General features: G+C 38.7%; 1 protein-coding gene across 1 annotated transcript; it reads left to right on the forward strand.

The window, feature by feature from the left end:
• Positions 1-11,133: 11,133 nt before the first annotated feature.
• On the forward strand, positions 11,134-95,502 carry adamts6 (ADAM metallopeptidase with thrombospondin type 1 motif, 6). Its single transcript, XM_081354503.1, has 24 exons — positions 11,134-11,240; positions 13,996-14,360; positions 19,046-19,214; positions 19,436-19,653; positions 19,786-19,869; positions 20,924-21,069; positions 30,480-30,523; positions 34,896-35,001; positions 36,895-37,041; positions 42,635-42,776; positions 50,504-50,611; positions 56,338-56,483; positions 59,922-59,985; positions 64,721-64,823; positions 67,142-67,275; positions 71,741-71,864; positions 74,581-74,661; positions 77,283-77,446; positions 78,695-78,833; positions 81,214-81,343; positions 84,122-84,326; positions 84,417-84,593; positions 91,802-91,958; positions 95,155-95,502. The coding sequence occupies exons 1-24, from the start codon at positions 11,153-11,155 to the stop codon at positions 95,262-95,264; spliced, it is 3,351 nt and encodes a 1,116-aa protein (XP_081210629.1). The 5' UTR covers positions 11,134-11,152; the 3' UTR covers positions 95,265-95,502.
• The last annotated feature ends 24,033 nt before the right edge of the window (positions 95,503-119,535 follow it).

Raw genomic sequence — 119,535 nt, forward strand, 5'->3', positions numbered from 1 at the left:
AATAGTAAAATAATTTAACAGCATAACTATAATAGATTGATAATCGCAAGTGGTATATTATTATAATAACAATGATAAATAATGTAAATTTATACATTTTAACATATTATTACATAGGCTATATAAAATAAAATGACGCAACCCTGTCTCTTTTTGTTAAATTTCGGTTTTTAAAAGGTATAAGAAGCTACAAGTCAAGAAATAAAGTAAACGATTCAGTCAAACATACAGCAGGCTACACCGTTAAAGTTAAATAAGCCTAAATATATAAAGTTATGAAACTTCACTTTGCCCTCAGCCACAACAATCTGCCAAGGAACAAATTATAGATTTATGAAACCAAAGATCGCCTGTTAGATAAACACAAGACGAATTATTCTCACTAGACTGACAGCGGCGAACGTCTAGAAGCTCTAGCCGAGGCAAAGCTGTTCTCGGCGGGGTACATGAGCGCTGAGCGCCCGGTGATCCCTGGATCTCACAACTCCGAAACCGTCAGAAAACATTTTTAAAATGGCGCTCTCTTTATAAATAAACCACAGATTTGAGCTTTACACAACTACATTGTCGACTGAAAAACTCTTAAAACTACATTTCGTGACACAGTAACAGTAGTATTTTTAAATTTCGCGGCCTTTCTCCTCTGAAAATATGTGAAAGAAGGGTAGGCTGTCCAAATTCACAAACACCGACTTCCGGGCTTTGCGGTCGTCGGAGGACCCCTCCTCCTTCAACCGGGTAGGAAGGATCCTAAGGAGGATGTAGACCCTGAATTTGGACACAGCCTCAGCCAGCGCAGCTTCTCAAGAGCGGCTGCACTGGGCTGCACGAGGGCTGATGACGACACAGCTGTTCCACGATTGGCCGGATTCACCGCATGACAACGATCACGTGTGTTTCGTGTTTATTTCGAACACCTTTAGTTCCTCTAAAAGCTCTCAAATCAGTTTATTATAACAGTGAACACTCTTTTCATGTCGTTGTCATGCTATATTGTGTCATGTTTATCAAATTAAAACTGCTTAAAAAACGTAGACTCCACTTCATTGATAGTTGCTTATGTTGAACTTTATTCTTGTTCAAACAGACGCTGTATGAAGCAGTACATAAAGTATTGAATGAAAATGTCTCTGAAACATCTGTGCATTATTAGGCAAATATTGCATTTATTTCACTGCAGCTGTGGTAAAGTATGCAAACACCACGTGAGCGGTCACTACGGGAACCAGAAAGTGTCCGACTTCACGTCTCCGTTTGCAGCTCCTCCCCGCCTGCACGCGGCTACTCTCGCAGATCGGGTGCATCCAGCCGCAGCCGATGTCGAACACACCTTATGACACCGGTGTACCGCCCACCCCTACGTCACGGACACTACGTCCATATTTTTTTACAGTCTATGATATATACATATCAGGGCTCGACATTAAGTCTTTTCATGTGCTTGTCCTTTGGACAAGTAAATCTGTCATTCACTTGTCCGAGTAAAAAAGTTGCCTGTCTGGAATTTTTGTGTGTGTATAGTGTGTGTGTGCTGTAAATATAATTGATTCTGAAGAAATATTCTCATCTGTGTTCAATCAGCTCTGATATATTTAAATCTGCATATTGTCATATCTGAACCTTTAAAGAGTATTTCCCCCCTAATCTTAAAATGTATGCTTCATCTTTCGTTTAAATTTTTTTAATTTGATCAATAAATTAAATTAGAATAGCCTAATAAGATAATATAGGGCTGTTGTTACCCTAGGTAGAGCTGATCAAATTAAATCCAGGGTTCCTGCAGGTTTCAGTAAGTCAAATTTAAGACCTTTTTAAGACATTTTAAGACCATGAAGATTGAAATTTAAGACCTACACAGTGCTTTATACAAGTTAGATAGATAGTTACCTCGGGACCATTAAAAGTATCTATCTATCTATCTATCTATCTATCTAGGATTATCTGATGTGTGTGTGTGAGAGAGGGAGAGGTAGATATTTTTTTAATAGAAAATTGTACTTTTGCATATTATACTGTAAAAACCATAGACTGTAAAAAATATGGACAAAGCGTCTGTGACGTCACCCATAGACTTTCTGAAGAACGGGTTTGAAGCCGTTTATGGGGGGTATGGGCGGCGCCATCTTGGAAAATCTTGGGAAATCCTAACCCCACCCACCTTCTGACGCAGCGCGCGTCACTCAGCTCGCTCTGCTACTCCGTTTATCTCTGTGTATATTTTAGGCAACGAAATATGTTATAAAACACCATACTACTCTTTTCGTTTTCATTTAAAAAAATCTTAAACAATACACAAATGTGGTTCAGGCAACGCGTATTGATTATATTCACTGCACATAACGTTTGCCTATTTATAAAAAAACTAAATATAAAACACAAACCTGCCTCTTTTCGTTTTAAATATAATATAAAAATATTAAACATTTTAATATGGTCCAGGCAATATGTGCATTTGTACTAAACAACAGATTTTGCAGTAAACACCTTTACAGATCATCTTCGTTGTATTAAAATTTAAAATGACAAAACTCAACCCAGTCTCTTTTTGTTACATTTCACTTTTATCAATATTAGCCATTATAAAAGTATAAGTAAAAGGTACAAGAAGCTATACAAATAAAGCAAACAATTCAGTCAAACATACAAAGTCAGCGCTCTAGTCTAACCATACAACGGTAAAGTTAAATAGCTTAAAAGTTATGAAACTTCCACACAGTTGCCCAAAACGATTGTCCAGGGACCAAATTAAAGATTCACAAGACCAAAAATTGCCCATTAGATATAGACAAGACGAATTATATCTCATGTTTAACCACTACAGAGACGCCAGAGTCCGCGGCAAACGCCAGAGTCCGCGGCAAACGCCAGAACGACTAGCCGAGGAAAAGCTGTTCCAGGCGGGGTACATGCGCCGAGCGCCCGGTCATCGCTGGATCAACTGGATCAAATTTGCATAAATCTTTAAATAAACCACAGATTTGAGCTTTAAACAACTACATTCTCGCCTGAAAAACTCTTAAAGGGCACCTATTATGCCCCTTTTTAGAAGATGTAATATTGGTCTTGGGTGTCCCCAGAATGCATTTGGTGAAGTTTCAGCACAAAATACCCCACAGTTAATTTATTATAACCATTTGAAAATGTCATTTTTGGGGCCTGTTTTAAAAAGAGCTGTTTTGGCGTCTACCACTTTAAATGTAAAAGAGCTGCATATCCCCGCCCTGCTGCTGGACCCAGATGATGAAGACAGAGACTCCGGCACAGAATAAACACGAATGAGAATGGACTAAACGTCTCGGAATGGTTATTTCATACATTTATGTACTTACAAAGTTTTAATCGCGTCCCCTTTGCCATTATGGATGTGCAACACACACACACACACACACACACACACACACACACACACACACACGAACTGTGATAACGTTCGCGCAATTTTTTGAAACTAGTACACACACACACACACACACACACTACTGTGATAACGTTTGCTAGAAACAAAGTACAAACAATGTATTTATTTATTTCTTAAGGGGAGGGAGATAGACGTTTATATAGCCTACTGTCTATGGAGATAGAGCAGACCTTGATTTATTTACATTTGTAAATGCTGCAAAAAAATGCCTACGTGACATAAAACTGTCTGACGTTGTTTGTTGAGACATCCTATGACGACGACAATAAATAGCTTTAGACGCATTTGTTGTTGAACTGGCTGACATCGATTGAAATGACTATTTGCTCAAAAAATAATAAAATACACTTACTTCTTCTGGAGGTGACGTTGGATCGCGAACTGTAGGCAACGATCCACACTTGAGGATTAACTTTGACCCTCGTTCACTATAAACAGTCAGTCAGAAAATGAATCTCGTATTTAGGAAGTTTAAGTGGTGCCTTTTCTTCATAAATAAAATCCATCCGCTGCGTTTTCGGTGGCTTTGATGTCAGTGAAGACTAGTATGTCCATTCTTACATCCCACAACAGAACACCTACACTTCTTAGGAGACATTACCGGCTGTCGTTGAAACAATGGAGGATGCAGATCACCGAGGGCGGGGTCTATGCCAAAACCAGATGTCAATCAAATCACGTCGGTGGGGCTTAGCTCATTTCTACGTCACAGTGAGGGAAATCTAGAACAGGGTGTTCTGAGACAGTGCTTATGATTTATTGAGATAGTAAAAAAACTACTGGGTGGATTTTTATCATTCTAGGGTGGTTTTGCTCACACACTGCCAACACACATTTATGTTCAAACACCATGTAAAAGTGAATTTTGCATAATAGGTGCCCTTTAAAACTACATTTCATGATACAGAAACAGTAGTATTATATTTCAACTGTGTTAAAAAATGGCGCTTCTTATGTTGTCATTCTCCTTGGCGCAGCCTAAGCTGTCAATCAAGCTGTCAATCAAAGTTAACCACGCCCTTATTTGTCATTCATTTTATATCTAAATACGATCTAAACTAACGAGTCAGAAAAAAATTCACCCCTCTTACAGTTGTCAGGCACTCGGAAGCTATCGAAAAATACAATAAAAGTCCATGGGACCAACCTGCAAAAACATGAATTTATGCTGTGAAAACGGACATTTTAACATGGGGTCTATGGACATTTGCTCCCTTTTGGGACCTCCATCTAGCGGATTTTCAATGTATTGCAGTTTTTCGCACTTCCGGGTTAGGGCTGTATTCTCCCAGTCGATTAGTCGATTAGTCGATTATTTGGTCGATACGTTCTGGCTTGACCAAATTTATGATTGGTCGATTTTTTGCTGCGTTCATTTCATTAGTTTTGTCGCGTTCATTTACTGGTAATCAGTTTTGCCGCGTTCATTTCATCAGTTTTGCCGCGTTCATTTCATCAGGTGGAAAGCACTAATTGCTAATGGGGGTGTTTTCAGAGCACCCCTGTTTCACAGGTAACAGTCTGTCTTCAGAACACCCCCCTTGTTTTCACTTCTTTTGGATTAGCCCAACTCACCGGAGAAGACGGACAGATTGAAGAAAGTAGGCTACTAGAAGGTTTGCTGAATATTACTTGATCTGGTTTGTTTAATAAATATTTTTTTTATTAAAGTGGACGTGCATTTTGTGTTTAAGAGTAAAAGCTTTAAGTTAATAGTCTATTCGTGTCTCAGCCGCGAAGCTGAGCTCCTATGTTCAGCCCATAGACTAAAAAATAGGTTCAGCCTCACTCTGTGCGAGCTGCACAGAGCGGCTGAAATTATTGTGTCTGTCAGTTATTATAATACATATGACAGAAACAATTGTCTAAATTATGTTGCATATTCCTCAAAAGTTCTTGTCATGATATCACTAGTTGACAACATAGTACTATTTTCGGAAATCATAGGCTATGATATTGCGCAGGTGCACGTGATGTAGCGCTGTCAGAGCCGACAGACTCGTGTGTCAGACTCATTTCAGTGCAAATTAATTACGTCAAAAACGATACTGCAAATACTGCAAATAGCCTACTAGTTTTTTATGTTTATTTATAATTCATTTAGGCGGACAACAAGGCTACCAAGTACTGCGCACAGTGCGCAGCTAATTAATTTAACATTTTTTTTTCTAATGTCATTTTTAGTCGATTTTTAGTCGAAAACTTCAGGACTTCAGTCGACCAAGATTTTCTTTGGTTGAGTACAGCCCTAGCCTTTAGTGTGGACTTTACGTTCCAATTTAAGAAAGAACTTACGAACGGCTGGTGCAACCCTACCCAGGTCCCGAATCAGCGCCATGTTGGACTTTGGCGGCTTCACTTTTCACCAATGGAAGACAGTGAAGGGACGTCGTCCATCTTTTTTTACAGTCTATGATACATAGTAATATGAGTGCACCGTCTTTGTATATTTAGGTTTTAGAACAGTCCTTAGTTCACCCAAAAATGAAAATTCTGTCAGTAATTACTCACCCTCATATTGTTCCAACCGCGTAAGACCTTCGTTCATCTTCGGAACACAAATTAAGATATTTTTGATTAAATCTGAGAGCTGGATCACTTCTCCATAGGCTGCTAGGTGACCGAAATGTGCTGGCCCAGAAAAGTTATTAAAGAGATCGTTAATATAGTCCAAGTGACTACAGTGGCTTAATCTTAAGTATATCAAGCGACGAGAATACTTTTTGTGCGCAAAAACAAACAAAAATAACGACTTTATTCCACTATTCATTTCCTTCTCTCTGGGCCTCGTAGTGTTTTTGCGCTGCGCATCTGTGTTGCACGTCAACACGCATCACACACATGACCAGCTTTGCCAATTGTGAGCCTCTGTGGTGACGTGTAACACAGACGCGCTACGCAAAAACACTACGTGAACCAACTAGAGGCCCAGAGAGAAGGAAATGAATAGTGGAATAAAGTCGTTATTTATGTTTGTTTTTGCGCACAAATAGTATTATCGTCGCTTGATATACTTAAGATTAAGCCACTGTAGTCACTTGGACTATATTAACGATCTCTTTAATAACTTTTCTGGGCCAGCAAGTTTCGGTCACCTAGCAGCCTATGGAGGAGTGAGACATAGCTCTGATTTCATCAAAAATATCTTAATTTATGTTCCGAAGATGAACGAAGGTCTTACGCGGTTGGAACAACATGAGGGTGAGTAATTACTGACAGAATTGTAATTTTTTAGTGAACTAACCCTTTAACGTTTTGAAGTACTAAATCATTTAAAAGTAATTCAATTGTAACGTTAATTAACTGGTCTGTTACCTGGCTTGTCCACCGTAACGTTAACTGTGCTGGGTCTCTTTCGGCGGGGGAACTGCTAACTTCGGCCGCTGCCCTTCGTTTCACAACCTGCCCATAAACAAACAGTGCACATTTCTGACAACATATTTAAACATCCAAGGTAATTATATTCAGTGTCTTTAGGAAAATAAATTATTTGTTTTACGCAAGGGATTAACTTAGGCGTTTCCATCACGCGAAAAGGCCGATGCAACAGTCGTTTAGGTGACTGACGTTCCTATGTTGCTTCGCATAAAATAAAACGATTAACGACACACTACCGATATTATAGATTTAATAAAACATACACACACCAGTCTTTTACCGTAAAAATGGATCAATTCGGCGGAAATGAGAACTGCTCTCTGAGGAGGATGAAAAAGCCCGCAAAAGCCCACGATTATTGAATTTCAGTCAAATACCCAAAGCTAATTTTTGCTGTGTATAATACATACAATATTATTACATATTTATCCTTGCAGTACTTTAAGGTCAAGACAAGGTGATGTAGCTTGTGGAAAAAAATAGTAAAGAACAGCAGTCACAGCAGCAATCGTTCTCCCCAATGATGTTTGCCCATCTCGGGAACATTGGGTATTTCAAAATTATCCCCGAACTTCCCAGGGTTAATACGACTTGAGAGGGCGTTCATGGTCTTTTTTTTTTTTAACTAGGAAATTCGTATTATTTATTATTGTGCTATTTACAAAGCCACTAAATGTTTGGTTTTGTTTTTTAGAGTAGAGCTCGAACCGCTGAGTGTCAATTCTTAAATTCTATCCACAATTGGTGATGTGAAATTCAATGCTTTATTATATGCATAGTAGACTACTAATTTCATAAGATTAATAAACTATCATCGAATAAGTGCCGTAAAAAAATATAGGCCTATGGGGTGGAAAGAGCACATAATGCAGAATCATTACTAATGAACCTTTCCCTTATTTATGATATAACAAACATGACAAATAAGTAAGAAAGAAACTTCAGTTTAGTTTAAAAATAAATAAGCCTATTAAAAACATTCTAAAAAGGATATGTTGAAGGAAATTCAGATAGTTTTTCAGGTAAATGCAAGATTAATCTGTGAACTCCAAATAGTAACAACCATAAATGTATGCTATTTTTTTCTGAGACTATAAATTCGTATTATTTGATATAATAGTTGTGTATTATTAGCCATAGACTGTATTATCAGTAAAGCATTGCACCGTCACATGGTCACCACGCGACGTCGCTGCAAACTAAGCAACAATTCCAGCGTTCAGCGTTCAAATATCCAACGGTGCTGCTAGTAAATACACATGAAACACCAGTCCTTTTCTTCCGAACACTAGACTTTATTTATTATATTATATTTTTATATATTATAGATATAGATAATGATAATAATATTAATGTATTTATTTTTTATTTAATGTCTCCGTGTGCCACTGTTGTATTAAAGGCTATGTCTGGAAAAAGAAGACACCTGCACTTCAGTTAATCATGATTTTGCTTTCATTGTCATTCATTGCGAATTAAATATCACGATAGCCTATAGCTACATAAAAACAACCTCGACGATCAAAAATGAACCAGGCTTGACTTTACAAACCTAACCCACATCTAACTATTAGAATATGCTATAGTGTCAGTAACATTTGTGTGTGAATTTGAAATGTGGTTGATTGTAATTTATTGTGAAAATAATGTCGTAATGCAAAATAAATAAATACATATGACTCCGATTCGGAATTTGACTTAAATTTGTTATATTCCTCCGACGTGTTCTTGATAGGTTTGAATATTAAGCATATAGATGTTTGTTCATCATTAACTGATTAGAAAAGTTCTCGTGCACTATATTCACCTGACTATCGAATGAGCGCGCGCGCACCGGGCAGGCACATCTGCAGTGACGTCATGTCGAACCTCCCAGTCTCCGTCCTCGCGCTGCCAGTGTGTGAGTTTGAGTTTGAGTTTGAGTGCTGGCTCAGATCCGCACACAGTATTAAAGACTGCAAGTCTCCTGCATGCGCACCGGTCCAATGTGCATTACTGTTATTATTCATCTCTGGTGAATCAAAGATCACGAGACCAAACAATAAGCCATCACACACGCTGGAAACTTGAACAGTTAAACATTTGCTGAGTTACACAAACTTATTCAACAACTTTTTCATATTTTGGAGATGAGTGCATGGAGTTTTTTTCATTGCATTGCTGATGCAGTGAGTTCATGAAGAGCTTTTTTTTGGTGCTGTACAAGGACACAACTACATTTGTTGGCATGAGAGGTAGAGAATGGCTTGAAGCGAAACGAGAGATTTGCTGAAGAATGCACTGAAGTGGATTCAAGTGAAGATTTCTACTGTCTGCATGTGTTCAACAACAAACAAAAAAAAAGATGAAGACGGTAACTATCATTTCTTACGGTCTTTCAGACAGGAAGGATAGTCTGGGCATTCCCAGTGGAGTTTGCATAGAAAATGTCAATATAACGGAGTCTGTTTTTAATAGTAACCCTTTGTAACTGCTTTATCTCAAGCGACGACATTAATGACTACTTTATCAAGCAATAAAAAAGAAACCAAATAGAGTCCCTTGGTGCACATTTGTAGTCCTCTGACTGGGCTTGTGTGTTTTTATTTCAGCGGTCAGTGTAATAGTGTTGGGCAGTTGCCAGCTGTCTGGGTCAGACACGTTTTAGACTCGAGCTGCTGTCTGAAGGAAGCCGCTTTATTAAACTCATGAATGTTCGTCTGCACAGTAACTGCCGCTTCTGCTGCGATAGTAAGAAATACACGCAAAAGGAGGTGATATACAGGATATATCTGTTGAAACTGGACGACTCTTCTGCTGGATGTTCGAGAGAAAAGCCGGCATTTGATGTTCATCCGGTGAGTTACTTCTTGAGCTGCTTTACTGTTATCACATTGAGCTATAAAACATCGAGTCTAGCAAATACTGTACTACAGTCATGCTTGTGCTTATTATGATAGATTGATAGATACATAGACAGACAGATACATAGACAGACAGGCAGACAGACAGATAGATAGATAGATAGATAGATAGATAGATAGATAGATAGATAGATAGATAGATAGATAGATAGATAGATAGATAGATAGATAGATAGATAGATAGATAGATAGATAGATAGATAGACTCATGTCGTTCCAAAACTGAATGACTTTCTTGTTTTGGAAATGTCTCATTCTTTGTTCTGTTGGTAAACTGTTTGGTTAACATTCTTCAAAATATCTTCTAAAAAATGCATACAGGTTTGGAACAACATGAGCCTTAGTAAATGTTGACAGAATATACATTTTTTTGGGTGAACTATCCCTTTAAGTCACACTTTTAAAAAGTGTAATTTTGTGTCAGAAATAACAATTTAAGAAATAAAATAAATAATAAATTAGAAAAACGCTGTTCAAAATGAAAATATTTTGGCACTTTCTGGATGTCAGTAGTTAGCGGATCATGTTCCGCACCTGTGGTTTCTCTGATAGGACGCCTGTGTGAACTTGAGAACTGGCTTCATACATCCACTAAATCAGCTTGAGACCAGACGATAGTACTGCAACACTGCAACACTGCAAAAAAAAAAAAAAAAAAAACCCCGCTCAGACACCTTAAATTAGTTCTGTTAAAAGCTCTAACAGCATTCGAGTGTAGATGACACTTTATTTCATACTTTGTACATTAAATAAATACTTGTGCGTCCCATTTACACATCAACAAATGTTGCAAAGTTCAAACCGGCTGGTGAAACTTCAGTCTGATCATCCAGTCATGTTATTTGTAACAGGTTTTCATGCCTTAAATCGGAAACAGGCAGGGTAGCTAATAGTCAAGTGCAGGTGTGAAAATGATAACCTGAAGTTACGGCATCCCACTCAACACCTATGAGCTCACCATTATGTGTGTGTGTGTGTGTGTGTGTGATCAAACCTGTTCAAGTCCAGATGTTACAGCTGCGGAATTGCAATCTGCTCTTGATGTTTGATGAGACACAGTTGAAACTTTTCTTCATTTTGTAAGATTAGAAACTGGCAATTTTCCACTGACAAGGTTTTTTCCACTCTCATTCATCTCCAGGCAAACAAATGGATCGTTCGGGACAAGCTCCTAATATAGATCTGCTGCTCTGGAATAACATGAAGAGAGTTCTTATGGACTCTTGCCCTGCTCATGGCTGACAAAAGTGCAGGCACAAGTCCTTCCTAGAGACTTCACCTTTAGGAAGACTTTTAAACCTGGGATTAAGTGTGAACTGAGATTCGAATGTGTCGAGGATGCTTGTCACGGATATGTTATGGTGCGAAGCTGGATTGATTATATCGCTTTAATCCACTTGTAGCCTGCCCTGACCCCCCTACCCCCACACCCATGTCAGATCTTCCCTAAATTATGGAACTTTTTTGGAAGACGCTGACTTGGATATTTAGCCTGGTCTTGGTCGCTGCTGAAGCTCAGATCCTTTCATACAACTCTCAAGGTAAGTTTAACAGAAAGTGATGACTGTAGCTGTAACAGCTGATATCATACCAGCTCTGAAAATTCACCAGACAAGCCATAACTCATTTCTGCTTACAATGATGTCATTAGGATACTTTAAGCTCTACCCAGAGGAAACTTTTATTGCTCACTTATGTTTCATGGAAAGTATCAAGCTTGTCTCAGGTGATTCTCCTAAACTTCCTGAAGAGAAATGAGACCATCATTGACATACAGCAAACGTGTGGGTAGAATAACTCAGATGATTTGATCTTTGAAGAAGTTCATGAGCAATATTTGAGTTCATTTTGAGACATTTTTGAGATCTCCCCAAAAACTCTGCAGGAGAAAAATCAGAGAAGCCGAGATGCCTAGTAGAAACACATAAGACATTAAAAAGATCTAATTTATTTCTTTATTATATGAACAGATTAGTAAAATATCTCTTTAATATGTCATTTGTTTCTCTTAGACATCAGTGAGACAAAATAGAAAGCAAATGGAGTAATCCATTTGGGGTAAACCCCTCAGTAATCTCACTATTCTTCTCGAGTATCAAAAGATATCTCAACAATGTCTCAAACTGTGCTCAGATTTGCCAGACCAGAGGGAAATTGTATTGCTCTTGCATAGCATCAGGAGATGTAACTAGCACCTTAACACCTTTATCTCAGGTGTTGCTCCTGAAAAACATTTACTCCCGGTTTCACAGACAAGTCTTAAGCCTAGTTTGAGACTAAAATGCATGTTTGAGCTGTTTTAACTGAAAGCAACTTGCACTGATATATCTTAAAATATGTCAATGCCATGGTTTTGTCTTAAGATGCACACCAGTAATGTTTTTAATGTTTATAAAAGCTACTTAAATGTCCTCTTTTTTTTAATGTCCTAATTAAACTAAGGCTTAATCCTGGCTTAATCTAAACCCCATCTATGAAACCAGGTTTTAGAGAAATGTCATGAAAAACGAGTTGAGACATCTGACTTTCAGCTAATCAAATCTTACCCTAGTTTGAGACAATGTTGTTCTACTCTGAAATGACAAGAGGCGACATGTGAAACGAGACACATGTGAGATTACTGGGAGAGAAATCTAAATACAAAAGTCTCCATTTGGTCTCTTTGAATATCACTGCTGTGAAGGAGAAACAACTGAGACATTAAAGAGATGTCTGCAATCAAATTTCAGAGATTCAGACATTTCTCATCAAATTCTTCAAAGACCAAATGACTTTAGCTATAATATCCACATTCATTTATGTCTATTTTTATTTCTCTAAAGCAGTGGTTCTCAACTGGTTTGGCCTTGGGATCCACATTTTCCCATGGCCATTATGGCACGACCCAATTTTTTAGCACATACCTGGATACAAATCCTTCCCAGCTTACAAACGATGTACCACTTACGTAATTAATTGGTACTTTTTGGTCATTTTGGTAGTTGACAATGTATGCTGTTAATTTTGACCGCAAAAACTCATTCTGTGTGAATTGGCCCTGACAAGTTACAAAAATAACATTAGAATACAGACACTGACATATTTCAGATAGTAAAACAGGACAATGCAAGAAGCCGGTCAGTGGAACGGAAAAGAACCTGCAAGGTCTAGAGACTTTTTTTTAAAGGCCCCCTGAAATCAAAATGTTAGTTTTTTAGCTTTTAATATGAATATGTTAGCCTTAAGGTTATGCATAAGCTGGTGTGTTCTAAAACAATGACAGAATTTGCATTTAGGAGATATAAGCATTCAAAACCTACAGTCTCTCACTTCCGCTAAAATGGATCACAGATTTTTATGACATCATTGTGGACTTCAGCTTCTCGTCACATCTTCTGTCCAATCAAATGCTCTCGAGAATCTAAAGCTCCGCCCCCTATATTATAAATACCACCTGGCCAAAGCAACCGTTGACACGTCACGGAGCAATATGGGTTGGAGATGTGTGTTCGTTTGCTCAAATGTTCAAGTTTTATTCCGTTTTCCAACTGTATGTTGGTTAAGAATGAAATGGCTAGAATTTATTCACACCTGAATCCAACGTATCATCAGCGCTCGGATTCGCTTCCATGGTGCTGTCAAGTACGACTTGCAGTCTGGGAGGTAAACTAAATGCTACTGGCTATTTTAAAAGGGGGAGGAGCCATTCAATATGTCCCGCCTTAGCTTCCTGTTTCAGTGGAAATTGCGTCAACGCATCATGCAAAGCTGCGCGTTCCAATGCACTTCAGTGGACCTCTAAGGTTGAACTTTTTTCTTAACTTGAGCACCTTGTTTTGAGTACACCGTGTCATGCACGAGACACTGCAAAAGACACGAGCACAACGGGCAAACGCCCCCGCCTAGTGCGGAACAATGGAACAGTAGCACAGTCAAATGGAAAACCGTGTTCCGTCTGACAGAAAATCGAAGCCTTTGCAGAAGAGTCAACAGCATTCACGCACACCTTTCAAAATAAAAGTACGGTTTGTTGTTGGTTCTTTGACTACACACTTGACGACCCACCCAAAACGGTCTTGCGACCCACTTAGCAGTTGAGAAACACTGCTCTAGAGGATTTGTAGGAGAAACATCAGAAACTACACTTAGAAACTCACAGAAGCTGTGGTAGATCAACCTCTGAGCAATTAAACCTTCCTCTGAACACACGCGCCACTTACAGTGCTGAAATTGCTTGTTGATTTTTGGTTTCCCATGATTACCCTACTTTGTTTTGCTCACTGTTATCTGCTTCACTTTATTACCCAAAACCAAAAGCGGAATTCCTGTCCACGCTGGAGCACTATCAGCTGACAGTCCCAGTGCGGGTGGATGAGAGGGGCCAGTTCATGAGTTACACTGTGAAGCATTACAGGCCCGGTCGGCGGAGACGTGGACTGGACCAGGCTGAGCTGGACCACACTGAGACCAGGCTTTTTTACAAACTCTCCGCCTACGGCAAGCACTTTCACCTGAATCTGACTCTCAACCCCAATCTGGTTTCTAAACATTTCACAGTAGAGTACTGGGGCAAAGACGGACTAGACTGGCAGCATTCAGTGGTCGATAACTGCCACTATGTTGGATATCTACTGGATCAATATAGCACTACAAAAGTGGCATTGAGCAACTGCAAAGGCTTGGTGAGTACAGCAGATTTTGAAAATCTTCATGCTTTTGGCTGTATGAGAAGGTAAGTATGCTGTTTTTCTCCAAAATACCTCAGGAAAAGGCACACTGTTTTCTGCATAAAAGAACAGATTGGAAATTGTACATTCACACAGGGATATGAAAGCATGCTGGCCAATGACATGTGGAATATGCATTGCATTTTATTGCCCACATATCTAAAGATCTTCAGCTGAAGTGTTTACTTCCTCAAAGGGCCCCATATTTGCTGACTTAGCCTTTTTTTGATGTGACTGATATGCTGTCCTTACTGTGAATGGTTATTTTTAAACCCACGAGAATATGTGCTATTACTTTTAGTGATCGAACTTATGAGCTTCATCTGACAAAAATGCTTTATTTTGCACTCAGAACACCTAGAAAAAGTAACCGCATTACACCGACTCAGAATACCTTAATAACTGCGTAGCAAAAATATAGTTATAGCCGAAGTGTGTAATTTCTGCAAAAGTAAAGGTTGTTGTCAACCAGGTTTCCTGAACACTCTGCTGTTTGTTGGACAAATCGATAATCCCGCCCAACCCTCACGGCATTGGTTCAGTTGCTATACAGGGAAGCTGATTCCCTTTCTTGGGGATCAACCTACAAATGGCTTCTTTGTTGTCTATTAAGCCTATTAAGCTCAGATAGGAGACAGGATTTTAACATTGAAAAATGTAGTTCATTGTCCCTGTCAATGTCTTGCTCAGCAGTTTAACTCCAGAGCTTCAGGCCAGCGTCCAAAGTGAGTCAGCGTGTCTATATCACATTAATAAAGCTTAGGCAGCTTCAAGAAACTCATGCCTCATGTTTGACTAACACAAGAGAGAGAGAGAGCTTAAAGCACGATGTCTGTGTTGCTGCCAGATTTCTTATCTATGTCCCTGTCTCTGTGTACACGGCTGCTTCTGCTCACTGTTAAAGTGACTGCTGAGTGACAGCAAAATATTAGCTTAGCTGTCTCTCTGCATTGGGCTTGAATCCCTTTTGCACCTGCAAGCCCGTTGCCAGCTGATTCCTATCTCACGCTGAGCATTTCACCTGGAGGGGACTTTGACGTCGCCTGACTAAACCACACTCTACACGGTTGCTGTGAAACGTGGCTTCCTGTGATGCGATGTGATTATTAAAATGTTAGATCATGGCTCTGACTAATATAAACTAGTGTGACATTTCAAATTGCCCCAACAACTAACTTCTGTAGGAAACTAAAATACTTTTAATGCTACACAGCTTAACAGCTTAGCATGTTATAATAATAAAGATAATAAAAAGACAGGCAATAAAAAAATAAAAAGAGGCAAAAAAATAAATAAATTGGGATTCTGAATGGTCACTTCAAAAAGAAAATGATTAATTCATTGTGTCATTTATTGAGTCTACATGAGTCTACAGTGAAATTAGCTGACTCTCATATTGAACCCCATTGACCTCCATTGTATGGACAAATAAAAAACATTCAGACATTTTTAAAAAGATCATCTTTTTCCAAAGAAAGTCATATAGGTTTGGAATAACATGAATAAAATGTGAACTTTAGCTTTAACACGGCTACCTTAACGCAGTTACCTTTATCTGCTTTTCCAAAATGGTAGCTTGACTGTAGTTTAAATACTTTAAATTATGAGTAGCTTGTATCTTGGCAGGCTTCAGTTTTAAAGTAGCTTCCCCAACATTGGAACTTAGATATTTGTGCATGTTGTGTCTTAAACTTGACAAGAGACTGAGGGGAAAATTCCCAAGCGAGCCGGCCCTGTGCAATTACCTTAAACTGGTGTGTTCATGTGGGAGGACAGGCCTCGATATTGGATTCCACCCTGGTATCAGCAGCACCCTCGCATAAATCTATGAGAATTTAGAGTGGCTCTGCTGGTCCTGAGGCATTTCCTGCAGTCACTGTGTCTGCGTGCAAACACAAAACCTTCTCCCTAAACCACTCTGCAGACCTATAGTTTCAGGAGATCAGTACTTAGCCAAGCCTGTAGAGAGTTTTACCTGAACCCCTGAGTTGGATATCACAAGAGATAAAAAAAAAAAAAAAAGATTTAAACAAGTTTCAATACACCTCAGGATCTCTCGGCAGCATTTGTTGACCTAGGGTTGAGTACCACAGCAAATAATTTTCTGTTCCTTAGTTTGCTAAAAACATCTCAATGGCAGTGGTTTGGCTGCCACACGACCCCCGGGAAGCATCTGACATGTTTGCTGCTCATGGGCATTCGGTTTTGGTCCAATTTTGTGGGCAAATCACTTATAGCTTTTGACTACTAAAGAACAAGCAGAGGCTTTCAGGAGTAACTAATCTGACGTAGAAATTGAAAAATAAAAGTCGGTTTTACGCTTTAAAGGTAGGGTAGGCTATTTTTTAAAGACTTTTCATTATACTGGTTGAAACTCTTCACATCCTAAATATAAAAGAAATTACATACGTATTCTGTGGAAGTCTCAGGACCAAAAAATGTTGGTCCAATGTATTTCCATTCACACGTCATCAGCGCGTTCAATAAGGCTGTGCAGAGTTGTAGACAAACGTCAGTCACAGAGTGCCGCAAACGAACAGCAGTCGCATTTATAGTTCTTCCTGAACCAAAACGATGAGCTTATGCTGGGTTCACGCCATGTCATAACCGTAATTACAAGATGGCAACCCTTGACGTTCTACCCGGAGCTGTTCATGTCCTCAGACTCAGATTTATGCGTTTCTATATCAACACTACCAATGCCGAAATAAATCTGCAGCAGTCAGATGGTACACATCAGAGATCTAAGATGTTTACATTCATTATTGTAATGTTATGTGCTTTGAGACATGAGGTAATTTAACACTGTCTCTCGTCTCGTGAGGCTTTGCAGACGCTGCTATGTTCGTTCATGTGTTTTGAAGGAGGCGTGGCTTTGGAGACGCTCTGAAGGGAGGGTGTGATCTCATACATCTCATGCATCTTAAAGCTAGCTGGCTATTGCTAGCCTTTCCTACATTGCCTAATCTTCCTTTAAGAGACCAAAAAATGGGTACTGGTTAAACGTCTGCTAAATTGACTTGCAAAAGCAAAGCACATTTTGTCAGAAAGGAATTATTGACCAAAATCGGGCCTCTTAGATTATGATCTTTCCTGTGACGGACTGTTTTGGCTCATTTACACTTAGTTTGCGAGGAATCAAAAATATAAAAAAGCTATTTTTCTCACAATCAGCGTTGGTGTAGTTACTGCGTTTAGGCTCTATAGAATTTGCAAACAGAATGATGTAGTTACAGCATCTACCAGCATTGGCTATCTGCTGACGCAAACAGGCTAACAAGTAAAAACAAGCAAAAAGTGTTCACAGTAATGCACACATATGAAAGCCTATGAGAAAAGACATTGCCGAGAGATGTGCTGTTAAATCTTCCTTTCTTTTTCCTTTTTTATTGGTGGTCTGTTGGCTGAGTTCCCTGTGTTTGTAAAGGTTAAAACTTCTGCACTAGTCTTATGCTAACACTTTTGTTTTGTCTGTAGACAAACTTTCAAAATCGTGTATATTTTAACATTTATTCTGGTCTATTGTCTTGCCCCATAGACTTCCGTTGTAAGTCACTTGTAAACATGATGTTCATTCACATCTGCTGTCAATAGAGTTTAGTGATTGTTTTAAGACATACCAGCCATCCATCTTTCCATTTCACGTTTTTGGCCACATAAAAGAGTCCTATATGACCACAACTAGTTAATTAATCTAATATCATGCATCACAACTGATCTCATGTAAGTTTGATCTTTCCCAATGGCTGGGATCAAAACCCATTCTGAAAGTAAAAGCAAACTTAATGTTCCACTTCATTAAATCATCCACAAAAGTTTTAGCTTGTAGTCCTTGAGAAATTCCAATCATCTGTGCTTTATCAGGTTCGTAATATTAGCTTTTCCCCCATAATTCCCCTTTAGTTAGAATGGAGAACGAGACAGTTGCAATGATGCTAAGATGTTAAATTATTATTGTTGCAGCCAAAAGTACTGGCTCACTTGACTTAATAAATCGAGATCTCTGCATTGCCTCAGTCATTTTATTGAAACCAAAAATGGAAAAACAATCCTTTGAATGCCTCAGCAGTTTTCGCCGTGCATCACACAGCATACGGCTTATATCAACTGTGCTTTTGTTTTGCGTGTGCAGAGTTTGCTATTTCTTTGTAAAGATTTAATTGGTCTCATTGTGGAGTTTTACAGACTTGGAGAACATGCCAGAGCTTTTTTTCTTCTTCTTTTTCTATAAACACATTTCTGAGGCACTTTTTGAATTTATGTTAAATTGGGGGTGATCAAGGGCGCAGATCTGTGTGCTTTGGTTCGAGTCCAGGTAATTACGGTGTTGTTCTTTATGTAATTGGTGGTTTTGAGTGATTTATCTCGTTGATTTGTATTGTGGCATGTTTTTGCATTTGCTTGCAATGCTGAATGATATGAAATCACTTGAAATAATACGAGTTATAATTATCTACGTTCTGGTATAATCTAAAGAGACTATTTGTATAGATGATAAGCATGTGATGCAGCCATTAAAATGCTTTTTTTTTTACAACCTTGTCTGTGACATTGCAGATGGAATATTTCAAATCTTGTCAATGAACAGATTTTCCTGTGTGCTTTTGGTGTAACCTATCATTTTCTCTTTTCTTATCAAGCATGGTGTCATAACCACAGAGGACGAGCAATATTTAATAGAGCCATTAAAAAATATATCCAGAAATTTCAGTGATGTCAACCACGAAGGACAACCACATGTTATTTATAAAAAGACTTCCATTCCCTCTCCACAAGAGCCAAGCGAGGAGTTCAGCTGTGGTGTTTCAGGTTGGTAAACCTCCATTTGGCCACATTGTGACATAAACAGCTATTGATAGCAGTTTAGGAAATGATGGTCAGTGGTTCAGGTTTTGGCTGGAAATCTCTGCAAACAGCCTCGTTGAGTGAAGATCTACTCTAAAGTTCAGCTGAACCTCATTTTTACTAACAACTGAACTGCTAATGAATAATTTTTTTATGAAAATGAGAGTCATATTTGTTTTCTCCAGACCTCACAATAAGCAGGACACCCTGCTACGATACCAACCCTGAAGAGAACCCACCGTACACAGTCCCGGGCAGTGACAGCTCGACGGGTGGCCATCGCCAGCGCCGGTCCGTCAGTTCTGAGCGCTTTGTGGAGACCCTAGTGGTGGCGGACAAAATGATGGTTGGCTACCATGGTCGCAAAGACATCGAGCACTACATCCTGTCCGTAATGAATATTGTAAGTTTGGTCCTGCTTTTCTCATGCGTGTTTGTCTTAAATGCGTGTTCAAACGCCTTTTTAAGGGAACATCGGAAGAACTCGAACAGCATTTGGCTGACTTTGTGTCTTTTCTTCTTTTCTGGAGGTCAGGTTGCCAAACTTTACCGTGATGCCAGTCTTGGAAACGTTGTGAACATTATTGTAACCCGACTGATTGTTCTGACAGAAGATCAGGTCAGTGTTTTTAATGTGATGGAGAAGTTTTAATGCTAATGTGATTCAGAAGTCTTAAAGGGATAGTTCACCCAAAATGTCAAATCTGTCAGTGTTTACTCAACCTCATTTTGTTCCAAACCTGTATGACTTACTTTCTTTTTTGGAATACAAAATATGATATTTTGAAGAACATTCATCTGCCTGAAAATCAATGGGGTCTAATGTTGTTTTGGACCCCATTGACTTTCATTGTATGGACAAAAAACGACAATACAATTTTCATTTTTGTGTATTTTATTTTCAGAAAAACGAAAGTCATACAGGTTTGGAATAACATGAGGATGACCAAATTTAAATTTTTGGGGTGAAACATCCCTTTAACTTTTTTTGCATTGTTCTGCAAAAACAAACCATTTAAACAGTTTCCAGCTGCATTTTGGTTTTGCAAAAGGTCATTGTTTTTCAGCAGCACTTCCCAAGACTAGGTTAGGTGACATTTTCTCCCTAGTCTCACGCACATGCATTACTATTCCTTGTTCTTGTCTTTTGTCTGCATTAGCATTAAATGAGTGTGAGCTCAGAGTATTTTTAGAAGCTTAGAAACACACCTCACAGTAGTCTTCTGTTTTATTGGCCTGAACAAGACAGATGGAATCATGAATCGTCAGACCACTTTTAAACATAAAAGTTATTCGAACAGATATGCCTAGACATTGTCCCACAGGGAAACTTTGTAAAAGATTTTGCATTAATATCTTTAATGAAAGAGCCAGGGCGTTTGACTATGTTTTTTTGTTTTGTTTTTTTTGTTCTCGGAAGAGTCAAATAACTCTTCTCAGACTGGGAAACCAACCAAAAGATCCAACTACCACAAAGATGATGTCATTAGAGCTACAATTCACATTGTACCAGCCAAATAATATATATATATATATAATATATTATATAAAATAACAACTCAGCAAACTGAAGCATCCTTTGTTATATTGTGACTTCATTTCAAAATGCAGTGGGTCAGATTGTGTCGTCTTAAACAAAGTGTGATATGTTACATTGGTGTTCTATGTTGCAGCTCAACTTGGAGATAAACCACCATGCAGACAAATCTCTAGACAGCTTCTGTAAATGGCAGAAATCCATTCTTTCTCATCAGGGGGATGGAAACAGTATCCCAGAGAATGGGATTGCCCATCACGACAATGCTGTTCTCATTACAAGGTCGGTTACTATTCGGGGTAGTTAATGATTGGGGTTGGGAATATGGTTAGGCCTATGTTTGTTTGAAAGGAATGTTCTTCCAGGGCCCAGATGGAAGACACCAACACTTCATCTGTTTAAAATCATGTTTGATGACAAACGTTCATTTAGCCAATATTTGATAGATTAGGTTTGTATATCCTAAAGAATTTTACTACGTTATTTGTCTAATGAAAGTGCAAATACTTCACTTTCATACTTCACATGGTAAAATCATTACATTTGATATTCAGCCTGATTTTAGTATTTTGCTGAAGCAGAACAAGTTGATGAAGACCTATTATGCTTTTTTACATTTTCAATGTCCGTCGAATGTGTGTAATGTTGCTGTTTGAGCATGAAAAAGCTCTGCAGAGTTATAAAGCACAAAGTCTCTCCAAAGCCAGTTATTCTCTATATCAGTGTCACTGTTTCTGAACTCCCTGAAACGCCTCATTGTAGTCTTGAGTTTTCTTCCAGAACACGTCACAATATTAACTCATTTAAATTATTCCCACCCACAGCATATGAAAAATTAAAGGGAGGAGGCCTGGTTGAGTTAGTAGTGTGTTGAAACTTGTGATTATGGTAAGGGGTGTGGATTTTCCCGAACATACTTGTAGCAGATGACCAATCACAACACACTGATCCAGCCGGCCAATCAGAGCACATTGTGCTTTTCAGAGGAGGGGCTTCATAGAAACAGGAACTAAACTGAGCCTTACTGACAGACTGGGAAGGGAGGTGCTGCAACAATGGAGAATATGTGAAAAATAAAGGTTTTTTGAACAGTCAAGCATGAAAATCTATTCTAGTAGAGCCCAAAAACAAAGACTTTGTAAAAGGGCATAATTGTAGGTCCCATTTAAGAACTAAATTGTCATTACAGTTGTTTCCACAAACCCCAGCCAACAAAACATGTTAACGTCTCATTGAAAATTGTTTTTACTGACTTTGTTGACTGGAGGTTGTCTTTTTTACTTCCTCTATGGATTTTCCTTTGAGTCAGCCTATGTTGTTAAATTCATTATGTTTATCCAGAAGCCAAAAACGCCTTACAGTAGTTTGTTTCAGTGATTAGTTTGTGGGCGATGAATCTGTTAAATGGCAGACAGCTCTGCGATTTTAACATTTTTTACTAACTTTCTCAATTTAGCTCAAATTAGAGAAGAAAGGCTTGTTTTATGGCTAGCTGACATGTTGGCATTCAAGTTTGACAGTTTGTACTGGAAACATATATTGGGTGGGTCATTTACAACTGAGACTAAACTGGTTATTAATGTCATTGTTAATTGCTGTTCACTGGTGCATGACTATGTGGTTTGGACAGGTGTGAGCCTTGACGCTGTCAGCTGATACTGTAGACGTCACTCCTTGAGCAGAGGTTATTGGATATTTCTATTTATACATATAATTTGTTTAACTTCGTAGTGTTTTGCTAAACACGTAGAGGCCAAACACCTTTTTGAATTGACTGAAACAGGCGGTGTGTCTGACGCTAGTCTACAGAAAGTTTCGTTTTAGGTTTATTCTTCTGAACAGACAGAAATCTGCCAAAGTAAGCCGGGCGGTAAACAACTAGCCGTTGTCCTGATAATTTCTGGCAGACTGGTTTTGAGTCTGGCAAACAAATGCTACTGGTTCGCCGCTATAAATGGATTTCGTTCTGAATTAAGTGCAGCTTTAAACTTTAGTCAGAGGTTTTCTTTTAGAAAAAAAAGGCTTGTGTTGTCTTATACTACATGTGGTGGAGGAATTGACATTTCATACTTCAGTTAAATATAAATGACTCCAAAGTTCATATTGTATTCTTTGGATCTACAGCTATTGTTTTATGAGGTCTGTTCTGATTATTTGAGGCTTTACTCAAGAAAATGAACAATAGTTGAAGTGAAACAGTGAATAGCTATTAAATCCAAAGCCGAGAATGTTTATTAGCCCATATAGACATGCAGATTTTTTGTTGTCTCCAACTCCAGTCTATTTAGTTTTTTCTAGTCTGAACAGAAAAAACACTTGTTTACAAACTCGATCCAGACCACATTGATATGTGGTTTGCAATCTGTCTGTCTGAATGTTCAAATTGGAGTTCTTTAAAGAAATACATTTATTTATTTAAAATAAAGTATGTTTTCATCACTCTACATTCTTGCTGTTGTGGATTATGTGAGATTAACTTGTAGTTACATAGTGAATGAGTGACTGAGTCAGTGATTTTTGGACCCAGCTGCATACCGTTATATGCATAAATATGCATATGAGCGAAGTGTCATGATAGACAGTGTCAGCTACTGTTCTATTAGAATAACATTTGACATGCACCGGTCATCAACTACACTGTATGAATGAACAGATCAGATTTCATTAGCTGTAAAAGGACAGTGTAGTCAGTCCTAGAATGGATTTGAAAAACAAATCTGATTTATGAGCCTTATTTACGCAAAGGCTAATGTGCTGATTCACTTGTGTGGTCAGTTTATTATTGAGAACCCCTGCAGCGATGTGATTTTATGACTATAGCAGAGCTTCATTTGGAGACATTTATATGGGGTGAATTCATATATGACTAATAATAGCCTGGAGGAGAGCTTAACAATCAGAGTGATGTTCCCTCGAAAGCCTGTTAAAGTAAACACAGGATACCATACAACGTAATGACTCTACTCATTAGCTCTCTAGCCAGTTTGGATTATTTGTTTATGTTTGGTTAAAGTCAGCATCACAACTTGTGTTCTTGGAACACTAGCTTACTATAGTTCTAACTAGTCATGCAACAATAGTTTATGAATTTTACTAAAAAGATTATAGTTGCAACTTACTGTTCAATGTTCACTACAATTTCAAAATGTTACATGTTCTGTTTGTGTTTGGACTTCCTGTGTTCATTTGTTCTTTTCCCGCCACTCCTTAGTTGCCATGGTTTGCCATGACTTAATCAGTCATTGTCTCATTAGCCTTGTCAGCTGTGTCTGGTTTCTTTGATTAGGTCCCTGTGTATTTAAGCCCTGTGTTTTGTATTTTGTATTGGCCTGGTTGTTCTGTACCGTGTGAGAGATTTCCTAGTATCTCGAGTATTTCTGTAAGTTTGAGTTTATGATTAATAAAGACTGCTGCATATAGATCCTGTTTCCTCATTGCTGTAACCAGACCCGTAACAGAAAAGTTGCAATAGTTTATAAAGTTTATTAAAATTGTGGTAGTTTATGCTGCTGTAGTTTATGATTGTGATTGTTACAATAGTTTATGAAATGTACTATATTTAACTAAAATATCACTGTATGTAAACAACCACAATATCATATTTCAAGTAAACTTTGTAAACTGCTGCAACTATCGCAATTTTTTGTAACTCTGTAAGTTGTTAAAGTCCCGCTGTAGTCAATTTTATCCCTTAAACTCATCAAAATTAAAAGGTTTCCTTAGAAAAAAAAAAGTCTTCATGCCTTAAAATAGCTTGAATGTAACTCTACACCCTTGCCTCATTTAGTAGACATCAGTAGACATTTAGTAGACGATCACATGTTGACCAGGGTTGCGTTTCCCAAAAGCATCGTTGGCCAACTATGTTCGCAAGTTCCATCGTTATCATCATAGTTCAACGAGTCGGTGTTTCCCGAAACTATCGTTCCAATGAACATTCGCAAACAGCATCGCAAAGTTGTGTGGTTGGAACGACAGCTCTCGACCTGTGTTTAGAAGCATAGTTTCTAGTTTGCATGGCATGTGGACTTAATAAATCCTTAGCCAAATAAGCAAGCTGACATTCAGTACAACCTGTGTCTTTAATTTAAAATACACAAAAATGTCATTTACGTCTTTTAGTTTGTCAAGAGATTTAAAGCACTGTTTTTGAAGACTGCGTATGTGCGAACGTGCTCTGCTATGTAAGAACGATCCTATGATTGAACCTGGAAATAAAGCAAAATAACTGAGAAAAATGAGAAATAGTCCTCAAATGCCATGTCTGTAATTTATATCAAAACATCTAGCATTAATTCGAACTCATTACACAAACAGTTTCATTAAAATAAGTTATTCACCACGTGCGTGACATCATTAACCAACGTGGTTGAACGACCAATTTGCGACAATATGGTTTCGGGAAACAGTCGTGACTAGCTAGTTGATTTCTTCAACAATGCATCGCACTATGGTAGTTAAGCGGCGAGTTACGTCGTTGTTCGGGAAACGCACCCCTGATTGGTTACAAAGTAGTTTGTGACGTCAGAAACACCAGCGATTTCAAACCGTGTTTTTGAGACTGTCTTTGGTTCACTGCAGTTTTAAGGAGAAAATACTCAGCAATGGTGTTGACTGATGAATTTGTACATAGTTTGGCTTAAAGCATATTAAAAACATTACATAGACATATAAACAACTTTAAAAGCTTGATTTTCACCACAGGGGGGCTTTAAAATTATCTTAATTTTAGTATTACCGTAACTATCACACTTTTAAAAAGTTTGCTAATAAATGCAAGGATCCTATTTATAGTAAATCTCTAAACTATTGTAGCTATTACAATTTTAATAAATGTCGCAAACTGTCACAATTTCAAACGTTGTAAACTTTATGACTTTTGCAACAATTTTAGTTGCAACTTTCACAATTGCAGCAACATACAACATTCCTCGTATAGCGCACTTTGTCATATTCACTATGTAGTTTGGTCATTTATGAAGTTTGTAGCTTGTATGAAGTTTACAAGAGAATTATAGTTTTATAGTTAATTACTAAACATGTTCATTTCCATAGTTTACAAAGTTTCCTAAAGTTCCAGTAGTTTGTAATTTGCCACATTTGCTGCAGTACCGCTTGCGGGTGCATGAGGAAGAAATATTAGCCGGATAAAGACCACATCATCCTGACGGACGGTCCATTCTGACCTCTCCGGCGATGTTTTTCCAGTCCTAGACTTTTGGCCGGAGCATGACGGCGAGATGCAATATTGCTTGTTTGGAACACGATCCACTGCAAGAGCTGAGGGAAATTAAAGTAACTAAATCAAAATAAATCGATGTCCAAATGAGGCCAGCTTCATGAGACAGTACCTAATGCTGGTGAGTTTGCTCTGCTCGGGGAGTCGTGGGGTGAGGAGGGAGCCACTAAAATTGAATTTGCATTGTCCTCGGATTTCTAATACATTAAAAGCCTGTCTTCAAGGCAGAGACCTTGTTCATCATTCCTTGTGGATGCTGTGTATGACATTGCTTTTTTTTTATTATTGAATTATCAGTACAATACATCAATTAGACATCAAGCGAAACAGTGGGTCAGTCACACACACACACACACACACACACACACACACACACACACACACACACACACACACACACACACACATTTAGTCTTCCATCTAATTTACTCTGATGTTTAGTATGCTGTTTTGTTTGAACTTACAGATAAGAGTTTAATAATTTAATAATGTATTGGTTATACATACAGCTTTAGCAATTTGATGTCATGCTAATGTTATGTAGTTTATTATCAGGCATGTACCACCATTACAACACTGTTATAGCGGGTTGAGTACAGGACTGAATATTCTGGGTTCAGTCGACCGTATTTGTGGCATAATGTTAGATTACCATAGAAATTTTGACTCATTTTTCATTTTCTTAAAAAAAAAAAAGAGAATTAAGTTTACAGTCATGCACTTACAATGGAAGTGAAGAGGGCCATTTTATGGAGGGTTTAAATGCAGAAATGTGAAGCTTATGATTGTATGAAGTCACTTACATTAATTATTCTGTTAAAACTTGTGCATTTAAGCTTGCCAATTTAAACGGTCATTTTATAGGTTGAGATGTTAGATTGTAAGTTGTAAGATTGAATATAACTTTACACAGAAGAGGTTAATAAGTTAATAAGATATTTAATAAGAGATGCACATTATTTTATTGTGGCTCTACTATTGAAACACTAACAAATTGGCTCCATTCACTTCCATTGTAGTTTCCTCAAGAGGGACAAGTTGAAATTACACAGCATTATGACATAAATGATATTTCAAATCACAGAGCTTGTTGAGGAACTTACAATGATAAATGAAAAAGAAAAAAAACTATAAATTTACACTGAAGAAAGGTTCTTAGCAATATCTAGCTAGCGGACAGACTTATCATAGAGACTTATGGGTGGGCTCTTTTGACTTGGCTAAGTAAGTTACCACCTAGCAACTGCACAGCACGGCAACTGCCACTCACAACACCTTCGTAATTGCATAGCAACGCCCTGGCAACCACTCACAACACCTTAGTTTTGTGCAAGAATGTTTTGCATGGGCAAGTACCACTCACATTTTCTTAAAGGTCCCATGACATGAAATTTTCACTTTCTGAGGTTTTTTAACATTAATATGAGTTCCCCTAGCCTGTATATGGTCCCCAAGTTTCTAAAAATTTCAATCGGTGTAAATCGAGCTTTTGCTATCTTTCTCTGCCTTTGAGAAAATGGACGCTCAATCGCGCTGATCTTGAATCTCCTCCTTGTGACGTTATAAGGAGGAATGTTACCTCCCCTGTCTCTGCTTTGCCCGCCCAGAGAATATTTTCCGCCCATGAGAAAATGCGATAGGAAGTAGGAACGCGCGCGCGCGATTTTAGTTTGTCCACGAGAGATATCATGGCTTTTGAGCGAGCGAAGCATAACAATTGCTCAATAATTGGATGTACAAATGAACACCGAAGGGTTAATACAGAGCTGGGCTTGCTGAACGTCTGAAACTAAAGTCTGGATCACTCTCTTTGGCTCAGCTACACACCTCGGACAAGTAAGTTAGTCAACTAATGATATATAAGTGTGTTGCTTTACTGTTTATGTTTGCCTAGACTGTTACACGTAGAATGTGGCTGTCACATTAGCTATGCAGCTATGCAGTTTATGTGTGTGAATACACACACTGTAACGCGAGTGTTGTACACTTCTTTGTTATTTGGATAACCGTTTTCCTGTTGGTTATACGGCGCGCGCGATATCCGCATTGCAAGATCGCAGAGCTTGATGATGTAATTGTAATAAGATAAATTACAGATGTTACAGATCTCTCATGAAAAGGCAACAGTAGGTTAGCGTTAGCTACATGATAATAACTGTAAACCATCCGAATAAAGTACCGTATCCAGACATAATATTTTAAACTAACCATTCGGAAATGTCCTGCTGGAACCGCTGAGTTGTTGCTTCTCCATCCGGATCAGATTCTGGGTCAAACTGAAATGCTTGAACGACTGCGTGTCTTCGTGCCATTGCTATATCCAACGTTAACATGCACGGACCGGTACCGTTGCGCAAGATGGTCAAGGCCACACCCACCCTCCACCTTGCCGCCTTTCTCCTCCTCATTAACATTTAAAGCTACAGACACCGAAACGGCCTGTCTGAAGGAAGCTCATTCTGGGACTGGCTTGTAGTGGCTATAATTCTGCACTGAGACTGAATTTTTGAAAAGAGATTTCAGATACAGTACTAGGGACCACTAAGGCCTATATTAAAGCCTACAAAAAATAGCATGTCATGGGACCTTTAAGAAATTGTAATCAAGTTTACATGATCAGGATCTCACAGTAAGTTACTTTTTTTTTTCTTCACAATTTATAATTTGTTTAAGAAGCGTATTACTTGCTTATAAACTGTGCAAAGGAGCACAAAGAAACCCTTGTTTTGATTATTTATTTTTTTGGCTGCAATATTCCAGTATGATTTTCCAGATTCAAAGATCTTTTGGCTCCTCTGACCCTTTTCAGCTGCCACAGTAAACAGAGCACATGGATATCTTCAGATCGACACCAAAATAGAAGGCCGATAGGAACTTTCCAACTACCAGTCTGACTGAATACGTGCATAACGTCTGCGCCCCCAACCCAAGCCCCTGACGCAAAACACAAAGCTTCTAAGATAGTTTAATATGATTCAGATCAGGCACTGCGTCTTTCCTCTGCGCTGAGGACAATGTCAAACAAAGCCTGGCCGCCTGCCTTTGGCAAGACTCAGCAGCCCAAACTGCTTGTGATATTTTTCAGGAGGTGTTAAATGCCCCATTTGGGGAATAAGAAAATATTTGGCATTCTTTCATATAGGCCTGCCGTCGAAATCGTCAGCCGACTGATGACAAGTCCCATTGGGGAAAAGAAAGGGTTTGGGTTACAAAATAAACAACAACAACAACACACACAAAAATGAAAACTAAGGCAAGAATCACAAACAGATGTTAAGTTATAATGGATGCTGTCCGTAAAATGTGGGAAATAGATTTTGAATATTTGGCATTAAGGTGCGGTCACATTAGCGAAATTTCAACAAAATTTTGCAGGCAAAAAATGTCCATTGTCTGTTGTCATTAGTGTAGTGATATATAAAGCACAGCAAACACAGAAGACACTTTCAGATCGAGCTGCTTTCTGTTGACCAGTGTGGCATTGTGTGACCAACTTGAAATTTGAAGGACATTTTTTCAGCCACCTGAGGAAAACAAACATGGCAGCGTGCATCGGATGACCGTGTTTCATTGATGTTAACATTGTTGTTCTTATATGCCCTATAAACTTTTATCGTGGTACTTCTGTGATAATTTGTGTGTCTGTGATATAAAATAAAGAAATACTACAGGAATTAAAGTAATCAAATGTAAAATAAAACTGGATAGTCTTCATTGTAAAAATTAAATACAGATTAATGCTTACAAAAGTTACAGTTGCTTAGTTACAAAACTAAGTTAAAATTAGTTTAAAAAGCAGCGAGTGATTTTCTTTGTCTTTTGTTCTCTGATTAACATGACAGACTGCAACAGGTTTATTAGGCTGCTGTCACTTTAAGAGTTTATGCACGGATCCAATGTACTGTTAAACGACATGCGTTATCTTTCTCAACTAATTAGGTTCCAAAACTGACTGTGTTTAACTGAAAACTGAGTGAGTGACAGGAGGTGGGTGTGTGAGGGGAATGCTCAGCTGACGTTATTGCCTGTGCCGATGGCAACAAAACGGACCGGCTCGGAATCGGTAAGACGTGAGACTGTCCGACCGGTTATCGGTCTGGGCCGATCATGTGGAATATTTACCGTTTCCGGTCCCTGGCCGTTCGATCAGTGCATCTCTAGTTACGGACATGAACCATAATCGCATAATGGGCAAATGCGTTGTGCTAATACTTGCGAAAAAATGTGTGGACTTCCTGGCATAGAAGTGTCCCAGGCCATATCTACGGGAACAGAATATCATACAAGTCAAATCATATCACCCAGAACACCTTAGCAACCCCATTCGAACTTTCTGGCCAGCAAGTTTTGCACGGGCAAACACCATTCATGTTTTCTTCAAAAGTTACCGCATGGAGAACCAATGAATTTCTGTCATCTAAAGACCTCACTTTTGATTTCTTTTCTCTCTTAGGTATGACATCTGCACCTATAAGAACAAACCCTGCGGTACTCTCGGTAAGTACCCGAAATGAATCCTAAAACCAAATATTCTTCGATTTAAACATACACCAATAAACGCCAAATGCTACATGCTTTGTTTTAATGGTGTAACAAATAATTCTGCGTGAGTTTTGAGAAAGACTTCACTGCCCTCTCTTTATTGAGCTGCTTGGCTCACGTTGAGCTCAAACATGGCTCAATGCCTGCCTGCCTCTACAGACACCGCTGTCTCTTGTTTCATTTCCTAACATTCCCACTTCTGTCTGCTACGGGACGGAGGTGTTTACCCCTCCCCTGTGCAAGCCAAAAAAGAAAAGGAGTGAAGAAAATTAGACTATACAATATATAACAGAGAACAACATGATAAAAGAAGAATTAACATGTTTAAAGAAGTCGGGATAACTGAGGAAAAAGCAAACACCCTAAATGGTCTGTCAAAGCCTTGTCTTATCTGAACCAGCCTCCTCCAGGGCTGAACCGTATATCTTAGAAGTAATATTGTGACTCCAGGGGTGGTTTGACAGATTGACCGCATTCGTCACATTCCCCGGGTCCCTTTAATTGCCCTGGCATCTGCTCTGCTTCCTTGCTGCCCCCCCTCCTCTTTCTCCACCTCCATCTCCACTTCAACACCCCCCACTCACCCAGAGGCATCACCATGATCTCGGGTCAACGTGTTGCCCTCTGGGGGTCATCGCAGAGTGGGGATAATACCAACGCGACCCTCGGCTTAGGAAAATAATCCCCACCAGTGAGCTTTCGAGTCAGCCTGGGCCCACTAACCCTCTATATCCTGTATCGCTTTCCTTTTTTACCCTTCTTGCCTCCAGTCGGTGTCTTATTAGCCTTTGATTTGCATGTCCGCTCTTGTTTGGGCCTCTGGATAAGGAAGATAAAGAGGCCAGAAGTGCTTTGTTGGAACGATGGCTCCCAAACAGTCACAAGCCTCCCTTGGTATCCCATATTAGGATTCAATATCTTTAATAATATTTTGCCCACCGGTAGGTCAGGTTTAGACCTTTTCAATACTCTTTTGTTATATTGTCAACTTTAAAGGAGTAGTTCATGCCATTCAATGCCTCATGCCATTCCAAATCTCTATTACTTTCTTTTGTTCACCTTTTCTCTGTGTCTTTCTTTCTTTCTTTCTTTCTTTCTTTAATACATATTTAATATAGCATGATTTTAATTTTTGATATTTATCGAGAAGCATAAAGTGAAACAAAACCTGCTTATTGATATTTAAACAGCCCACTTGGTGTAAACAATAATGTCATGTGTTGCAACCAACTTGCAGGAAACACTATTATAAATAAAAAATACGGTAACACTTTATTTACCTTGTCTTTGTTACATGTTACATGTACTTACCATACTAATAACAGTAAATTATGCATAATTACATGCAACTAACCCTCAACCAAATCCTAATCCTACCCTGACCCTATATGAAGTACATGTATTTAATTAACATTACTCTGTACTTAAATGTATTATAACACTGTAACACTGACACCTTAAAATAAAGTGTAACCAAAAATAACCCTGAAGACTGTTAAATTATTACATAATTTGACCTTTTTTATGAACACTGTACAAAATTTGCTGTCTTAAATAAAGTACAATCAACTTGGATGTTTAAGCCATTTCATCTTAAATTACATTAAACTGACTTAAAAAATTAGTTGAATCTGAAATTGTTGAATATTTTGAAATTGCAAACCTTTTTTGATGAGTTAAAGCAATGTAAAAACATATGTCATAACGTATTGATCATATAATTTTTACAGTGAATTATTATTTAAGGCACGGTTAGTTCAGGTTGTAAATTGCCATGTGGTTCAACTCCACAATACCTAATGATGTTTATGAATTCATTATACTTGTAAAACATACTTTTTTGAATATCATGATTAAAATGTGTACACTTACATGTATTGCAAGGTGTAAAGAATATGTTATTACTGTTTACTCATTAAACTGAAGAAAATGTTTTTTTTTTACTTAAAACCATATGAAACTAACAGGATTACAAAGAATGCATGTCGAAGAACATGGCATACATGTTTTAAACTTTTCCGTATACAATGAAAACATTGTGTCAAGCCATAACACAAAAAGGAAAAAAAAGCAGCACAAAAGTATCATAAGATGAGTCTATACAACTTGTGGTAAACATCCATAGTCATATATGAGGGACAGACCGGAATTTAAGTTATTCACAGATAATTTTCCAACATGGCTCTCAAATTTGAAATGACCCTGTGCTTTTTCAAACTTCAAGACCTGTCAAGACGTGTTAAGACCCCAAACACCATTGGTTCTCACTTGTCTCGCAATGGATGTGACACAAAAATGAAAATTGACATTTACTTCTTGTTCTTTTAGTTCTTGCGCAGAACCTATTTAATATTATTAGCCCCCAAAAGTAGGCACTTTTACCTTTAAAGGATCAAGGTCTCCTTGCTGATTTCAGTTTGCAAAGATAAACTACTCACCACATGTTTGATCCAATCAGAGGCGGGAGCTGGCTACATGGATCTTGGATGGTCCTCCATACATCTACAGTACCTTTAGGGTTTTGTGTTTTTTTTTTTCACCAATCACCAACAGATGTAATCTGGTGAGAATTGTTCTTCTCTCCCAGGCTGGGCAGAGGGGGAAAAAAGAACTAAGAGACACCTGGATTTAGCAAAAGCCCATTTCCCCACTTCATAGCTTCAAGGGAACCCCCTCCCCTTAACAGAAGCAGCTGGCTTTGAGACTTGAAGACTCAATCTTTGCTCCATCTTCTTCTATGTCAGGAAGAAACATCTGATGTGTTTTGTAAGACATGATGTTAAATTTAGACTTCTTTAGGACAATTAAAATAATAATTAGTTCATTCTTATTATTTAAAAAATATGGAATATAGTGCACAAGTCGTATGGCCTACTGTTATGATTTTGTGGTTGGATTCTTTTTGAAGCTTGAAAGCCCCAATAATTGCACTTGCGTGGAAAAGAGCGACCAATATTTCTCAGAATTTCTACATTATTCAATTGTGAGTGAACTAAAAGTATTTTTATTTTAAGTATTTGTAGTATTTTCATCATAATTAAGCTGCCAGATTTTTGTGGTGAAGCCAATCCCAGAACAAACACAGTGGAAAAAAATTAAAGGAGAAAAAATAACTCATAAATATACTTTCAGCAAATTCATTCTTTAATATTAAATATCTAAAATTTATACAGATTAAAAATTGCTTAATCTAATTAAAATTGACTATGTTACCCAAAATTAGTTTTTGTGTGTGCATGTGTGTGTGCGTGTGTTTGTGCGTGTGTGTGTGCATGTGTGTGTGTTTCTATGTTTACTAGAGTAATATGTTGTTTAGGTTATCAACATCTTAACCAAAACCTCTATTTAAATGAATTGTGAGTCGAGTCTCCAGTGTACTTCACATAATGTTGTTTGAATGACTTACAGGTTGCTGTCTATGGAGAGAGTGTTTTAAATCAGTCAATTATGATGTTACATTTCAGTTATCATGTATGTAGTCAGTGGACAGAAAGGCTTGAAAGTTTTATGAGATTAAGTGCCCTATGCCAGTGCTGCCACACTGAGGTGGCTTGCTACAAAAGTTACAACATAAAAACAGAGTAGATTTAATGTTTCCTTCATTCCATACACATTAAATAACAGGCCTGTTTATTTATGGCAAGGAAAATGACAGTGCAGCATAACGCTTAAAGTACAAACCTCTCAGAAAGCCAAGTCCCTGTAGGCTGGGGACCAAAACACTGTCAGTAGTAAATTTCAGCTTATGTCAGTTTTGTGCTAATATCCAAAAATTGTCAACTAAATCTCATTTGGAACAAAACAAACTTAACAGGATTAAGAAAACAATGATTTCTTTCTCTCTTGAAACCTTGAATAATAAAAACATCTATATTTTTTGGGGGGCGCAAAGTGAAATGTTTTCTTGAATTCTGAGCTCTGGCTTGCATTACTAGGTGGTCCCTTGTTACCAGATGTAGAATTTATAAATCTAACCCCCTTGTCTAGACATTTTCCAGCTACAACATCAGTTGTTTTTTTATTTAATCGTCTAGCCGTCAGTGTTGACCCACCCCCTAGTGATTTAAAAAAACTTTCGCATAAACTTTTCACCAGCTTCAGGTTCAGTGGTTTCGTGGTTAATGTGAAGAATCTCATTTTATGGTGGTGACTCAGTGTAGCACTTCTACACCTTGACCTGACCTCATCTCTCTCTCTCTGTGTGTGTGTGTGTGTGTGTGTGTGTGTGTGTGTGTGTGTGTGTGTGTGTGTGTGTGTGTGTGTGTGTGTGTGTGTGTGTGTGTGTGTGTGTGTGTGTGTGTGTGTGTGTGTGTGTGTGTGTGGCCAGGTTTGGCGTCCGTAGCCGGAATGTGTGAGCCAGAGAGGAGCTGTAGTATTAATGAAGATATAGGCCTTGGCTCTGCCTTCACTATTGCACATGAGATCGGACACAAGTAAGTATATTTTCTCTTTCTATTTGTCTCTGTGTTCTGGCTGACCATTTGTGACAGTAATATCAGCCAGACATACATTGTAATGTTAATTGTTGTTAATTAGTAGTGTTTGCTAAGGCAAACATCTGTTTCTATTGTTCACGAAGTAATTGAACCTTAAATCATCTTGTTTACAGTGAGTTTATACATGTGTGGTCTTTTTTTTGTTGTTGTTGCCGTTTTCATCCATAGAATCAAAAACCTAGGAGAGGAAATAATTGGGAGTTATATACAAGAATGTTGCAAGCCAGATTGAAACTCATTTTTCCTGCATAAGCACCACGACTCAGTGTTTTAATTCAAATAATGACATTTTCTAAAAGAAAACCTTAAAAGTATTTTGATGTAATCTTCTGTTTTTATTCTTGGTAAAGAAAAGTATTAATTTAACAAAACTTTTATTTGCCAAATGAAGGTCATGTGGTGCAAACATGCAGATACATGGAGACCCTCATGACTGTGTCAAAGCCAACAAATCTCTTAAAATGTCAGATAATTTTACTTTCTATGACAAGGCACAGTTTATTCAGGCTGTAAAGGGTCATGTGGTGTGAAAAACATTTCTTGATATTTATAAATGAATAAATGTAATGATATTTGTAAAAATATATATATACTTTTTATACTTTAAAAAATATATGTAAACACTTTTTTTAAAAAATAATGATTAAAATGAGTTCAGGGTGTAAAGTGTTTTTTTAAAGATTGTTTTTCTTTTCTTTGTCTTATTTTGACACTTATTTCATAGCAGTATCCGGTTGAACTGGATTGCAGGTTGCAAGTGAATAAGCTGAGATACAACTGTAATTGTTTAGTGAATTCAACCCTGAATGTTTAAAGAGATGATCAAGACTCTATTAGAGTCCTTGTGGTTGAAAAATGACTCAGTATTTTAAAAATGACGCTTTCAGTTCTCATAGGATATTTGTGTTTGGATTGGTTCTATTGTGGTCATTATTATGTATATTCCTCAAGTCAAAATGCAAAGCGTGTACTGCCTGCACACACATATTTATGCAAATGACAGTCTGAACAAATGAACCCTATCCTGAAAGCTTAGAAAAATAACCATGATCTATTGGTCTACGTAGCTTTTCGGCTAAGTTCAGCGAGATTGCAATTTCCTCTATTATGTCTTGCGTCTGCTTCTGTTGTGGATCAGTTGTAAAAATAGCCGCTACTTCTTGTGGGGAAGGTTTCTCCTGTGCTGATTTATATTGAGAGTAGAGTGAAATGTCATAAATGTGCGCCTTAAAAAAACACAGAGGAATTGTGTTAGAGGGGTTGTTATATGCATTAGAGACTGATTTTGGATTTTGGATAGACCCCGGCCGGCAACGAAAGCTTCGAGGTCTTGCTGTAAGGTGATCTAACTTTTTCATACAATATCCAGACAGATATGTAAGGGAACAAAATTTGCATGGCTCAAATGATGTATTTGTGGAGTTGCCGGCAAGGAATGTGGCTGAATGCTTCAGCAGTCTTGTACACCGATGGCCCGTGAGCAGATGAAAGCAGCTTGGAGGAAGGGAAAAAGCAGGCCAGGTTCATTAAGAGATGACTGTCCAATTGAGGTCTGCTCAAACGTGTAATTATTGATTGACAGCCTGGGATCAGGGTGGTGATTACAACTTTCGCCCTCCTCCAGAGCTCCAGACAGCCCCTGGCCTTTGACCCATCTGTCCTCTTCTCACAGCTGTTACCGAGTCAGAAAAAGCCTCTCTTTACAGCTTAGCTGAAGGAGATGTCCTCCGCTCCTGATCTTTCAGAGCTGCCCAAGCTTGTTGCTTGTTTGTGGGGTGGGCCTTGTGATTGACATGATCCATCAAAGCTCATGATACGCTTGTCTCGCAGTTTCGGCATGAACCACGATGGGATCGGGAACTCCTGCGGGACCAAAGGTCACGAGACAGCCAAGCTGATGGCGGCCCATATCACAGCCAACACCAACCCCTTCTCCTGGTCAACCTGCAGCAAGGACTATATCACCAGCTTTTTGGAGTAAGTGAAAAGAGGATTTGAAGTATGCTTCTTTTGTCGGTAATGCTCAAGATTGTATAATCTAAATTTTAGCGGTCTTCAAGGGTCCAATTTGATCGGAAATCCTGAGAACTGAGCGGGTTTGAAAACTTTGACAATAGGGAAGAAAAGACTATTGCAACTTCCGTTTCATGCCAACTTTAAATAAATGTGCTTTTACCGAATTGACCCGAGAATACCCAAATTCCTTTGAAATATTCCAACTTTCCATTATTTTTTTCATGCATTCAACAATGTTTTATTATTTCAAATTAATACATATTAAAAAGTTCTATGACAATGTTATTATCCCTCTTCTTTGTTGCCTCTCAGTTTGTGCTTCTATATGTAAATTACCAAAACCTCCTGGATACGGGTGTATGCAGCAGCATTTCATTCAAACTGCAAATCTTCAATACCTGATGCATTTAAAAGAATGCATGCTGGGATTTGCTTAATATTAACATCAAAGGGGACCTATTATGCCCCTTTTTACAAGATGCAATATAAGTCTCAGGTGTCCCCAGAATCTGTCTGTGAAGTTTCAGCTCAAAATACCCCACAGACTAATTATTACGTCTCCTGTAAATTCCAATTTTTGAGTGGAAGGAAAAATATTCTTGTTTTCGTGCATGTATCTTTAAATGCAAATGAACTGCTGCTCCACGCCCCACTTTCCAGAAGAGGACGGAGCCTTTATAGCTCGTGCCTCGGACACTCTGCCAAAAACAAAACATCTGTTTAGTTTCAATTATCATCTCTATCGCTGTTGTGGTCACGTGACATTGTATCATCTTCATGAAAGTTTATTATCTGCATGCATTTTAAAACCTATCAGTCTAACCTTTTGATATATGGTTTTCTGAGCGCACACATGCGAAGCTCACGCACAGAAAACTGGATGTCAGACGGCACGTCCTATGAGTATTAAACTAATTTGTCTTTCACGTCTTATTGCACTTAAACTGTCAAATACACACAAGGTTATGTCAAAAACACACAAAGTTCACATGAACACAGTTGGTGATGTAACAGATATATATGGCGGACTGTGTACAGATCACTCAGGGGAGGAGCTAAGGTAATAGGGCAGATTCCGTCAGTTAATAACCTTGGTTATCTTTTTATAATCGTTGGAAGCCAAAATAAAAATCGAAAATCAATTATGACTAATCACACATCCCTAGTTTAGAGTATGCAGATAGATTATTACTCTTTATTTTCCCACTAATGCATTATGCCACTTTACAATTGGGAAAATTGTGAATTTGTTTTTTATAACCACATAAATGTGCTCGATTTGAAAGAGCTAGACGAGAGTGTGGTTGATCTGTAGTATGCAGTCATAGGCAGGGCTCTGAATTGTTAGCCTAACGTAAGACGAAAGGAAATAATAGTGGTTGCCATGGCTGTCAAAAAGTTTTCCTGGTGAATGACCTCATGGAAGAAGATTAACATCACAGCCATCACTGGCATCAGAAGCTTTATCATTGTGTGCCAACTTCCCACACAAACACAAAGAAACGCTGCTCTGTTGGTTTGGGATGAACTCCCTGTTGTATAATCACACCGTGTCATCTGTGACCATTTCGGATTGAGGTTGAATACTTACCTTCCTTTTTTGGATTTGCTTAGCACCGAGCAATTCTATCAATAATGGGCCTTCTCTAAGATCTCAGGTTGATGTAATCTTTGGCAGTAAAACAGCTTTGCTATGATAATGCTAGTCTATTTCCGCAACATCCCCATCTAGCAGATTGGGTCTTTTCTCGCCAGAAACCGGTGTGCTTGGCTGTAGATTCCGACTTGTTTCAGTGTACTTGTTTGTACATGTACAGTAGGAACTTTCAATAAAGAAAGAGGCTTTTGAAAAATGCCTACTCTTTGCAGTAGTCATTATTACTGTTAGACTGATCTATCAAACATATATGCTCATTTTGAGATCGACATTGGCCAATAAACATGCTTTTTGGCCAATTGAAAATGAATCATGTCAGTTCCAAAGTATACAATAAACATAAACTTGCATTTCTCAAATATTTTAAATAATTGTAATGAAAAATGTTGAGTAAAAAATGTGTCAAATAAGCATTTAATTAGATTTCTGTACTTTCTCAACCATCGGCCACCATGTTCTTGGACAAGTAAATATCCCTTAACTTAAATTAGAGGCCCCGTTTACACCTGGTATTAATGTGTTTTGGTCGATCGGATCACAAGTAGACGAGGGAGACACATTCTCGTTTACACCTGGTGTTTTAATCTGTCTCTTTTGTCCACTTTCAACCAATTCTGTCCTGGTTTCTTCTAGGGGAAGGTCTATGGGCAGGTAAATGTATGGGCTTTTTCAGATCTTTTGATCTAATGGACGAAATAAGCTCGCACAATTTACTAATGAACAGGAAGAGATGACAGGAAAACATACAGAGAGCAGCAGAGTGAGTGTGTGTTAGAAATCAGAAATGGTGAGAGAACATTGTGCTTGGTGTGTTTTTCATCTTCAAACCAAACTTGGGTCTCCAGTAAACAAAGTTTAAATCCTGTCTGGCTAGCGCACTTCCCGTAATGTTTACTCATTAGGTCAGCAGGCGGAAAGTGGGCGCCTTTTGTGGCTGTTTGAACACATTTGACCACATGAGCTTCTACACTATGAAAGCAATCCACTCAAATACGTTCTCAACTACCTCTGGAAGTGGCCGAAAGTGGACAAGCTCAAAACGTTTTAGACCTGTTTACATCTGTATTTAGTGTCGTCCACTTGCGATCCGATCGACCAAAACGCATCTTAAAACCAGGTGTAAACAGGGCCTTAGACACAACATGGCCAGTTATTTTGTCTATTTTTGCTTTGCCAAAGAAAATAATTCCAAATTAAGATAAGGCGGGATCAACCATTGCGTGTCATCAAACAAGAAAAACATACACAAACACAGTCAAACTGAACGATACAAACGGTAAACTGTTTTATGCTAGATATCAGTGCTCTTGGAATGCTGCTTGCCCAATTAGATTAGAGGACCAGAACTAACTATTTACAATATTTCAGCACAAAAACAAATTGGAAATGACAAAAAAATGGCAATCGTTTTACCTAGTGTTTGATCGATATCGAAAAATGTTAAGCTAGTGATAAGATAGATATTATCACTAGCTTAACATTTTTCGATATCGATCAAACACTAGGTAAAACGATTGCCATTTTTTTGTCATTTCCTATTCAACTATTTGTTTTTGTGCTGAAATATTGTAAATAGTTAGTCATTAAGTTTTCTTTCATTGCTGGCATATCTGCTCACTGTAATGAGTTTACCCAAGGAAGTTTTGTTGACATGTCAAATAAACATGTCCATTTTTAAAGTGACCATTTTTGTCTTTCTCTAAAAAAAAATAAACTGTCTTTGTTTGTGTATTCCAATACAAGAGGACATATTCAGACTTGTCTTTCTCCCCAGCGAGGGGATTATTCTTCCAAAACACATGGGAAAAAATAGAAAACTAAGGGAATGAAACCAAATACAACATTGGTTACCCCCAGGCTAGAGCTCATGTGTTTCTTTCCTTTCCAATGTATTTGGTTTAGTTTTTAATTAGATTAGACTTCCAGTATTGTGGTGGGAAGCCAGATATCCCTGTTTCACCTAATGCTTCCTCTAAAAATGCACTTCAGAAACCAGATCCATGGATGTTTTTTTAGACATCTAGATATATTTTTGACTGCCTTTTGTCAATGTAATGTATGATTTTATTGACATTATTTAACTATTTTATGATATTAAGCTTACACTAAAGTAGGGGAAATCAGGGCTTCCATTAACCAATGTTATGCGACTAAATCATAATTTATTTTCTTGCGCGATAAGTCATTCCAAAAATCATGGCAATGGATGTTAGTAGGATTACGTATATCTCAGCTACCGCACTAGCCATAAAGATTTAGGCGTGTTATCCAAGCATTAATGCCAAGGAAAGCCCCTTATACTTAAGAGCGGCACATATGAGGTGTTTCTCCCTCCTATCTGCTTCAATGTCTTGATAAATTGTGGCATTTCTTTGTTGTTTAGAATCCAGTTTTACCATATTACTTTTATCTTTTATGAGTTTAACGAAGAACTCTGTCTCATCTTCTGTCCAAACACACAGCACCATCTACGCCAGGTGACCTGTAAATGCGCAAAAACCACCTCATGCGAGCGTAGTTTTTGCGAAATTGACGTGGTTTCATTGGGCGTATTTTCAATTTGGTAATGGAGACGTGGCAAATGAAACCTGCCATTACATTAAAAAATAGTTCACGAAAAAGTAAAAGTGTATAAGGTAACACAAATATCAAACTATTTTACCATCAAATGTAAAAAATGACCAATACAGCATGTAAAACATGTAAATATATTTATGGTATAAATGATTAAAAAATATTTATGTTGTTGCAATTTTAGTTTAGAGAAAGCTAAATTCATAAATTATTCTGATTTAAGAACTAGGGGATTTTAATGAGCTTAAGCCCCAGTGCACACTAGCTCCGGCCCTCTATACATGAAAACAAATAGTTATAATTTAAGTTTTAAAGCCACTCCTTTCCATTTTTCCATCTTCAGACCAATAAAAGTGCGAGTTAGACACGTATTCCATGTAGAAAGTGTCTGAAAATGTAATGGCATACCGTCAGAGAGCGAGTGTGTCTTGGCTGATGCAATGTAAACTCGCTCTCCTTAGAGGCAATGTTGCTTTTAGCAGCGCACGGTGGGGTGGTTGGTTAACATGCTTTAGGTTGCGCGTTCAGTTGCAGCAATCATGCGAATGCCAGACAGGACCTAGAATAGAGCCGCCTGCTCTCCAGCATATGAAATGTTAGCGTTTATGTTGTTAGCGAGCCCACTGTTCCCTCAGAGAGAAGGAGAGCGTATTCCGCGGCATGCTGCTGGCAAAGCGAGCGGGATAATAATTGGCTGTTTTATTCCGGCGGACAGCAGCAGCGTGGGGCGGACACGTCTCTCAGCCGCTTGCACACGCCAGGGAGGGGGGAAAAGCGTCCGTAACAGGGACGCCGAGAATAAAACAAGATCCACTTCTGAACCCAGAATAAACACAGTCCAGCAAAACATGCACTGTCTGGCCTCTTCTTGGGCTTTATTTTTTTACTTTGTTCGCTGCAGACGGAGCAGTGGCCCTCTTTTTTTGAGTGTTTCTTGGGAGCGTTCATATTTCTAGCTGACTAAACAGACTAAACACAACTCTTGACTTGGACGCGTGACCTCCGGTACCTTCTGCATTTTCTTTGCTCCTTCAGTCTCTTTCGTCATTTTATTGGCTCTTCAAAGGATTCCATAGGCGCACCGCAGTACCATATAAGTCCAAATCTCAGCCTTTTATAGCCACTGTTTGTCATTCATGTCCTCCCCTCATTTTGCTTTCTGCAGTTTCCAGGTTTCTCACTCGCTAATTCCCATTAACAATACACCTTCCCATTTCGTTTCATCTGAGCTTTTGGCATGAGACACTTTTTTTTCCTCTTGTTGGTCACAAATGAAACCTCTGTAGAGGAGCCAATCCCATTGAAGGTTTGTTTTTTTGACAGCTCAGGTCGGGGAACGTGTCTGGACAATGAGCCTCTGAAACGAGACTTCCTGTACCCCACTGTGGCTCCAGGGCAGGTGTACGATGCAGATGAGCAGTGTCGTTTCCAGTACGGTGCCTCCTCCCGTCAGTGCAAATATGGGGTAAGAAGGCTGCAACACACTATCATGCTCTGGGAATGTCGTTCTTACATGGTGACTTTTATTAGCTCAGAGACAAAGAATTTTGGGCATTTTGGGGTCAGAAAATGAGACAGTTTGGATTAAACCAGGATTGTTTTTAAATAACAATATGGCTTTAATCATAAAGTATTCATTAAAAGAGAAAAAAATTAATGTAAGTGTGAAATGTTTTTGCCACTATTGTCACCAATGGAATTGCAAAAATAATACCTGTTTTCATACAGGTTTCCGAAACTCATGCCATTGGTTGAAACAATGTTGCTGTGTCGGACTGGTCTTTATACAGACGGAGCAACAAATACATTTTTTACAGACTTTTTTTTCTAAACATCCAACCAAAAATGAACTATCATGGCAGCAAGCACAATTGTTCTGTAGTTGGGCAATTCCACGCAAAAATGTCACATCCATAACGCCAACTAAATACCATTGCATTGTGTTGGTGTTATGGATGTGACAGTTTTGCGTGGAATTGCCCAGTTGCTTAACCCTCAAAACCATAAATGTTTCGCCAATCATTATTACATATTCGGGTCTTTAACGACCCAGATCTTTATGGATCTGTATAAAACTCTTCTAATATTAGACTAACAATTACAGAACAGTAAAATAAAGCATAATTTGTTACCGTTTGAGCAGATCCTTACCATCATCACTGTCCTCGTCAGAGCTCATTTCCCAGTACATTCAGCATCTGGCTAATATTCACAATCTCAAACATATTCTCAAAACTATCATTTCCAACATCTTAAACATCAAAATTAATATATCACTGACAGCTTCTTCACCAGATCCACCATACAGTGTCAGTGACACTAATATTGTTGAGCCATTTAAAGTTTTGCTGATGATCCTTCCTATTCTTTTGTTTTCTGCCTGCGGTAACTGTGAGTGAAACAACACTTCATCATTGTGTATCAGACACTGCCAGCTTGTGGAGTAAAGATAAATTCCACTTATTTAGTCATCAAAGATTCAATTATTGTTGTGCAGAAAAAATATACTTGTATACACTGTTACACACCTCGGGTCGTTAGCGACCCTATACAGTTTTGTACAAAAAATGAATGGGAAAACGGGCATTCTTTTATAATTGTATTCTTTTTTTTTCCTGTTATATTTTTTAGAATTAATTTATTGAGGAATACTAAGAAGGTTAATGTATAACTTTAAAAAATAAATGAGGAAGAGGGTTGTGAATGACGTCCCGGGTTAAAATTCAGGAGAAAGTTGAGAAGATTTTTGAATTATGTACACAATGCGGTAGATGTTGGATTTTTTAAACACTGCAGAAATGTTGTTCTGACATTTTTAGAATTACTTAAAGCTGCATTCCGTAACTTTTTTTAGTTAGTAAGTACATAACCAGCCAGTGTTCAAAACTATATGCTTGCCTTAGCTCGATTCAAAATGGTAAGCTTGTAATAATGTTTTTTAATTCCAGTGGTACTGGTGGATTTCCGTGGGAAATTCGAGCATGTCTTTGCGTCATTACGTCACATCTATACCCATAAAGAAGGTGTCCCGGCTAGTAGGCTATATTGCGTGAGGATGTTGGAGGTGGAGATTTATAGCCTTTTCTCACAGCACTTGATATAAACATCAATTTGATGGCAGATCCAGAAAGGTTCAAACGACAATCACCAGTGACAACTGGAGATTCACCCATTGTAAAATGCAAAAGACTTTGGACTTTGGAGTGGCTACAGAAAAAAAGAGACTGCAACCGGGCCCAAGCGAAAACAAGGATAAATATCGGAAGGGCATTAAATGTAGTCAAGCAATGTTGATGTTGTTAACATTAACAATTTGAGAACAAAGTATAATTTGAATGGTTTGACGTGATATGATAAGCGATTGTTAGATTTAATCTGCGTGATTTACTGCAATGCTTTTTTTCCCCTTAGTTTGTCAGAACAAAAGTGGATGTTACGTCCAAAAAGTAGAATCTGTGATTCCGAATGACAGTATCCACACCGGCGCGTTGACTGACAGTCGCACATTCTCCTCAAAACACAACCCACGTAAAGTTGATAATTGCGCAAATAACTGCAATTGCAGATTGCAAACAGAGATGGTGACAAAGAGGAAAAACTACGGACTGCAGCTTTAAGTTAAATATTTGGTAGTTGTGGTAAATATCCCAAATCGATGCCAACAATGGGTGAAGTCTGTTTGTAAGCAGTTTATGGACTTGATGAATTTTCGTATTTTTACTGTCTTTGAAATGCTTCATTCAAATGCACAGATTGCTTTAATTTAAAAGCTGGTTTTGTTTTCATCGTTAAAACACATCATATTGACATTTTTAGTCTATTTAAAGAAATTTACCAAATAGGTGTTTTCAAAACATTCCAAAAGCATTTTGTTTGGATTACTTTTTTAGGTGCTCTTTCAAGAATGTTTAAAATATGTTACTGAGACATCGCCTAACTGCAACCAATGCAAGGAAGCAAAAAGCGCTAAATATTCAATGTAAATGCAAATTTTTGTCCTAACCAAGTGTGCTTTGCTAGAAAATGCCAGGACACAGAGCAATATAATGTGAACACATCCGATTTTTGCTACATTCTTGATGCTTTACCTGTGAGGTCAGAACCTGCTGCATATGTATTAAATCCAAGAGCTGATTTTAATAACACTGGACGATTCAGAAGGCGGTTTGGACATAAAGAGCAAGACAGCTACTTAAAGAGCTCTGAGGAGACATGAAGCCGGAGGTCAAGCAGTTATTTTTACCACTGACCCAAAGGAGACTAGCCAAAGGACATGATTTGTTCAGCAGGCAACATTACAAGAAGAGCTCTCTGATGTACAGAGCAGTGAGGGGGAAAACGTGCTGTGAGTGAGTGCTGTGGTGTCTCATTTGGACTTGTAAAGAATATATCGAGTTTAAGTTTTTGTAACACTTGCCCTGATTGTGGAGAACTTTTGGAAGCTTTAAGAAACACAGGTGATAGCAATCAGCTGAGATTATTTTCACTTCCTTTGAGGGCTAGAAGGGAGGCTGCCAAGTTGATACTCTCTTGTAGTATGTCACATGATGCCATTCATGTTGTCGAAATTAAAGATTGTTGTTTTATCAGCACCTGAAACGAGCTTTGCCGAGGACCGTTTGAAGTCGGGCCACATATCTTTCAGAGAAAGTCCATACTTGAGGTTTGTTTCTTTTCCTGCCGAATCCCCAGACTTTTGGAAATGATAATGATTTTACCCAAAGAATAACAAACTTAAGCAAATAAACTGACACAGGGGGGAAAAAAGAGCTTGAAGCAAGCCAGGAAAATTAATGATCAATAAGAGATGGCGCTCTGCTTAGTACAAATATGCGGCTTTGCTTTCTACACCAGAAAAGAATTAAATTACCCGAGATTACAGAGTTCTTTTGTTTCATTGAGAGATATATCCGACAGTGGATGAACGCATGCCAAAAAGAGAACCCTGTAATTTCTCTCTTAAGCTCATAACTGTGGTATAGATCAGCATGGAAGACGGTCATGTAAAGAAAAAAAGTCTTGCATTCCCTTGGCTCAAGTTTAATACAGCGTGTAGTGTTAGTGGATTCTGACAATCTTTTTTTTTCTGCCAACCATCTGTTTTATACATGCCTTTGGAGAATTATAACCACACCAGCGAACCAGAGGTTTGAATTTGGTTTGGAAAAACTGTTACGGAGAGATAAACACACACCCAGGGGGGTGGACGAAAAATTCGAAACCTAAAAATATATTAATATCAAAGACCTAATAAGGTACACAACCACCTTTTGCCTTCAATCCTTCTTGGAATGCTGTCATACACATCCTGAATGGTGTGGAAAAAAAAACATTGAACCTATTGTGTCTTTAGGACAAAGGCAGTGGAAATCTATTTCTTAATCAGATCAGTGGTGTTTGGATCTAGTAACTAGGGAGGATGTGGGAGGCATTAGACTTTATCCTTCTGTTTATTTAACCATCTATTAATTAGCATTGCATATGGGGAGATTATCACCATGGAATATGAGAACATCATAAAATATTTAGTGGCAGTGGAGAGCACCTAGTATGGTAAAGTGGGTTCGGCAATTTCGAAGTTACTGGGTCATGACGCTGGAGGCTGGATATGGATGAGTAAACTTGTGACAACTTTTATGCTGATGTCACCCATGTTTTGCATATGATGTCATAACATTTCCTCACTTCAAGACATTAAATAATTGTATAGTTTTTGTGGTATGTTCACTTTCAGCTGGTTATTTGACTATTCGACCTCTTTGCATGGGTGGTTAATGAACTCAAACATCATACACATATGTGATTAATCAGATATATGCACAGCATATGCATAATATTACATTATATCTTGCACCTGACTCAGCTGTCATATACATTGATGTTAGTTAATTTTACTCATTTAGTAGTTTTACTAGAATGCCATCTATGTCAAATTCATACCAGAAGTGGCTCTGAAAACTCTAAAAAAAAGTTTGATAGTAATTACTTTGGTCTTAGTGAAGTAGGCCAATTTTTATGCTACCCTGCACTCCCAGTTTAAGCCCGTCAGTGCCTGAGTCTTGCTGGTCAAGCCTACCCCTCTGACCCTCTCAGCATGAGCATCTTGAATGAGCCAGCAGGAAACCTTATTAAAACCAGCTGCAGAGGTGGAGCTTTTGCAACCTGAGAGTGGCAGTTTGCTGCTTTATTTAATCTGGATGGGCTGGCCAGCTGAGTCTTATTTACTGACCTGGGGTCAGTGGCGGTGCTCTCTATCATAAGTCTTTTTCATGGGGGCACTTCTCTGTCCTGTAAATCCTGTGAAGTTCAAGCTTTAAAGGGACTTTGTGCACTTTATTGGGAAATACAATGCAGGGTTCTACAAAGCTACACTATCTTCCTATGTTCAAACTTCAGGCCCCAGCATAGTTCCTTCAGAGCACATGGAAGTTAGCCCTTTGGTCAGCTACTAATAAGGGAGTTCTCACAATTCATCCTCACTATGCCAATACTTTTTTAACCCATTTCCAGCTGTGATGTGCTAAGTTCGTTATGTAAATTTTAGGGAGTTCTACTGATTTTGAAACTTAACTTGATGAGCAACAAAACGTCTTCTAAAAAAGCTTAGATATTTACATTAGCAAAACTTTGGCTAAATTTTGCATGCAAAAGAAGGCCCATTGTCCATGAAGCACCGCTTACTGATCACTTCCGAACCAAGCTGCTTTACATTAGTAAATGCTGTGAATTTAAGTCATATACAGTGAATTATGGGTAGGGCTGTCAACGTTAATTCATTAACGCATTCAATTAACTAAAAATTCTTAACGTGTTAAAAAAATTATGCAAATAACGCATTTAACGTCAAAATATCCCACAACTGTATGACCAGATGATGTGCAAACTACATTTCCCGGCTTGATAAAGCAAACCAGCGTCTTGCTAGTAAAGTTTTGATGGATGAGGATTGCAATCATGGTAAAAATGATTGCGGTGACAGTAAGCATCCATGAGTCCATTATATGAATGCGCGCTCTCGATGCACTGATGGCACATTGTATTTACGCACAGACACATTTCACTACATTCAGGTTGTTTCTACGCACATTCAGGTTAATGTTTTGATTTGTCATGTGTATGTTGCTGTGTTTAGTAATTCTGAATGGATCTGTGTACTGTAGTTGGTATTGTAGTCAGGTTATTGGATTCATTATTTATTTATTTTTTGCCATCTCCATGTGGTCCTCTTCTGTATTTCAACAAAAAGGTATGATTAATCACAATTGAAATGTTTACTCTATTGACAGCTCTATTTATGGGTAAAAGCAAGTCTGTCAAGTGGTAATATTCCCTTGGCCATTATCCAAGCTTCTCTGCTCCGGGACAAGGAAAGTCCTGGCCTTTACAACCTTCCTCCCTTCCTTGCGGGCCAGGCATTAGCCACATGAGGTCTAAGAGCAGAGCACTAAGGTTAAGCTAGGTAAATTTCTTTTTATTTGACACAGCCCATAGGGAATACTTGCCTAGGGAGAACGCTTTAAACTGCGACCTTGGCTTGGCCCACCACTACCTCCAGAGGGAGCATATACGTGAACTGGTAGAAATATTGTTTCTCACTATCCTTGACCCTAAATACTCAACCCCTAGGGAACCACAGGGGAGCTTCAGCTCCACTATCCCAAAGCAATTGGGGAAAGTGCTCTCACCCTGCCTGGACTCGTCCAGGATCCAAAGACTCCCAGCACTTGATAAGGTGCCCAGTAAAAAGAAGGGATGCTATATGGCACATGTTGGGGTGGAACGGTTCACAAAATCCTCGGAACGGTTTTCGGTTAGATTCGGTATACATTGTTAATGTTTTTTTTTTCTTTTTACCACTTTAGAAATACCATACATCAGCATAAAATATATAGCCTTATTATCTACCATTTACAATATTTAAAAAATAAGTTATTTTCAAGATCATGTAATAAAAAAAACTGAAAGAATGAGGCAGCTTGATTTTACAAATAGACACATTATTGTGACACTGACAATCATAAATAATAATTTTTATGTAAAATAATTAAATAATTAAATAATTAAATCTGTGAGATTCTGATACAGCAAGGCTTTTCATTTATTTGTAAAAAAGTTTACAACTGTTGGCCTTAGACTAATTGTAGCTGAGAACAAAAACACTTATTGTCAAATTTAAAGAATCGGCTTTCTTGTCACTGTCAGTGCCTACATTTATTACAGTGTTGTTTAAATGCTTTTGGTAGTAGAAGTTGTTCTTTCCTACCCGACTTTCTCTTTCTTTTGCTGTCAGTTGACACACTGGGGTGACGCTTTCCTGTAGCTCAGTGGTAAGAGCATTGCGTTAACAACGCAAGGTTGTGGGTTTGATCCCAGGGGATTGCACATACCTATGTATAAATGTATAGGATTATGCAATGTAAGTCGCTTTGGATAAAAGCGTCTGCCAAATGCATAAATGTAAATGTAAATGTCTCCACAGATGAGCTAACCTATTGGAAGTGTTTCAATTAGCATAAGCAACACGTGCAAACGATACTGTCGGTGCCTTGGTGAAGTTGACCTGCTGGACTGCAGCACTCGACACTCCTAACATTGGCCTCCATGCCAAATGATAAAAAACAAGTTACGCTGCGCGTGGCCGGACCCAAACAATACACACGTGTCTCAAATCGTGACAAGTGAATTGAACAGTTCAGATTTTTTTCATGAACCGTTCCACCCGTAGCACATGCTTCAGACGCCATCACCAATCACGCTATGGCGTCCCCCATAGTGTCAATCCAAGATTCAGTGTTGAGTTCCACTATGAAAGGGAACTGTTTTTGCTTGCTGTATAACGCATAATTTGTCATGTCAAATCAGATTTTGTCCAATCAAATTCTTTTTAGAATAAGTATGTCTCCTCCACGAAAACCACCTGCCACTGACTAGCAAGTAGCATGTTCATGTAGCAGTGACGTAACTACAGCCTATTGGCTATTAAAAGGGGGAGTATCCTTTCAGTATGCCCCACCCAAACATCTTGTTTCAATAGGTATGTCAACGCAAGAAAGAAGCGATTTCATCGGGTCTCTAAAAAGCCTGCTGGGGAAGCCAGCCCACTGCACAATGCTAATCTTGTTTCCATTTTTTTTCTGCTCTCTCTTGGAAATGTATATATTCTGACCAACTTGCTTTTGCCTTCTTTCCTAGGAAGTGTGTAGAGAGCTCTGGTGCCTTAGCAAAAGTAATCGCTGTGTCACCAACAGTATCCCCGCCGCAGAAGGAACCCTGTGCCAGACCAGCACCATTGAAAAGGGGGTAAGTCAGTGTGCCATAAGGGGGAAAATTTTATGCAATGGGAAAGGTTATGAAATGGCAGGTAATGGGAAACGGACTCCTCATGGCTCCGGGTATGGCATCTGGCCATGCTCTCATTGTACCAGATATGGGAATAAGAAAGCCTATTCCCAGTGTTCACTCATGCAAGCAGCGTTTGGGTCATCAGTTTTCTGCCGGGCCAGGTTAGAGAGACAGTTTTAACAAAGATTAGGGTGGCCATTGTCCTCGCTCGTAGGATGGCTCAAGAGGAAGAATGGAAGAGGACCACGAGCTGTCGATCTTTGTTACCATTCGCTCAATGGATCTATTTACTGCCAAGCTCTTGTGCGTTGTCTTGGACAAGCAGCGAGCCCCAGGTTGAGCCGCTGTTTTTTTTTAGCGGGTGGCGTACTTATGTCTGCCCCTGGCTGGGTCAGCATCAAAGTAATACGAATGTCAGCCATTTCTCACCCAGCGTGTAATGGAGTGGAGGCCCTGCCAGCTCCAGAAAGACGAGAAATGGAAAGGCAGAGAAAAAGGAATGACCACACATGCTACTGAATGTGCTTTCCACCATCAGCACTGATAATGAATTTGTCACATCGTAAAGAATGGCTGTCGAACACTGCAGGAAGCACAATGCCAAAAAGCCACCCATTATAAGGCAGAATTCATTCTTGATCTGCTACTTAGGACTCTCTTCCCCTTTTTTTGTCATGTGATGTGACAACATGAAATAAAAATGTACTCTACTTGCTTTCTTAATAAATTCCCTAATTTATCAGTGCATATTATTATTATTTTTATAAAATAAAAAAAATTCACAATCTTTTAGTAATAAATAATATATGTAATAGTGATATATAATATACTTTTAGTGAGATACTAGCCAATTAGTCTCGCGTAGCCAGACCTTCAGACTGACGACAGAAGGTCTGGACTCTATCGCAGCTTTCATTGGCCAAGGACAGCCCAAGACAGGCCCGGCTGCAGGATGAAATGACTGAGGGGGCATGTGAAATTGTTAAGGGGGCTTAACACCATCAATGAACAATACACACTGATAACTTGCTTAGTAAAAAAGATACTAATACATAATAAGCCAGCGTCATTTATTATGCATATATTAACCCTTTCACGCTTAATTTGAATATTCTAACTGACTCCCATAGTGAGTTTTTTCAAGGCGACTGTTATTTTAGAACGTTCCCCCTTAATGTTTCCATGGCGACGCGTCATAATTTGTCACGTGACACACCGCAACCACAATAACACTGACAGATGTATCGCTTTTATTTCCTTTTCCCTTTTTTATTCAAAATATTCACAAACTTGCTTACCATGTCATCAACTATCTGATATTCCGATTCTCTGCAAGAAAGTGCAGAGAAAAGTGGTCGGTGAACTGTGAGAAGAGTAAACTTCATAATTACTTCCACTGTGTTTGTCTGATATGAATAACACACGTCGGCAAATTATATTTGAATAGATTATTATTGCTGCTTCCACATACATCAGTGTGTATTTTACAAACTCCAAATGTATTGTTTTACTAGTGCTTATGTGTATTTAAATATCTGAAACCTAAAATAAACATTGTGAGGTTGAAAACGCTGTGATATGACAGCGCTGCGCGCGTCCGTCTCTGGCTCAGCGCCAGCCAACGCTTGAAAGCACAGTTTGAATCTGGCAGTTATGTCGTCAATGAACATTCTAAATCCCATATGTGTGACCGTACTCTCAGCACTGAAATAAAAATCCCATATACCACTCAAAAGGTTAAACATTTCATTTGTAACCATGAATACAAAAATGAAACTGAGGGGGCACAAATCAGATCTGAGGGGGCAATGCCCCCTTTTGCCCCCTCGTGGCGCCGGGCCTGGCCCAAGATAATAAACCGGCGTGCATTTAATCAGTTATTAATTCAGGAACATTGTGCAAGTTTACTGCAACACTGGAGCCGCGAACTTCACATACTTTTGAAAATCTTGCATTTAGTTGATCCTAGTAAGCGCTCATTCTCACAGTTGTAAACACTATAGTGTTCTTCTTCCATGAGGGGGTTTGGCATCACAGCATTAGTTTCCAGGCGGACCATTAAAGAACCTCACACACGTCTCACAGACATTCATCCAACTAGATGACGAAAATCGAAAAGTGTTTACAGTTAAATGTGCTATAGGCATCAGATGTTCAGCCAACTGTCTGAAGTTGTCTCTGAGTTGAGTCTAATGGAAGTTGAGTCTGAGGCTGAGACTACAAGCCAATAAACCAACCAATAACCATTCATTTTGATTTTATCTGCATCAGCCAGCAATCATGTCCACTGGGCAGATTATTAAAAAATGTGTGACTCTTGTATCAGTTCCATAATCTGCTGACCGGTATGTCAAATTATAATAAACAATTTCTGTATTCAAAATGTACCCCTTACTGCACACCCCCCATTTTGGCAAGTGTGGCATAAATGACATACCCAAAATAAAAAGGTTGCTGCTCACAAGTCATTCTGAATAGACACATAATCAACATATATTTAGAAAGTCAACACTTGAGAGTTTACAGTTCAAGACTCAGAATTACTCATACTGTTATTACTATGGAGATATATAAGCTCAAACATTAAAAATAAAAATATTAAGAATATCATTTTTAAATGTATAAAAATATGTTGAACAACAATAATCTGGGGCCGTCGGCGATCTTTACATGTGAAGGGGTTATATTTAAATGAATACAATTTAAAATATGAATCAAAATTAATTATTTTATTTTGTACATTTTAAACATTCAATAGTCTGATGAAAGTCTTGTCAAATTATAACAATTTATAAATTCAAAGCAAATATTTTTAACTTCAAAATACTTTACTTTCAAAGCATGCATATGATACAGTACCTTAAAATGATGCTGACGGAGGCAGCTCACTAGGCTTCAGAACAGAGCGTCTGTTAGATAAGACATTCTTTAAGAGGTTATTTTGGACCTGCCTGCTAGTGTCTTAGCACACCACCCTGATTTCAGACACTGGTAGCTGAGGACACAGCCTTTCCCTTGCCAAGTTCTTCCTGTCTGTGAACGAAAGAAATAAATAGAGTCTGAGAACAAGAACAACCATCCAGACAGAGGGAGAGAGTGAGAAAGAGACAGAACTTAACCTACTGACACAGTTGCACTGTGACGACAGTTTCCAGCGTCTCCAATCCTTGTCCTCATGTCCCCTTGGTTGGATGGATTATGAGGTAGAGTGTTGAGAAGATTTCACGTGGTCCTGACGCATTACAATGCCTTGAGTCTGTTTTTATTCTGGAGTAGATTCAGATTAGGGACAGTAGGTGAATGCGCTGTTTACACGATACAAGATTTGGTCAAGAGATTTCTCTCAAATGACAGCTGCAGTTAACTTATTGGACATACTAATTACAATCATAACTGTAATGAGCAAGGGAATGCTCATGGATTAATAATGTCAGAGGAAATGGACCAATAATAGGTACTAATAAAAATACCAGTTTTTTTTTTTTTTTTTTTTAAGAATATTTCACTCAAAAATGTCATTATTTACTACCTGTATTTCAAGATGCATTTCACCAGATGAACAATGGCAAATGGCATTGGAGTTAATAACATAAGAGAGTCCACAATAAATAAATTAGTTTAAAATCTATCTTAAAACACATATGCCATGTGTTTGTTTGTTTTTGTGTGTGTGTGTGTGTGTGTGTGTGTGTGTGTGTGTGTGTGTGTGTGTGTGTGTGTGTGTGTGTGTGTGTGTGTGTGTGTGTGTGTGTGTGTGTGTGTGTTTTAAATCTACTCTTGGTATTCATGTTGGTATCTGATTTTTAACATTTTTATTCTATTTTCAAAAAAAGTTAATGATGTTTTATTACATTTTAAAATGTCATGTTGTGTAACCATCAATTAAAAATAACATTTTCCATTTATCTTTAAATAAATATTACAATTTAAAAAAAAGAATCATGTCATTTGACCCATATGTCGTATCAATCATGAAATACCAGTTTGCAGACATGCCATTTCAGTAGATTTTGTATTGACATTTGTAGAATTTGTAGAATTTTTCTGTTGAAATGCAGTGTCAATTCATAGACACCGATCCCAAAATGGCCAACCACCCGTGTAAAATCATGAGATATACTCCATATTCTCATTGTAACCAATTATAAAATTGACTGACATTCGGGAACGCTTGTCCTTTCAGTTTTTTTTTTTTTTTGTACAATGATAAATTGCATTTTAAGTCATTGGCCCGAACCCAGAGTACTCCCCCGTATCCCTGGCTAGTCAAGTCAAGTCACCTTCATTTATACACTATTATACACTTCATTTATACACAGTTATACTTTTAACGGACTGTTTAAAAGCAGTTTTACAGTGATAATAGGAAATTAAAGTAACAGAGATTGTTTTGGCTTTACAGCAGCTCTAGAATAAAGTAATTGTCCAGCTAAAGTTAGTTTTGATCCGTTGCAACAAAAAACCCTTAACGCGCTCCGGCCCGCTCATTCGCACAACAGTGCCTGGTGACTTGAGAATGCAAAACTTGAAATAAGTTACAATGTGCAAGCCTTGGGAAAAAAAAAAATTCTCTGTGCAAGCTTTAAAAACGAAAACCTGTGAAAACGCTGACAGCGTGCACATGCGTATTACGTGTTTAGTCTATAGGTATGCGCGTTTGAATATATATGTGCGCTGGCGAGTAGTCTTTCTTTTCAAATTTACCTAAACAAATTACTTGTCTGGCCTTAAAAATGTAGAATACAGAATTATCGCTTCCGCGTAGCCACGTGAACCGAAACTATTTTGACAACGCTTTATCTGTACAGAGGTAAAGGGAAGGGAAGGAGGCCTTCACAGGGGAGAGACTAGTTGACACTTCAGGACTGCGTTGTCATCGTGTCCAGGCGCAGGTCCTTCATCAGATCTGGATCCGGCAGACTGCGGTAAACCTCGGGATAAACAGAGAGACTAATATTAGCGTAGACGCCATCCTTCTTATGATGTAACAAGTACATCAGTATTTATGAGGAGTGTTCCCGGTTCCGGCTGACATAATCTATGCAGCCTAACAATGAATTATAGAAGTTTATAATGTGTTGTGTATGCATGTCAAAGAGATGTGTTTTTAGTCTGTTCTGCTTGGAAATGTCGGGTTGAAGCTATATTTTTCGTTAATTTAGCCACTGTTTCAAGTAAGTACTAGGGTTTTGTTTATTTTCTTTTAATAGGGTTGAAAAATAAGCAGATCTAGCAGTTTTAAGGCCAATCTGTATGCAATCGTGCTCTCTTCCCATGAAATGTGAAAAAACTCTAGTTGCGCTCCATTTTTCTGGCTGCTCTCTTAAGGGCCCGAGTGTGCTCGCTGTACCACGACGTTGGACTATTTTCTTTTATCTTCTTTAAGCGCAAAGGAACAACTGTGTCTAAAGTGCTGGAAAAGAGAGTCAAAAGTTTCTGTCGCAACAAGCTAGGATAGGAAACAGCTGAGAGTGAAGAATGAATAAAGATGTGTTTATTTTTGGTGTATGTGCACTTGCAAGTTTCCAATAAAAAAAAGAAAGAAAGATGGGGGTTGTGGGTGGCATGGGGTGTGGTCACTCACTGGCAGAAACATAAGTCGGCGCCTATGGTTTCAATAGATTTGAGAGCTATGACAGAGGGGAAAATTTATAAGAACTAATTTCTCCATATCTGTGTGTTAGTGGTGTTATCAGGGTGAATGTGTGGCGTTTGGGACATGGCCGCAGAGCGTGGACGGAAGCTGGGGACCTTGGACAACCTGGGGCGAGTGCAGTCGTACCTGCGGTGGTGGCGTCTCCTCGTCCATGCGACATTGTGACAGCCCAGCGTAAGTAGGCAAAGTAAGCCAGAACAAAGCTGAACAGGTCCTTATTTGGTCCATCACTACTGCTCACACTAGTCTCATTACTGTCTCACCTTTCTGCACAAAGATGTATACAATTCAATTCAATTCAATTCAAGTGAAATCCAGTCATTTTAATAGGAATCCACACAATTTTGAATTTTACTTCAGGGCGAAAGACTTCGATTTGCAAAGTTGGTTGTGGAAATTCGCTGTGTTGGCCAACAGAAAGCTGCTTGATTTGAAAGTGATGTCTGTGTGACTTGTGCTTCATATATCACTACACTATCTATTACCATTTCAGTCATATCCGACTCTTGGTGATTCTATGGCCATCTCTTGCCATACACGAGAGACTGTCCATGCATTTTCTTGGCAATGATTTTTCCCAACTCTCCCCATTACATGGCTTGGGACTCACACAAACACGCATTCACACCTACGGGCAATTTAGCGTTTTCAATTCACCTATACTGCATGTTTTTGGATTGTGGGGGAAACTATTGACTATTGACAATAAACAATGGACCTTTTTTGCCTGAAAACTTTTGCTAATATGACCGCACCTTTAGCGTTTACTGTTGCAGTTTCAGGTACACTACCAGTCAAGTTTCGAATAATTAATTACTCAATGTTAATTAATTGCTTAATGTAAATAGTTGCATTTATTTGATCAAAGTACTGTAAAATATTTTGAAATATTACAATTTAAAAGAACTGTTTTCTATTTTAATATATTTAAAATGCAATTTATAAGAACCAGCATATTAGAATGATTTCTGAAGGATCATGTGACACTGAAGACTGGAGTAATGATGCTGAAAATTCAGCTTTGATCACAAAAATAAATTACATTTTAAAATGTATTCAAATAGAAAACAGTTATTTTAAATTGTAATAATATTTCACAATATTACACAATATTTTTACTCTATTACTCTATTCTAGTATTTTTGATCAAATAAATGCAGAGCATAAGCGACTTCTTTCAAAAACAATAAAACCTTTTTGATTATAACTGGTAGTGTACTTAAACTGAAGAATATGTGTAGCAATCCCAGGCACTGTATTAAAAATTGTTTTAATATTTTACTAAAATATTAAATGTTGCAATGTTGAGAAAACCCTTACTCAATTTGTCAAGCAAATGTAATGATGATTGTTGGTCCAAAATGATTTTTTAGTTTCGAATTTTGCCGGGTTTTTTGTCCAGTTTCTCCAAACTTTTCATAGGTAGCCACAGGAGCTCAAAATAGGTTTGTTTGTAGATGGAGTTTAGGTTTCATTCCCGGCGGTTGCGGAAATGTCTATCCTCACACTCTCGCTGCAGACAGTGGCGGGAGTGTGGCCGGTGTAATATGTAACACCTGTGTAAGATGATCGGCCCTTAAAACCTGGCTACCCGAGAGAAAGGAAACCCAAGCACTTCAAGCCAAGCTGCCCTGGAAAGCATTCATTAAGAGTGGCCCTGAGAAAACAGCACAACCAGCCGCTCTTGGTGCCAGACGGCACGTAGGGAGTCAGAGGAAGATGGCCAGAATCACCTAAGGCTTGGCAAACCTCATTACGCTGCCCTCAAGGGTTAAAATAACCTGCTGAGGAATGGCCAAACAGCTTAGCTGTTCACTGAGAGAGACCTGGATGCATATATCAAGTATTTATAAGGCAATGAGGAAAAAGTGCATACTGCCCTGCTGGTCATAACAACCTGAACAGACACTGGAGATAGTACAAATGTCTTGAGCTCTCTGTCAAACAAACACAAATGGAAACTGCTTTTCATATTTGCTTGCGGGTTGAAGAGTTTTCTGAATTTCCATTTATGGAACTGAAGTCAACCTTGATAGAATACGCGGATACTCGAGGGGCTTATTAGGGGCCCGGTTATTAATTATGGGGATTATTGTTTATAGAATTGGAAATCACTGGCCTGAGGGGCATCTTGCTCTTGAACAATGGAACTCCATGTAAGGCTGAAATTGTCACGGTTCTGCAAGAGAGAGAGAGGACCCAGACGCAGAATGAGCAGCGGTGATGTTTTATTGACAAGACTGTAGACAGGGCACAGCAAGGAGAGTGAGGCAGCACCAGGTTGGATGATGGTGACGAGGAACCAGAGACTTGATGATCTCTTCGATGTAGCACCAGTCTTGCTGCCAGGCAGAGGCTCACAGAGCCAGAGGCTTGACACTTGAGAAACAGACTGCTACGGTCCGGTCTAGAGAACACAAGACTCACAATGAACAAGACAAGACACAACAATATAAAGCAAGACAAGAGAGAAGATAATAAATTAAACAAGGGGCAAACTAAAACCTGATGTAAATAACTATGGCTATAAAGAAAAGAAAAGAAAACTAGAAATTCTACTTTGTAACATGTAAGATCCAGTTAAACGATAGAGTCTGGATTGGATATATTTCAAGGTGAAGTGCATAACTATTGTGCTACATAACTAAATAAAACATTTGTGGCAATATAGACCTAGTTTGGTTCAAATCACAATAAATCAATCGTATTTGAAAATTCATAGCCTGTGATAAAAAAAAAAAAAAAAATCCACATTAAATCCACAATGGCTAACATCCTGTTGGGCAGATCTAATGATTTTAATTTTGAAAGCTCCCCAGCTTGATGAAAACAACATGTATAGAGTTTGGTAACTGTAGGTAAAATTGACCACACAACAACAGTCAAAAGGGGGCGCTACAGATGTTTATTACAATATACAGGTCGATTAGTGATTATGGGTGACATCACAAAAATGTATTTTGTTGTAGGGGTCAAATAGTTTGACAAATGAAAATTATTTTGGTAAAATTTTGTCAGATGGGTCTATATGATGTTTCACACCAAATTTCATATGAATTGCTCAAACAGCCTCAGGGGAGTTTAAAAAGGCATGATTGAAAAATTCGAAATGACGGTGCTGTTTCTAATTTAATTTTTTTTAAATGATTGTTTTCAAACAGGTTTATCTGCTATTTCTACTGCCCTAGCAGTGTTTTCACCCTATGAGAAGTCAACCTATGAATGACTTACTTAAATTTGTCTTCGCACGTTGAATTTGGATAGAAGGAAGTATTTTAATGTTGAAAAAAATGACACACATTATCTTTAAACTGATCTGATCAGCACAAAAGAGCAAAGTCAACCCAGATCTGAAATATGGCTTTGTGTGTGATCTGATGACCCACTCTGATCTTTAGGACACTAAACTTCAATCTGGAAAAATATGCTTGTGTGTGAGTGCTGCATGTAGAGATTGTGGTTACTGGACCATTTGCCTTCCTCTGTAAAAGCAAATGCAGTACAGATGCTGTCCGGTGTTGATAGGAATGGTGTGTGGATGCATTTTTTACATTGATTCCTTGTCTCTCATGATGGTACCTCATGAGTCTTTTTTTATTCAAACTCTTTCAGGCCGACAGGCGGAGGGAAGTACTGTCTCGGAGAAAGGAAGCGCTACAGATCGTGCAACACTGACGTGAGTTTTTGTAACACTGACGTGAGGCTGTAATCTGAATGATTTTGATTTATACTTAGGATTTTTTAGTTTTAGTTTTTGGAATATTTAGAATTTCCCAGTATTAGCTGCACAATCCATATATTTTCATGTAAAAAAAATAATAAAAAAATTTACTTTAAAAACGGATTATGGTGAGCAAAATTTTAAAATTCAAATCTTCCCCCCACCCCCTTAATCTATTTCAAGGTGGTGTTTTTCTTAAATAAAAATGGTTTTATTCATATTTTTTTTTTATATATAGCTTTAGTGCCCATGTGTTTTAGTTTTGAGGTTTTCTAGATTCTAGTCTAAATCTAAAAATGCCATTCCATTCACAGATATGTGACTTTTCTCTTCTGGTGACTAATGTTGGACTTTTCATTTTCATTTCAAATGCTCTCTAGAATGAGCAGTTAATCATGGTTTTAGGACTGACTATTTTACAAAAATGGAAAAAAGGGGCAAGCCTTTCAATTCAGACTTCCTGATTCAAAGGAAACGTCATTACAGGACTTTATGGGGTTTTTAAGGTGAAAATTGAGCTTGTTAGGCATCCTTTCTACCACAAATCTTAAAAATAACAGTTAAGCACAAGCAACGAATGTGTACTTTGGAAAACAAACAGCACTCCCTTGCACTGAAAATGAAAGGGTCTTGTCCAACACAAACGTGTTGTGGATATGGACTATTGGTGACATTGGGTCAGATTTGGGGAGCTTTAGACAGCAGCCCGGCGCTGATTCAGCGCTTATAAAACAACAACCCCATCACAGATGTATTGTAATTGGTTCTTTGACCTCCTGGAATCAAATGAATCTTTTTGAAGGAGACAACCAAGGGTTGAACACCACTCTCTGGCTGTTTATGTGGGGCATTCCAACGTCTGGATTTATTATGGCTGTGGCTTTGAAATTATTAAGTCATTGAGGATACGGCCCCCCTATGGCTCTGGTTCCAGCCACGGCCATTGTTCAGTACCAAGCAAAGGTCTGCTATCATTTGTTCTACTTTTCAAAACAATGAGCTAATCCGCATCCCTTCACTCACTGCTGACTCCATGATCCGCCAGTTTGCATGGAGACTAGGGTTAATAACAATGCTGCGATGGAAAGAGGCCAAGTCGAGTCGCATATTAAAATTGGCTTTAGGGCAATAATGTTTAAATAACAATGTGAGTTCATTACACAATGCACATACATTATTTGTTTGTTTTTTAGAAAGGGGATTTTTTTTGTAATTACAAGAGGCAAAGAGATATATTAGTTTGATAAAAAAAACAGTAAAACAGTAATATTTTATATAGTGAAATATTAAAACACTTTAAAATAACTGTTTTCTATTTTAATATATTTTAAAATGTAATTTATTTCTGTGATCAAAGCTGAATATTCCGCATCATTACTCCAGTCTTCAGTGTCACATGATCCTTCAGAAATTTTGAAAACAGTTGTGTAGCTTCACATTTTTGTGTAATCCGTGATACATTATTTTTACTCAATATACTTTGATGAATAGAAAGTTTAAAAGAACAGCATTTATTTGAAATAGAAATATTTTGCATCCATGTAAAAGTCTTTACTGTCACTTTTGATCTATTTAATGCATCCTTACTTATTAATTTCTTTTAAAACAAATCTTACTGACCTATACGTTTTAAATGGTATTATGTGCTATATTCCTGTGACTACTGTCTCGGTTACTATTGTAACCTCAGTTCTCTGATGGAGGGAACAAGACGTGGTGTTGAATGCTGACACTATGGGTCACACTTGGGAGCCCTGTTACTTCAGAAAAGGCCAATAAGAATTGGCGAGAGGAATTTGCATGTGCCACTCCCCTGTACATACGGGTACAAAAGGAGTTGGCGTGCATTCACTTATTCAGGTTTGTGCTTAGGAGCCGAGAGTGTGTCCAGGCCATTCAGAGGGTAGTTCAGCATTGTGGCAAGAGGGACGACACGTCTCGTTCCCTCAATCAGGGAACGGAAGTTACAATAGTAACCAAGATGTTATAGAAAACGACACAACTGCTGATCTGAGTTACAAGGTGGTCGGAAAACCCCTGTGTGCTGGGTAACTAGTGCACTCGTGACATCATAACCTACCCTGCGCCCCACGTAAGCCGTGTAGTTTTTTTGTACCCATCGGGGACTGAAGGACAGTACTTGCAATGAGAATAGGTCGCTTCAGCCGGACTTCCTTGACCTTTTCTGGGAAGCACACCAGTTAGCCAATAGACTCCACTTCAGAGAATAGGCCTGCCTCGTAGAGGGGGCTCTAGCCTGAGTGATGGTGTCTATCACTGTTGGTGATAGCCCACTCAAGTTTTCCACTTCCCGTCCAGGGGCCAGATGTGGAGGTTCCAGAGGTCTGGGTGCAGGTGCCAAATTGTGCCCGTCCTTCCTCAGGGGAATTTGCCAGGGAGGGGCAGTCGTCAGGAGCCTGAGCTCCAAGAACCAAGTCCGTGTAGGCCAGTACGGCGCAACCAACAGGACCTGTTCTTTGTCCTCCCTGACTTTGCACGTCTGTGCAAGCAGGCTCACTTGGGGAAATGCATATTTGCACAGACCCTGGGGCCAGCTGTGTGCCAGTGTGTCCGTGCCAAGGGAGGCCTCAGTCAAGGAATACCTCAGAGGGCAATTGAAGCATTCCTGGGAAGCGAACAGATCTACCTGTGCTTCGCTGAATCAACTCTAGATCAGCTGTACCACCTGGGGCTCCACTCTCCTTGGAGCATCAAAAATGTCTGCTGCATGATTGAGCTCACCTGGTGGTTTTGTATGAAACCGTTGGCGTGTTGTCTGTCCAGACCAACACGTGCTCGTCTTGGATCAATGGCTGAAACCTCGGCAGGGCCAGCAATACCACCAGCAACTTGAGGCAATTGATATGCCAGCATTGAAAAGGTCCTGTCCAGGAACTTGAGGCTGCCCACCTGTTGCATTCAGCTGCCCAGCCCATCTTGGACGCATCTGTTTCCATCCCGAGAAAAAAGATGCTCTGCACTGACTAGAGCTTACTCTTTTCTCAGTTGACCTGAAGTCCCAATCAACGGAGGTGTTTGAGCACCAGGTCCCTGTCTGTGCACAGTAGATCTCAAGAGTGAACTAGAATCAGCCAGTCATCGAGATAATTGAGAATGCCCACTTCGCTTAACGAGGCAAGGGCGGCCTCTGGGACTTTTGGGAAGACGTGAGGAGACAGGGACAGCCCAAAAGGTAGGACCTTGTACTGATATGCCTGATCCAAGAAGGCGAACTGAAGAAACGGTCTGTGCCAAGGAAAGGTCGAGACATGAGAGTATGCGTCCTTCAGGTCTATCGCCACATACCAATCATGTTGGTGAACGCAACGTCAGAATGCGTTTCTGAGTCAATATCTTTAACCGGAGTCTGTACAAGGCCCGATTCAAAACTCACAGGTCTAGGAATGGTCGTAACCCACCGCCTTTCTTCGGTACGATGAAGTAAGGGCTGTAGAAACCCTTCTCCATCTCAGCTGGAGGGACGATCTCTTTTGCGTCCTTCGCCAATAGGACTGTAATTTCCTCATGCAGGAAAGGAGTGTCTTTTCCTGCCACTGAGGTAAAGAGGATGCCATTGAACCGGGGCAGGCATCTGGCAAACTGAATCGCATAGTCGAGTATGATTGTCCTGATAAGCCAGCGTGACAGGTTGGGAAAGTTTAGACAGGCTCCCAAACTCTGCACGAGTGGCACCAGAGGAGCAATCGTGTTTGACATATGGTGGGGCGGCACAGAAGAGCATTGGCCTCCAAGCTGTGTGTCCCAATTCTGTGGCTGTAGGTATACTGGAACACCTACCTTGCTCTGCAAACCCCAACTGGAACTGGCGGGTGAAGAAGCTTTGCGTCCTCTGAACACGCCACAGTGACCTGTGTGGGGTTTTGTGTGTGCTGCGACCAAACATTAGGAGGTGAGGGGCTCACCTCCATCACGTCCAGTCTGCAGGCTTTGTGACCCAGGAAGTGCGGAGTCTGTTTTTTCTCTGAAAAGATGGCAAAACAAAAACAAGAGGAAACCAAGGATTCTCCACCCAGCCCTCCTCCAGGCGAAGGAGCGTGGAGACCTCCTTAATCCAGGACCTAATCCAGGTCTTCAACCGGATTCAAACAAGTTTTTGGATGCTTCAGTGAGCACAGTTGGTTGTGTTATAAGTTCAAACTGCATTAAAACACTCTGAAACTTCTTAAGAAATATTGTCAATTAAAACTCAGAAGAATGAGACGTGAGAAAAAAAGTCACACTGAGACTGAGTAGTTTGAAGGGGTTGAATAGTTGAGAATGGAGTAAAGGCACACTGGTCAACCATATCAAGAGCTCTGCACATCGGCCTGTGTGGGACATAAATAGCCATTACTCCAAATTAACCATGAACCTTTTTGTGCAACCATGTCTGGAGTTTACCAGAAAGGGTTTATATCAAAATTAAAGATAATATGGCTGGCTCTATTTCCCACATAACTCTAGCCACCTCAAAAAAATCATATACCTATGGTGACATAGTGGTGGTAGCACCATGCTATAGGACTTTTCAGTATCTCTGACACTATTTAATGTTGTTCAGTGTATGATTTGTAATTGAATAAAATTAAAGTATTATAAATACTTTGTAAGATAATATAATATACATGAGAGTAAATGAGAGTACCATCTGAATGCTTTTACAAGGCCTCAACGGATCATTCATTTGCAGGCTTGTCCAGCAGGATCACGTGACTTTAGGGAGAAGCAGTGTGCCGATTTTGACAACATGCCTTTCCGTGGGAAGTACTACAACTGGAAGCCATACACTGGAGGTAAGTTCCCAGCCCGCAACACAGAACGACGGGCTACAGAGGGAGCCGCTCTCTCCCACAGCCTTCCCAAAGTCTGGGCTCCAGTGACCGTATACATACTGGCTTGCTGTGTGTACCCTGCTAACACCAACACTGTGAAAGTCTCTTTGATGGTCTGAAAATTCTTTAGATTCCAGATAGAACACCATGTATCGCTAGTCTCTCTCTCTCTCTCTCTCTCTCTCTCTCTGTCTCTCTCTCTCTCTCTCTCTCTCTCTCTCTCTCTCTCTCTCTCTCTCTCTCTCTCTCTCTCTCTCTCTCTCTCTCTCTCTCTCTCTCTCTCTCTGTGTGTGTGTGTGTGTGTGTGTGTGTGTGTGTGTGTGTGTGTGTGTGTGTGTGTGTGTGTGTGTGTGTGTGTTTTTACGTGTGTGTGTGTGTGTGTGTGTGTGTGTGTGTGTGTGTGTGTGTGTGGGTGTGTTTTTACGTGTGTGTGTGTGTGTGTGTGTGTGTGTGTGTGTGTGTGTGTGTGTGTGTGTGTGTGTGCGTGTGTGTGGGTGTGTTTTTACGTGTGTGTGTGTGTGTGTGTGTGTGTGTGTGTGTGTGTGTGTGTGTGGGTGTGTGTGTGTGTGTGTGTATGTGTGCCCTTGTTTATATTACATTGTGGGGACCAAATGTCCCCATAAGAATAGTAAAACCTGAGATCACCTCCATTGTGGGGACCAGCCAGCGGTCCCCACTTTTCAAAAGGCTTATAAATCACACAGGATGAGTTGTTTTGAGAAAGTAAAAATGCAGAATGTTTCCTGTGATGGGTAGGTTTAGGGGCAGGGTTAGTGTAAGGGGACAGAATATACAGTTTGTACGGTATAAAAACCATTACGTCTGTGTGTGTGTGTGTGTGTGTGTGTGTGTGTGTGTGTGTGTGTGTGTGTGTGTGTGTGTGTGTGTGTGTGTGTATGTGTGTGTGTGTGTGTGTGTGTATATGTGTGTGTGTGTGTGTGTGTGTGTGTGTGTGTGTGTGTGTGTGTGTGTGTGTGTGTGTGTGTGTGTGTGTGTGTGTGTGTGTGTGTGTGTGTGTGTTTCTTGACTGTGTACGTACACAAGTCTCTCAGAGAGGTCAAATCTACAAAAGAATGAGTGACGATTAGGCCTATCAATTTAATTAGTTCACTCAAAAGGATGATTCTGTCATGTCATACCAAACCTTTATGACTTTCTTCTGTGGAACAATAAAGAAGATAGTAAATGTTTTGTTTTTTTATCCATACAATTAAAATCAATGGGGTCTAATGTTGTTTTGGACCCCATTGACTTTTATTGTATGGGCAAATATTTGGTGTTCCATAGGTAAATATATTTTTATTTTATACATTTTATTTAAATATCTTTTTTTATTTTTGGGTGAACTATCAGATACATTAATTGCAAAAATTATTAGTAAAATAATAATAAAAATATAACTGTCTGCCCTATGTAATGTTTTTGAATGCTCTTCAATTGGGAGCTTTTTTCACAAAATAATTGTGATTTATTTGTTTAATTCACCAGCATGTAATACAATTACATTTTATAACAGTGAATATCAAACCTCAACCGTCATCGCCCTAATCTTTTTTGTTTCATTGGATTTTTCTCTGACACATTTTCTGACAGCTTTGAAAAAGTGCAGCCGGAAACCCAGTGGGAAGGGTGTATTTCTTGTTTACAACAAAATGGCCCGAACCCAATAAACAAAGAAAAACTGCGAGAGATCAAGAGGCATTTCCAAAACATTCTAACAGGAAGTTCACAGTCGACTCAATCATCTCCTTATCTCACTGCCCTGTAATAAGCATTATCATTACCAATTGTTTGGCTCTTAAAACTCATTTTGGAGGTGAACTTCACTTGTAAAGTCTGCGATAACCTTTGTCGATGTCTCCATGATTTTTGTTGGCAGCTGTGTTAATCTCTCCCCGTGTCTGTGCAGTAATGATGTCAGGCAGAACATTCAGATTCCACTATGAGTAATGCCTCTCGTGTGCTTGAGTGCTTTGACTGGATTGTTAATATCAACAAAGGCATAAAAGAAAACTGTGGGCCCCGTCTGAGAGCCCTGGCTCGAGACAGTTGCAAGAAAAGCAGTCTGCGAATTACTTATCAATGCACTGGTGAGGCGAGAGGCTCTGTTATTCCGTATAGATTTTTGGTTTATCGTATGACATAAATCGTGGCCACCTCTTAGACACTTCTGGGGGTGTAAAGGAGTTCTCGAGGACCTTGGGAACAATCAATAACCTGATAAAAAGTCCCATTGGTGTTCGAGAGCTGTTTGACAATAAACTCTGCGTGTTTTTCAGGTGGAGTGAAACCGTGTGCTTTGAACTGTCTGGCTGAGGGCTACAACTTCTACACCGAACGTTCCCCTGCTGTCATCGACGGCACGCGCTGCCAGGCCGACTCGCTGGACATATGCATCAATGGAGAGTGCAAGGTGAGTCTACAGCCCAAATCTCACTCACAGTTTTTTTTAATGGTCTGAGAACTTAGTGTATGAGAAGTACCATATCATTTTATAGTGAATACTAGTGAATACTTCTACTCACTTAAAGCATGAGTGAGAAACAGCAGTTTTGAGATGTAAATTGCATCTTGATACTTTACACAACCCTGTCATGATGGCAGAAGATCTGTTCTCTATAGCAGCATTCCTTGGCCAAGGACTGTCTGACTGATATGTAAAACAACTAATCACAGTTAATTTTGTTTTGCGCCACGCTCAGAGATGTGAAAGTGTAAAGTCGATGTCCATACAATAACTTAATCATTTACTGCATCAATGGTGCATCAGATTTCAAAAAGACCTGTTTGAAGTTAGGTTAACACATGTAGACTTTATTCTGAGAATTTCAGGCTTGGAAAATAATACACTTCTCATATCCCGTCGGCAAACAAGTTAAAATACCTCTTTTTTTTTCCACAAGTCAGCAACATAGTGTCGGCCCAGATCCGGCCCACATCTGGTGACACTATGTTGCTGTCTGGCCTCAAGCAAAAGACTTGGATGTCTTTTTAAAAAGTCTAAGCGGAATCTGGGATCCGGAATCTGGAATGCAAGAATGCATACTTCTAAAATCCACTACAAACATTATATCATCCAGGCCTTTGGCATAATATTTTCAACACCCTATGGTTGTGTTCAGAATGGAGTACTAGCATACTTCATACTGAGCAGTACACACTAAATACTACTATTTAAGGAAATAATTACTATTTACAGGCAAAACCAATGTTCTTTCAGGCACTGGTCAATTTTGAGATTTTACAAAATAATTATTCTATTAGTATAGTGGACAAAAAACATCCAAAATACACATTTAAGTGTTTATTTTATCATACTTTGTTTTTGCATCTGTAGACTTCAACTATGAGTTAACAATTAGTTAACAGTAAGTTAATGGTGAATAACTGTAATGGATCTTATCTTACATTTAATGTAATTTTACAGTAAAATACTGTTAAATTTAGTTTTTGGAAGTGCAAAAGAACAACGGTGCGTCTGAGTAGGTACTACATTTGAATTTAAACTTACTTCATGACCTTTAAAAAAGTATGTTCTATATAGTATGAGTGTGTGAGTATGAGTAATCCGGACGTACTACATCCGCCATGTTGTCATTATCATGTGACCTACCAGCGTCATCCAGCATCCGGAAAGTGTACCTTCTATGGGGGAATCCATTGGCTAATTAGCCATCACCTGCTGTTAGCATTCCATTGACTCCCATTCATTTTGGAGTCACTTTGACAGCGAATAACTTTACATCTGAGGTGTTTAAAGACTCTATTTGTCCATTGTTTATTTCTAAAGAAATAAGACAATGTATAAAAGGCTCCATTACCTTGTATCTTACGTTATGGCCCCGTAGAAGCCGTTTTTGTAAAAATAGGCTAATGATTGCGTCATAACCACGCGACTCTCTGTCGCACAGTAGAGAAATTACCGTATGGACAGGAGGAGAAGCTCGCGGGCAGTCGGGGGGACGTGGAGTCATAAAGTCCGATAAAGTCAAGGGAGAAGCCCATAGATAGTCATAAAGTTGCTCCTGCTCCTAGCTCATGGACAGCTCCTACTCAAGCTCTCCGTCTCTGCAAGATTCGGACGGGAATGATTCAGATTTCTCTTGGCACAGCTACTTGAAGACTTACAACTGTCAGACAGGTTGCTCACGTCACATTGACGTCGTCAAGCTCAGTTTGAGTCTGCGCAGTACGCTCAGCCATCAGGAAGAGAGTGCTTCTAATTGACTTCCGTCGAAGTCTATGGGGTCACTATGATCATAGACAGTAAAAGAAATGGACACAGCGACCCCATTGGAACTCAATTGAGACAAGTGAAGCCCATTTTTAGCGATTTCTTAGCACTTCCTTTCCTGACGCGCAGACTCAAACCGAGCAAAGCGTTACACGGACCACGAGAGCAACCCGTCAGTCTTCTAGTAGCTGTGCCAAGAGAAATCTGAATCATTCCCTTCCGAATCTTGCAGAGACGGAGAGTGTGAGTAGGAATTGTCCATGAGCATGGAGCAGGATCAACTTTTGCTAGGTATTCTGATTAATTACGTCCCCCCGATTGCGCGCGAGCTTCTCCTCCTGTCCATACGGTAATCTCTCTAATGTGCGACAAAGAGTCGCTTGGTTATGACGCAATCGTTAGCCTACTTTTACAAAAACTGCTTCTACGGGGCCATAACATAAGCTACAAGGTAATGGAGCATTTTATACATTGTCGTGTTTCTTTAGAAATAAAAAATGGACAAATGGAGTCTTCAAACGCCTCAGATGTAAAGTTATTCGCTGTCAAAGTGACGCCAAAATGAATGGGAGTCAATGGGATTGCTAACGCAAGTGAAGTTCCGCTCAAGATGGCGGCACCCGGCCGACTTCAACTTCCGGTCGACTTCCTTCCCGCTTGACTATGATGGGGTCGCTGTGTCCATTTCTTTTACTGTCTATGGCCGCTTCACTGCCATTCACAAATCCTGTCCCGTGCCCTCATGGGATAGTAAAGTGTCCATCGAATGCGCACTTCAGAATCCCGCCGGAAGAAGTAGGTCTTTTCCCCTATTGTTTTTTTAATACTATGTATTCAGACATTCTTGTCTTTTGGCGTATTGTTTTTCACATACTGTATGGTAGGGAAGTATTTGATTTCAGATGCAGCACAAGTCAATATATAATTTACAGTGAAAAATGTAAATTGACATTCCCAGTATTCCTCAATCTTCAGAAACGTGCAGAGTGGCTTTTTCCTAGTATACTGTATTTCATACTGTAGATTTCTATTTTCATGCAGCTCTTGTGGCCTAAAATGTTGCATTATCTTTGTTTATCAGATACTGTACTAACGGTCTCAGACGAAAAGTCTACAGAACATAGCCAATCGCTAACACAGAACAATGAAGCCTAAATAAAGGCTGCTGTTGAAAGGGCTGGCCCTCTTATCAGGACAGTACAGTTTTGAATCTAATTGTGTTTTTAAAAAGGCGGGTAAACCGCTCAAGAATTATATTTAATTCGCTTACAATATCATTTGTATAACAAACCAAATTGACGTAATAGTGCGACGCTTTGTTTATTTTAGGGTTAAAATTTTGAACTCTGTGTAGAAAAGATTTTGTCTGCAGTTTGGTATTTGTTAGTCTCACACATTGTTGTCCGCATCCTTGATTTATGTGGTTTAAGATACTATTTTAATTGATCCCCAAGGTTTCCTCTTTGATCTGATCTGGAGCGAAGAAATCCACACAATGTTCTTTTAAACTCTAAGGAATCAATCTGTGCTGCACCCAACAACCTCTCATTGCCTTTTGGACCATAATAATAATGCAAGTAAAGGCCTGCACAGGGGCTTTACAGGGAATGTCCAAAACAAAATAAAACAGCAATCAATCTTATGTCTAGTCCAGTGATTCGCAACTGCTGGGTTACAACATAAAGAAATTGGTCACATGTTAGTTCTGAGCAGGGAAAAACATGTTAAATTTAAATAGTGAACTGCAACACACCATGTGCTTTCATTGGAAGACATTTGGTATAGGATTTACTTTAAAACAATTTTAACTGAAATTGTTAGTAAATTTCACAAATAATAAAGAAATGGCAAATAACACATTAATTAAACGTGACATTTTAAAGTAGAAAGACTGAAATAGTATTTCAGTAATCTTTGTTATATTGACAACATTTACTTAAAGTGAGCATTGAAGGTAAAGGTAATCAAAATAAGAATCTAATATTTATAAAATTGGCTGATGACTGATATAGTACCAGTGTATTTCATATTTCTATTTAAAGCTTGCGTGTCCAGTCAGACTAGTATTTTGGCACAAATTCACCTGTAATTTTGTAGAAGCCAGTCAAGTTAGATAAATGCCAACATGGACAGGTTGCGTGACATGCCCTCATGAACAAAATGTAAGATGAAAGAAAATTTGACGCAACATGGATAAACATGGTTTGTGCCGACCACAGTGTGCTTTGTGTGGTGAATTATTGGCTGCTGAGAGCAGAAAAACAACAAAATCCAATTGACATTTAGACATTTAGAAACAAAACACTTGAACTATAAATACTGTAACTCATGCTTCTGCTATTGTTTATGCACTTACAAAATTGTCAATTTTCATAATCAGCCTGTCATATCAACGAATTTCACTGTTTGATTTAAAGGACATTTTTATTTAATTTCGTTCAATGCTGTAAATCATTTTGGTACTGTATTGATGTCCAGTGTGAAATCATGGTCCCGAAGCAAAACCAGAACCATTCGTCTTTTCATGTCATATTCTGACTCGATACAGCTGTGCGAATGACATGTTATTCTTCGAATCAGACAGTCACGGTCTGAGAACGCGTCGACTGTGTTCCCTTGCACTGAAACCTGTGTGTCTTTCCAGCATGTTGGCTGTGATAACATCCTGGGCTCGGATGCCAAGGAGGACAGATGCCGTGTGTGCGGCGGGGACGGCAGCACGTGTGAGGTCACCGAAGGATTGTTCAACGATTCGCTACCCAGAGGAGGTCAGGAGGTCACTGATTATACACTCACAAATATCACATATTCAGTATGCATTGTCATGATAATGTGTTACCAGGTACTTACTAGGTCTATCGAGTTGGTAAGTAGGTTGGTGGTTGGTGTAACACAAATATTGGATGGTTTGACCCCAGGCAGCATCTAACCATGAACCCCTTGCGTAGGTGTTTGCTTGAAGCTTCCCCAGAGATTTTAGTAGAATCTAATAGAAGTTAATGTTTCAATAATTTAATGACACATTTGCAATGTTCACAGTTCTCTGATGTCAGTTTACTCTTTTTCCCGCCATTGACGGAATCTTTCGAGATTATATGGTAGGGGGCGCTGTTACACATCTTCTGAAATAGTACAGAATCTCCTTATCAAAACACAGCCGAAATAGAAGCAGAAACAAGTGATAGTGTAAAATAATGCGATCATCAACATTAAACATCATATAAATCAAAACTGCAGAATGTTATTTTCGACCCAGGATGAGCTACAGGACTGTGATGCTTTGGGGGTGTTGATGGACTTGATCTACTCCATCTGTGTTTTGATCATCGTTCTGAATCCGATCTTTGAGAAAAAAAAAAAAAAAAAAAAAATCAGATTTTTGTTGAAACTTACCCACATTTGAGTGTTGATAAAAAAAGAATGCTTGAATCTAGAATAAAATATGTTTTTGGTTTGAAAGCAGAGGCTTTGTTCCTTCTTTTGATATATTGTATGTTCTGATATAACAACAAAACATTCAGAGGACCACGAAAGTTTTGTGAAATTGATAAAAAATGCTGGCTGGCAACTTTTTCCATAAACTCTGGCATCGCAATAGTAACATGACATGTAAAGACAAGTAAATAAATAAAATTTAAAAAATTAGGTACACATTTATTTAGACTTTGTAGCTTGACTTTAAGTGGACTCAAAAGTGTTTTAGGAACTCAATTAAAATAAAATAATAATTATTATTAGTATTATTATGTTTTACCTCTAATTACAAAAATGAAGACAGAAATATTACTGTTGTACTGTAAAATACAAATGAATATTTGATAATAAATAATAAAAAAAAAATTTTTACTTTAAGTTACAAAACTAATATTTATGTCTTAAATACTTCACTTGCAAAACTGTAAACTTCTGCCCACAAAAATATTGGAAATTTTGCAAGTGTGTATGCAAAGTAAACCTAGCGCAGGTTGAGTTCCCAAATGCATGCAGCGATGGAGTTCGATGCATTTACTGTCGCTCTAAAATGCTGAAAGCATTGGATTACAAGCTGCTTGTGCGCATGAACACAGTGCTGCGCTTAACTTTAAAATATGTGCCGCATCAGCATTTAAAGTTATTTAATTAAATCGCAGCCTTTGATTTCATAATCATACAAAGCTATGTCAGGATCATCATGCAGCTCTATTTAGTTATTTACATTTTACATGGGATATTATTCATTATTAGCTTTTCATCAAATCATGAACTTGCCTGTCTCTCACAAACCACTGTTTGGGAAACCCTGATCTAGGGGAACTGTCCCTGCCGTCAGTGTCCATGTTGCTTTGGATATTTGAAGTTTATAAAGCCTTTCAGACGCATAAAACATTGTGGCGAAATCCACTGGAAATCACCACTGGAGCACGATGCAGACCGATCTCTCCCCTCAGAATCCCGTTCCACAGAGCGCGCCGCACGCCTGCCAAACGCGACAAGTTTTTAATCGCTTTCCACTAGAGAAATCCCACTTGAAGAAAGCACAGCACAAGCGAGTGGAGGAACGCATTGTCTTTTTGGCAGTGGCTCCTGTCAGGGGGCCAACGGGGTGCTTTGGCCAAGATCGACATTTTTCATGGAAATGCAGTGGGGTTTTTTCATCAGACAACCATGATAAAGCTTTTGTTTTTGGGTCAAGAAACAAGTTGTCAAAATAGAAGCGGTAACACAATATACGAGTATTAATTGCATCATCCAGTGAGAGAATCAATAAAACTTCTAATATTGCACGCATCGTCGGGCCGCATCCAAAAGTATTCTCTGTAGTAAGGGACTGTTTTCTCCTTTTAAGGTATAGCTGGTAAATCATCTGAAACTTTAAGGGGGAGTGAAGGGTACGGTGTAGATTCTTCTCTTGTAATGAATTTGCTGTTGCTAAGTTAGTTAGGTTTCTTTGAGCATGCTGGGATTCTATTCAAATACAACTGTGTGCTCCGGGTCTGTTTAGTTTACACGAAACACTAGATACAACTAAGAATTTGCCATAAAGCTTTAAACAAGGACAAAATGAAGTAGTTCTTGAAAGTGAAAACGCAGGAAAAAAAGTGACTTTTCAACAATAACAAAATGTATTCCTTAATTACGGTTAAGGAATCTGCAAAACTACACAGCTTTCAAAAAATGTCTTCAAAAGTCTTGACACTTAAAAGAACAACAAGAGAGGATACACAGGGCAAAGACATCTACTGTAGCTGTGGATAAATTCAAAGAAAAAACTTCAGAGAGAGTTTTACAGTATGTCAATGCTAATTAAAGCACAACATGCTAATTTAAGAACCGTTGCTATAAGTATGAACACAAAATACATACAGTATGCTGGGCAGACAAGTCGATTAGGCGACCGCCATGGCCTAAATATGTCATTGTGGTTTGTGGCAATCATGATGCCAAAAAATGTATGTACATTCGCCATTCTATAAGTAAAATTCAGGTTTTGTTTACATTTTGCAGGTTACATGGAGGTCGTCCAGATACCTAAAGGATCGGTTCATATTGAAATCAGGGAAGTGGCCGTGTCAAAGAACTACATTGGTGAGTGTTTGTATTTATATTTTTGAAGCTTTGTTTATGATTGTTTAGAGCTGCACGATTAATCGTTAAAAGATCTCGATCTCGATTCAAACACCCACGCGATCTCATTCCTAAATGACAATGATTCGTCTCTGTCTATTAAACCTTTGACAAAATCACACCGGCACATTAAAATCTGTGTTTGCGCTGCTGCTGATCCAGAAAGAGCAGTTGTCATGTGTAGGTATGAAACAGCTTCACAAACAATCTTTTGAACATGACAGTATGGTTGTGTGTTACAAATATTCAAATTATCACAGAAGTACTGGGATAAAAGTTCAGATATAAACACTAATGTCTACGGTAGTGATCAAAACAGAGTAAATCACCTTTTGAAATTAACCTGATGCTACAAATAAAGACTGTATTAATTACATTGTTACACCAGTAGGTGGCGACAAGTGATTGTTAAAAAAATTATTTATCATTGAATCATTCATTCAAGAGATTCATTCAAAAAAATGCTGATTCATCCAGTAATGAAACAAGTGAAGTCAAGTCAAGTGAGTCATTGAATCATTCATTCAAGTGATTTTTAAAAAAATAATTCATTCGAATTAATCAAACATTTTTACTTTATACTGCATAAGTTAACATTTTGTCAGATTCTCTATTAAATGCTGTGTTATTTTTTTTCTTTTTTTTTTTTTTTCTCAGAATTGTCATCTCTGTTTGAAACAATTCTCAATTTATCAATAATCGTGCAGCTCTACTGAGTACAAAAGTGGTGAAGTGGTTTGTTTTAAGCTTTGTTGTGAGTGTAAATCTGGTTTAATCTGACAGCCGTCTTCCCTCTCATGTTCATTCTCTAAAGATGGGTCTTTTGTCTTTTCCCAACCACAAGCTGAGTAAAACCATCATGGTTCCCAGTAACTAATTAAAACAATCAAACAAGAGGGTCCAATTAAGTTGTTTTGAGTGCAAACATAAATATAGCTAGTGTGTATGACAGCTTGTTGAGTTTTGTTGTCCATCATGTTGACGTGGAGGATTTTCTCGCCGTTTGAGAGGAATATAAGTTGTCTGATGTTCTGACACAGAAGTGGCTGACATTAGCAACACATTTAAGGAAATTGTGAAACACATTTTGTCACATGGCATGTTTGTGGAATACAAACACATAGCCCTGTTTAAAATGAGGATCTCAAATGTCTCACAAATATTTGGCTAATAATGAAAGCATGCTACAGAATTGGTTCATTGATGTTTAAAATCAGTCATTTCATTTCAATTGTACCTGAAACAACTGTCTTCTTATCTCTCTGGTTGGTTTTAGCCAAAGTATCATATACAGGGGCGTAATTTGTGGGGGGGTTAGGGGGGAGATAACCCCCCCAATATTTAAATCTATGCATTACAACCCCCTCAATATGTATACCATGATCACATGAAAAATATGCAGAACCCAAACTTCAACCCCCCCAATGTTCAAACCAAATCTACACCCTTGATCATATAACTGGCAGTTTGAGAGCATAACATTTTGTCATCATTTGCTCGCCCTTGTGTCTTTCCAAACCCTTATGACTTTTATTCTTCCATGGAATACAAAAGGAAATGTTCTCAAGAATTTGTACGCAACTCTTTCCTATATAATGAATGCATATGCATTTATATGAAAACTTGCCATGTCACTTTCAGTTATGAGACCTGCAAGAACCAATTAGCATTTGGCATCATCGATCGATGTGTAACCTGTCACACCACGTCTTGACACACTAAGTTTAAAAATGTAAATTCTTGAATTTTTAGTTAATAATAATTTGGATTTTAGTGTGTTTTCACACAAATCTATCATATTGCTTCTGAAGACTTGTGTACAAATCATATGTACTATGCATATATATGATGCTTTTTGGAGCAAGTCTATACTTTCATTTATGGAAAAGGGCAGTTCAAACATTCTTCTAAATTTCTCTTTTTTTCTTCCATGGCGGAAAAAAATAGAAAGCCAAATTTTCAGTTTTGTTTCAATTAATTCACAATTGATGGTGTGCTATTGTTGGCTATTTTAACCAAATATTACTACCAAGTTAATATTTGGCAAAATTTTTGTCAGCATGATGGAGTGACTTGCCCATCATGTCATTCTTATGTAGAATAAAACAGTCTTCATCTTCAATGTGAGTGTTATCCGTTTAAAGATTTATCAAAAGTACTGTTCATTTCTTTGTTTAAATCTTCAACAAAACAAACATTGTGTACCTTTAGGAAAAATAAATGGTGCAAAAGTCCTTTTGAGCTGGAGTGAGTAAAAAACACCTTGTTTTTCTACAATTTGGCCCAATCTCAATCAAGATGTTTTTCTACAATTATGCTGAGATGAGATCTTTGTTTTGACAACTGAGCAGTTATGGCATTTGTGAGGAAAGCAGACTTTCACCTGAACTTGGTAAGTTAGATCTACAAGCTGCACTGCGTCTGAAAGCGCGAGTGAAAATTGGCCATGACATCAGGAAGCCAGAGCCACTCTGTAAGACGATGCTCGTCATGTTGACGAATGACAGCGATGACATCACCCTCTCAGCTTGGCAGCATCTCGCTCGTGTCGGGTTATTAACTGGTTCTCTCACTTGTCACAGCTTTGAAATCGGAGGGGGATGACTATTACATCAACGGAGCCTGGACCATCGACTGGCCCCGCAAATTTGACATCGCAGGAACAGCCTTCCACTACAAGAGGCCGACCGATGAACCCGAGTCGCTAGAAGCTCTAGGGGCCACCACTGAAATTCTGGTGGTTATGGTGAGTAGATCTAGATCCTTATATATTCTCTATAAGGAACACAGTAGTCTCAGTAGTTCTAGTGTTTTAGAAGTATATGCCAGAGATGTGGCCTGGCAGGTCGTTCAGATGCTCAGAGACGCACTGAAGCACTTATGTGATTTCAATCTCGCTTGTGTCATGTCCCTTTCCTCTCTGTTGGACCTGTAGTTTCCTGTTATCTCTCCACTTTACTTTCAGTAAAAGTGACAAAAATCATTTTAAAATATGGCTATTTTACAACAATTGTGGCCTTTCCTCTGAGTTATTTTCAGTCAATAAAAGCTCATGTAGTAAGGTCACAGTAGTGATACTGTAGAGCAGGCTTGTGTTTTGAATGCGCAGTTTGAATTGTTTGGCTCCTTCTAAATAAAGTCCACATCTGTGTACAAACCTCACATGAACTCTAGCTAGCGGTTTCAGAGTTAACTGTTATATATGTTTGCACTAAAAACCTCTGTCTGGCCAAATGCGAGTGCTCATGTGCACATGTTTTAGCACGCGTGTGTGTGTTCATTCTGAAAAGCCCCGTCTCGGCAACCACAATCGCTTTTCCCTGGACAAAAAGTGCTGGAAATACCAGGATCTGGTCGCAGCACCGCTGGAAAACATACAAGAGCCCAATGCACCACAAGCCATTCCATTGTGGCCCACACTGGTTAACAGGGCTTTCCAATTTATAACACACACACACATGCATTTATAGCTCTCTGACTAAGTAATTCAGGAATAAAGCTGATGTGATATGCTAAATATGTGCTCGTTCAAGTTGAACTGAGGTTGGGCTCATCCAAAAAATCTCCTCTTCCTAATGATTTGATTGCTCTATTCGATACATTTTTAAGACCTCAGTATTTGTCTTTTTGTCACTAATCCAAGACCAACTTCCTTTGCCAAAATCCTTGGTTAAGATCGTGGAGGTCTATAATACCTGGAGAATTCCCATTTATCTCAATGACAGTTGCTCGGCTGGCATTTCCAGCCTTGGAAGGATGCATACAGGTGAATTTTTTCTAGTCTGAGCCAGTCAGGAATGACGTCACGACAACACTGAGTGGCTGATGCAACCACAAGAATGTGAACAGTCCCACCATAAAATACTCTAACATCCCATCTACTATAAATAATTGCAATTCGGGAACAAAAATAACCAGTTTGACCCTGACCTCTTTGTTATGCCTGTATATTAGCAACAGAAAAGAAACCCCTATTCCATTTTAAATGTTACAGGTGCTGCTACAGGAACAGAACCTGGGCATCCACTACAAGTTCAATGTGCCCATCCAGCGTACAGGAAGTGGGGACAATGAAGTGGGCTTCTCCTGGCACCATCTGCCCTGGTCTGAGTGCTCAGCAACATGTGCAGGAGGTACGACAATCAATTCCGCACATCCTCATTGAGAAAGTTTGTTGTACCTGCTGATCTGTAATGAGAAAATGTGAAAAATAAATAGACATACTGGATGAAAACATGTTCTTGATAGTGTCCCCAGTAGGCTTCATAAGAAGTTTAAAGGATTTTCCTGATGACTCGGACACGAAAGAATACATTTTGAATAATCTATTAGTTGTCCGTTCAGTTACAGTGAACAAGAACTGAGCTTTCAAGCTTAAAAAATGAGAGTTCATGAGAGAAGTAGCAAAGTCTGATTCTTGAACAACAGATCTTTTGAAGGAATCAGTCTATCCAGTTCACAAAACTGGTTGAAATGAATCATTTGTGAATTGGACTGCTTTTTTTTCATAATTATCAGCAAATAGGAACTTAAATTTTGGTATTTTGGTACTAAAAATTTGGTATTTATGGCCCTGTTTACACCTGGTATTAAGATGCGTTTTGGTCTATCATATCACAAGTAGACGAGGGAGACACATTCCCGTTTACACCTGGTGTTTTAATCCGTCTCTTTTGTCCACTTTTGACCAATTCTGTCCTGGTTTCTTCAAGGAGAGAGTCTATGGGCAGGTAAATGTGTGGGCTTTTTCAGATCTTTCAATCTAATGGACGAAATAAGCTTGTGCAATTTACATACAGTATGAACATAAAACTTAGGTCCCGTCTGGCTAATACGCTTCCCATAATGTTTGCGCATTAGGTCAGTAGGCGGAGAGAAGAGCCGCATCCTTTTGTGGCTGTTCGAACACATTCGACCACATGAGCGTTTACACTACAAAAGCAATCCGGTCGAATGCGTTTTCAACTACCTCTGGAAGTGGTCAAGCTCAAAACGTTTTAGACCCGTTTACACCTGTATTTTGTCGTCCAATTGTGATCAGATTGACGAAAACGATACTAGGTGTAAACAGGGCCTTTGATACATTTATGGCACTTTCATGTCTTTTTTGAAGCTTGAAAGCTCTATTTTGCTTTGCTACATTTTTATTATGAACAGCATTGGATTGGAAATGCATGCTGGTGTTTTCAGAGTCATCATTTCTTTATTAAAAAAAAAAAAAATCCCACAGAATGATAAAAATTTGTATTTTTATCTGACATGACTATGGTTCACCAATTTGTGCCGCCAACAGACAAGTTGTGCAGGGAGCAGAAAGGCTGCCTCTTATTTCAACATCTGAATGTCGTAACCACATGTAAATGTGAGCCCTCACCTCAAATATGACCAGACTGTTCAGGCTCCTCCGAAATAAATGGCTTTCTTACAACAATAAATAGCTTTCCTCTCTCCTTTTTTCAGTTATGGCCATTGAAAACATTCAAAGCACTTGTTATATTTCACCAAAAAATGCAAACATCGCAGGCTAGTCCACTGAGGGTTTTCACAGAGCGCCGCGAACTCAACCTCATTCGTTGCTCAATTCATTTGAACACATTTTAGTTTATATGGAAATACCCCAGGGCAACACTTATGTCATTTGTGAAATTTTAGGTTATTAATACAACTCCCGGCTGTTCTGCTGGCAAGCCACACAGGGAGCATTTGAACACCAAGCGAACTGCCATAAAATTCAGCAATATTCTTTTAGAAATGATTTGTGATTCAGACACTTGGACTTGATTCCTGCTTTTTTTTTTTTTTTATACAAACTCCCATTAAATTTCAATGTTGCCGTCTTATTGTTTTGATCGTTATATGCAACAAAGATAACGGTCTTACATCATGATGTTGTGAGATATTACATTTACCCCCTGGTCTGGTTTCAGTGAATCAAATCGGTACTTGTGAAATCTCTTATCTTGAAAGGGTTCATCGAGCTCCCACCGGAGTAGTTTGTTATTTCGGTTACCCAGTCAAGAATGCCGTACTGGCAGCTATTAGATCCACCTCACAAGGTGGCCTTGCGCGCTAGCCAAGCTTGGCATAAACCGGCTTAACTGGAGGCTAATTTCTTTCCTTATGGGCCCCAAAGAGTCCAATGGCCTCTAGCGCTAAGCATAGCGCACTACTCTGCCATTACTGTGGTAATGCTCACTTTTCACAACCAAGAGCCAAAGAAAAGATTGGCTTCTCTGTAAAAATCATTCACTAAGACACTCACTTCAACCGAGGCATTTACACACCTAGATATAATACAGAGGGAAAATTGATATCACCTCCGTGCCTCTATCCACACAGAGTGCTCTGTCAGCAAGCGGACCCCTAGAGAAGAGACACAGAGCTAGTTTAACCTCAGGGACCGATGCCGACCACACAACGCTTTGCACACGAGCTGCTGAAGTGCCGAAAACGATCGTGCAGCTGAAAGCGTGAGGCAGATGAATGAAGTGATGTTTTATTGTCTTTTTGCAGGTTCGCAGAAGCAGGAGGTGGTGTGTAAAAGACTGGATGACAACTCCGTGGTCCAAAACAGCTACTGTGACTCGGACAGCAAACCGCCAGGGAACCAGCGGCCCTGTAACACCGAGCCTTGCCCTCCCGAGTGAGTATAGCAACTTTGAGGCGTATTGATTGGGGAAAGAGATATATAAGTATTAGGGCTGTCGATTTAACGTGTTAATTTAAATTTAAATAAAAAAAATGTAATGCCCCTTTTTATAATGTCTATTTGATGCTTTTCTCATTTAACACAATAATGACTTTAAATTATATTTTTGGGGTAATTTCTCAGCCCAAACAGATGTGCGATTACTTTGTGATTAAATAGATTAATTAATCGCCACATCGTGTAATTAATTAAATAAACAATTTCAATGGCTTGACAGCCTAATTATTATAATTGCATAATTAAAGGATAGCCTATTTATAACCGTTACATCATGTACAACTGGAAAACTATTATTATTATTATTATTATTATTTATTTTTTGCAGTGGGACATTTTTTATGACAATTTGCACAATTTCCTTAAAAAAAAAAAAAAAAAAATCTCAATATTGTAATGATGAAAAATCATTCTGCCAATTTGTATTTTTATAAAAAAAAATATTATAACAGTATCAGCTAAATTCAGTAAAGTGAATACTATTATCGTATTACAAATGTACTTTACAATGCAGATAATATATCATTAATTATTGCATCATGGGAATGACAATGAGAGCAAACTTCAAAGTTTGATTTCATTCATATGGAGGATATCAAACATGTTTAATATTTTGAGCTGATTTTAGAACACATAAGGGCTTCATTTGTCATGTTTCTGTGTGAGTTTGTTGTGTTCGTAATGATTTTCGTTTAGTGTACAGCATATGATGCCCAGATTTTACTTTGTAACTATTTACAAAGTCGGCAAGTGTATGATGCCTTGTGTTTTAAAATGGGTTCAGATTTTAAAAGTAGTGTATTCCAGCCTTAACCCGAACCCAAACACCTAACCCTAACTTAACAGTCTACTAATACAATGAGAGCTAGTTGACATGTAGTTGCAAAGTTACTTGTTTCCCCGATTTCACAGACAAGTCTTAAGCTAGTCCCAGATTAAAATGCATGTTTTAACTGAAAGCAACTAGCACTGGCAACCAGTAATGTTTTTTTATTTTATTTTTTAAGGCACGTTTATAAAAGCTACTTAAATGTCCTAATCCTGGCTTAATCTAAACCCTGTCTGTGAAACCGGGCCGTAGTTTGCAGAATGTCTAAAGTGGACCATTGAAATAAAGTGTAACTAAAAATCTTAATTGTTATAAAAACAGGCTTCATTTATTTACATCATGCAAAAAATCTAGTTAAAAAAAAAAAATGTTCCTTATATATAAATATATATCACTTTCCAAAAATGCGGCTTAGACTTAAGGTTTTGCTCTCTTTGTCAGCCTAGGATGAAAAAAAATATTTTAAAAAACTGAAATTGTATTCTGTTTTGATGAGTCTTATCATAATAGTACATAGCCGCTTAGCAATAAAAGTGCAAAGGCCCACAACCCGTAATGTTTCATTTGTCTTCATAGCACCCCCGACCATAAAGAGCTTCTTTGAAGACAGCTTAAAAACTAAGCAACATGATTTATTTCTTCATATGTTGCCTATTTTCATTTGGATTTTGGTGCCAAAATCCTAAAGGCATTCAAAAAAGTATGAGTGATCACCTGCGTTTAATTGTATTGGCTAGCAGAATCTATGAACCCTCAAGGGACAATATCCATAAACGTGTGTGGAGTATGCGTGTGTGCGGCGGCCAGACGCACTTAACACTCATTTTCAATGGGGCGAGCAGCTGAGCAAAGTTCACTTGTGTCTGCAAATTTTAAATTGGAAGGAGGAATTAAATGGTTTTGGCCTCTGCACTCCTGCATCTTGCCAGTGGAGGGTTTAGTGAACCTGAACCCCAAGATGGGCATCGCTAATAACTTCATCTAAAATCTATTTCCATCTCCACCTGATGTCAGAGGAATGCATTCTCTGGCCCAGAAAGGGTCATAATGGTCATTTGAGAACACCCTGTTGTTTTTGGGGAGGTCATTTCTCTCTAATGATCTTGCAGATTATGACAGGTTTTATTTCATTATTAATTTATGTTCAGCTTTAATTTTATTTTACTTGTAGCGTTTCATAAGACACATAGTCCGTGGCTTTATCAGAGCATCGCCAAGAGAATGCAAACAAACCACACAGAACTTAATTCAGCCGTAACAAATGATAAAAAGACACGGTTATATAAAATGTCTGTATTCCACAGCCCAGCTAAAGTGTAGGAGTAGTTTTGCCAAAAACTAAGACAAATTGAATGCAAATTTGGAATTGTTGTTGCCATTGTGTGGAGTTCACAGGCGTTGAACCTTAACAAAGTGCATTAGCAGAGTCCAAAAACCAATTGAGAGTACTAATATGGTTTTGAGTAGTAAATACAATGGCGTTTCAGCCCATTTATTCCAAATGTTTCTTTTCTTGCTAATTTTAGGTCACTATGTGGCAAGGCATTATTTGCATTAAGCCCCTGAAACTAATATATCAAAATCAAGATCTTGATGCATTTTTCAATGTTGCGTTTCACTGAGAGATTGTAAACGGAGCTGTGAGGTGACAGTCACTGCAAAGACATATCTATTGATTTTATTGTGAAAAGAAGTTTGGGGTTGGTAAGAAAACAGTAAAGCTGTGAAGTATTATTACAGTTTAAAATAAATGTTTTTGGTAACACTTTATTTTACAGTGTCCTTGTTACACGTTACATGTAGTTACTGTAATAACTATAAATAATGCATAATTACATGCAACTAAACCTAAACCACACCCCAATTCCCATTTTGTGTGTTTTCAGGTGGTTTATTGGTGACTGGTCAGAATGTGGGAAAACCTGTGACGGAGGCATCCGAACACGCACTGTTTTGTGCATACGTAAAATCGACCCCACCGAGGAGGAGACCCTGCAGGACAGCCACTGTCTGACCCATCGACCAATAGAGCAAGAGTCCTGCAACAATCAGTCCTGCCCACCCCAGTGGGTGACGCTGGATTGGTCTGAGGTGACCTGATGTGTTCTTCATCTATAAAGTCTTCAGATAATCTTCTTGCAAAGTTGTTTTCATATTGTTGTGTTGTGTTTTTGTTTATAGTGTACCCCAAAGTGTGGCCCTGGCTTCAAGCATCGTATTGTTCTGTGTAAAAGTAGCGACCTGACCAAAACCTTCCCACCAGCCCTCTGTTCGGACCATAACAAACCTCCGGTTCGGATTCGCTGCAGCCTTGGTCGCTGTCCGCCGCCACGCTGGATCCCTGGAGAATGGGGACAGGTATGAGGATTTATTTCAGGATTCTTCGATGAATAGAAAGTTCAAAAGAACAGCATTTATTTTTAACGGTCACTTCTGATCAACTTGTTGATGCATCCTTGTTGAATAAAAGATACAAATCTTACTGAGCCCAAACTTTTGAACGGTAGTGTATATGCTCTACATCTGAATCTGAAAAATAAGCACTCTTATTTTTCAACTCCTCCCCTCCAATCATCTAGCCTCATTCTGGTATGTAATGCCCAGTTTTTTCGATTCAATCAAGTACCATCCTACTTGGAATATTGTTTCACTCCAATATACATCTCATATTATGGAAGTAGAATCAATGCGGTTGACTGTAAACTACATGCAAATGCAGCCTTGTGTAAGTATTTCACGTGTCATTAAGATTTAGAACAACTAAAGAAAGAGTATTGCTGTGCAATACATGCGTAAAGTGTTTTAATACAGCATGAAAAAGACCATGTGTTTAGTTGACGTCAACAGAATTTACACTCGCATGATAAACTAGAGCCTCTGGAAAGCCAGTGACGTGTGTTTCCGTGAGTGACAGCGAGTATAACAGCCCAAGAGTGTGTAAGTGGAGGTAATATCATCCAGATTGTTTGAAGTTTATCTCTGCGGTTGACAAGGTTTTCTGTCAGTGCCAAGAATATGTTTTTAAAAAGACAAAACATATCACTCTCAGACGGCCCTGTGGTTTCTCTCTTGAAAATAAGGATACGATCAAGATAACTGTGGTGTCTTGTCGTAAATCTTTTTAAAAATGCTGTATAAATAAAATAATAATAATAATAATATCTTCCTCTTTACACGTAGTATTCCAAAAGGGGAGAAAAAATGTAGGGCAGTTGAAAAGGAGAGATTGAAAAATAGAAGTTCGCATCACCCTGGTTCCCTCAGCAAAAGCCCAATAGGTTTTTGGATTATTGCAGAACATAAGTTCTGTGACCAACAAAACTTTTACACATTTTGTTCATTGTTTTAATCTTCACAAATGAACAAAACTTTTGAAGCCTAAATACAATCACCAGAAATAAAAAGCTAGAGTGGGCTTGGGTTGCTCTTGGAGGCCCTCTCCCTCCAGGACTTCCATGTAGGTGTAGGTGATAAACAAACTACACCACAGTCACATGACTTCAACATCACCATCAAGGTTCCAACAACTCTTTCAGTCTTTATTTAAAATCTACAAGTTGGAAAGTTTAAGTAAGATTAATTTGCAAGGGCGTGATTATAAACGAGGTTGTGAAAGTGGACTAGTGAGTAGATGAGTTTACCTCTTCCAGTCCCAGACAACCTCTGTAGTCCCATTTAGCCACTTGTTAGCAACCGGCTTTTAACCTGTTAAGCTGCAACCCCACTTTTGAAAAATCCCAAGAAATGACATACCCAAACTGAAACAGATACAGTTCATGAACCCTTTGTACTAAAAGCACAAGTATGATCTCATTTGAAAGCTGACACCTGGCAGTTTATTGTAATGTAGAATTAATTATTGTCATAATGACAAAAATTGTTATAAATAGCTTCAAAGTTTTGTAAAGTTATTAGAAATTATTTTTTATGAAACATCCTCATGAAAATAAAATTGAAGTTGGCCCTGGAGCAGTCTAGAAATGCACTACAGCTAATGCCACATGTCTAAACATTTTATGTTTAAAATCTTAAGATAATAAGTCCAAAACTCTGTATTTAGTGAAATGTTTTTCAAGACCATGTCATGTGACTTTATTTTGATTTGATGCTAAAATGCTACTGATATTTAGTGTCATCTTCTTACCATCTATGCAGTATATTGTCTTTATTGTTTTGTGGTGCAAACGAGCCCCATTCAGTCTCAGTCTCCCCCTGCACACATTCACACCTCTCCAGCCAGGTTATGGCTCTAAATATGCATTTCTTTTGTCTGCATTAGTTACTAACGACTGGCTATTCACATGCTATTCATATGGTTTCAGTCACTAATTTATTTTCTCAAAGTTCACCCTTACATTCTAAACTGTTTTAAATGCATTTCTTGAATAAAGAAACATTTCAGTAAGCGTTCAAAAAATAATAAAAATATAACTTCTAGGTGGCAGGTGCACCTAGGGCTAGCTAGCATGTTAGCTTAGCACACCATCAATACACGACAATTTATGAGATTAAAACCATGTTTGTGCTTATAAACTTACTTTATAAAGCAAATCGAGTATTTTAAATAATTTTCTGTGATCTAATTTGGCTTCAGATAAAAAAATCAGACAGAAAATATACTATTGTATACTGTTCTGCACAATGATAGTCTATATAGATTAGCATTACATTATAAATATAATCTATTATTATGGAAATACCTGGCATGGATTGAAAAACACAGGTAACTCAAATATCATAGCAAACATGTTTATTGTCTTCAAAACGACTGTTTCTCCATGTTACAGCGCGATCTGTTGTTAGCTGTGTGTGTGTTCGAGGCTTCCTGGATTGTCACATGATTATGGCACTTCTTCATGTTCTAACAAAGAGTATAGAAGTAACAAGAGGCGAAACTCAATAGAACGTTCCATTGCAACAAACTCCCCCATGCGCAGCAGAGCTGCAGCGCCGCCATCTTGGACTGAATGCAACACAGCTGTCATAGGATTGAACGATACCGGTTCAAATTCAAAAGCGGTTAAATGAACTAAAAAGTAGTTTCTAGTTTTTAATATCTCTAGAGCAGACATCCCATGTCTCCCGGAAGATCCGGGAGTCTCCCGCATATTGATAGCGGCTCCCTGATGCCCGGAGCGAGCAAGAGCGCGCAGCTCCAAACCGTGTAACGTTAACGTTAACGTTAGCTAGAGAGCACACGGCAGAAAGGGTGAGGAAGCGAGATATCAACATAACTTATCAACCTAAAATATGGAACACAACTTGTTCAGATTTTTTGCTTTCATTTTCTTGCAGTTCTAAAGTAAAATATATTTTGTAATATATATATATTTTATATAAAATATAAATAATTATATTTTTTTAAATTTGTACATTTTAATAAACTCAAACTTATATAACTTTTTTCTGTTTCACTTTCATAATTTATTTCACTTCAACAATAATCTGACAAATTAAAACAAGACCAACCATAGGTCTAAATTCCAAAGCATTCTTGAATTAACGTTACAACCATTTAAGTTTGGATAGTGATTTTCATGTTTATGCGAAAAAAAGGTGACAGTTAAAGGGTTAATTTAGTGATAACAATGAATTAATAAAGCGATCATTTGCCAGGTTAGGTGTTCATATATCTCTGAAAGTAAGTTATGCGATTTAAAAAGCCCATTTCGAGTCTTGACAATTTCGACCAAATACATAACATTAGCAAACTGTTACTGCGGTTATGGGATAGCTTACATTAACGTTACAGCACCTGTTATCGTTTACGTAAGCTCACTTTAAAGTTAATAAAACCTTTTACTTTACCTCTCTGGATCTTTGGGGAATCTATGAAATGCTAGTTGATTGGTTGTACACTAGTTGTTGCAGTTGATGGCAGAACACTGTTTTTTTTTCTTTGTTTCCAATTATTTCCAGACATAATGTTAATGCTGTACAGTAGTTGTGCTAACGGTAAAGCCGTTGGTTCAGTCCAAAATGGCGGCCGCGCTACCGAAGCGCCACCTAGTGGCTGTTGTCAAAACTGCAACGGAGTTTCGCCTCTTGTTACTTCTATACTCTTTGGTTCTAATACTGTGCACAGGGCGGCGAGGGCGCCCTCATGCTATTGGTATGAATTGAAAACGCATTAACAGAGTATACAAACGCTCATAATGATTACATCGACGCATTTGGGTATAAATTCAATAAATATTATTCCTGTCTATAGAAATCTGATGTAAACCTATGAGAATATATCAATATTTCTCCAAATCTGCACATTTTTTAGCTAAAAGCCCGGAAGGACGTTGTTTTGTGTATCGCTGTCATGACGACGGCACGGGAGTTTTTTTATGAATGAAAGCGGCTGACGCGCATAATTCATATCAAAGGTATCGACTCATTTTTTCATTTCATAACTCCTGACACAAATTAAGAAATAACTGTCGCTATAAGTTTCTCAGAATACAATAGTGGTCAAATTCTGAAACTTGAGTCTTATATCTTTGTAATGATGTATAGTTTGTCAAGGTATAACATTAAATCTGATAGTAACTTTGAACTATTTATAAAAAAAACCGCTTCAGTGCGCCCGCGCTCTGGCAACGGTTAACAGGTTAAAAGACAAGTAAATTATAGTTACATTATTTTCTAATAATTCAACAGACTGGAGTTAATTATTATGCTTATACTACGGTAACCACATCTCAAGACATTGTTCTGATGTTGTATTTCAAGACATTTGTCAGGTTTTTGTCCTTAAAATGCTCTTATGTGTAGGACTAATTTCTTACGCATCTAATCCCTCATCTCCGTTGCGAATTCCAAAACGTAACTTTAGAGCTAGTAACAGAGGCTTGAGCCATTGATAGCAGTCTAATGCAGTGAGAGAGAGAGAGAGAGAGAGAGAGAGAGAGAGAGAGAGAGAGAGAGAGAGAGAGAGAGAGAGAGAGACCGAGAGACCAGACAGCAAGATAATGTCGGCCCAGATCCGACCATGTGGAATCTATGTGTACTAGATGCTGGCCGGATCTGGGCCGACATTATCTTGATGTCTGGGAGAGAAAGAGAGAGAGAGAGATGAAGCTTGTGTGAATTACCTGAGTCTGTGCGTCTCGGAACTTAATTAATAGAGAAACTGTAAGTTTATCTGCTTCAAGAACAACGGCGTTATTACCTCGCCAGTGAGAAATGTAATGTGGCTTTTATGTTACTAAACTATTTTACTGATAAAATCGTCAGAGCAGCGCTGACAGCACGTTTCTGTGCAAGTTTGTGTCCGTACTGTGTGTGTGCATTTTGAGCGGGAGAAAGAGAGTATGTGCTTTCCATACATAATAAAACGTAATTTTGTGGCAAAAAAAAAACATGGAAATAATTTGTCGGTTTTACCCTATTGTTTACTATATTTATTTGCTTGGTTAGTGTCGTTGTGGGTTTTGGTTCTTCTGCTGCTGTAATCTGTAAAGACCTTAACTGAATAACTGAATAACTGATATGGAACTGTAATGCGGTCAAGACCTGCCTGGAACTACTTAAGCCGTTCGTTTCCCTGAAAATAATTGCACACCTTAGATAGAATGTCCGTCAGCCAATCAGATTCAAACATCCAACAGCCCTATAATATAATATAATATAATATAATATAATGTAATGTAATGTAATATAATATAATATAATATAATATAATATAATATAATATAATATAATATAATATAATATAATATAATATAATATAATATAATATAATAAAGAAAAATTTTCTCACATCACCTACAGTATAAGCAACAATTAAGGTTACAAGAACAACAATAATTTAATGATCTGAAAAATATAACAAAAGTCTTCTAGCTTTAACCATCTTCCCGTGTGAAGTGACAACTACTGTTGTACGGGTTTCCCGCCATCCCATGATTCCTGCAATGAACTGAGACTCTCATAATGGAGTGGCTGTTGAAGGGAGCCATGGGCCAAAAGGTCACTGGTTCAAATCCCACTTAAGGCCTTCACTGACATATCCCGTCTGTCAGGGACTCGTGCTCTAATAAAGTCTGTTTAATACAGAGGGGATGAAATGGGAAGGCTGCTGGAAACTCATCTGAGATGTCTGCACTCAAGTCCCTTGAGGTGTCCTTCACTGTTGGTCTTACACGTGTTTATGACTAAATCCACATCAGATCCTTGTCTTGGCATGCGTCATCAGCGTTTCTGTGGCATTCGCACTAGGCGCTGTAGCACAGTGACTAATGAGCTAAATTTGTGTATTGGATTGGATTGCTAGGCAACTCTTTAGTTTTTCCATTGAATCACTGTGCTACATCATGGTAGGAGACTACTGGAATACATCTCAGTTTCACTTCAGACAGTCGCAATTTACTCCCTCCAGCAACGTGGAGAGCTCTAATGTAGAACAGCTGACAGTAGTCAGAGATTCAATTAAACTATTACAATGACATTCCACAAGTAGCTCTCGGTCCTTCGTTTCAGAGCACTGAGTTTGGGCCCGAATTCACAAGCGTGCCACGGACCGCCTGACAGACACTACACACAAAAATGCCTTAAAATCACTCACACCAGTCTAATTGGTTGGCTTCTTCTATATGCACACTAAAAACTCAGCACTACAGAAGCTTCTGGTATAGTATTCTCCCATAGCAAACTGACGATTACACCTAACTATATTAAAATATAGAATATTATATATATTAGTAACTATGGTAATCATAATATTTTAGTATATTACAATGTAACATGTTAGTAATGATTTCCAGAAGCTTTAAATATCTTCAGCGTAAAGGTGGATCGTATCAATATTGCTTTGTCCTGTTATGAGACACTTCCTCAAGATTCATTTTATTTATTTTTTCATTCGTGTATTTTTCTCACATATTTCCATACACTTCACTGCACCGTAAGTTGTGTTGGCCATTGAGGCTAAATGCGGAAGTGATCGTGCATATAGTTCATTTACAGAAGTCAGTGGGTTTTTATGATTTCAAGGATATAGTAGATACATTTCTTGAGAGTTTGAGGGAAATCAGAGTTAAAGAAAGTAAAAGAGCGCCCTTGAGCACTTCAGAATTACATCTGATTTCAGATTTGCTACCTCGAAACATCATTCATATATCCCTTTTCCTTTTTAACTCAATGGTTCTTGGCTGGAAAGTGGACAAGACTTAATGTCTTGAAAATCCTGTTCTATTTACAATTTTGGGCCAGTTCCTGAAGTCTAACTTAACTGACTCGTTGTGGCAAAGTGGCTTAAATGATATTAATCTTAATTTTGCTTGTTATTTATATATCACACCTTATATTTCATCTCAAATGTACTCTTCACTGTTGCTGCTGTCTTTAAAGTAACCAAGTACACTAACTTTTAGTTTTTTACAGTTGTGGTGAAGTGTATATCAATTACATTATAATGTGATCAACTATAATAAAATTCAGTTGTACTGTACCATTTAAAACATTAGATTTAATTATTTTTAATTAATATGCCATAACATGAAAATAAATGATCAGTTTATGGTTCTGAGATATGGATTACAGGCTGAATTTACGGCTCATTGCGTGTTTTTTTACAGTGTTCTGCTCAGTGTGGACTAGGGCAGCAGATGCGGACGGTTCAGTGTCTGTCGTATACGGGACAGCCCTCCACTGAATGTCCAGACTCACTACGGCCCAACACCATGCAGCAGTGTGAAAGCAAGTGTGACGCTACACCCATCTCCAGTGGCGACGGTAAGTCAGTTACCCTTCTGCTAATCCCATGAAAGAGCGGCGATGACTACTTTCGTATCAGCTGCATCTGGCTTTGATCATAGTGTTGACATTTACAAAGTTTGTGGCCTCTGTTTTCAATTTTGAATTAACAAAGGATTATATTGTTCTATTCTTGCCCGTTATTAACTACCTCTGTTTGGAATCGAGGCAGGACACTATATAGACAATCCTGGATTCAATAAAAACTCCATGACCCTTGCGAGATGGATCCCTATTCAGATTCCTTCACTGGGGAAGCAGCGTTAGATTATCTCTCCTAATGGACTCTAATGGGATTAGTTGTATCCTAATCAACAGCAGTGACGGAATGTCTACTTTCATTGTCATCAGCCATGGCAGTTTAAAGACTCTAATAAGAGTCACAATAATTGCGATAGGGCCAGTTAGTGCGCTGCCACACTAATGCAGATGGCCGTCTGCCTGCGCTGTGAATCAGGTCGCTCTCTTTTACGCTGTAATTACTTTAAGAGGCTTGTGTCCAGGCCCTGAGTCATGGCCTCTTTTAAGGGAGAGTTTTGGTCTTGATGGAAGGAAGTCTATTAGTTTTCCAGTGCTAGAGGGTCATGCAAGATCCTGCCCTCCAGAGATGGTCTTATTATTGGGAGATACCAACCTCCACTGCTCTTCCAGAAGGAAAAATTATAACAGTCAACTTGGATCATGTATGCCTTGATGACCAATTACATTACAACCTTGACATCATTGAATATCCGTCAGAGTTGTGCGACATTCAATCACTGTTTGAGGATTCCATAGAAATGAATGAGAAGTGCCTAAACTAAATCCTACCTGTTGCAAAATTGACACTTACTAAAAACAGCAATTTTTTCAGGTATAAGCTCTAAAAATTGGTCAATCCAAAATGAATGTTTAATGAGAAACATGTTGAAGATTACACAGAAGCTGTTTTCCAACAAAAGCAGTTAATTCAGCATAGTGAAGCCTCTCCTCCATTGAGATCCATTCAAAATACGGCCACTTATTCTTATTTTTATTTTATTTTATTGCTAAACTTGGAGCCTTTGCCCCGCCTCCCGCAGAATAACCGGCTGTCCTTCATATTCACACAAATAATGTTCTCAAGCATGTTTATTTTATGTTACAGACACAACCTCAGGTACTATGATAAAATGCACACACACTTATATGTTGAATAACTTATCAGTAATTCAATGTGCTTAACCATGTCCTTTTATAATAAGTTATGTGCTATAAAAACTTGCACTGGTTAATATTCAGGGTAAGTAGAATGTATATAATCAAAACTCTAAACTAATTAAGCATTTGTCAGTTTTTTTTCTGTCAGTCTGCAAACTAACCAATTAGCCAACTAGCTGTGCATAGGCGGAATCAATTATGCCCTAAATGATTAGCCTGGTATCTTATAAACTACTATTAGGCCCTGTTTACACCTGGTATTAAGATGCGTTTTGTTCGATCGGATCACAATTGGACGACTAAATACAGGTGTAAATGGGGTCTAAAACGTTTTGAGTTTGTCCACTTTTGGCCACTTCCAGAGGTAGTTGAAAAATCATTCGACCGGTTTGCTTTTAGTGTAAACACTCATGTGGTCGAATGGGTTCGAACAGCCACAAAAGACCATCTTCTCTCCGCCTACTGACCTAATGAGTAAACATTATGGGAAGCGTATTAGCCAGATGGGAACTTTAAACTTTGTCGGCTGAAGACACAAGTTTGGTTTGAAGATGAAAAACGTATTCATCATTCCTGATTTCTAACACACACTCACAGTGTTCGGCTGGCCTTGCGTCTGTCAGAGCAGAAACTAAAGCTGCTGCTCTCTGTGTGTTTTCCGGCGTCTCCGGGCACATTTGATCGAAAAAATCTGAAAAAGCTCTACATTTACCTGCCCATAGACCTTCCCCTAGAAGAAATCAGGACAGAAGGGGAAGTGTATAAGAGAGACAGATTAAAACATCAGGTGTAAACAGGGATGCATCTCCCTCGTCTACTTGTGATCCGATCAACCAAAACACATCTTAATACCAGGTGTAAACAGGGCCAGAGTCTGCTAGCTTAGTTTGCTGTTAACAGATTAGCCTGCAACCTTAGCATACCATTAACTCATTATCATTCTAGCTAAGTATATATGGAATTTGCTACACTACCACTACTTATTTGTACTATTTACTATTCGTAGCTACTTCTGCTACAAGATGATATCTGGAAAGGCTAATTGGATTAGATAGTTATAACCTGATACATTTTGAGACTACTTATTGGGGTACTAGAGGGATAGAATCTTGCACAACAAAAAATACTTACTGGAAATTGATCATGCTTCATCTGATTAGGACTCAATGTAGCAAGAGGTTGAAATAGACAGGAAATGAACATTACCACAGGCCAAGTTGTAAAACATCCCTCTGACACTTTACCATCGTCCGGTGACGGGACAGTGAGATTTATATAGACAGCTAAATATCATCCCTGTGATGAAGATGACAAATTCTGAGTCTTTCCATTTGCGCTCCCTTTCACAAGTGTATTAAAACCCTGGACCGATTACCACCTGGATTCACACAGACATCTAAATATATGATTTGCATTCTAAGAACCCAAAAGGTTGTCCTCAGAGGAAATGCAAACATGCTTTTCATTAAATGATAGGCAGGTCCATATTCCTTGGCGTTTTGAAAGCGATAGGTAATCCAAAATGAATAGTCTGTCATTATTACCTTGCCTCCATGTCGTTCTAAACCCATTTGTCTTTCTTCTTCCGTGGAACTCAAATGGTGAATGCTTGAAGTACATCCTGGCTACTTTGAAAAGATTTTGAGTGAATAGCAACTTCAAGTGTAGTGTGCTTCTCACACAAATCCATTATATCATGGCTTTGTAAGTCTTGGGATACAGCACTGGAATACAGCGCACAAAAGTATGTCCTCATATGGAGTACTTTTAAGATACCTTTATTCTGATTTTGGAGCTTGACAGTCCCAAATCAATTTCATCTTTTATGTTCCACTAGTTTTGGAACGACATTTTGGAACGAGTAAATAATGACAGACTTTTAATTTTGGGGTGAATCATCCCTTTAACACAAGCCTAAAAGTTTCCCCTTTGTGGTTCCCCAGCATCGACCACTTTACTCGTATCCTTTCTTATTCCACCTTTTCTCTTCCCCTAGAGTGCAAAGACGTAAATAAGGTGGCATATTGCCCATTGGTGCTGAAGTTCAAGTTCTGCAGCCGTGCGTACTTCAGGCAGATGTGCTGCAAGACGTGCCAAGGACACTGACCCTGCGGAGAGAAGCAGAGACAGATGCTGCAACAAGGAAAGAGAGAGAAAACTGGCAGTGAGAAAAGCAGACCAGTGTTGGACGAGTCAACACTGGGCATGGAGAAGGAAGCCTCTCTCTCTTGCTCATCAACACACACATAACTGCTTTTAGCCCTGTGGAACCCAAACCACTGCTCAGCACTGTGCTGACACCTGTTTTATTTTCACTTCTGTGAAGTGGGAATGTATAAAATGATCATTATTGTTGTTATTTTTATAATAATAATAATAATAATTGCTAAAGGTTATTATTATTATCAATGTCTTTCTGTTGTTATAATCCAAAGTGCTGGACACAACGCTCACAGAAGTAGCATGGCAGAGGTTTACTTCAAGGCGCCCATCTACAGGAGTTTGGGATGTTGGTATATCCCCTTGTCTCACATAAACCCTCCTCCCACGGTCCTGTTGGCAACTCTGCATTCAAAGGCCTTTGAAACGATGACGATTGCTCATGCTGGCAGCATCAGAGCAATTGGAAGTCATTTGTTTTAAATAAGAGTTGGCGATTTGAAGCAACATGAGCATCAGAGACTGACCACAACCAACAATGGGAGTGCGAACACTGCCACTCACGTGATCTGCCACATGATAGGAACGTTTCCAAACAATGGACAGGGCAGCGACTTGGTGACATGAATGCCTCTTTAGAGTATAAATATGTTCACATTTTCCACTCAAATGATACTTTCCACCCCTAAAAACAAATATGTATAGATCAGGGGTAGCCAACCCTGCTCTTGGAGTGCTACCTTTCAGCAGACTTGGTTTCAACACACCTGCCTGTAATTTTATCTAAACTCTGCAGGATGGTAGCCTTCAACAAGCAAGGTTGGCTACCCCTGGTAGAGATTGAATTGACCTTTGATTTAAAAAATATAGACTAGGAATGTCCAATCCTGCTCCCTCCTGGAGGACCACTGTCCTACAGAGTTTAACTCCAACCTGCCCAATAAACTTGTCTGGAAGTTTCTAGTAATCCTGAATTCTTCAAATACTTGGTTCAGGAATGTTTAATTGTGGTAGGAGCTAAACTCTGCAGGACATTGGCCCTCTATGAATAGGATTGGACACCCCTGGTATAGATGGTTAGAGCCTGTGTTGGTCAGCTCAACTGTTTATTTTTGTGGTTAAATGGAGTTACCCAATACTAGATATGCATGTGGTTTTTATTGAAATCAATTACTTGGAACTTCTATGTACATTTACTCACTTGGCAGACACTTTTATCCAGAATGACTTGCATTGAATTCAAGGACTACAACCCTTGACCTCGGAGCTGTTAGCGGCAGGCTATATTAGTTGAGGAGCTTCTAAACTTGACAGCCCTGGTTGTTACACTTTTGTCAATAACTTTCTAAAATAACATTGAGACCCAAGGGCCAAAGACAAACAGGGTAGTGTGATTGGGTGCTGAATTTGTGCAGGAGAAATCTCAATTAGAGCTTCAGAGTCCAGATGTTCAGTTGTGCTAGTCACCTGTTTTACTGAGCTGAATCACATGACCACAGGCAAAAGAATTCCACCATTGTCTGACACTCGAACAAGGCCTGAAAATCAGATTAGTTCCAAAGGGACGTTTCTTCTGTTGTGTCTCTAGAATTATTGTGGATACCAGAGAGACATTAATTGCGATTCTGACGTGATTCTGCTTTATGGATCCGTATTTAGCTTTAAATTCTGGGGTTCTGACATCTATGCATCTGTTCCGGGGCCCGCCGTATTCCAGATGCAATAATTCTCACATAAAATGCGTGCTGCAGCCACAATCCGCCACATTATCAGCAGTATACACAGACAATTCATCAGCACGGGATGACTTGCTTGGATATCTCCTGGTCTGTGATGCTGATGCATTAGTAGAGTTAAGCGAAGGGCCAGTGCCTGGGTAACCTGCCAGATCCGGTTTGCCATCGACTACCTCCAAAACACCTCCTCTTCCTCCTTCCCTGAGATCGCAGAGCTTCCAGCCCACACTCTTAAACCCTCCACACTCAATGGTGCTTTTCTTCTCTCAGTGGAGGACTGCTTGTTCCACTGCCCTTCTTCCGTTCATCTTTTGAGTGGGTGGCTCTTCTGGCCCCATGGTGCTGTAAGACCTTGATGCATTCTGGGTATGCGGTCTAAGCAGATGACAGAAAACCAAGAATACTTTAGCTCTGTTCCAAATTCTAGTGAACTTCCTACCTAGACCAGCTTTTTAAAGCATCATAGGTGCATTCCTGATGTGAAGACTGTTCCAAAAAGTAAGCAGTTCCTTTTTATGACACTTTTAGGCAGAATAGCATATTTCCTTTGCAAAGGCAATACCAGAATGCATTGTGTTGATCTCAATGTAAAACATTCTAGATTGCAGACTAAGTGACTTAATACTGAAGAGTGTGAAAAATAGATAAAAATACAATTGAACCCAGTACTCAGGTGCTGTGCATTTTTATGCTTGTTGGACTATTATGCATTAACTTAGCAACATGCTAACATTAAACTCTACTGGAATCAATTGTGAATCAAGTTTCCTGTGCACTTTACGAATGCTATTTATGTGGCACAGTAGCGAACCGTGACTCTTGAACCTTGGCCCTCTCACCAGCTTCCCTCATCGGGAAAAGAGTCAACTCTGCCTAAAATCATCCTAGCTTACTGTGTCCTCTTCTATAATACTGCATGTTACCTTTGACAAGAAATGCCACAAGCAAACATCAGAGTATAGCGAATATCGCCAGCAATTTTATTAGTGGGTTTTTTTTTTCGATCGTGTTCCTCAAAGCAGGCGGAACGCATCATACACTCAGTGATAACAAGCCCCACCCATTAAAAGGGACTATATGATTGGTCGATTTTCCTGTCAATTGAAATTCGTCTCTCATTGACTCACTAAGACATTGTGAAAAGCAGCTCGCTGAGTTTTGGAACAGAGCTTAAGCATATTTTTTCTGTCTTTCCTTCCTTTCTGTTTTTTACCTCACACTGGTTTAAGATCGTAAGTTAACATTCCACCAACTACATGTTGCAGTTTTCCACCATCCATGACTGAGTGACTTTACCCTGCTCTCTTAGCCAAGGGAACATCAAATTATAGAGCATTGGGGGACCTCAATCGTAGATCTCACCTTTGTTATGGGACACAATTGATTATTGAAGTTTTGAGGAATTATGGGACAGTTTTATGTTTTTAATCATACAACCATTTTACTTTTGCTGCTGCTACTCTTTTGTAGCCACAAACAACATTAATTGGATATGTATTGTTATGAAATGTTTAAACTGGGATTATTCAAGAGTGAACCTTGAACAGCGGAACTGTAGGCCACACATGCCGAGCATCCAGATATTGTGCTTGGTAAAATCCTAAGGCTTGAAGTACAAGTTTACTGGCTTTGGGACACGGACTCTCAATAAGACACTCAATGAAACTGGTACTGATCGCTGTGAACTTGTGTCTTTGAATGTCACATTGTTTAACCTGTACCTATAGAAGAGAGTTTTGCATTTTTGTGAATAGTTGCTTACATTTTATATTCAGTATTATTAATGTTGGTACACTGTTACTAATTTTTTTCATTTGTAAATTATATGCTAATTTATTGCCATGTGTCACTTGTCTTATGTATGTTTCACTGCATGCAAACCAAACTCTAGTCTAGTGAAAACGATGCAGTGGAATAACACCCTTCACGATCTTGTTTTAGTAAAATGTGAGTTTGAATGTGTATTTTTTGCTACTAGGGCGCTCTTAAAATACGTCAGAATGCTTTTGTGTGAGTCAGTGAGTTTGAGTGTGCGTATGTCGGTATGGTATTACTGCACTGTTTCTCAAGGGCCAGTGCTCACAAAAATAATAATTATAATAAATAATGGTAAATGGTGTCAAAGGGTAAGCAAAAAATATATTAACTTTAACATTCTCAGTCCTTTGGCTTGTACCCTTGGTGAATCCTACAACATGTAATGGATCCTGAATAAAATGACTTTAAAAGGGTTGTGTTTGCTTAGATGTTCTTTCCTGTGGTCACCCACAAATGCCTAGTAATTCTAAATGAGTTTACTGCCGGAGAACAACAGGCTCATTCATTAAAGGGATAATTCTCCCAAAAAGGAAAATTCTGCCATCATTTACTCACCCTCATGTTGTTCCAAACCCTAATTGCTTTCTTTATGCCGTCGAACACACAAGAAGATATTGCTGAATGTCCAGAGTGTTCTGAATCTTTACTGACTTTTTTCTTTAAACCTTTCTTTAAAGTTGTCTACTTCTGAATAACTATCTGTGGATAAAGTTGCTATTGTTAGCATAGCATGTAGTTACGGCAACTACCTGCTAACAAGCCAAACCTTGACCACCTGAGGGAGACGGACTGGATTATTTTCTTTGCATTGCTTTATGGGATTGTATGCTTGCTGCTGAGTAATCTGCTGCGATTTCCACGTTGGAAGATCTCTCTCGTTAGGATCATGGGTAGTGTAGTTCTTCACTGGGAATTCAAATATGACACTACAGAATAAATCAAACATGACACTCAACAGGAACATTTATCATCATTTATTAAAATCTAATCTAAATTAATAACTAAGGGGCTGTTTACATGACACCGTATTCAACTAAAACCTTTTATGCCTTTTAACGGCGTTTTGGGTGCCTGAAAACTCTAACTTTTGAAAAGGGGTTTCAAAGTGCAAGTTTTTGAAAACAGTCTCATTGTAAACAACAAAAACGTGAATCTCTGAAGACGATGACATCATGCACATGCGTATTATGTGTTCAGTCTATAGTGTGTCATCGCCATCTAATGGCCTATTAGCGCTTTTAGTCCTTTTCGCGGATCCGTGTGAATGGGGATCGTTTTGACAATGGTGTCGTCTGTACGCAGAAAGCTCAAAGGAAAAACTTCTCAGTTTTAAGCATATCCTTGTCGTGTAAACATACCCTAAAACTGGCATAACTTTTATGTCTCTCGTATCATTCCGCTGACTCCTACTGGTTTCATACAGTATAACACAATGCCTCCATCTTGCATCTCAGTGAAAATTGTAGTGAAAATGAGTATTAAAATTACTTGTAATATTGTTAGTGTTCATCATGTTGCTCAGATGATTGTTTTGTACATTGTAGGCTAATGGACATTTCATTTTTTTTTTTTTGCTTGGCAGAAGCTTTAATATAATATAAAAGTAAAATTATAAAACATCTTAAATCAACATTTTATATCAGTGTATTTATCCATTTACTTAGCCCCTTTCACACAGCGCTTTGAACCCGGGAAATTGCCGGCAAATTGCCAGAGTGCCTTGTGTGTGAACGCAAACACGACCCGGGATTGATGCAGGCATCGATGCCGGGTTGGGGACCTAGTAACATTGCCGTGTTCAGTCCCGGAACGCGCGCTGTGTGAACAAAAGCCGTAATAATGCCATGTCGTAATGATGATGCTGAAGCCAGCTGTGAAACGGTATCTAATGCGTAAGTTTATGATCGAATAAGAGAAAAAAATGCACAGCGTGATTTCTGGAGAGAGAAATCGCAGCTCATAAGCAAACTTATGACACTGCTGAGACATTACAAGTCACATCGATGTCACGTGTCTTTACGGGATTTTTACGGGTTGTGTGTGAACACATTCTCTGATTCCGGAGAATCATTGGCAGTGTGAATGAACCAAAATCAAACGAACCCGGGTCAAATCCCGGGTCACTTTATCCGTGTATTTTCCGGAATCTCTGTGTGAAAGGGGCTAAGTGGGTATGTAACAAGGGAGGTAATACTTCATAAACAATATTGCAAGAATTACCATCTGATTTTACGTTATTCAAAAAGGTTTAGGAAAGTATACGTTATGGTAAAAAGTTTCAATATGGACAAAATGAATGAATTTTTACTTCTGAAACCCAACTATTGCGCTATTTGAACACTTATGCCCTACTTACCGTAATGCTATGAATTACTAGCAGCTCTGTTTTGTCTAAATCAACTTCTTTTGAATTCCTGAAAAACTGCTTGGGCTTCTGTCTCGTTTACTTGGAAAAAGAGAGCGATCGAAACAGAGACTGAGAGAAGATTAAGAACGTCTTAGCAGCTGGCTGCAACTGTCAGCTACAATTCGGCTGTTTACATGTCGACTCTCAGCATAGCCACAACAAAGATGAAGCAAGACAGCAGAGACACTTGCCAAGAAACAATTCCATTCTTTATCTCTTTGTAAACTAAAGGGACAGGCTGAGATGTCAAAAGAAATAATGATATAGCATAACAGGGCAGCCCTATGTATGCATGGAAGCCAAAAACGGTTAAGTTGAAGCCTTTATGTTACAACTGCATACATGGATGTCAACACATTTCAGTCGATGGCAACATGTTGTGAACAGAATTTGGTTTTGCGCCCCCAAGAGCCGAGCGTTCTCACTGTTAGCGTAAGGGGGATGTGCATAAGGCAATGGTGATCAAAGACATGCTGATGGCAAGATTGCACTCGCGTTTTTTACTTACCCAAAACAGATGTTTATCTTTGAAGGTTCTCAGAGAGGAACAAAGGCTTTGTTTACTCTGGAGTGGTTGAGCGTTTGCCTGAAAGTGCCTGACCTCGGGGGGTATGGTTTAATGCTGTCCCTATGTGGTCTTAATGTAGATTAGCCAGTGATTCATGATCACTGATCACTTCTTCATGATAGAGTGTTGAGGACGACAGACAAAACCAGCCTTCTGTATCACACTTATAATATTTGTACATCGGGATTATAACAGATTAGACAGACGAAACAAGCTTTCAGTTCTGGCACACGTGCTGAAGACTATAACAATGACAAATAACAATAGCTGTGTTCAAAAACCTAGTGAGCTGCCTACCCAAATTTAAAGGTAGGGGATCTTAACTCTAGCCCTCGAGATCCACAGTCCGGAAGAGTTTTGCTCTGACTCTAATCAAACACACCTGAACAAGCTAATCCACTCATTCAGGATTATTAGCAAGCTCTATAGGCAGGTGAGTTCCATCAGGATTGGAGCTAAAAAGAAAAGTGGATCTCGAGGGCCAGAGTTGAGAACCCCTGATTTACCCCTGAACCCCGAAATTGCATAGTCTCCTGAGTAGGTACTTATTTTAAATAAGTAACTACTTCACGACTGCTAAAAAAGTATGTTCTATATAGTATGAGTGTGTGTAGTGTGAATGTAATCCGAATTGTACTACATTCGCCATGTTGTAATTATCATGTGACCTACCAGCGTCAGTTACGTAGCTTCACTGCCATTCATAAATCCTGTCCAATGGCCTCATGGGATGGTAAAGTGACTATCGTATCCACAATTCAGAATCTCACCGGAAATAGCAGGTCATCCGAGGACTTTTTGCCGACTCTTTTATGAGTACTGTGAATTCGGACATACTACTTTTATCACATACTGTTTCTCGCCTACTATTTAGTAGGGAAGTATGCGATTTCGGATGCAGCCATACCTTGTTTTGGCCAAAGATAAGAAAATCCCAGAATGCATTGCAATGAGCTAAGTTGAAACTGACATATTGCTTTCAAATACTGTGTTACTCAAAACAATAGCATTGATAAAAATGGCCCAATTTAATAATATTTTACCCAATTTGTGTGTGATAAGTATTTTTGTGCATATTAGTATATGTCGTTAGCTTAGCAACTTGTTAATTGTATTGGAATCACTTGAAATGAATCTCCTGTGCACTTCACATGGAAAAAAAAAATTTACGTAACGCCTGGAGTCACAGCCTTTGAAGAGTTCCAATTCAGTCATTTGTGAGGTTTTCATTATATGCAGGTTGCTAAGCACGCCAAATTAAAAGTCAGTTTAAGGTGTGACACATCAAGCCAACAAAGAACTAGCATTGACAAAAGTAGACTGTGTTGTCGCCTCGCATCATCTGCATCCAAGTCAAAAAGTTACGCTTGAACCCACCGCAAAAACTACAGCCAACGGCCAATCAACACGTACATTATATTCCTGCATGAGAGGAAATAACAGCAGGTGCCAGGAGTCTGTCTCTGTCATTCAAAAAGGGAATCAGAACCAGTGCCAAAGGTGCAACACACCATCATTTCTGTGATTCTACTGATCCAGCTGAGAGAAAATACCAGCACAAGTGCTTTCCAAGAACAGGGGCTTCACTGAGGTGGGAACTCATTAGCACATCATAGGCAGTTTTGATAAAAAGGTGTGAATGAGAACCAGAAAGTACCAACCCAATGAGGATTCTTCTTTAAATAGATGGTTAATTATAGAGACTGATAACATATGTTAGCATTATTCATAATGGGATATAAAATGCATGAGTTCACCCAAAAATGGACACTGTCATCATTTACTCACCCTCATATATAACTCACCCTTATATATATTATATAACATGAATTTCTTTCTTCTGTGGGACACAAAAGCAGATTTTTTTTGTCCAAACCATTAATAAAAAGTCAAAAGGGTTGAAATGCTTTGCTTTGGACCCCATTGACTTTTTTTACTGTATAGACAAAAATAGTTCAAACAAATAATTTTGTGTTCTGCAGTGCATAAAAGGAAGTCATACAACAGGAATGCCATGAAGGTAAATGATGTAAATGATGACAGAATATTCATTTTTGGGTGAACTATCGCTTTAAGCTCTCCTGTCTTATATTCCTTCTGCTCGACGGATGCTATCGGCATCATGCTGGTGTCCCGATGATATCAATCAAGTCAAGTCAAGTCACCTTTATTTATATAGCGCTTTTAACAATATATATTGTTTTAAAGCAGCTTTACAGTGATAATAGGAATTACAGTAACAGAGATTGTTTTGGCTTTACAGCAGCTCTAGAATAAAGTTATTGTTCAGCTAAAGTCAGTTTTGATCGATTCACTTTCGTTGCAAAAATCATTAGTTATTAACTTAGGGGGCGCTTACACGACACCGTTCTAACAGAAAACCCTTAACGCTCTCCGGCCGCTCATCTGCACAAGGGGAGAGACTAGTTGACACTTCAGGACTGCGTTGTCATCGTGTCCAGGCGCAGGTCCTTCATCAGATCTGGATCCGGCGGACTGCGGTAAACCTCGGGATAAACAGAGAGACTAATATTAGCGTAGACGCCATCCTTCATAAGATGTAACAAGTACATCAGGATTTATGAGGAGTGTTCCCGGTTCCGGCTGACCTAATCTATGCAGCCTAACAATGAATTATAAAAGTCTATAATGTGTTACAGTATGTGTATACTAGGTCAAAGAGATGTGTTTTTAGTCTAGATTTAAACTGACAGAGTGTGTCTGCTACCCGGGCACTGTTATTCAAGAAAGATACACAGTGCTATAACTTCCACAAATCCAGATCCACATGGGGTCACGTGCACTTGTAAGCACTAAATGGCACACGGGAACATGTCTGGGACCCTTTTAGAGAATTACGGTAGACGTGCTTCAAAGAACTTTGGCTCTACTTGAACAACAGTTTTCCAGATAAATCACACAGGGCTGGTTTTGATCTGTGGCACCAAAAAGCCCCGAGCTCATGTAGTCTGCTTCTGTAAAGAGATACAGGGGAAGATATGACGTGGGGGAAAATAAACCCAGACTATACTGTAGCTTCATGATCTACAAGGCTTCAGCTGTTAATGAATCAGATGCACTAGAAGCTGATATGATGAGGTGTGGGAAATAACAGCCAAATGAAAAACAGCTCTTCGCCAGGAACAAGAATCGCCAGCCAGGTTTCCCAGACCCATTAAGAGCATCTCAAGTGTTCTGACAGAACTTGGTTTGAACAAACAAGCTTCCACCAACACCCCAGATGGTGTTGCTGGAGACACAGCACCCATGCTGGAGGCATGTCATGGAGGAATTCTGCCCTGCGGTTGGACGGTCATATCATCAGCAACTGCTATCTGCTGAGCTCCTTCCAGAGGCTCTCCCAGGTTCGGATCCCAGCTCTTTTCCCACAGCTGACTGCCATATTGCAGCACTTTAGAGAAGATCAAAGCCAAATGGCTACTGAGCCGACAAGCTGGACAGCATCAGTCTTGCTTCACATTAACAGAGCATGCTCTTACCTTGCTTTCTCAACATAGACTGGGAAACTCCATTTCATAAGTGGGACAAAAGAGTTCAGCACTCTAGTTAAAGGGATAGTTCACCTAAAATAAAAAATTCAGACCATTTTACTCCTTTCATGCGGTTTCTAAAAATGCTGTATTATGTTTGCCAGGCCAATAGTTGATGAGGTCAGAATTTGAATTATTTGGCAATGATAGAATCTGGCATATGTAAACAAAGCTCCAACAAAGCCACAGAAGAACCGCTGCACGTCTGAACAGCACCCAGTGGTGTTTTGTAGATGAATCCACATTTTTACCAAATCAGTTGAGTGAATGATTCAATGACCCATTCATGAAGACAGTCACTTGCTAGTGGATATTTTATAGTAAGAATGTTATAATGAAACATTCATTGTAAATGTAGTGTAAATGCATTCATGCCACCTCTGGGCTTATTTTAATTTCATTTACTAACTAAGTTTAAGAATTTGACAATTATTAAAGGTTCTTTTAATAAGGTTAGAAAAATTGTCTTTAAAAAATGCCCCAGGAAAATTTAAGCAAAAATCTATCGAATCACCTCTAATTGGAAAAGTTAGTTTCCGTCACTGGTGGATTGACTCTAATGCATCTTGTGACCATTTATGTAAAATCTGACACGGCACAAGCAAAGGAGCCTAAGTTGATTTGAGAGCTGCAAGTAGAATCATATAGAGGAAGGTCTAGACTGCTCTTTTCCATTCAGTGAAAGTAAATGGTGACTGTGACTGTTTGAACCCCAAACGACTTGTGGACTTTATTTCAAGCCTTAGTTTAGTCATCTTTATTTATATAGCACTTTATACAATACAGATACAGTTTAGATTGTTTTGTGTGAAGAACACACCAAAATATTTGTCATTATTAACAGAAAATAACAGTTCTTGCCTTTAGGCCCAAGAACGATTATTTAAAGATAACAACATTATATTAACGTTCTCATCAGTGGAAAATATTGTTCTGTTGATACTAAAAGCACTGCAGTTTTGTTTTCTGCCACTTTAAATTCTTGAGCTATTTAAAGCAGGATGGATGCTGATTGGCTGTCAGTTTTTATTGTTCATCAAACTGGGTAAAAATCATTCTGAAAGTACGATATTGTTTCTCTGTTACATTATCATTCTATATTTAGAGTGATGAACTATATCTTTATTGTTATCATTACAGTTATCGTCCTTGGTGTGAACGGCACTTTTCACTAAACAATTTCTTTGTTTACGAACAGTTTCATATTCCAGAATTAGAAAATCAGACATATAGACTATTTTCATAATACGTTTTTTGTATTCACCACTCACTTTCATTGTATGGAAAAGATCAGCCTACACATTCTGCTTGTTAACACCTCCTAACATGGTGAGATCCAAAAAAGTACATTGGAACCATCAGCTGTACTAGCAGGTCACCTTGATGTCTCTCATTTTTGATGATATGCTTTACTGACTTTGAGAAGAGTGCAAGTAAGTAGATTAACTGTACTGCAAATCAATAACCAATCACTTAGCCTGAAAGACACACGGTAAAAAAGGCCTGGAGAGGGTGAAGGACCCTAATGTCTTCCACTCTAAGCACATGCTGCTAATGGAACAGACGGGGACAGTATGAGATGAAGAGGACCTGTCGTCCTGCGCCCTCCTTACGCCTTTGCACTACTACTCGAACTCTTCAAAAGTAGACTGGGGATTTCTGAGAAACATTTAAGCTACACTATGCCATTCTGTACGTGTTATCACATAAAAAGTTTTCCGTTTTTAGTTGAAAACGGTGTCGTGTAAACAGCCCCTAAAGTCAGACCATTCAGTTTTTGCTTTGAATCTTGAAATTACACAATCTAATTTAAATCAAAAATAACTGCTCATGCTTCATATGTGTATAGCATCTTTGTTTGGATTGTGATTAAAATGCAGTGGTTGTCTCTAATTTCAAATGGCTTCAGATATTTTAGTTTAAGGCCAGTTTGCCTGTTATAGAGCAAATAAACAACAAATAAATTTGCTTAAACAAAAGGATTGAAAGCAGCAATCAGGATTGGCCAATTTGCTTGTAAAAAAATCTGAATCCGACATGTAAAATCATGATCGGTGCATCACTAAAAAAGGAGAAAGTAAAACACATCTGGCAATGACAAATAAAAAAGCATTGAAAGCAGCTGACTGAAATAGATAAACTGCCGTGTGGGAGTAAATATGGTTAGGTTTGATGTTAAAATGCCAATGTAAACGCTAAGCGGACCAGGCCTATGTTTGAACCAAGCAAACCGAACTACAAGTGTGAACAGACCCTGAATCTATTGTGAAGTCCGTTTGCAAAACAAATGACTCAGCTCTTTTTTGTGAATAAGATTTGAATCAGTGTCACAAAATGCTGTATCTGACCCAACACATTTGACAAACCATACTTGTTGCATTACTAAAATATAGTGTGTTAGTTTGCAAAACAAACTGATCTTCCATTGTGAAAAAAGAAGTCGCTGAGGAACCTCGCTATTCAAGTGCTGTTGAGCGGTGGTGCCTATCCCTAGACTAAACAATGAACTGGAGAAGACAGTTGAGAAGCACTGCAGGGGGCTGGATGTGCCTGAGTGAACATGAACAAAAATGTGTGGAGAGAAGCTGGCAGTGTACAAATTAAGGTGTTTCTTTCACAGCCAATAGCAGATGAGCAACCAGTTGTTTCCTGACCATCACTCTTTGACCCGGGGCTCGGTCCACTGCACGCAGGCTTACATACCGCTGAGGCTTTTCTGCCCCAGAGAACTGTGGGCCAAATGGTTCAAATGAGGGCTTGAAACCCTTTGACGAAGATCCTTGCATAATAGTTTCAGAAGTCAAATCCCATAACATTTCTGGTATTGTGATTTCAAATTTATTTAAAAAGAAATTATACTTAATAGCCCAATTCCAAGTACTCATAATCTTGAAGAGACAACCATCAATCACAGAAGTTACCTTTACCATGGAAATGTGTAAGGCTGCAACAGAGCTCAATTTTGACTGGCCACTCAAGTACCGTATATATTGATATATCACATTTTATACAGTGCTATGCATAAGTTTAGACACCCATACTAAAGTTGACTAAAAAGAGGAATAAAAAATCATCTTTTGGAAACTGAACTTAATGCCTTAATTTAAAAAATTAGGAAAAATCCAACCTTTAAGGACACCAATTTTCTTTGTGAATGAATAATGTATCGTAAATAAATAAATGTTCTTCCTTAAAATACAGGGTGCATAAGTTTGGACACCCCTATGTTAAATTCCCATAGAGGCAGGCAGATTTTTATTTTTAAGTATTTTTTGTAAGTATTTTTTTAGGATACTATGCATCCTGATAAAGTTCCCTTGGCCTTTGGAATTAAAATAGCCCCACATCATCACATAGCCTTCACCAAACCTAGAGATTGGCATGGTTTTATTTCAGTTAGCCTAATAGCTAGTTTGATTTGCATTGAGAGATGATCTTATGGAAAGTACCCCATGCCAATCTCTAGGTATGGTGAAGGCTATGTGATGATGTGGGGCTATTTTAATTCCAGAGGCCAAGGGAACTTTATCAGGATGCATAGTATCCATGAAGTAACTGGCCTTTAAAAATAAAAATCTGCCTGCCTCTATGGGAATTTAACATAGGGGTGTCCAAACTTATGCACCCTGTATTTTAAGGAAGAACATTTATTTATTTACGATACATTATTCATTCACAAAGAAAATTGGTGTCCTTAAAGGTTGGATTTTTCCAAATTTTTTAAATTAAGGCATTAAGTTCAATTTCCAAAAGATGATTTTTTATTCCTCTTTTTAGTCAACTTTAGCATGGGTGTCTAAACTTATGCATAGCACTGTACTTCATCAACAAGTAATATCCAATACTTTGCAAAATAGTTTATCATTCACAATGCTTCATGAGATCAGTGTTGTTATTGTTAATTACTTAAACTTGAGAAATGTTGCCTTGGCAACTTAACTGAAAAAATTAGCTTTTAAGGACTAAAATTAAGAAATATATATAGTTTAACTAATAAAAAAAGCACAAAATGACTAAAAATAGAATTCAAATAAAAATATAAAATAACAGTTAATTCAAAATATTAATGAATACTATAATAGTGAAATTAATATTGAAATAACACTGAATGGGATAAAAAAAACTTACATACAGTCACATACCTTTGTCTTTCTTTCAGATTTTCAGTTCTTTACTTCAAAATAAATGTAATGTCATGGTTCATCTCAGAGCTTCTTAGTTTTGTTCAAGTCTTAATTGAAGATTTTTTTTTAAATCCCTATGAGGAAAATATATTTGGAAAATACTTTTATTCTAATACACAGTTGCACTCTATATATTAATCTACAAAAGTGGCTTTCATAAAGTGTTCAAATTAATTGTGCCATTCTAGACTGCATATTCCAGCTGGCATGTTGTGAGAAAGGAAAACAATGATAGACATTAAGATAAACAATGTGAGAGAAGATAAAGGATCCACACCTTTCACCAGCCTCCAATCCAGACACAGCATTACCAGCTTTGAGTTTGTGTCCATGGTATCCCAGTCAAACATTTGTGTTGACCTCATCTCTACCAAATGACAATAACACAGCAAGAGAACAGCTGAAAAATAGCTCATGCATAATATAACAAAGGCATTTCTCAATAAGCAAGCAATGTTCCATTGCTACCAAACTGTAGTGCTAAGCTTGTTGATAACAAACAAAAACAAAGACCTCTAAGAAGTCTAGTTGCTTTTAATGATTGACCCCTAGAGCTCAATGGAAAGATGGCTTATGGAGACATCTAGAGTCCAGTACTTATACAAGCACCAGTCAGGGTGCAGTTGTCCATCTGGAGCAATCTGGGCAACATTGTCAAGACAATATCAGTGTATGACTTTCTGTCTTCAGCAGAACACAAAACAAATTATTTTGAAGAACCAAAAGAACAGTGGGTCACACTATGTACTTACATCAAAGAAAAAAATTAACAATGTACTTACAGTATTGTGTTCATGTTGTTTTGCAAAACACCTGTGCTGCTATTGAGCTGAGATACGGTTAAGGTTACAAATAGGTTGGGTGTTATGGTTAAGGTGTAAAGGCCTTGGCACATCAAGTCGACGGTCGGCCTAGTTTTAGCTGTGTTACGCACCGTTGGCTCTATTTTTGGCTGATCTAATTTTACATTATATTACCTGAGTTTTCCAATGTCCAAATATTTTCATAATAACATGAGCCGACTGGAATGAAGAAAGTGATCAGCATGATTAATATTGAAAATGGTAAGCAAGCTCTGCTTTATTTACGGTTTGTATAACTGGAGTCCTAGTTTCGGTTTCCCTTTCTGAATGACAAACATAAACTATGATACCTGCTGATATAGACAGATATTAACTTACACTAAGGCACAGAACACACAAGCTAATTGACAGTCGCCTTTAGTCCTTTTTGGCCGAGACGCAGCCGTTGAGAGGCGACAACATTCAGCATTCGTCGCCGCTAGTTCTTTTTTACATTGGCTTGGTCACTGCCTTAAGGAATGGGTCAACAGTGTAATTTAGATGTAATTATAAAATAAACACAGGTGTAATTAGATGCAGATATTTTTGGTAACACTTTGTTTTACCATGTCATTACATATGTTACATGTAACGTTAGTTGTAATAACTATAAATTGTGTATTATTACATTCAACTAATCATAAACTAAACCCAACCCTAATCCTAACCCTATAGTAAGTACATGTAGTTTGTTAATATTACTCAGTACTTAAATGTATACTTACAGTGTAACAAAGACACCTTAAAATAAAGTGTGACTGGGTTTTTTGTTAAATATAAGTACACTGTATGTATACATTAAGTGCACTATTAAATGATTCATGTAAATGTTGGTACATAATAGTTATAGACACTCAATATAAAGTGGGATTGAACATTGATTGAACTCTGAATTTCATTGTATGGACAATAAAAAACAAAAGGAACAAAAGAAAGAAAGATTTGAAACAATGTGAGGGTCAGCAAATTATGACAGAATTTAGATCTAGAATTATTTAGAACTATCCATTTAAACTAATATATCCAAAAGTCCTCATCAGGAACTGGACAGTCAAGCTAACTGTCTGCTGGGTTTGGGTGAGAATGGTGACACTGATGAAACACTCTTTCTCTGTCTTTGGCGAAGCTATGAAGAAAATGTCAGCGTTCAATATGTGAATTACTGTTGTACTTCAAACATCTCCTCCGAGGCAGCACACTGATATGTTTTTCAAAAAGGTATGAAAATAAGAAGCAGACTATCCCGTTTCCTCCCCGGCAGTCTTGCACCCTGCCTGAACGTGGCCTCTTGAATTGTCTCAGACGTTAAAGGGATAGTTCACCCAAAAATGAAAATTCTGTCATTAATTACTCACCCTCATGTCGTTCCAAATCCATAAGACTTTTGTTCATCTTCAGAACACAAATGAAGATCTTTTTGATTAAATCTGAGAGATTTCTGTCCCTCCATTGGTACAGAAATGGAGCACTGACACTTTGCGCACTGACACATTGATGCTTAAAAGAAGTTCATAAAGAGATTGTAAAATGAATCCATATGAATCGAATGATTTATTCCAAATTTTCTGAAGAGACTCGATCACTTTATATGATGAACAGATATAATTTAGGCTTGTATTCACATAGAAACATTCCTCAACTCACACATCAGTTGTGGTAAACAAAAGCTAAAGCATGTTCGCTTGATGTGCAAGAGCCAATGAGGTTTATTTTCATGTTGCGCAGCACGTTTGAGCTTCAGCAAGAGCCAATGAGGTTCATTCTCGTGTTACGCAGCACGTTTGAGCTTCTGCAAGAAGTTTGTTCTTGCGGGTCAAGCCGGTTCGGTTGAGCTTCTGTTTGCTGATCAATGATTATATGTGAATAAAAGCCTACATTCAATCTGTTCATCATATAAAGTGTTCGTGTCTCTTCAGAAAATTTGAACTAAACCACTGAATTCATATGGATTAGATTTACGATCCTTTTATGAACTCCTTGAAGCGTCAGTGTCAGTTGCGTAGCTGTCAATTGAGGGACAGAAAGCTCTCAGATTTCTTTAAAAGATCTTCATTTGCGTTCCAAGGATGAACCAAAGTCTTACGGGTTTGGAACGTCATGAGGGTGAGTAATTAATGACAGAAAATACATTTTTGGGTGAACTAACCCTTTAAGAGCTTCATCATAACATCAGAATTTCCAACATTTGAGAGATTTTCTAATAGAAACTAATGAGTAATACATGAAAAAGATCCTGATGTTTATAATTGTGGTTCAAGTCATTTGATCACAATGTTCAACCCATGTTGAAGAATTAAGATTGCTTCATTGGTTAATAATTTGTTCAGGGTTTTTCCTTGCCCCCAAGTTTTGCTGGTCTCCCACAGTATACATTCAGGCAGGCCTTAAATGGAAATATTATTCCAGTCGCAGACTGCAAGGTTAGATAACAACCATCCAGGGTGTAATTCAATGCAAAATGTCGTTCAGTCCGAGGTAAAATATTTTTGAGGTTTCCTTTTTAGAGTTTAACCTTGGTCTTGGTTGAAGACTTGGGCTTAATTTATTGTTTTGACTGGTTCCTTTCTATGCTTTAAAATTTTTGGGAAATAATATTCATTCCAGATCGGTCTCGTCAAATTCCTCCAGTACCAAGGTCTTCACGCAGTGCACCATGGATCCAAAAGTCGGGCAAATATAGGAGGGAAAATGAATGTGTTTTTGTTGATGGTTCAGTCATTACACACTATAAGATTTCACTCACTGACGCTGTGGTTGGCATCACCACTGCTGCTACTGACAGATTTCATTCCAGTGACAGATTCTTAATGAGATGCCCACTGAATGTCTTTACCAGTGACCATCTGAGTGTTTTTGTCCATTCAGTGAAAGTAAATGGAATGTATATATATATATATATATATGGAACGGGGTACAGAACTTGGTTTTTATAAATCAGGAACACTGATTGGACTGTAAAAAGTGGGCGTTTACCTATACCAGAATGGAGTCAGGTGGTTGGCGGGAAATTAGAGGTCTCAGTGATGACAGCCAAAAAAGGAAAAAAGTCACTTCATAATAAGAAATATGACTTTCTGATAAAAGATTGGGAACACAAAATCAATTAACCATGCATAACAACACGGGAACATTTATTAAGAAAGTAAACAGGGTCTGACTTCATGTTGACTTCAAACACTAAACAACAGTTCAGTTTGAAATTGTACAATATTTTATGCAAAAGACACTTAATCTAAAAGGAACAACAGTATAAAAAAGGAACAACTAAAAGTGATTCAACTAGAAACAGCATAAATTTAATTACGTTAAATGTTAATATGAATTGTGGACTACAAACACGGTGGATTTGCCAAGCTAGTGCTAAATAGTACATGACAGTTTACTTCACACACTGTCTGAGGTTCGGTCAGAAACGTAGGCCTCCTGACATCCACCTTTTGTGCTTGACAGATGAAATCATCTCTCTGAAGCCTCAGTCATGCTATTTAACACAATTAGCAGCCCCTCAGTTGATTGTTATCATACTGTGTTGGATGAGAGACACAGACTTGACTGTAGTCCTGTTTAGATTAACATAATTACCATCAGGAGCAAATGATTCATGGGTTATATCACTCATGCTTCCACAAGTGAATCCCTTCATGTCTCTGTTTTTCTTAGCACTTTATGCTTTGTAATTCACAGAATAAGATCATTAGATTACCAATAACACAATGGATACATTATACACAATGGATACATACATAACACATTATATAAAGGTTGTAAATTGATTTGCATTTGATCGAGTGAAATAAGTATTTGGTCCCCTACCAAGCAGCAAGAATTCTGCCTCCCACAGATTGGTTATGTGCCCATGTGGAACCCAGATTAGCCCTGTCACTTTAAGAAAGTACTCCTAATGTCCTATTGTCAGTGGACACCTGTCCACAGAATCTGTATCTTCTATTCCAACCTCTCCACCATCATGAGCTGTCAAACGTCAGGGACCAGATTGTAGACCTGTGGAATGGGCTACAAGACCATCAGCAAGCTTGGTGAGAAGGAGACTTTTGTTGGCGTGATTATTCAGAAATGGAAGAAATACAAAAGAAAAAAAATAATAATAATCGCCCTCGGTCTGTAGCTCCATCCAAGATCTCGCCTCATGAGGTAAGGATGATCATGAGAAAGGTGAGGGATCAGCCCAGAACTACACGGGAGGAGCTTGTTAATGATCTCAAGGCAGTTGGGACCACAGTCACCAAGCAAACCATTGGTAACACATTACGTCACAATGGATTGAAATCCTGCAGTGCCCGCAAGGTCCCCCGGCTCAAGAAGGCACATGTACAAGCCCATCTGAAGTTTGCCAATGAACATCTAATGATTCAGAGAAGGCTTGGAAGAAAATGCTGTGGTCAGATAAGACCAAAATTGAGCTCTTTGGCATCAGCTCAACTCGCCAGGAAGAAAAATGCTGACTATAACCCCATGAACACCATCCCTACAGTCAAGCACGGGGGTGGAAACATCATGCTCTGGGGCTGTTTCTCTGCTAAGGGTACAGGACGACTTCACCGCATTGAGGGGCTGATGGACGGGGCCATGTACCGTCAAATCCTGGACGAGAACCTCCTTCCTTCAGCCAGAACACTGAAGATGGGTCGTGGATGGGTCTTCCAGCATGACAATGACCCAAAACATACTGCCAAGGCAACAAAGTGATGGCTCAAGAAGAAGCACATTAAGGTCTTGGAGTGGCCTAGCCAATATAATCCTATAGAAAATCTGTGGAGGGAGCTGAAACTATGAGTTGCCAAGTGACAGCCAAGAAATCTTAAGGATTTTGAGAATATCTGTAAAGAGGAGTGGACCAAAATCCTTCCTGAGATGTGTGCAAACCTGGTGACCAACTATTTAGCATTTAAAGGGGTGGTATAATGCCCTTTTCACAAGATGTGACATATGTCTCTGATGTCCCCAGAGTGTGTATGTGAAGTTTTAGCTCAAAATACTCCACAGATATTTTTATATAGCATGTTAGTTGTCACTTTTTGAGGGTGAGCAAAAACGCACAGTTTTTGTGTCTGTTCCTTTAAATGCAAATGAGCTGCTCCTCCCGGCACAGAGGGCAGAGCTTCAACAGCTTGTGTCCTTTTACCTCACACAGACATACACTGAAAATTTCAAAAACTTTTAGCCTTTTATGTTCAAACTGGATTCAGACAATGATGGAGAGTCAAGTCAAGTATATTTGTATAGCACTTTTCACAATACAGATTGTTTTAAAGCAGCTTCACAGTATTAAATTAAAATAATACAACAAGGTTTGTTTCTAGTGGAATTTATTGATTGATAAAGTAAAATTAAATATCCCCAAAATATCCCCAACTGAGCAAGCCAAAGGCAACAGACTCAAGAAGAAGTGACAGCATGTAGAATGCAACAGGACATTTCTGAATGGTTAGTTGATTAATTGATTAATTGATGTAGCTTATGCGTAGTTATCTTCTAGTCATTGATTAGCATATTATATCATGATAATCTTTAAATCACGTTCCTGGGGGGCGGGGTTTATGTAAATTTTAGGGTTTGTGATGTCACTAAGCCTGGAGGAATGTTGTGTAGGGTCTACCATCCGTTTGTTGTAGTCCTTAAAAAGCAATTTCTTTAAAATAAAATATCTCCCTTTGCTTTGAACTTTGAGTGTCGTGACTTTGCAGATGTTGTTTATGCTCAAACAGCAACATTACACACTATCTCAAATCAAACTGTCCACTTAGGAAGCAACACTGATTGACAATCAATTTCACATGCTGTTGTGCAAATGGAATAGACAACAGGTGGAAATTATAGGCAATTAGCAAGACACCCCCAATAAAGGAGTGGTTCTGCAGGTGGTGACCACAGACCACTTCTCAGTTCCTACCACTACCTCCGCCTTTGTGCAAGGAGGAGCAGGAGGAGCACTGCCAGAGGCCTGCAAAATGACCTCCAGCAGGCCACAAATGTGCATGTGTCTGCTCAAACGGTCAGAAACAGACTCCATGAGGGTGGTATGAGGGCTTACAGCCCAACACCGTGCAGGACGTTTGGCATTTGCCAGAGAACACCAAGATTGGCAAATTCGCCACTGGCGCCCTGTGCTCTTCACAGAGCTCTGGCAGTGCTCCTCCTGTTCCTCCTTGCACAAAGGCGGAGGTAGCGGTCCTGCTGCTTAGGCCTGTCGCGATAGTCGATAAGTCGACTTGTTTGTTTTCCTCGTCTCTCTCTCTCTACCAAAGAGACTGGATGACCACTCTCGCTCGGTTCTTTAGCGTATAGGAGGAGTGAACCCTCTTGTTGTCAGTTGCATGGTCTTTGTGTGAGAAGGCGGCGCCGCGGCGCTTGTCAGTCACATGGTCTTTGTGTGGGAAAGCGCCGGCGGGACTGTTTGCGGCTACTGCCGGGAGAGAGAGAAGACGCTAGTTGTGAGTTGCGACAGCGAGCCCGATCACATGAAAATGCGTATCTATACCACGAATGTTATTTCTCGTGCCATTTATAAGCCAAAAATAGTTTTTGCGTGCATATGATACGCTCTTTATGGCGTGTAATACGCACGCACTCCTCACCCCTAATCCTAACCAAGTATTTTCAGTGCGTAGCATGCACGCAATAAAGTGCGTCTCTGTCTTCCCGACAGTACACAATCACTTGACAAAGTAACAGGAGGACAAAGTAACAGGAGTAACAGTGCAAAATTGTGCGATATGGCTTGTTGAGGCTTTTTTTTATTTGTTTACAAAGGTCCTAACTGTCAGTTTTGCCTGTTATGGAATGTATCACTATTTAATAATGTCTAAAGCCTAATGTTTAATATTTTTTGAAGTGCAATTTTGTTTCATTTTATTTATTAACAGACATTTATTTTGTTAACAGACACTAAGAGTCCATTGCTTTCATTGTTTTTGGCTGTTTTGTTAATTTTTTTGGATATTTAAAATGTTTTCCGTTTTCAATGTTTAATATTCTTTAGAAATAAAAGTTTATAGATCGTTGAAAAGGTGTACCTGCATTATTATGCCATTATAATTATATTAAATGAAAATGGTCTCAGAACGACAATATTATCGTTTATCGCGATAATTTCTTGGACAATTTATCGTCCAGCAAAATGTATTATCGTGACAGGCCTACTGCTGCTGGGTTGTTGCCCTCCTACGGCCTCCTCCACGTCTCCTGATGTACTGGCCTGTCTCCTGGTAGCGCCTCCATGCTCTGGACACTATGCTGACAGACACAGCAAACCTTCTTGCCACAGCTCGCATTGATGTGCCATCCTGGATGAGCTGCACTACCTGAGCCACTTGTGTGGGTTGTAGACTCCGTCTCATGCTACCACTAGAGTGAAAGCACCGCCAGCATTCAAAAGTGACCAAAACATCAGCCAGGAAGCATAGGAACTGAGAAGTGGTCTGTGGTCACCACCTGCAGAACCACTCCTTTATTGGGGGGTGTCTTGCTAATTGCCTATAATTTCCACCTGTTGTCTATTCCATTTGCACAACAGCATGTGAAATTGATTGTCAATCAGTGTTGCTTCCTAAGTGGACAGTTTGATTTCACAGAAGTGTGATTGACTTGGAGTTACATTGTGTTGTTTAAGTGTTCCCTTTATTTTTTTGAGCAGTGTATATATATAATAAACTTTATTTATTATATTATATCTTCAATTTCATTTAAAACAGATTTTTCTGACTATTATTTCATGTCAGGCTTTACAAGGTTAATTGAACAAATTAAATTGACAGCCCTAATATAAAGCCATGAATATGTGTAGTGATGGAAATCAAGCAACATTTCCACCAGATTAAGCCACTGAAGTAGAACTCGGACACGCCCCGTTTTCCAAAACCCCACCGTGTGATCAGAAAGAAAATGACCAGGCTACGTAAAATAAAGGACAAATCATGTTGAAAAGTTTCAAATGAAACCCAACCTATAATAAGGTCAATCTGACAAGTCATTTTCCTGCAGCAGAGAGGCCAAAGAAAAAGGGGAAAGTGGGAACAGAACAATCCTGGCTTCTCCGGGGCTTAAAGGCAGAGAGGATTTCGTCTTGTTCTCGTACAGGGGAAAAAGGATTAAGTGATCTATTTATAGTACTCATTCACAAGGGCACAGGCAGATAGTGAACAAGATAATGACATTACTGGTCCATTTAATCTCCCACAGTCATGTGACCAACAGTAATGATGGGTATTTTGTATCTTGGCCAGCAAGAATGTGAAGTGTTGCTATGCAAGAGTGACATTGTCTTGTCTTCTCTCACCTCAAAGTCCACTGTAAGAGCCAATATTCATGTGTCTTCCCAGAGTCTTTCACACCAAAAACTCAAAAAGGGGCCGCATTACTTTATTATTCCTACCAAAAATCTCGCGTTTTGAAAGCCTCTGGTTAAACATCAAGATACCTGCTTGTTAATGCTTCTTACAGGACTTTGTTCTTACCCAATGTCAATGAAATGCATTCAGGGAGCCAATAAAATCTAAATGTTTTCACTTTTAGCCCATGTTAGCTATGAGGCTAGCATTTATGTGCTATTTACAATTTTAAATAAAAATTTTAAGTTCAATTTTAAACTTAAGTAAATGTACTGTATGTGTAAAAACTGTACTATAGGTGGAATTACTCTAGAAATCCTCAGTGGTGACACTTCTGGGTTCTCCAGGCACCCGTAAAAGACCTGATGTGAATTAACACATTGAAATAGAGCTCATGAATGATGATAAATATAAAATGCTTGATCATGGTCCAGACAGGTCCAACGCAGTCTCAGCACCAACGTGTGACATCCTGGTTCTTTGTGAAAGGATATGGAAGTCAAAATTTGGTGGAAAATTGGTGGAACAATTCAATTTAATGAATTGAGTCATGGGAACAAATTCTCAAAAAGCTCTTCAGTGTGTATTCCCTGTACCAATAGTAGTAATAAATTGTCACCAATGGAACTTGGTCAAAGCACTAACAGATATTTAATATTTTCGCAAATAAATAATGTTGTTTAGTCTAATATAATTCATTTATTTGACTATGATTATACAGACATCATTATGAAGTCTTTTGCACTGAAAATAATATAAAAAA

The sequence above is a fragment of the Scardinius erythrophthalmus genome (genome assembly GCF_964197995.2).
Source record: "Scardinius erythrophthalmus genome assembly, chromosome: 23".
NCBI classification, from domain to species: domain Eukaryota; kingdom Metazoa; phylum Chordata; class Actinopteri; order Cypriniformes; family Leuciscidae; genus Scardinius; species Scardinius erythrophthalmus.

Excerpts from the sequence above, each read along its gene's own strand:
- adamts6 (XM_081354503.1), top strand. The coding sequence starts at position 11,153 with ATGGAACTTTTTTGGAAGACGCTGACTTGGATATTTAGCCTGGTCTTG. Across the intron at positions 19,215-19,435 it reads GTTCAGCTGTGGTGTTTCAG|ACCTCACAATAAGCAGGACA; the intron begins GTTGGTAAACCT and ends TGTTTTCTCCAG. Across the intron at positions 35,002-36,894 it reads GCACATGAGATCGGACACAA|TTTCGGCATGAACCACGATG; the intron begins GTAAGTATATTT and ends CTTGTCTCGCAG.